At 36.7% G+C, this 144,179-nt stretch overlaps 11 protein-coding genes and 3 long non-coding RNA genes across 21 annotated transcripts in view; 6 read left to right on the top strand and 8 right to left on the bottom strand.

Annotated features, from left to right (window-relative positions):
* Positions 1-5,857, top strand: part of LOC136263572 (coiled-coil domain-containing protein 186-like) — a 9,408-nt gene extending 3,551 nt beyond the window's left edge. The window contains exons 4-8 of the mRNA XM_066058185.1: positions 1,256-1,331; positions 2,715-2,926; positions 3,881-4,156; positions 4,253-4,375; positions 4,897-5,857. Coding sequence (XP_065914257.1) covers positions 1,256-1,331; positions 2,715-2,926; positions 3,881-4,156; positions 4,253-4,375; positions 4,897-5,377 — 1,168 coding nt within the window. The 3' untranslated portion in view covers positions 5,378-5,857. The remainder of the gene's footprint in view (positions 1-1,255; positions 1,332-2,714; positions 2,927-3,880; positions 4,157-4,252; positions 4,376-4,896) is intronic.
* A 15,029-nt stretch (positions 5,858-20,886) lies between these two features.
* On the top strand, positions 20,887-22,530 carry LOC136263084 (cytochrome P450 3A16-like). The gene has a single exon (XM_066057552.1). It carries the CDS (start codon positions 20,945-20,947, stop codon positions 22,436-22,438), a length of 1,494 nt encoding a protein of 497 aa, XP_065913624.1. The 5' UTR covers positions 20,887-20,944; the 3' UTR covers positions 22,439-22,530.
* Positions 22,531-27,493: 4,963 nt separating this feature from the next.
* LOC136264561 (uncharacterized) lies at positions 27,494-29,313 on the bottom strand. The gene is made up of 3 exons (XR_010705194.1): positions 28,164-29,313; positions 27,978-28,103; positions 27,494-27,925 (listed from the first exon to the last, which is right to left on the bottom strand). It is a non-coding gene; the product is annotated as an uncharacterized lncRNA (long non-coding RNA).
* A 211-nt stretch (positions 29,314-29,524) lies between these two features.
* Positions 29,525-59,023, bottom strand: LOC136264560 (uncharacterized). Of its 5 annotated transcripts, none has more exons than XR_010705193.1 (7): positions 43,725-44,387; positions 43,336-43,445; positions 41,392-41,574; positions 41,274-41,345; positions 35,972-36,049; positions 31,984-32,045; positions 29,525-31,443 (listed from the first exon to the last, which is right to left on the bottom strand). It is a non-coding gene; the product is annotated as an uncharacterized lncRNA (long non-coding RNA). The 5 variants fall into 5 exon arrangements; XR_010705192.1 differs by having other exon boundaries at positions 41,395-41,574; XR_010705191.1 differs by having other exon boundaries at positions 41,274-41,574.
* Positions 59,024-61,965: 2,942 nt separating this feature from the next.
* LOC136264635 (uncharacterized) lies at positions 61,966-64,600 on the bottom strand. Its single transcript, XM_066059412.1, has 2 exons — positions 63,001-64,600; positions 61,966-62,178 (listed from the first exon to the last, which is right to left on the bottom strand). The coding sequence occupies exon 1, from the start codon at positions 64,528-64,530 to the stop codon at positions 63,439-63,441; it is 1,092 nt and encodes a 363-aa protein (XP_065915484.1). The 5' UTR covers positions 64,531-64,600; the 3' UTR covers positions 61,966-62,178; positions 63,001-63,438.
* On the bottom strand, positions 64,556-68,622 carry LOC136264844 (probable outer membrane protein pmp20). The gene is made up of 5 exons (XM_066059605.1): positions 67,577-68,622; positions 67,350-67,505; positions 66,814-67,104; positions 64,654-66,727; positions 64,556-64,579 (listed from the first exon to the last, which is right to left on the bottom strand). The coding sequence occupies exons 1-5, from the start codon at positions 68,620-68,622 to the stop codon at positions 64,556-64,558; spliced, it is 3,591 nt and encodes a 1,196-aa protein (XP_065915677.1).
* A 2,673-nt stretch (positions 68,623-71,295) lies between these two features.
* LOC136262943 (2,4-dienoyl-CoA reductase [(3E)-enoyl-CoA-producing], mitochondrial-like) lies at positions 71,296-76,045 on the bottom strand. Its single transcript, XM_066057361.1, has 7 exons — positions 75,765-76,045; positions 74,515-74,572; positions 74,102-74,336; positions 73,706-73,805; positions 71,820-71,892; positions 71,614-71,760; positions 71,296-71,560 (listed from the first exon to the last, which is right to left on the bottom strand). The coding sequence occupies exons 1-7, from the start codon at positions 75,992-75,994 to the stop codon at positions 71,438-71,440; spliced, it is 966 nt and encodes a 321-aa protein (XP_065913433.1). The 5' UTR covers positions 75,995-76,045; the 3' UTR covers positions 71,296-71,437.
* An 884-nt stretch (positions 76,046-76,929) lies between these two features.
* LOC136262944 (calcium-responsive transactivator-like) lies at positions 76,930-83,473 on the bottom strand. Its single transcript, XM_066057362.1, has 4 exons — positions 83,314-83,473; positions 80,974-81,050; positions 77,862-77,937; positions 76,930-77,510 (listed from the first exon to the last, which is right to left on the bottom strand). The coding sequence occupies exons 1-4, from the start codon at positions 83,374-83,376 to the stop codon at positions 77,079-77,081; spliced, it is 648 nt and encodes a 215-aa protein (XP_065913434.1). The 5' UTR covers positions 83,377-83,473; the 3' UTR covers positions 76,930-77,078.
* On the top strand, positions 83,467-100,645 carry LOC136262942 (mitochondrial inner membrane m-AAA protease component AFG3L2-like). The gene is made up of 16 exons (XM_066057360.1): positions 83,467-83,646; positions 83,701-83,763; positions 85,676-85,881; positions 85,944-86,012; positions 86,154-86,287; positions 86,348-86,432; positions 87,349-87,522; positions 89,201-89,338; positions 89,505-89,658; positions 89,712-89,841; positions 90,097-90,194; positions 90,790-90,900; positions 92,097-92,212; positions 92,765-92,965; positions 99,983-100,177; positions 100,418-100,645. The coding sequence occupies exons 1-16, from the start codon at positions 83,526-83,528 to the stop codon at positions 100,556-100,558; spliced, it is 2,136 nt and encodes a 711-aa protein (XP_065913432.1). The 5' UTR covers positions 83,467-83,525; the 3' UTR covers positions 100,559-100,645.
* Positions 100,646-101,630: 985 nt separating this feature from the next.
* LOC136263179 (proteasome subunit alpha type-7-like) lies at positions 101,631-107,180 on the bottom strand. The gene is made up of 7 exons (XM_066057688.1): positions 107,008-107,180; positions 104,906-105,032; positions 104,035-104,159; positions 103,736-103,858; positions 103,466-103,585; positions 101,972-102,034; positions 101,631-101,833 (listed from the first exon to the last, which is right to left on the bottom strand). The coding sequence occupies exons 1-7, from the start codon at positions 107,107-107,109 to the stop codon at positions 101,726-101,728; spliced, it is 768 nt and encodes a 255-aa protein (XP_065913760.1). The 5' UTR covers positions 107,110-107,180; the 3' UTR covers positions 101,631-101,725.
* Positions 107,168-140,179, top strand: LOC136263178 (uncharacterized). The gene is made up of 11 exons (XM_066057687.1): positions 107,168-107,271; positions 110,491-110,629; positions 110,682-110,755; positions 113,367-113,502; positions 113,570-113,665; positions 114,077-114,119; positions 123,136-123,235; positions 126,904-127,030; positions 137,372-137,444; positions 138,613-138,756; positions 139,883-140,179. Exons 1-11 carry the CDS (start codon positions 107,227-107,229, stop codon positions 140,103-140,105), a joined length of 1,200 nt encoding a protein of 399 aa, XP_065913759.1. The 5' UTR covers positions 107,168-107,226; the 3' UTR covers positions 140,106-140,179.
* On the top strand, positions 117,315-123,123 carry LOC136263177 (uncharacterized). Its single transcript, XM_066057686.1, has 2 exons — positions 117,315-118,160; positions 120,123-123,123. The coding sequence occupies exons 1-2, from the start codon at positions 117,369-117,371 to the stop codon at positions 120,612-120,614; spliced, it is 1,284 nt and encodes a 427-aa protein (XP_065913758.1). The 5' UTR covers positions 117,315-117,368; the 3' UTR covers positions 120,615-123,123.
* Positions 130,084-132,207, bottom strand: LOC136263176 (uncharacterized). The gene has a single exon (XM_066057684.1). The coding sequence runs from the start codon at positions 131,629-131,631 to the stop codon at positions 130,270-130,272; it is 1,362 nt and encodes a 453-aa protein (XP_065913756.1). The 5' UTR covers positions 131,632-132,207; the 3' UTR covers positions 130,084-130,269.
* Positions 140,180-141,830: 1,651 nt separating the features above from the next.
* On the top strand, positions 141,831-143,598 carry LOC136265015 (uncharacterized). Of its 4 annotated transcripts, none has more exons than XR_010705353.1 (10): positions 141,831-142,061; positions 142,210-142,250; positions 142,301-142,478; positions 142,521-142,581; positions 142,633-142,784; positions 142,835-142,974; positions 143,025-143,117; positions 143,169-143,256; positions 143,310-143,378; positions 143,430-143,597. It is a non-coding gene; the product is annotated as an uncharacterized lncRNA (long non-coding RNA). The 4 variants fall into 4 exon arrangements; XR_010705352.1 differs by having other exon boundaries at positions 142,210-142,253; positions 143,430-143,596; XR_010705354.1 differs by lacking the exon at positions 141,831-142,061 and having other exon boundaries at positions 142,109-142,253; positions 142,677-142,784; positions 143,430-143,598.
* Positions 143,599-144,179: the final 581 nt, after the last annotated feature.

The raw sequence follows: 144,179 nt of genomic DNA, 5'->3' as shown, positions 1-144,179 counted from the left end.
GTGGTATGATTTAATTGTGTACATATACTGTATTCATGCATGAAGCTGGAACTGTCATAAAATGTTGCAACCAACCATGAAGATGATCACCCAGTAAAGATTCACTAGTAAAAAAGAAAAATTTGCTGGATTAGAGATAAAAGAAAAAATATTGAAGCTAAAAATAGTAAAACAAGAGAGGTTGTCTATACCTGCAGATATACTGATGGATGTTTAATCTTCATTTTCAGTCTAACCATAGACTATTAAGGATTAAATGTCCATTAGTATATCTACAGGTATAGACAACCTCTTACTTTTTAGCTGTTCCCAAAATTTCTACTTTTTATAACAAAATTATTACTACCAGTATTTTGCTACTTTTGCATGAATATTTGCATATTTTTCATTTCAATTACTGTCCAATAGTAATTTTTCTAACAATAGGTGACACACAATAGCGATACTATCCCGATATTCCGATATGTTCATACTATCCCTAGCCCTAACCTGTAGTGTTTTTATTTGTACACAAGCAGCCTACAGTCAAGACATAGAGATATAGAAGTAGTTTAGTATACAGTGGAGCTTATACAGCATGCCTTATAATAGTGCACCAGGAAGTTCAGCCATGAGTTGTTTAATTGAAAAGCATATATATTTTAGCTTAAGTTTCCATGGTTATGAGTATATAATTGAAAATTAATAAATTACAAATCAGCTATACAATGAGGAATTGATTGTGGAGTAAGTTGAGGACAGGTTAAAAAGTAGTGTAACGCATTCAATAGAGTTTTGATTGACTTCCTGTATTTACAGGCTCCTTCACATAGGTTTCTAGTTGAATGACACTTAAAGGGTGTATGATCTGCAGCATGTAGGTTGGCTAGAGCTCTTAGAGAGGTCTTAACTTCTCCATCAAAATACTGTCCACTAATGAAACAGCCAGATACTCTAATAGAGCAGTCATGTTTATTCACATGCATTTTCTTACCAAATCAGTTTAGAAGGCTAGTGGAGGGGCATGCCTGCAGACCTCTTGGCCAATGCTTTGCATGCTGTGATCTGATTTGCACACTGCAAATTGTTGGTCCCTTCTTGCCTTGCTTAAAATTGCTTATGATGATACAATCAACTTGTTTGCATTCTGATATTGATCAGCAAATACCACCAAATTGTCATCTTATTCTGTTGAACAGTACACATGTTCATAGAAAAATACGTACTACACTGTAGCGTGTAATTATGGTTTTATGCATTTCTACATTAACCTCAGAATTGGAACAAGACGGCACCTTACTACTGTCATTTCATCTCCTGACAGTGAAGATATCTTATCTACTGATAATATGGTAAGTGTGTAAACTGTATTAGCAAAGCTGAGCTGTGAAACAAGAATTTAGCCTTCAAAAAAAGCTAGTGTAAAAAATGTAATATCAAAAACTGCAGTCACTCTGTAGTTATATCAATTGACATTAACATCTTTCTTGACTGCTTTATAGTGATGTCTTTTTTCAGAGCTCAGCTGATTTGGACTAGAGATATCATTTATTTTTGTATTTGTACAGGTGTACACAACCCCAAATCCAGCCTGTGATCAGCTTTAGTAGTTGCGTTTGTTTGTGTTTTCATTTTGCAGAATTCTAGTAGAGAATTATTTTTTGCAACTTCTCATTTTGCTGAATGTTGTGTATTAACTGAAGTACAGTATGTGACTGCTCTATTAGAATATCATGACTGTATGCTTACATGACGTACAGCTTACTTTGGTTTTCATGTCGTAACTACCTGAGCTTTACTCTGATTTCCATTCTGTTCTTTATACTGTGGCAGTTTACTAAGGTATACATGATTTACCAAGGGTTGTTACTTTACCCATTTCATTACTTGCAACTGTTCTATTAGGTATCTTCTTATCACACACATGTTGGTTTTGTATTAGAACTCCTTCATCTTTAATTCAATTTCCAAGTATGTTTGTACCTTGATACTCTACTGAAGTCTGCAAGGAAGCTTGGACAGTTTTTGTTTGCATGTGTGCACTTGTACACGAGACAACAAATCACACTTTTATGTTATTGAAATTTGTATGTACAGCTATACATATCCTACCAATGTTCCATCTAAGCAAACTTGCTAGTTTCAGCTACGTATATATGTTCTGTCCTTTTACACAGCTCTATCTACACTACAGTATTTATAGAGAATAATACCATAAACAACTAAAACTTTGCATGACTTCATTTTGGCGAATCAGGATGTGAAGCAGGCTATTGGACAAAACAGTGGCAATTAAAAATTGATTGGTTTGCCCAATTCATAGTCACTTCAAACTTTGCAAAGATCTCTTGCAATCAGTCTGATTACAGGCAGCTTCCGTTTTATTTTGAAGTGATGGATAATGCACAAAGCTGTTAATGTGCTATCCAAAAACTGATACCTTTGTCCTACAAGTGAACAGAAATGAAACATAACAGTGTAGACCAGTCAGTCAGTCAGTTAGAAAAATGATTTTTTGAATATCATACATGTCGAATCACATATTGTTGGTATACTTGGGCTTGATTGTAGCAGCCATGCAATACTACCAAGGTGCTGTGAAAGTAATGTGAGGAGGCTGCACTGGTTTTTGGCTGATGGTTTCTAGAATGAGAAAATTATACCACTAATCCCTACTACAATGTATAATATATAAAACTACTATACCAAAAAATCATGTTCATGCATGTATTTAGGATGATCATAGTTGTGGTCCATCAGAGGACATGTTGATGGAAGGACTTGTGAATGAAGAAGATGCTATCAGAATGATGGAGGAACAACTAAGTATTAAAGAAAGTGAAGAAATGAAACTTAGAGCTGACATTGAGAAGTTGCAACAACAAAACTCTAATACAAGTGAATTGTTGATTGCTACCATTGATAGACCAGATAATACCTTGAACAGGTGATTATAATTTAGTTAGTGCGATAAATTTGTATCTGTCTTGTTGATATATATATATTAACACATGATGTATGTGCACAACCTAAACAGATGAGTTGTGAAAAGTTGTGTGGCATTACTTGCAAAAAAGACATGAAAACATGTGGATAATTATTATGAGTATTTGTACATAAGCCCATAGGTTGGCTTTTGGCTTGCTAATTCTGTATTTTTGTACAATACTCAATTTAGCACTACAGTGTATTTCTTTCTTTATAAAGTAGACTAAAGGTAGGCAGCAGTAGCTCAGTGGTTGTAGCTTTTGATGTTAGACTGATAGTCTTTGAGATCCTCTTTATTCCCTGACATACACTGTATGTATCTCCATTCTAATTGTTCTGTCCTATTAAAGTGTCTTGATGGTGTTATATGTACAGTATCCTCAACTTTAATTTGGCTTATATGAAGGTCTAAAGCATTAGAAAAAATAGCTACTGTATAGTTTCTGTGTGTACATCTGTGGTTGGCATGACAACAAATTATTTCTAGAGCATCAAATGTAATACAACCAATTTCTAAAATCCTGGAAGGTCTATTTAGTACTCTTCAAATTAAATAAAACAAATAAGTTCATGTTATTTGTTAATTGCAAAAAGACCAAGAACTATAAAGAAGCACATTCAAGCTGTTTTGTTTGGAGGTAGCTAGCAGAACAGATGTAGCTCAAATTATACGTAGAGAATTTCACACTTAGAAAAGCTTCACATATATACCTGTACATGTAGCTTGATTCTGTTTGTATGGGTTATGGAAGTGTGAAAACTGAGTTACTGGTTTGCATACAGTACTTGCGTGTTTGCCACATGTTGAAGGCAGCTTCCCCTACACACTACCTCTTGTGTTGACAAGTATAGTAGTATAATGCATACATAGATTGTCACATAACTAAATGATGTTCTCCATTATCCACTGTAGTCTTAACAAGTACAAAGAAACACAATTATTTTGTAACACCATTACAAAAAGAAATTGTGAGGTATACAGTGAGAAGACTGCCCTCTTTAAACAATTACAACAACTGGTGGAAGAGAAGAACAAGTTACAACATCAATTGAAACAAGCCAAGAAGGAAACAGACAATTTCTGTGAACATCTCAGTGAATATGTGATGGAGTCAGAACAACAAACTGAAGTACTAAAGCACAATCTATCAGTGACTCAGCTAAATGAAGAAGAACTTGAAATTGAAAGGTGTGTACTACATGATGTACAGTATATTAAACTTACCTGTGATATAATACTTGTATTTTGTATTCACAATGACCATAATATACTTGTGCTTATTAGGGATGCTATCCTGAATCGTAACTATGAGTTGATGAAACAATTAGAAGTAGCAAATCACAAGCTCAATAACATGATTGACAAACACAAGGAGACAACTGAAGAGTTGGAATTATCCACAAAAAGGTTTATACACACTTTATAGTATAACAATTATATTACCAAATATTGAAGTAAATCATGCAATACAATAAGTCTGTCTTCAATAATCATCATTGTGTCTGTGTATAAAAGAAGAAATGTGAGTAAAAACAAACCTTAAAGTCAGCCATAGGCTGGTTTTGAGGCCTTATAAGGTACAAAAAGAAGTGAGATCCACAAAAACAGCCAAGCTGTGAAAAAAGGTGCGGCCTTAAAAGGCTTGGGTGAAAAAAGTTGTGAAATCAAAGGTGGATGGCTGCAGTGATATTATGGCTACAATGATATTCACGCTAATAAATTTTAACAATGCATATCATTGCAGCCATTTCTTGGCCACCACCTTTGATTTCACAACAATATCATTGCAGCCATTTCTTGGCTGCCACCTTTTCTTTTTTCATCCAGGCTTTTTAAGGCTGCACCATTTTTTCACAGCTTGGCTGTTCTGTGTGGATACGTATTGTAGAATATACATAGTACATGTATATTCACTATTACCACTATAGGAATGACAAAGTGAAATCAACAATTGAGATACTCCAAGAAGACTGTAATTTCCAAGGTGGTGGATGTAGTAGTGAGAAATATCATCTTCTTCAACTCCTTGATGAGAAAATGCGACAACTTCAAGAGCTGGGAAGAACTTTGAATCAACAAAGAAAAACAATCAATGAAAAGGACAAAATTGTGAAGTCAATTAAACTAGAAATGCAGCAACAGTACATTAAGAATTGTGTTGAAGATGGTATGGAAAAAACTTTGAACAGTAAGAAAGAGTGTGTCAACAGCAGTGAAAGTGTAGACATGATAGAAATTGTTGGAAAAGGTAACAAAGATAATCATTTAGGCGAAGAGTATAGTAGAAAAAAAACCTTTGCAGACAAGGTTAAAGAGAAGGCTGAAGTTGTAGATGCAAGAACACTGGTTGGACAAGATAACAAAGATGGGAGTTTGAATGCAGTTACAGAGAACGAAACCTTAGTATAGTCAAAAGCAGCAGATAGCAAAAGTGGTTAAATTGTAAAGCCGACAAACAGCATAGTAAGAATGATAATTCAGGTGAGGAGGATAGTATTAGAAAACCTTAACAGAGAAGGCCAGAGCAAGTAATGTGAAAGACAAAGTTGTAAAGATGAGAATTTGGGAGAGGATGATGGTAATGGAGAAAATGTTTACAGAGAAGAGAAAAGCAACAACCAAAATACGTCTTGCTCATCAACATATTAATATTGTCAAGGAAATGTTTTCAGCTGTCAACATGCTAGCTGTAAGTACTTTTTACCACACTAGCTAGAACAAGTAGACAATATTAGGATAGACAGTAAAGAAGTGACTATGACATTAACCAAGTTATATTATCATTTTGTGTACACTTTTAGTATATTCCAAACTTGATCTAAAGTACGTTCCAAATAATGCTGCACTTAGAATAAATATTTTACTCATCCAAAATACTTTTAAAAGAAGAATATAAGTGCTGATACCAAATCTAGCAAGAAAGAGAAAAGTCATTGATAGGTGAACTTGAATTGTAAAGAGAAGCAACTCAGGATAGAAGGAAATTAGAACATAATTCCATAATTCCCTGGGTACCAAATTAATCATCTGTTTCGCGGATTGTTTTCCCTCTAATAGTGATCCGCAGGTTGAAGTATACATTAAAATGTAAGCTGCAACTGACTGTTTTATATAACTGCTCTGACTATTAGATTATCTCAATCGTGACAGGTACAAAAGCTAAGCAAAATAAAGTCCATTTCCTTTCCCTTTGCTACGTACTACACCTGTTACTGCTTGCACAATATTAAAGAGTCTACAGCCATATTAGCACTCTTTTTAAGAGATCATGTGATTTACATTTATTTTTGGGTTTGCCAAAACATTGACCCGCCACATCTGGGAAACAAAAGATTAATTTGTCATGGCCTCATCTGAATTTCTTTCCATTACAACATTACGTTAGATGCTTATAAAAGACAGCACCATAATTATTTTAAATCACGCGGTTGATCTTGTCTTGCTTTTGATCAATTATACGGCTGCATTACAACAATACAGCTAAAAAGGAAAAGTGGATGGTTTCTCAAACGAATTAACATTTCAGCAAACCAGTAATAGGTAAAGTCAACAGACACATATAGTTTTGCTTCATTACAAGTTCAGGAAAGGACCATAATAGACAATTCATTTTATGGTTTCCCCATAGGAAATGTATGGTGAAAATTTGATTGACCATAAATATTGTATTAGGCATTTGAAAAAAAGCTTGTGAAATATTTGTGGGTCAAGCAGTACTATGTACAAATGAGCCAAATTTCAAGAACATGTGTAATTGCATTCATGATTAATGTTTTTGAGGGTCCAACTCAATGCATACATACTATAGCTTATCTGAAAATTACAAATTCTGCAGTGGAGACACAGTAAACTGCATGCTCCCTCAATTTATCTTCATTCACTCCCAAACTTTAATTTTTGTTGAATCTAGGATCATATCTATAGCTCTGTGTCTAAACCAAAACAGCCAAGCTGTAATAAAAATAAGAGTGCGTCCCCCAAAAAGGCCTGGGTGAAAAAGTTGTAAAATCAAAAGTGGTGGCCAAGAAATGCTTTGATGGTAGGTTAATGATAAAATTTTAACAACGACAATGCAGGTAAATTTGCATTGCATCACTAGGATTTGGCAAAAAAAAATCACCTGGATTGTCGTTATTAAAAATTTTGCTATTGACCTACCATCACAGCCATTTCTTGGCCGCCACCTTGGATTTCACAACTTTTTTCATCCCCGGGCTGCACTCTTTTTTACAGCTTGGCTGTTTTGATTCAGATATCATTTCTTTTTGTATTGCAAGCCACAAAGCTGGCCATAAACTGGCTTTGGTGCTTCCTTTTACTTGTTTATTTCTTTACTACAGGTCGGAATTGCTGAACAAGAGAAGCCATCATAATAATGTATGCACAGCTTTTTGTCTGATTAAATATTTGTATAACTATAACTTTAATACTGAATAAAATGAATGATTATCATATACAAGTAATAAGGTGACTTGTTATATAAGTAGACTGTAGCTGAACTCTCATTGTTTATAGTTGAACTCTTACAGGATGACTTGTTTCTAGCTGAAGGGTGACTTGATTCATATACTAGTTACACATACTTGGTTGTTTTAGTTTTTGGCATGAACAGTGTTAGTTGGGAAAATTGGTCAGTCAATGTTATTAGTTCCTCTTTTCGAAATTCACTAAACAAAAGTAAATAATTGTGGTACATACAGGTGTATCACACATCTCTTTGGTTCAGTCTTGTTATACATATTCAACTAGCCATGCAGTTACAATTATAAAACTATAAAAGTCTCCGCAAGTGTGAAATTGTGGGACTGCTCAGTGGTTTATAAATGGCTAGACTGCATGGATTTACACCTACATAGCATATGTGAGAATGTAGATAACTCCTAAAGCTATAATAATAACTCAAATCTAAGGATACCAATTGTGTTGCAGTACAATTCTGTTTCATACAAGCTTCATCTGATCATTTGTCTCCTATAGTGACACTCCATCTGTCCTTACAAGTATCACCAAAGATGAATAATTTGGACACAACTATACAAGGCTACAGGTCCTGATAACATTCCTCCGATTGTATTGTCAAAATGGTGCATCTGTACTATGTCAACTATTACATTATTTATTCTCCCTAGCTACAGACTGGAAGATTCATGAATATTTAAATCTGGTGACCCTACCCTGGTGAAAACCTATTCTCCCCATCTCCTTACTCAGCAATACATCTAACGGATACTTGATGGATATAATCTATGACTAAAGTATCAATCACATCTCTTGCAGCTTTAGGGCTTTTTAACCTATCTTTTTTTCTTTACCACAGGAAGGAGAAAAGATTAAGCGGATGTTAAGTACTTTAAATATTTCTGATTTTATCAGTAAATGTACAAATTATATATATAATACATGTATTATTACAGAACTCTCTACATGGTGGTTTCTTTGTAACTGAACACTCTACAAGGTGACTTCTTCTAGTTGATCTCTCTATAGGGTGAATTGTTTGTAGCTGAACTATCTACAAGGTAACTTCTTCTAGCTGATCTCTCTACAGGGTGATTTGTTTGTAGCTAAACTATCTACAAGGTAACTTTTTCTAGCTGATCTCTCTACAGGGTGATTTGTTTACAGCTGAACTCTTTACATGATGGTTTCTTTGTAGCTGAACTCTCTACAAGGTGACTTCTTCTAGCTAAACTCTCTACAGGGTGAACTTTTTGTAGCTGAACTCTCTACAGGATAATTTCTTTGCAGCTGAACTCTGTACGTAATGGTTTCTTTGTAACTGAATTCTCTACAAGGTAACTTCTTCTAGCTGATCTCTCTACAGGGTTAATTGTTTGTAGCTGAACTCTCTACAGGGTGATTTGTTTGCAGCTGAACTCTCTACAGGGTGATTTGTTTGCAGCTGAACTCTCTACAAAGTAACTTTTACTAGCTGATCTCTCTACAGGATCACATGTTTCGAGCTGATCTCTCTACAGGGTGATTTGTTTGCAGCTGAACTCTCTACATGGTGGTTTCTTTGTAACTGAACTCTCTACAAGGTGACTTCTTCTAGCTGATCTCTCTACAGGGTGATTTGTTTGTAGCTGAATTCTCTACAGTGTGATTTGTTTGCAGCTGAACTCTCTACATGGTGGTTTCTTTGTAGCTGAACTCTCTACAAGGTGACTTCTTCTAGCTGAACTCTCTACAGGATGATCTTTTCGTAGCTGGACTCTACAGGTGATTTGTTTGCAGCTGAACTCTCTACATGGTGGTTTCTTTGTAACTGAACTCTCTACAAGGTGACTTCTTCTAGCTGATCTCTCTACAGGGTGATTTGTTTGTAGCTGAACTCTCCACAAGGTAATTTCTTCTAGATGATCTCTGTGTAGGGTGAATTGTTTGTAGATGAACTGTCTAAGGTAACTTCTTCTAGCTGATCTCTCTACAGGGTGATTTGTTTGTAGCTGAACTCTCTACAAGGTAACTTCTTCTAGCTGAACTCTCTACAAGGTAACTTCTTCTAGCTGAACACTCTACAGGATGACCTTTTCGTAGCTGAACTCTCTACAGGTGATTTGTTTGCAGCTGAACTCTCTACATGGTGGTTTCTTTGTAGCTGAACTCTCTACAAGGTGACTTCTTCTAGCCGATCTCTGTACAGGGTGATTTGTTTGTAGCTGAACTCTCTACAAGGCAACTTCTTCTAGCTGATCTCTGTACAGGATGAATTGTTTGTAGCTGAACTCTCTACTGGGCGATTTGTTTGTAGCTGAACTCTCTACATGGTGGTTTCTTTGTAACTGAACTCTCTACAAGGTGACTTCTTCTAGCTGAACTATCTCTTTCCGTAGTTGAACTTCCTACAAGGTAACTTCTTCTAGCTGATCTCTGTACAGGGTGAATTGTTTGCAGCTGAACTCTCTACAGGGTAATTGTTTGTAGCTGATTTCTATACAGGTTACTTGTTTCTAGTTGATCTCTTGAATTTCCTTCAGGGTGACTGCTCTATTAGGATGACTGCTCTATTAGAGTATCTCGATCTCGCACTTGCTACACCAAGTCGGATTTCATGTTATAACTATATGGCTTTAAATCTAATTCTTCTACACCATTGAAGAGCCTTTCTAAGATGATTACTCTATCTGTACAGCGATTTTCAAAGCATCATCCCAAGCGGTTTTTCTGGTAGGCGTAGCAAGTAGTCGTTTTTAATTAGCTAAGGCTACTCCAAATAAATTCTCTGTTTCCCGTCCTGTGCTCGGGCATATTTGCATGCAGGCGGGCGGTCCATTTCCATTATTTCATTATAAGATTGGCAGCTTTTCAAGCCATTATTTACCTGGAACAACCATAAAAAGCTGCATAAAAGAATGCTTAAGCTTGTTCCTTCCTTTTTAAGTTGCAAAAATTAAACAAATTGTGAAGTGTGTGCCAACTTGAGCTGACACCGTTTCGAGATGGCTTTTACTGAACCTGTCAGTATGCAAGAATAACCGGAAAATAATGGAAGAATACGGAATAATGGAAGTTTTAAAGCTGACAGTAACCAGATGCGGGCGGTGGACGGGAAACAGAGAATTTATTTGGAGTGGCCTAATCTCGATTGTGTACTTGTTACACACTGTTGGTTTTTTCGTTGTATCTTCCTAGCTGGTTTTTAGCTCGATCTCTTTCAAACCACAAAAGGTTTGAGGTTCAATAGTTGATCTATTCGCCCACCGATCTTCAGCTTCTTCCCGCAAGCGGTTTACCCTGTAGGCGTGACAACATATTGGTGTTATTATTTTGTGAATAATCGCTAATAGCTAACTCTTTACCTGTTTATCGTATTCCAGCCAAAATTGGTACCGCGATCGGCGCGATGTGCCTTTATACCCCCCTTCTGAGTGCCAAATTTCAAGGCAATCGGATAAGGCGTTCGCATCTAATAAAGTGTGCGAAAAGAGGAAGAAAATAAGAAGAAAAATAACGAAGAAACTAAGCCAATTTTTGAAGTCGCATATCTCGAGAACGCTTGAAGCGATTTTGCTCAAATTTGGTATAGCTATATGGATAAGGTTTCCAACCCAAAATATGAAGGTGGTTCCTTTTGTTGTTTCTGGTGATTTTCACACAGACTGACCTTTAAGATAAAGCAAACAAGTGCTAATTTATTATTGGGTTGCTTGTAGCATTGAGTATCAGAATATAAGTTTAACACACAAAAAGATATAGCTAAAAAGTGGTCACGTGACCAAAAATATCATAATAGTTAAATTAGGAAGCTTATTAGAAAATCGTTGTATTGTAGGGTGACCGAAGTCACAACTAGTGTATTTTCTTGCCTTATAATGAAGACTTCTACATCTAGTAGTTTTATAGCACATCCATTATAGTTGCAATGGGACTGTACTGTTGGCCATGTGACCTCTTTTTGGGTATTTATAGTTAAAAGTTAAAACTGCACTGATATTGAAAGTAATAGACAGTTTAATAATATATCAGCACTTGTTTGTTTTATCTTAAGGTCAACCTGCATGAAAATCATCAGAAACAATGAGAAAGGCTGAGGCATCATCTTATTTTGCAGTGGAAATCCTATATGAAGGGATTTTTGGTCACGTGGCCACTTTTTTGATATTTACGCATGTTAAAAGTGTGCTGATAGGAACTGCTGCAATAACAAATTAGCATTTGTTTACTTTAACTTGAAGGTAAATCTGTGTGAAAATCTCCAGAAATAACAAAATGAAGCACCTTCCTATTTTGAGTGGAAACCCTAATATGGAGTACTGAAGTTGGCGGGCGTGTCCACAGCAAAAATCGTCTTGTTTCATCAAGGCAGCACAGAGCTACGGAGGTGCAAAAATTGCGTTTTCGTTCTTCCTGTCAATATATTCACGGGTGTTGCGCGCCGGCTTCTTGGGCCGCACGACATGTGTGTCTTGATAACAGGGTGTCAATTAGACTCTCAAATGTGGATTGTATGAATTCAACTGCATAGTCAAGTGGTCCAACTTGATGAAGTTGTATAATATTAAGCCAAGTTAATGGAGTACATGGGCACCCATATGGCAGAAATATTAGTATAGGAGTGTGCTGTTTAGGGTTAACCCATGCACAGTGCAACACTTGCAAGTGTTATTTGTGAAGGTAGCAAAGTAACTTCTTCTAGCTGATCTCTGTACAGGGTGAATTGTTTGTAGCTGAACTCTACAAGGTAACTTCTTCTAGCTGACCTCTCTACAGGGTGATTTGTTTGTAGCTGAACTCTCTACAGGTGATTTGTTTGCAGCAGAACTCTATACATCTTATTAGCTGAACTCTCTACAAGGTAACTTCTTCTAGCTGATCTCATTACAGTTTGACTTATTTGTAGTTGATCTCTCTACAGGGTGAGCTGTTTGTATAGCTGAACTCTCTACATGGTGGTTTCTTTGTGGCTGAACTCTCTACAAGGTGACTTCTTCTAGCTGAACTATCTCTTTCCGTAGTTGAACTCCCTACAAGGTAACTTCTTCTTGCTGATCTATCTACAGGGTGCCATAGTATCAGGGCCTTTGCTGTTTATTCTGCACATGAATGATCTTGATGCCATCCGCCATCCACTAGAGTAAAGCTCTCCTCTTTGCCAACAACAGTTACAACACATATAAAGTCACCTGATGATCAAAAACATCTCCAACGTAACTTAGGCAACTTATCTTCCTGGAGTACTATTGATCATACACTCTTCTACAACTCCCTTAATAGAACTTTTGCATCATATAGCAAAAGAGGTGTGTTCATTAACACTTTCCACAACCACAAAGATCTTGGAATTATAATCAATGATCATCATGATGCCATTGTTAGCAATGCTTTCAGGACTCCGGGCCTCATTAAAAGAACTTTCAGCAGAACTATACCGGTAGTCAGTTCGCATTCACCTGAGCCCTCCAAATATAGTAATATCAAAGAGGTGAACATGATTATGATTTTGAGTAGGGATGAGCGATTGTGATGTTTTGCTACTTTCACGATTGTAGGATGCAATGTATCATGATTATGATAACTATCACAATGTTATAACTTATATGCATCAATAACATCGCATATGTACAACTTTGTATGAATTATTTACACATAGTGAAATTGTGTACTTGTTCAACACAATTAAAGCCATAGGCAGTTACAGATAGCATAATAATTCATAGAAATTCTACGGTGTCTAATACATGTAATAAGATTTAATCATAAATGAACTGCACTGTCTCAGGATTATATAGGCTTGTTTTCTGGATTGTGTTCTTCCACAACAACACACATTTGCATGTGATGTTACAACATCATGCGATAATTTATAATACGCATCTCAACATCAAGATGTTCAGAGACAATCATGATTAATCCCAAAATCGATATAATCTCCCAGCCCTAATTATGAGTATTGAAAAGTACAGTTTACAAACTGATACTTACAAACTGATATAGCTTTTCAGAGGGAAAAAGTTTACAAATAATGCCAATCAAGTTAGCCAAAAAATACTTCTACAGATTGAGATTCAATAGCGTCAGTGGGTAGATTGTTCTATCATTAATAGATCTGGGGCTGAATTTATAGCAATTTTTTCTGGAAAAGGGAATCTTGAAATGGAGAGGGTGGTGGTGGCGAGTGGGATAGGTATAGTGTTGGAAAAGTAGCTAGGAATTGTTAAGAATGATGAGGAGTAAACAATATTGTACAAAAATTTGTTACATATTGTCAATGTTGGAGAGAATTAGACCATTCTAAATTTGCTAACATGTGTTCACTCCCTATGGTATTGTACTGGAACAAGCATGTTTTCAAGCTGTAAACATGTTTGTGTGTTTGAATCATCTATGTAATAAATGCATGGGATAATTGTAAAGCTCATAATTCACTTCTTCCTATCTATATCAAAGCACTTTTTTTGATACACAGTTCCAGCAGTGTGTAAAGGGCTTCACAGCACCTAAATGTTTGGGTAGCTGGTTCATGTAACAAGAATTATTAACAAGAAACGAGGACTCAGGTGAACACAAACCTCAAGTCAAGTTGTAAATAGCACTTATTAGATCTCAAGTACTATAATTGTGAATGCATCAAGTAAATTTCAGGAATAATACACGTTTTAGAAATCCCGAGAACAAGTTCTTGAAGTTCATTTGTCCTTAATTACCCCAACTTTCATACATTGTTTTCACATATTCATATCTTTGGAATGGTTGATCCTATCACCAAAAACTAAATGGCATCTTGCTGTAAATGATGTAGCAAATCTGTTGAATGCTATTTCAAGTCTGTGCACTATAGCATATGAAAGTTGTTGCCAATTGTATTTTGATAAAGAATTTCAATAAAAATATGTACGCAGTCATAATTTTACATGATGCCATCAATTATTACATTAAAATTGCATCAAAACTTAATACTATGTAGCTAATGCCTTGTGTAGTGATAATATTAAATAAAGAGAAAAATATTGGGTGTGAATAATTCCTGATTTTTACTTGATGCATTCACAATTATTATTGTTTCTAGTATGGCAACCCTACTTAATCAAAGGCATCAAGAAACCAGAATGACTTTCAATGCTAAGCTACATACAAAAATATTATTATTTTAAGTGACTCTACACATCTGACTATTATACAAGACCAGTTAAAACTCACTTCCAAATATTTCCTCTGATGCACATCCTTGACATTCTTCTCATCAAGAACTCTACTATTAGTCAGGGTTGTAAACCTTTAAAAAAGGCCTTTTTGTGCACTTTTGGATAAAAGCATGAAACTTGGCAAAAAGTTTGTGTGTATGACAAAGATTATTTTTTGATAGGGAGCCACCTCAGATTTGACCTTTGGTGACCTTTAAAGGCAATTTAATGTTCAAAAACCGTCAGCTTTGTCTCTATTTCATGTTTGTATGATCCAAAATCCACAAACTTGGTGTCAAATTGAAGCATTTGCCCTAAACGAATAAGTTGGTTTTTACAGAAAGTATATAGCTTATTCTGTTGTAAAGTTACAATGATTTTTGTGGTAAAATATGCCACTATTGTCTCCCGCCCACACACAATTTTGAAATATGTATACAGAAAGAAAGTTTACTTTTAAATTAAGGCTTTACAGCACAAGTGCTCAAGGGTCTGTAGGACACCCGGTCCTACAGTCTGTTGAAATTTGTTGTGTTTAAAAAGGTGGAGAAAGGAGAAAAAATCCATAACTGGAATGACCTAGGCAGCTGCGGCCTCAAACCTGCAGCCATCCGATTAATGCTCAAACGCTTACAAGAGTCTGCCAGGCAGCCAGGATGTTCAATTTCATATATACATATATATATCCATAGGAACTCTATAGAGAGTGACTTATTATCTCAAAGTACCCCAGGTGGAACCAAATGAACATTAGTATATTTATAACAGCACAAGTGCTGAAGGTCTGTATAGGACACCTGGTCCTACACCCTGTTTAAAGTTGTTACATAAGTGTACTTATTCTGTATAACAATTAGACATGTTAAATAGGCATGATACTTAGGGATAGATCAATTGACTGCCATGGGCTACATGGCCATGCAGGTCATTATTCTGAATGGCGGGTTTATGTATGAGGTACCAGGGGCGGATCCAGAGTTTGGAAAGAGGGGGGGCACCTTGCTGAAAAACAGTTGAAGACCAAAAAAAAAAAAAAAAAGAAAGATCACAACAGTAATAGCTAGTGATCCTTTACCAAATATATCACGTCTGTTATGTAAAATAAAATCCTATTTATAGCTTCATAGGTAAGCTACACTGCCTCATGAACATTGTGACTGCTTTATTAGAGTAGCTGACTGCTCTATTAGAGTATCTCGATCTTGTATGCAATTTCTTGAAGGGGGGCATTTGCCCCAAATGCCCCATCCTGGATCCGCCATTGGGTGCAATTTGTGTAAATTTTGCAAATTACCCACTAAATTTTAGCTGCATGCTTTTGTATGAATTCACACATTTCAACTAAGCTTTCTGGATTCTACTTTTATTGAATCATCATAGTGAAGACAATTATTTGTGTTTTGCAGACTAAAGTTTGCATTTGCAGAAATTTCTGCCGTAGACTATTTAGATTTTATATGAACTAGCACATATATATAGTATTACTATAAAGTTTAGTATCTATACTGAAGAATATTTGAAACCACCCTATACACCTTATTCAGGCAGTCAGTAAGTTAAGTCACTAGGTCTAAGTCCTTGTAGGTTAGGTAATTCTAAGGCTGCAGCACATGTTGCTGTCAGACCTTCAGTGCTGGTCACTGTAAAGCGCTAATAATAATAATAATAATAATAATAATAATACAATAGCAACTCAGTATATATTAGTGCATATCATACTATAATTATTCTTATTATATTTTAAAGCAATTACTGTGAAACCTCTCTAATTCAACACCTGTATCTAATCCAGAATATCTCTGTAATCTGACACTGTTTGCTGCACCAATAAAATAAGACTTTGTCTGTTTGATATTGCTTGATAATCCAACATCCCCACACAGGTTTTTGAACAAAATAATGGGTGATACGGTAACTGATAAATTATAGGAAAATTCTATACGGGCAACTAAACTAAGTAAAATTGATTTATTGCTCGTACATACCATTTTAAAATTAAAGTATAGTGTGACTATCTATGTTGTACATTTTAAAATAAATTGTTAGAAACTTAGTAATTTTCTCAATTCCTATTTGTACAGTTTACTGTGTAGCTAGTGTCAATAGGGGTGATCAATATGTGCAGATATTATAATGCTGTTTGGCTATAGTGGTATTTATACTACTATTGTAAATAAACTACCAATTCCTTTACTATCTTATTGCACCAGGTTAGTAAGCACTGCTTAATGCTAGTTGCTTGTGCTACCAATCACAACACAAATCACAACACACCAACATAATGCTTGGTATACTGTATATTAGCACCATTTTAGCCAAGTGTTCTATAAGTATGCAGTGCATTTTAGTGTACAATGTACATTCTATATGTCTTGAAGTTAACTTTTATAGAAATGTGGTTTCTTAACACAGGTGGTCACTATATGATAGGTTCCACCTTACAATTGTAAATGATATCACATTACTAACTCAGCATCCAATAATAATGTTGGAAATACAAATCTGTACCATGTATAAGTACCATACTGCATGGTGTGCGTGGGCAGGAGAAAATAGGGCTACTTTTTGCTCTTATAAATGGCTATAACTTTGCAATAGTAAAAGCTATGGACTTTCTTTAAATGTTAGTGTACTCTTCAGAGCAAGAGCATTAATTTGACACCAAGTTTGTGAATTTTGAACCATTTAGCTATAGGTGAGACAGATGAAAAACTGACCATTTTTAAGCATTAAATTGGATGTAAAGGTTACCAAAGGTCAAATCTGAGGTGGCTCCCTATCAAAAAATAACCTTTATGATACATGCAAACTATATGGCAAGTTTCATGCTTTTATCCAAAACTGCACAAAAAAAGGTCTTAGTATACCCTAACTATATAATCATAATATCAAAATTATAACTATGTCATTTTCTACTGCCCATATAGCACCAGGTCTTGTGGTGTTAAATTAAGACACAGTATATCTACAATAAACAAAGAGCATTGTTTTTTTAGAATCAGCTGTATGTGGAACTCTTTCAATTGGGGGGGGGGGGGGGGGCAAGGGGGCTTTAACCCCTATAGGGCCTGTCAAAAGGATTATGAAGGATAGCCCCCTAAAATTATCTATAGCTGTCATTGAGAGTTCACTAGTTTGTTTTCATAATAATCAAGACTCACGGTAGTGAGGCGCGCGGCCACTACTGTGAGTTATTTATATGTATAGGAACGGTTTCGCAATATTAGCCCTGGATTATGCAACATCTCTCAATACGTAGCGTTACGTGTTAAAAAAAATCTTTGGGAGTCGTTATAGTCTTGCGACCTCACTAAAATAGAAAAATAGGCGTATTTACACATATTTCACTTTATTTCTCTACCTTTATGTTACACCGGGAATGTCTATTTTACGGACGGTCGGACCGGAAGTTCATGTTTAGCAAGCCAAGTGTTTAATACGTTCAAGTTTATTTTACGGACCAGACTAGAAATAGTCTGTGTGCCAGCCCACGAACATTTTTCCAGCTCTGTCGTGCTCGGATGGTTGTAGCTTCGTATTGGTCTGGTCACTCTCGTGCTGGGCGTACGTAGCTATAGCTATCTATAGCTAGCCATAGCCCTGCAAAGCCATTTTAACGACAGTAACTGTATAGCGGCTTACAGTAAATAGCAACCTCGATAGCAACTGTTCACGGGTGAAGCTTATCAGAACCGGATGACAGCAATCTTGCTAATGCCCTTTAAATAGCTACCTGGCAGTAGCAAACGTTTAGCTGTATAGTGTCGAGCATGCTAGCACGGCGCTTTTCAGGTGATAGAACAAATCAAATGATTGAAAATAATGGCTACTCGACAATATATCAGTCTGTACATGTAGCAGCTTGAAAGCTTTTTATACAACCAAATAATCAAGCATGCATGTGTATAGATAATGATTTGAAGCACAGCCTGGATTTATAAGCAATAGCTACTGCCCAAGGAACATAATATCTGTTCCAAGCATCTTTGTTGTCATAGTATAGCTACCACTGAGGGTGCCACTTTTCATCAGATCACTGTTATCTGGTTGCTTTGGAATATAGAATTGCACTATTTTGTTGTCAGATTTTAAATTCCCTCTTCTTATAGAAGTTTCCTTTACTAGGAAACATTGAAAATTACAGTGCTGATTTTGAAGACATTAAATTCCCACGGAGATCCAAGTTGTCAACCAAGGCACAAAGCAATGGAATAAGTAATGCTAGTAATTTATACGAGGCGGATTTATATGCCAGAGTCATCAAGATTCTCACGTATGCATGCATATCTACAAAATTTAGAATGTGGATGGACCGGACTCTCTGTCTGTTGCAAACATGTCATTTGAGCTCAAACATGAGAGCTAGCTACATGCTATATAACATAAATGTATGTAATTCCTGGTCAGGTTACTGACAGTTAGCCAGTGATGTCTGTCACCATCATGTAGCAGTAAATTTTTGGATATAACTAGCACTGACTGCTGAGTATGTATAGTTCATTGTGAGTCCATTAAAAACATCTTGGCTGATTGTACAGGGTAAACTGGCGGGCATTGATAACACTGCAATTTGTCCATGCTCCTGTGGTGATCACTGCATGCTTTATCAGAAACCCTGAGTATAGTGACTTGTATAATAATGCACATGCATTATTATTATCAATTGTAATTACATCCAATCATGAGTGGCCCATGCATTGTCATTTAAAGTTTGCTTGTTAGATGGGGACATGATATGGAGGAGACATCAAGACCATTTAAGACGACATCAAGAAACCACTGTCACTGAGCCATTTGGATCATCTGGCCAATAATAGAGACTGTTCCCTCCCTTTTGCCACATCATAACCCAAGATGTAGTTGTATACCAAACCTATAAAAGGTATCAGAATTGTGTAATAATTGCTCCGTCAATTAAAGGAGATGTAGCTATTGACTTGTAATAATGCACACACATTATCAATTGTAATTACACCAAATCACATGCACCTTGATGTAATACAACTTAGTTTCAGTTTTGTAAGAATTGCTGTAGTTTCATGCTGTTGTGTCCCGTTCGAAGTGGGGATGTACCTGTGTTTTTTGTAACCATTGTGTGGTTTGAATTTTTTGAGTGATTATAATACCCTGATCTATAAGTTTCTGTGGAAACTGGACTACTATATGTACACTGTGGTATTGCGCATGAATCAGACTTAGGTAATATTTAACAAGTCAAGCATTCAAAAGACTTGCACACATGTCCTTTCCATCTGGTGTCACACACACACACATTGTTGAGCTCTACCAAAAAGCTTTTGTTCCACTTTGATACCAGTATATGCAATGCCGCATGGTAAGATTTCCAGTCCTCTGTGTACAATTATCGTACAAACCAATATCACATGAAAATGTTACAGTATAGCTTACTGTGTAATATTACAGCAGTTTTTTATAGTCTAGCATGCTATGCTACATATACAATTGCAAGTATTATACAAAAGGCCATAGCTATTATTTTTGACTGGCCAATTTTCCTTGATCTGTATCAGAAGAAAAAGTATTCATTAATTTGGTCAAACCTGCCATTGGTTACACACTGAAACAATGTTTTGGCTCTTGCATGCAGCAATAGCTAACTATCCTTCCAAAAAATTTCTTGCTCAGACTGCTCAACAGCTCAGTGACAACTAGCAATAGCTATAGGTAACAACTAGCAACAAATAGCTACAGTAGGAGTTTACTTTTATAGACTACACACTCTTATGGGCATAAAAAATTTGCCTCCAGTCCCCAGAGAAGTCACACATTGCCTTGCACATGGCTAATCTGCGATCTCTGTCCCTGAATCACCTGCACTGACGTTTTAAATTAACCATCTTATGACTTCGTGTACGGCTAAATCTTCACTCTTGTCCACTTTGAAACAATGGCATTCTACATTATGCTGAGATAGCTACTAAACACCACTAGCTCTGATGGGACCCGAAAACCAGCAGCTCTCACAAGCTTTTAGCCTTTAGAGCCTTACACACGGAATTCAAAAAGCACGCACGATCATGAAAGCCGATCCACGTGCATGCATGCCTTAATTATACCTCTTCCGGTCTGGTCCGTAAAATAGACCTGCTAAACACCTAGCTTGCTAAGCAGGAACTTCGGGTCAGGTCCGTAAAATAGACACTCCCGTTCCATACGGGCGCCGCGAGACTACTTTCGACCGGAAGTAGCTAGCATGGAAATTTACGCATGCGTTGTACATGCATGGTAAGTATATAAAGGGGTAACTACCATATTATTATGCTGATACGTAAGGCTATAATTGTTAGTGTTATTAGCGCTTTACAGTGACCAGCACTGTTTCGATTTCAAAATGATTCTTTTGATTTTGGCATTGATTCTACTACTGGCAGCGGTATACGTGTGTTATTATCATTACTACTGGCCTTACTTCCAGCAGCGCAAGCTCATCGGTCTAGACGGACCCAAACCACTACCGTTCTTCGGCAATTTTCTTGAGCTACTGAAAGCTGGGAAACATGCACCCACATGCTACGATAAGTGGTACCAAAAATACGGACCAAACTATTTGATGTATTTGGGCATCGTGCCCGTGATTGTTACTCAAGATCCAGAAGTAATCAAGGATGTTCTGGTGCGAAAATTCGACCATTTCGTTGACCGTTATCCAGACAACGCTAACCTCTTGAAGCACATATTATACGCCAATAGAGCACTGTCCACGGTAAATGGGGATGAATGGCGACAGATGAGGCGTATGATGTCTCCTGGATTCAACGGAAAGAAGTTAAAACTGTTAACTCCTATTATAGAACTGAGTTGTAGACAATTAGTAGATGCTCTGAGAAAAAAAGCTGACACTGGCGTTACCGAAGATGTGACAGAGTCTTTTGATTGCTTTTCCATGGAAGTGATATTGATGAGCATTTTCGGTAGGAAGTGCAACCTCCATGAAGGAACAGACGAAATGGTTACTGCAGTAAATGCAGCGTTTACAAAGACGTTTGGAGTTCTGTATGCCCAAGAAATGGCTATGGCTTTTCACTCGCATTTTCCCTTCTTGGCACCATTTGTGCAATATATGTTGGCCTATACCAGCATAGCTAAACAGTGGATCCCAGTGCAGGACATTGCAGGTCGTATTATTCAAGAAAGGAAAGATTCAGACATTAAGAGAAGTGACATAGTACAGTACATGTTAGATGCAAAAGACGATAATTACAAAATGACAATGCTTGAAATGGTGTCTACAGCTGTTTTGATAATATTTTCTGGCATGGGACACAATATGACATTCATGGGCCATTTGCTGGCAACACACCCAGATGTCCAAGATCGACTCATTGCTGACATCAAAAACTATTTTTCCAATAATCCTGATGCCACATTGGTTGATGCTGCTGAAAATATTGAGTATGCTGAGATGATACTTTGTGAGGTTCTAAGGCTATTTCCAGCTATTAACATGTTATCCCGCTACTGCTCTGAGACTGTCACTACTAACAATGGTATAGTTATCCCCAAAGGTTGTCAAGTGTACATGCCGATTTATAACATACAACGTAACCCAGTGTTCTGGCCTGACCCAGACAAGTTTGATCCAGAACGATTCGGGCCAAATGCCAAGGTACCCTACGACCCTGCTACATGCATTACTTTTGGAGATGGTCCAAGAATGTGTCCTGGAAGACAGTATTCACATATCAAAATAAAAATGGCATTGATCAGTATGCTACGAGAATTCAAGTTTGTCAAGACAGAGGAGACTGATGTTCCTTTACCATATGACAATATCTTTCAAGTAACTCCACTCAAGCACCTAAAAGTAGCCGTTGTATCAGTTTAAACTTTTATAACAAGCACTTTATAGAAATATATAAAGCAGTGTGTACAAGTAGGTTTTCTTCATTATGATACAATTTACATTCTTTGCAGTAACAGTATAAATCATTTAGTAGTCTGGAGATGTTGCCTTACAAAATATGGTTTCACACATCTGTTTCATGCATGCACAAAGATTCCGGTGTATAAGTATGAATGTATACTTACTTACACGAAAGTGCGTTATGACGTGCAAGTTTATTGTTTCAACATGTATAGGTCTGATGCACCTTTCTTCGTCACTAATACCTAATTTTAATTACAATTTATAACCATATAATATAGCTACCCTCTCTGGCTAACTATACTGCCTGCAGCACTGTGAGCTACTAGCAGAAACTAGCCATATGAGTGACATGATAGCCTGTCCTATACTCACACTAAATAAATGTTTTCGAGAATGCCAAACTAGTCATAAGCATTGTTGTGAGTCATTTGCTTTTACTGTATCTACACTGGTGCATCAGTGTGATTAGGAAGGCTCAGTCAGCAGTATTATTTTCCAGTTAAAATGTACCTGAATGTATCTATGCATGTGCAAAGGCATGTACACCTGTACAAATACAGTATGCACTCAATTAATTACCAGCCGCTATAACACATTCTTTTTGTGGTCACATATAAACATTTCCCTGATGAGTGCACACACAAATGTTATATGGCATGAGTGCATAATTATAAGTATGAACATGTGATTTTGTACAAGTTGAGTCAGTATAAGCAAGAGTTCATAAAGAGGGAGGAAGAGTGTCCAACACCGTATTACCTGGTCAAAACACACTGTGTTCAAAGAATGCACAATGACTATCAGCACCATGACTAAAGTTTATTAAGTTGCTGCTACTGAAAGGGTGTCAATTCTATTGAAGCAAAGCACTAAGAGAACGATTCCCTTTGATAAATCAACACCTATCAATGCATTTCAGTAGGTGAAGCCAGGTATGAGCCTTATCCAAAATTACATCACAAACATAAAATGGCTGCTGTAGTGTGGGGACGTTCATAAAATTTGTATGGGCGACTATGGGAAGAAAAATTTTGAATGGCGACATCTCAGCTAAGATGGAAGATATCAAGCTCTAACCAGCAGGTGTGGTTATAAATTAGCTTAAAGAATAGGAATCTAGCGTTGTTTTGAAAATCAGCCGAAAATTGCTTTTACGCACTTATTGTAATGTCTTATAGCCACACCTGCTAGTTAGAGTTCGATATCTTCCTTCTTGGCTGAAATATTGCCCTTCAAAAATTTTCTTCCCATAGTCACCCATACAAATTTTACGAATGTCCCCACACTACAGCGGCCATTTTTATGTCTGTGACGTAATTTCGGATAAAGCTCATTGGACTTGTACTGAAGTATACTGAAGCATTCAGGATATGATGCAATCTTTGTGTTTTGACCAGGTAATGCAGCATTGGATATTCTCCCTCCCTTTCTATATTATGAACTCTTGGTATAAGCAAAAATTAGGGGACTAGCTTTCAACATACTCTTATGAATCCTTGCTTTGCATTTTATCATTTATCTATTTTACCTGTTAGCACCAGAGAGCATGCTCACAATTTTGTATAATTTATCATTGTTGGTCACATGATTGCATGTCCTATACCAAAATTGATGATTTAATGTTTGAGTGATCAAGTAAAGTGCTTTAGGTCCGGCAAAATTAATTCACAAGTTATGGTCCTGTCTGCATGGTATTTCAAGGTTGCACCAAATATTATTATTCAGAGAGAATTTTAAGGAAGAAACTAAGAACAAGAGAATTTTAAATCAAACTCAAAAATATGTTATCATTGAAGAAAGATCAATGTTATTCCATCTATCTATCTTACATAACAAACCAATACACATGTCTCACTTTTCCCCTGATTATATATGAAACAAAGATCATTAAACTTCTCTTGTAAAGGTGAAAACACGTGTACAGTGATATTGTGGATGGAGGCCTTCATCAACCACCAGACAAAAATTTACAGATTTTTTCTTTGATGCAAGTCACAGTTTCAAATTGTAGCATTATAAAATTTAGGCTTGCGTTATTTTACAATAATATGTCAGATTTCTGCAGATTTGGTCACAATAAACACATGTAAGACATATGATTGAAAACTATGGAACTGAAAACTATCTTTTGGCATGTTGAGATATGTATGTAGGAATACTGCATGCAGTACAGAGTGTAACTCATTTTAACTCATTTTAAAGTTTCTTCTTCAGACAGTGGTTGCCCTTGATACAGTGCATAAGTGCCACATGGTGCAATTTGTAGCCCAAATAGTCAGTGGTTTCATCACTTATGTGCACTGTACATGTAAAATTATAATAATAAATACTGAATATTCAGTTCCATAATCTCTGAGCTGTGCATGCCCTCTATTCAGTCAACCAATTGTTAGCTACACGAGGATCATATACTGCTTCACTAATAATACATAAAGAATAGAATAAATTAAGTCAAACAATGCATGGTATAGAGTTAGAGATGCTATAATTTCTACAAAAATACACAACTTTGAAAGCAAAAGCAGAACCCAAGCTAGACTGGCCGGAAGTGATATGCTTGCAGCACAACTGGATGTGTGTTTTTAAACAGACCTCAGCACATACATACCCACTCTCTGTACATTAACTTCAACTTACACACTACAAACACTAGACCTTGTTTTATGCTGAAATAAGTAGACACAAGTAAAGAAAGAAGAGTGATATACATAAAGAAAGCAAAGTAAGTCTTGTCATCATGGTCCAATGAATAAAATAATCTGTAATTGATGGATTGTTATTTTAAGTACCACATATTTCTATACTAAAGCCATACTCAAATAAATGTTAAGGCTTACTACCATAGCATTTATGCTTTAAAAGAGCATTTGTCATTTTTTTGATAGGTGATGAATGGCATGGCAGTGAAGAAAATTGATTAGTAAAAGATCTGATGATTGAGAAACCATGCAGAAAGCAAAAGTAAAACCGCATATTTGATAATATAATGTATTATGAATTCTGGTCCATGAAATGTACCTCGCATTCTGAAATGAGTTAAGACATGGGGTTTAAGCTAAACTGTGTATTGAGATTCCTTAAAGAAGGTTTAGGAGATTTGGTTTACCCGTTTGTGAAGTTGTAACATATTTAGTGGAACTACAGAGCACTCTTAAAAGTCTAAATGTGATACCATGAATAGTGATACTGATGATATTAAATTATTGTAGTCTTTTTTGGCCAATCTCATTTAAGAGGGTACCAGTTGTCTGTAGAGTTCACAAATACATTATAAATCAAGATATCTTTTCATATATTACAGCTCTAATTTTTACTTCTCTCTGCCTCCTTGGGATATTCACTCTACTGTACTGTCAAACTCAAGTTCACAGACTAAGCAATTGGATTACAAGTAAAAGTGCATGTGTAGGAACCTGCTACCACTTGTAAATCACTGTATAGATTCATTTCTGAAAGAGTGATCAATAAATTAAAAGTTAAAACACTGTCAAATCTTTAGTACATATTTATTACATTCAGTGGTTACCACTAAGTACAAAATAACAGATTCATAACTTCCCTCATTTAAAAATTATGGACATGATCAAAGAAACATGACAATTTATATATTTCACTCTTGTTCATCACTGCAACTGCTGACTCAAGTGCTGTTTGGACCCAAAACACAGCCAATTGCTAGTTGTATACAATTCCCATTAGCACATTAGATGCAATATCCTTTATAGATGACCCGGATGACCCGGAGAAAATGTGACCCAGATGACCCGACCCGGTTTCAACGCTGTCACTTACATGTACATATTATGCTGTGTACTGTATGCAGAGCTGGGGTAACACATTATAAATGTAATAATGTAACTGGTAATATGGCACATTGTTACATGGCAGAGTAATGAGTAATCTATAAACAAAGAATCCTGATATGCGATGGGAAGCAGGCACTTGTAACCATGGTAATCATGTGTTTTAAGCACTTTAATTCGCTAGTGACGACCGTGAGCAGAATCATGGCAGTATAAACTCCATGATAATCAACGTTCTCTAGGCGTACTCCAGCTGGTTACCTTCCTCAATAAGTTATGTATTTTGCTCTGGGAGCTATAGATAATAGGCGTCCTTTATCTATGTAAGCCATTGCCCCCACCCCAGGATCACTGATATGGCACAATGTAGGGAAATTCTAGTGTCAAATATTCCCCCAGTACTGTGGTAAAAAAATCTTGTCTATTTCTTCTAATTTGATCAGGCTATAAAATCATTTTGAACCACCATTATCCCAAGGGTGGCCTCAACTTGAACCACAAGGCTAGGGTCTGGTGACATACTATAAAAGCCTTGGCTGTGACACATACAACTGAGAATTCATTGGTTTCCAATAAGATTCTAGCATGTAGTAATTAGCTAGTTATTCCCATACTTTCTAGAATTTCTTCGAGTGTCTTTACTGATTCCAGTCTACCAACACTTTTTATTAGGGCTGTGACGAATGTCAAATTTAGTATCCTGATATTTGGATGTCTTAACAAAAGAGTACCAAACTATTTGGTAACATTGTGATTAATGCAAAGTGCTAGAATTCAGCAACATATTGTTACATACATGGCCACTTTCTCTTCTAAATTAATAGTGTTTGTCTCTATAAGCAATTTTATATGGCAGAACAGTCCATCTTGTAGAAATATAACTGGTAACCAACACCATTTACAATGTAAACACTTGTAATTTACTAGTAAATGAATATCCAAATGGTAAATTTGAAATCTGGATAATTACATTGTCTTAATGAACAAATATCTGAACAGCTAATATCACATAAACACTGTAAGCCTTTGCTTTACAGCCAAGCATTTATCACTCATATGTGTATTTTTACCGTACACATGTGGGATCTATTAGGCTACCCCATATCATTTGTCAACTACATGCATATCACTGATCATGTGTCTACTTAACAATATCCAGTGATCCGACAAGCTCTTACTCTAATCATTATTCAAACTTTTGCACGAGTGACAGACCCAGAGAGTATACATAGTTATCAATATATATACACATGTAACACTAAGTTTGGCATCACAAGTGTGAATGAGTAATACCATGTAGTACAACACAATGTATCACAGTGCTAAATTTTTTTGTATAGACAGTGCTTTAAGTGATAATTATAGTACATTTGTTAGTCATCTTGCTTGGAATGTTTATCTTCATTACCTCAATTTTTGTGATCACAAATACATGTTCACCTATTACAGTCACATGTGATCAATCATCCTGTCCTTGTTTTCATAACATTCTTGTTCTACCAATTATCCACGTAAGTTAACATAACTCTACTACAGTACACTGTATGGGAAATACAGTGAACATTGGCACTTTGATCCCTCCCAGGCAAAGTACTATATAGTTTGTTAATCAGTTTGTTTGAACATAAAGAGTGATTCTAACCTAAAATTAAAAGTCAAATTGAAAATTGTTATGTAGTGTAGAAACTACATACGTGTACAGTAGGTGTTAGTCTGATCAAGTTCAGTTGATTACAGATTATCTGACTGTACGTGAGCCTTTGTAGAACTGCTCATAGCTGGTTTCTAGGCAATGGAATTGTAGATGTTGTCAGGGGATTCTGTAATCAGATGGTGAGTCAATAGTAAGGTAGTCACAAGCTGTAGTGCATAATACATACTGTATATTCAGGAATATTCTTGAAATTGTGTAGTCATGGAGTGTCTATGGGTTCACATAGTACAGTTTAAAAAAACCTAAGATATTTTCAACATTTGTATGTGCAGTGTAGTGTGTATGTCAGCTAACTACAAAACACACATCGGTCAGCTAACATCGTATTACGTGCTTAAGTGTGTATGCATATCTGTATGTGTTTGTATAAGTAGGAACATGATGTGTACACAACCACTACGTATATATGCAGGGGGAGGGCCTTGTTATTTCAACTTTAGACACCAGCTGTATTTTTTGAACACATGAGTACAAGTATTGAGTGTCACTCGATACTTTACTTGCCACACTTCCATTCTGATACTCTGCCAGAGGGTTTGCTAGAAAAAATATCTGCATCTTCAGAAATTCCACTGAAATATTACCATTGTGTGCATGTGTGTGTGACTGTGTGTATGTTACACGGTTTACACTGATGCACAACCTTATCATCTCTACAGGAATCACCACACTGTACAGTTGTCACATAGTGAATAAGTGTATATATTACGTACTTGTATGGTGAGTTAAGGTATTGATATATAGGAACAGATTTGACTATAGACTGATCAATACCAGTACACTAGCAATCAGGAAATGTGCCTGTATGAATAGATGTTATAAACACAGCACTGGTGGGATGGTACATGTATGTAAAACAACTGTAACTATGTAGCCACATTTAGTTTCATTAGAAAACATCTACTCAGTATGTACATATAGGTACTGATGTTACTACTGTTAAAGTGATTGCTAAGCGAAGCATGCACTGTGCAATAATGTACTGATTTGTTGAATATTGACACTTGCCCACACTGCACACAGAGACATGCTATACTACACATATGTATGCGCACGCATGCTCACACACACTACACAACACACACACACTACGCAGCACACACTATGTAACACGCACACACATACTATGCAACACACACACACTACACAACACACACACACACTACACAACACACACGCTACACAGCACGCACACTACACGCGCTACACAACACACACACTACACAACACACACGCTACACAACACACACGCTACAAAAACACACATGCTACACAACACACACGCTACACAACACACACACTACAAAACACACACACTATGTAACACACACACACACACACACACACACACACACACACACACACACACACACACACACACACACACACACACACAGACATACTACGCAACACACACGCACACACATACTATGCAACACACATGCACGCACACACACACACACACACACACACACACACACACACACACACACACACACACACACACACACACACACACACACACTACGCAACACACAAGCACACACACACACACTAGAGTTGAATCAAACATTTGATTCATTTGGATATTTGCTTAGTAGAGCTAGTATTCGAATACCTTAGAATACAAGCAATTAAGCTTTTAGCAATAACTGCAGCATATTTTGGTATTTGTGATTGCAGTATACTGTAATTAACTGTATTTCTTCATAGTTATTCTTCCAGTGAAAGGTGATTTTGAAGCACATACTACCATGGAATTTATACAGAGAATAGCAATTACATGCATCCAAACAATACAAGATATGTAGTAGCGCTAAAACGATTATTCTAATATTTGTCTATTCGTTTGGCATGACATTATTCTATTCATTAACATGCTGTTCAAATATTCATTAGCACTGTAGTGAGCTGTTATCAGATGAATAAAGCCCCTTGAGATTGTGGCATATTCATACTGAAAAATTCCATTTTAGAAGAGATAGAAATAGCTTTCAGACTTTACCTTACTGCCCTACAAGATATCAGTATTTATTCATGTTTAAAGAATAATCGAATAATTGGATGTTTTGTTCATAACTATTTGAATAGTAAAAACTGCTATTTGTTTCAGCACTAATATGTACCTTAATCTGTTCGAATTGTTTTACTATTCAAACTATTTGAACAGTAAATTTGATAGCTCTAACACACCAACACACACGCATGTATGGGCCAATAACTTCTTCATATGTACATTTGTGGGATACAATACCTTTAAGAAATGGTTTAGTAATAACCTTGGAAGTATCCATTAATACACAGATGTACTTAGCTTCTAAGTTCTGCATGTGCAGATTTGTGTAGACGGGTTGCCTTATTAAGGCATGGTTGTTTTAACTGTAACCTTTCCATGAGTTTTGGTGGTCAAAAATGTATTATGACCTATAGCAATGACAAACATTTTAGTTAATTTTAGCATGCTAGTTACTAGTCAGCTTTTAGTACGGCAAGTATGGCTATACTGTAATGGGTGAGTCCATTGTATAAGGTTTATACCCTATGGCTCATGAATCATGGGTTTTGGGCGTAGTGAAAACTCACTGAAAATATTCTTCGTAAGACCTCATCACTACTCAGGGTAAGAATGTTCTGTATCATAAAGTATGACAGGTTATAGAGCATTACTTAGGTGTCGAATGAGACAGGTTTTACTGCAAACAGTACAATGTATAGTATCATCTTACTGGTACATAGTCTTTATGATATGATTCTATATAAATGGAATCACAGACAACATACATTGCAGATAATCTATGTAAAATAGGTATTCACAATGGTGACATTATTCTCATAAGGACTAATAGTTTTATGTATGGAAAATCCTCATTATGGACCCAGGATTTGAGCTTTGAGTGACCATATCTCTCTAACTCTACTCTGTTTCTTCATGAAGATATGTTCCTTTTCACTATTACTCCGGTGAAATGTCAGCCAGTTTGTCTCAAACATCACTGCTGTGGTTTCCCAGGTGCGGCACCAATAATTTTGTGGTGCTATTACTAAGAGCCATGATTGAGGTACAAGAATGTTTCAGCCTTAACTGAGTACACACTCCACAATGATCAAAGATTTGTATAAAGGTTATATTATTGACCACTGAACCCATAACCAAGACAAGTCAAATGCATAACAAGGATTGTTTGTAGTGACATCACTGTTGCGAATACCTACAATATCTATGCACACACACACACACATACAGGTACACACCGTGATTAACACAATGAAGTACAGTATAATATTACACAATTATAGCATTCAGTTCCAGAAATCACACCACCTCTTTTAGGTCCTTGAAATTAAATGCCAACGTTATACCAGGTAGACTTTCCTCTCAGCTGTAATACCAGGCAGACTTTCCTCTCAGCTGTAATACCAGGCAGACTTTCCTCTCAGCTGTAATCCTGATGTAACAGCATGCACACACACATTACACACTGACAGACAAACACACACACAAAGCAAAACTTTTGGCTGCCCTATGAATATGGTCATAGTTATACTTTATAAACGTTACACCTGACTGGGCAACCTGCATGTGCTTAAGAGCCAGTGCTTAAAAATCCTCAAGACTAGTAACCTGCAAGAGGCCATAGTATGTCTCACCGGTGAAGGTGTGAGCACTAAAAGCACCACCCAACCTCACCCATTACATAAGATATGGACAGTTTGCATTTGCCTACCAGGTTCCCATTTATTTAAACAGCTGGGTAGACCGGAGCAATGTGAAAAAGCTTCGTGCTCAATGACATGACTAAAGCAGTTGGAAATAAATCCTCTAATCACTTGGCTGACTCACACATTACAACCTTACACATATATTACAAACATACGCACACACATAGGCATGCATACACATATGTACACACATAATGTACTTTCTTCTTACACAAGCACATATACACATGTGGAGACACACAAACTTTACATTCATGTGCACATACTTGGACTGCTGATGTTGCTGCTGCTACTGGCACAGCCGTCATTACAGGTGATGCTCAGGTTACTGTCAGGAGGAGGAATAAGGAGAATTACTTACAGAATACACACAGATTTTGTAATGACAAAGTGTCTTAGCTTATAACCGAAGTCAAAGGTTGTTTTTTTTATAAAAAAACTACTATGTGAACCACATGGCTCTTTAGGAAATATGGTTGCTTTAATACAAACATACTAAATGACCTAATGTTGAGAGAATCTGAATCCACACATGAAAATTATATATGTACCCCTCAGCTGTCATGGGTGTGCAACAATTGCATGTATAATTCTAACAATGGTGCCACACATACATAAAAAACTATTTACAATAAATGCACCATGGCTAGACATGTAGGGTTCTGTCTTATATTCGTTAGGTCATGCATATGTATTGCAATAAAATAGAGTAACACATAGTTGCATGAACAAGCAATCACACTTCACTCAAAGTCCACATACAGTGGATACCCTCAGGTCAAATATTTGCAGCTTCACTAGACATGTACTACACAACAAAAAATTTGACATAAGAAAAACCTGATGAATTCAACATATCAGGATGAATTTGTCAAATATCAATAACCACCTTTAAAGTGGATGTCAGATCTTTGATTTATTTCATCAAAGCTGATCAAGTGAGGATTCCTTTCGACAAATTTTCTGTTGTACAGTAGCTGCATCAAATTGGTGTTTTTTAAGCTGGACATTAAGACAGGTTCCATTGCACCGCCATGACTAAGGGTTACGTGTTCACATCAGCACTCGATCTTTCCCCATGCACTAAATGACCTTCTCAATAGGGCCATCTACTTACACAAGTTACACCCCTGGACACACAGATTTGATATCTACATGATGCCCACGCCTAGTCTCACCCCTGACCAGGATATACGCAATAGAAATAATTGGCTGTAAAGCAAAGGCTTACGATGTTTATGTAGCATTAGCCATTAGCTTATGTACATACTTGTGTGGTGTCATCGATGATGGATAAAAAACGTTGCCGGGTACACTGGAATCAGTAAAGGAGATAGCAATAAAGATCAAAGTAAATTCTAGTCATGAGAAAGCATGGGAATAATTGACATGCGAGGCATTCTAGAATCTGATCGGAAACCAATGAATTCCTCACTTGTATGTGTCACAGCCAAGACTTTGTATATAGCACCCTTGTGGTGGGGTGACCCCTAAGACAATGGCAGTTCAAAATGATTAACACTTCTTAGGAGGGATTAGACAAGATTTCTTTGCCCCAGTACTGGGGAATTTGACACTGGAATTTGCCTGTATCGTCTCACATCAGTGATTCTGGAGTGGGGGCATGTCATTTATATCTGCACACATAGATAAAGGACCCCTGTTATCTACGGTGCCCAGAGCAATATATATGAAAATATATAACTCACTGAGGATGATTGCAGCTTGAATACGTCTAGAGGATGTTGATTATCTATGACCATTATACTATCTATGATTATTATGATTACGTACTCCTTCTGTTCATGGTCACACCATAGATAATAGACATCCCTAGTCACACCGGCGAATTAAAGAAGCGCTTAAACGCATGGTTACCATGGTTACAAGCGCCTGCTTCCCGTCGCATATCGGGATTCATAAACAATTATCCGGGTCTGACTCGGATTGGATCACGTGAGAAACAAAATTGTTCGTTTGACGACGTGGAAACTTATAAACACTATTGCATAGCTTTTTCGTGAGCCACGCCCACTTATCACGTTACAAACATACGCTCAACCACGCCCATTTATTGATGGGATGGCTGAGATGTAAATTGAGCTTCTTGATGGGATGGCTGAGATGTGTCTGCAATTATGTGCATTCGCGGTGCCAGGTCCAGTTTGCGCTGTCCCATTGCTGAGGCACCGATTGCTGTGCAGGTCGCTGAGGCCCATATGTAAGATAATTTGTTTTTGTTTATTATGTACTGTTTTATCTTATGTCATTAATTTGTAAAAGTATTGCTCGTAAAAAAAAAAAAATTATTAGTAAATGCAGTATGTAGCACGAAACTGAGGATATCTATGGTGAGGGTAAGCTTTTGTTAGTAGGTGATGACCTTATTTATTTATTTATTTTTTGGTCTTCAACCTACAGCTAAGCTGAAGTTGCAATTCTAAAAGTTTGGATCCACCCCTGTTTACTCAACACGAATCGAACGCTCAAAACGTAGTCTCGCTCGCTCGAGACCAGCCGAAACATAGCTCTTATCGCACGCCTCGGCTTTAATTAATCCGGGTCAGTGGGTCATCCGGGTCAGCAGTAGTGACCCGGTTTCAACGCTGGTAAGTGAGAGCTTCTATTTTGATTTTATATAATTTTAGATATAGTGATCCAATTTGCCATATATACACTAGTTCCAATAGTAGGAGTGTAATTAATCCAACATCACATCGATTCACATGGTTTGCTTTGGTAATTGCACTGTAAAGCAGCCAGTGACAATGAAGCTGTTTGTTCAAGTGCACCAAGAGAGTGATTTAATGGAAAGTGCCCTTTTAAGTACAACATAGATACATGACTATTACTAGGGATTGGAGAAAGCATTATGCACCAGAAATAGATGTGTTTTGAATGTAGATGTGGTTTCTATACTTTACACCTCATACCAGGTTTACTGGACCTTGATGAAGTTTTGGAGGTTTTGTGTGAGGGATTAGAATCTATGAGCAAACATCTTAATAGCTTTATTTAACTGCTTGAGAATTAGATTCAGTTCCATTAAATCTTAATGACCAAAGGATTTCTAAAAGGCCATGTATCGTTGATAACAGAAGGTATGTACAGAGTGTAGAGGGACAGAAGCATATCTTAGTGTAAATTGTAGAAGTGATACATTCATTAATCATTATGCAGTATACAATCAGTTGACTGTTACAGAGAGAATAACTCAATAGTAGTAAACATTGTAGAAAAGATACTATAACATGATCAATATAATAATCAAAAGCCAATTATTTTCCTGTATGATGTCATCTACACTTTTGCGTAGTACACCTTACACACTTGAAAGGCTTAACCATTGCTAACACATGGGAAAGTTATGCTGGCTACAGTCACAGCTGTACATGCAAAAACAATGATACCTGAGTTAGCACAACTGTACATATAGTTTGTACACTTAGAGTGTAGATTCCTATTTCATAATCATAACAAATATCATTACAAAGTGGGCCATCTGACATGAAGCAAGGTCATTTACATATAAAATGTACTTCATTAGTACATCTACGCTACAAAAATATACTGCATTAGATTACCAGTATGTGCCTTGCTAACTTATAACAAGTCTCTCGGCAAAACACCTACCATATAGCTATACTAGTTCATGTAATGATAATATCATCACAACTACATTGTGACTGGTGAGAGTAGAAGGAAAGTTCCATCATCATAATTATCAACACATAGTTAAGATGTCACCACTACATAGATAGGTTTTCATAGAACCCATTAGGAACATTATAATTATAGAAAACCACTTTTGGAAACCACAACATACTCCATACCTACAAATGGGCTTAAAAGCCACTTTGTTTAGTTAAAAGAAAGATGTTTGAGTGCACTATAAAGTGCACCTAATGGGTTCTATATATATATATGAATGATGATATCTTTATTTTATCATTTATTTTAACAATAGACAATGTGTTGATATTGTCATGGAACTTTCATTCTACTCCCACCATGCAGGTACCAGCCACAATGTAGTTGTGATGATATTATCATTGCATGAACTTGTACACTGTAAATTCAAATAGGTACGAATGACCCAAATGTTTTATTTTGCCTGCAATTCAAATGACCCAAGGATGTAATTGTACTGGGCACAAAAATGCTAACAGAATTCTGTTTGCCCAAATCAATTCTGATGACAACATGCACAGATGTCTTCAAGGTGTAAAACTATTACACTATCAATGAACTTACTGACTGTAAATTATTGGTAAAGTGCTCATGTAGTGATGATGTCCAATTACTGACAGCAACAACATGTACAACGTCCTCCTACAGTACATGTATATTAAAAAGCATACACTGTACATCATGAAATAAAGCTAAAAGTTTATACTGTACTTTATCTTATACCGATTCAAGGTGATGTTAAAAATGATCATTTGAAGGAGTGATCGAAGAACCACCATCAAATCTTTACCATTGTATACTCATTACATTAAATTTTAGTGGTAACCACCATATACAGTCATTCACGTCCACCTGAGCCATTGTTTTTTTTTGTTAATAACTCTTGTTACCGTGAGCCAGCTGCTCATGCAGTAGTGCTGTGAAGCCAAGAACTGTTTGATAAAATGCACTTTGATATCAGCAGTGTTGAGACAGTTACTTTTTATAAGTAACTAGTTACATATTACAACAGAACTATTTAGTTACAGTTACATATTACCCAAAAAAAAGTAACTATTTATTACATATTATATTACTTTGTGACTCGTTGTTACAGTAACTATATTACTTAGGTGACGCGTTACATTTTATATTGAAGTTTAATAATTAAATGGAGTTAACATAGAAGCTACGGAGCTCTGGACACTCGCAGACACGCGCCCACAAAAGGTTATAAACAGGATAATCAGGTTGGGTGACATCCCAGGGGCTCTCGTTAGCAACCGTGTATTCGGATGTCACTGCAGTGTAACGTCTGGTGCTACTTCTCACGAGTCAATGTCTATTTCACTTTAAGGATGTCCGAGCAAGGCTGGCTATGCTTTCCGAAGAATGACATTGTGCCATAGCTAGTCGTATCAATGCTTCACAGTGAATTCAGGTGCTTCTTCATTGTTGAAGCACACACTGTGGTGGCATCTGTAAGTACTATGTTGACTGGAGCAGTCAAAGTGTGGCTTTTAGGCATTACTATGGCACTTGTAGGTGCTGCCACAGTACATCAGTTTTAACAGTGTTCATTGGCAGCCTACTCCATTAGATGATGTAGTAAGATACAGCACATGAAAGAGTGATTTCTGGTCGTTTCAGCATGGGCTCAGTGTATTACAACTTATAATAGCACTGTGCTGGTGGCCCATGAATACAAGGTCCTTCTTGTTTTATTTTCTATCAGACACTATAACCAGTGCAAAATATCTCCTGGTTCAGTTGCGAGACGTGATCAAATATGGGCAGGGCTTGGCCTATGAGCCAGTTTGTTCAAGGCCATACTCGCAGAACACCATATACGTAGGTGGCTCATGTACAGTGTCACTCACAGCGGCATGATGAGGTGTGCTGTATTTGGCCATGTCTTGACAATCGCACCTTCAAGCTCCTTCGAAGTAGCCATTATGTCTACACATGCAGGAGCATAGCTAGGGGGCAGCAGTGAAAGATGATGTATCGAGTGAATGTTGGTGAAAAAATACAGGTGATTACTCATGTATGCATATAATGGTCATTCTTTACAGGTTACAGCCTAGTCTATTATCTTATCTAGTGAGCTCACAAGTTTGCTATCCTTGCTATGAAATTTGCCCTGGCAGCCCATTGTATGTGAAACAAGTATACCTCTGAATCATAGTGGGAAAAATGGAGCACAAAGCCAAATTGATCGTGGTGTTCGAGCACAGTCTTCTTGATGAAGTCTGCACATCGTCAAGTTCCAATATGCAGCACCTGGGCAGCTACGTACCAAGAGGTTTTACCACATCCATATACTGTGGAGCCAAGTAATTGTTTTTCTGCTGCCTTCAATGTCAGTTGACATGCACATGTGGCATACAAACTTAATTTGTGTACTTAAGCAGCCCTTGATGGCACTTCATTGGCCGGGTTCCCTGTGATTTTGCAATCAAACAACTAAAACAATTTTGTTACAACACTCTGAAGTGTTTGCTGTTAACATGCAGGGAACAATCTCCTTCATCATGTTTTGGAGATTAGGAACGCTTAACAGAAATGAAATGGAACATTATGTTATGTGTGCCAGCCAGAGGGCTCTCCCTCATTTGGTGTCACCTAATCCTGAGACTCAATAATATTTAGAAAGATCCTCACCAAGCAATGGAAACATAGATACCCGGTTGGACCTTAAGAGTTATTTCAATTGCTACCACATACATACACGGGGGACCATTGGAACTTACTACCCATTTCTGCTATCGAAGCTGCTACTCTAGATAATTTTACTAATCAACTACGTAAGTTATTAATTGTATAACTATATTATCGTAACTTTTCTTTTTTTTCTTTTTTATTGTGATATATGCACTATAACTCACTGATTGATTATAACTAGCAATTATATGTATGTACTGTATGCTGTAACTTATTATTTATGAATAGTAATTGTAATCAACAGCTGGTTTTCCTAGGATGTAAATCACAGAACACGTTACAATCAATAAGTTAAAGTATGTATGCTACATTGTGTATGTTACAGTTACTAATAATAAACAGTGCATGTGTGCTGCCTGCCTAGTAATTAATAATAAAGAATAAAGACCATATGTAAGTATTGAGTTGTATACTATACAGTGTGTATCAACCTCTGGTCATTTGGTAGTTTACGGTACATATGTCACCACCATGACAAGCATTAAGCAGTTCTAAAGCATGTACTAAAGTAGTTGTAATTATGTAAGCTAAATTTGTAATTGTTATTGTTAAATCCTAAGCAATCCAGCTGAATTGACTGCCTAGTTACTCATAATAAAGGTCAAATCATTATGGCAAGTTAGATCTCATGCTATAATTGAGCACATCTCCCTATCAGGTAGGAGGGTCAGATTAGAGACTTTGGGTAGAAGCTTTGGGGGCGGTATAACTCTTAAAGAAAAGGAGCTAGCTACTTGGTGGATGCCCGGAGGCCCTCACATATAACGTCACCGGATAACATCGGCAATGATCTAAAACCAGTCCGTGTTCGTGTCGGTTGTATTGGTTCAAAAGATCATTGATCAGGGCATCTACCAGCTACTCAAAAAATCATCTAGCCGGTGCTACAGGCTAGTGTTAGTTGTAGCGCCTAAATAATTTGCGCACCTGACCTTCCTCCAAAATCATGTCTAATCACTCAGTGGTCAAAGCTATAGATTAGCCAGACCCTTTCCACGCAGTCGCTTATCGATTGGAAATTATAAGTGCCGCGCTATCTTCTAATAAGAGTTCACAAATATATGTAAGGAAAGTTTATTCACCTCTTCAAATTACAGTATTAATTTTTACTTCTTTTTTGAGAATTATCTGATATCACCCTACTGTACTGCAAGTTCACACACTAAGCAACTGGACTGCAAGTAAAAGCGAAGGAGCCTGCTACCACTTGCAGTGTTGGGAGTAACGCGTTACTTATGTAACGCATTATGTAATATTATTACTTTTGTGATAGCTAAGTAATATAACGAAATACGTTATAAAAACAGGTAATATAACTCGAGTTACTTCACTTACAAATGTAACGCCTTACTTAAGTAATATAGTTACTGTAACGGGTCTAATATTACTATAACGGGTCTAATATTACATATTATTACTACAAGTAACGAAGTTACTAATCTCGTTAGTTATCCTCTGAGTAACGCCTAGCCAGAACGAAGTAACGAAGCCTACTGAATGTAGTTTACTCACCAGCTTCTTACTGATAACTAAGATTTGCACATACAATGCAATCATGTCACATGATACGGTGGTAGTGGGCTGTGGACACAAAGTAATATAATATGTAATATTATTATAGTTACTTTATTTTATGGGTAATATGTAACTGTAACTAAATAGTTCAGTTGCAAGTAATATGTAATATGTAACTAGTTACTTTTACTAAATAAATTGCCCAACACTGACCACTTGTATATCGCTTGATAGGTTTATCATCGAATTAAGAAAAAAAACTCATTGTGTACTACTACATTTAGTGGTTACTACTAAGTGCACAAAAACAGATTCATAACTTCCTTCATCTTGTGGGCATTTATGGACATGGTCAAAGAAAATGATAATGTGTGGCCAAGAGAGCAAAACAGTAGATACGATGACATACAACTACACATTCTCTGTCACATGTACAATAGACGATATGCACACTTTATTACTCGAACGAAAAATGATCAATTAAGCGTAGACGACGCAAAACTCGACAGTGACTTACAACCGGAAGTCCCATACAAAAGTATGGGAAGCACATGCGGCTCGAGCAATAACTCACAACTCAAGCAAAGGGCAGGTCATCTCGCTTGCCATACACTTCTTTTGCACGGAAAGAAGTGTATGGCAAGCGAGACGGCCTGTTCTTAGCTTGAGTGGTGAGTTATTGCTTGAGCTGCATCTGCTCCCTGTACTTTTGTATGAGACTTCCGGTTGTAAGTCACCATTGAGTTTTGTGCCGTCTACGCTTAATTGATCATTTTTCATTCAAGTAATAAAGTGTGCATATCGTCTATTCAAGAATAATACTTTGAACACATACACTTGTATGTAATTATCACACTATGTTGGTTAGAGTTCAAGTACACAGTGCAGCCACACATGCATATTATAAATACTGCTACAATAAAGTCATATATACTGTATATATAGTAGTTGAGTATGTTTCAATCCTATTGTATTTTCAGAGAATTGTGCATGTAGGCATTACATACAGTCAGAGTCAAGGCCGTTACTCAAACTGTAACTTGCTACATATTACTTGTTAATAATGTAACACACTACAGTTACATATTACTCCCAAGTAACAAGTTAAATATATCTGTATTATTTTCTTGTTACAAGCTGTAATTAGTAATAATATTAAATTTGTTCATTACAAGCTATACCAACCTTCTAAATACAAGCTACCACTACCAGCCTACAACTACTGTACAATCATACTTCAGCCCCAAAAAATACTTTGCTGTAGTACCTTGACCTCTATAGAGTGCATGCTCTCCATATACATACTATCATTTATTGTGTAACACATTATCCCAACTCTGCATACAGTACACAACGTACTATGTACGTGTAAGTGCAAATTTTCCAATGGTTAAAGGCTTCTATTTGATTTCAGTACAATTATAGAGCATTGGCATAGCCAATAGTAGAATGCAATTAATCAAAATCACGTGGTTTGTCTTAGTAATTGCGCCATAAAGCAGCCAATGAGATAACAGAATCATTTAAGTGCAGCAAGAAAGTGATTTAATAAAAATCCAGCATTTAAACTAGGGATGTAATGACTTACATTAAATTCTAATGACCAAAGGGCTCCTAAAAGGCCATGTATATAGGAACAGAAGCATACCTTGATATAGATAAACTGATGTCCATTTGGTTCCACAAGGGGTACTTTGCGATAAGTCACTCTCTAGAGTTTCTATGGATATATATACTTGAAATTAGAAAGGAGAAAACATCCTGACCACCTGGTAGACTCCTGTAAGCGTTCAAGCGTTAATTGGATGGCTGCAGGTTCGAGGCTGCCCAGGTCCAGTCATGGATTTTTTTCTCCTTTCTCCACCTTTTCAAACACACTTTATGTAACAACTTTGAACAGGCTGTAGGACCAGGTGTCCAACAGACCTTCAGCACCTGTGCTGTAAAGCCTTAATAAAAAATAAATAAATAAAAGATAATAGAAGTGATACAATCTACAGCAAGGCAGAACTTGCATCTATGCAGCATACAATTGGTTTACTGTTATAGAGAAAATAGTAAACACGATCATAGCATATTAAATAAGGATACTATAACAAGATAATTCTAATTATAAAGAGAAAAAAAACCCAATCATGATGTCAACAAATACTGTGACAAGTGTCTAGTACCACTTGAAAGGCTTTAACACATTGCTGGCTATGTACAGTACAAATAACACGAAACAGAGGTAGCAGAACATTAGATGTAGTTTGTACACTTAACAACAATACAGCGTAGATTGCTCTTTCTGTAATCATACTGTATGGGCTGTCTGCGACCATTTACATATAAAATATGCATCATAAGTGCATCTACCATATATAGTCCTTAAAAATTTCTAATATTCTTGTTTTATTATCAAATGCTATATATATGCAGCAATAACTAATCCTTTTAACTCACCACGAAACTTGTAAGCAAGTATTGTATGTGCAAGATTATAATACTCTAGCCACAGGCCACCAGTACATGTACAGGATACGCTGGCTGTAATAGATTACCAGTATATGATTGGTTAACACTGTACATTGACATCACCTAGGTGATACTGGGATCAGCTTTTACAAGTGGTGGGAGTAGAATGAAAAATCAAAGGAAGGTCCATCAACCATATCACACATTGTGTATTGAGTGTATATGATGTCATCATAGATTAATGATTTCATAAAACACTATAATAGAAACCCACTTTTGGCAAACTGCTCACCTACAAACGGTTGATAATGGAGTTTAATAGCCACTTTATTTTTACCATAATAACTTTTAAAAGTAAAGATGCTTGTGTGCACCTTGTACATGCTAACAGAATTCTGCATGCCCAAGTTCTGATGATAAATACACAGAAGTGCTGTAACGAATAGCAATTTTACTGTTCAAATAGTTGAGAACAAAATGACCAAATATTAGATTATTCTTTAAAAACTAAGAACATTTCTATCTTTTCTAAAACAGAATTTTACAGCATAGATACATTACTTTGAATAGTGTCATGCTGACCAAATAGTCAAATTCAATTTACCTTCAATTCTACCACCTTTACTTAAGCCACAAAACCAGCTAACTACACTTTACAAGACAAGTAATTGTGTCAGATATGCTTCAGCCTGACAGGTGCCTTTTAATTGGCATTCTATAGTATGGTACATGCAATGCAATGCCATTATTGAGTTACAGGCATCAGTCAGTCAGTCAGTAGAAAATTCCACTGTATAGAAAATTTGGAAAATTTTTGCTGCAACTTATTGCAAGCATTTTAAGTCATGCTTTTAGGCTTAGGCTGAGTGATAGCACAAGACAATTCAACATTTTTCATGTTACGATATGTATCACAACATAGTGTTGTCTGCATAGTTTACAACTGTTACTGTGCATTCTGGTGAAGAAATAAGATCATGATTTACAAATTAGAGCTAATATGCAGTATCTTCTGACATAGAGTCTTGGCAGTTTTGGTTAGGTATAAACTTCAAGGTGACCCAAAATGCTTTCAAAAGTTAAAAATACTAGTGTTGTCCTACTACTGTAACTTGTAACTAAGGGATCATTCATAATTTTCAGCATTTCCACAAGCATACAGAGAGTACTCTCTTTACTGACTACCCTCCCTCCCTCTTATCCAAAGTGTATTGTTTAAAATGTATGATTGATGTTGTTGTGGTTTTCCTTACTGCATCTGCTATCTTCTTCATCCATCAGAATACAAGTATTGAAAGAACACTACCACCTTTAACATCCAACTGAACACTAGTAGCTAGTATAGCAATCATTTCTTTATGTGCTACAAAGACCAACATTTGGTATTGGGCTAGTATCAACAAAACTGCAAAAGTCTAATACCAACCAGATACTTCGTATAATGTTACTTAATGCTTGTAACAAGTTGAACAGAATTCTTTGAAAGAAGCCAGCAAGTACTAGTAGTACACACAAAGCCACAAAGCCAGCTAACTACACTTTACAAGACAAGTAATTGTGTCAGACATGCTTCATCCTGACAGGTGCCTTTTAATTGGCATTTTAAAGTATGGTACATGCAATGCACACATCATGGACTTACTCTTCATGTCCCATTTATTTTCCTAGCAGTACAAGTTGCCAACTCATGGTAGCACACTAATGGGATTGCATTGCCTAACACATAAGAAATCATTTGTAATTTTCACACCATGCTTATACCTCAAGTAATGATCCCTTAGCTTGTAGAATTTCTAATTTTTCTTGCACTTGTTTTATTTATTGGCTCTTAGATATGAGACCATTGTTCATTTGACTGCAGTGAAGTGAGGTCAAAACTCATAAATGTTTTAAATTGTTAAAACACTTTTTAACACTACTCAAGATTATGAATAACAACTCCAGAACAAGAGGTACAAGAGATTATGAATCTTTCCTTGAAGTAAAAAGGAAAGATTCTATTTGTTTAAACCAAGTGCATTCCTTGCAGCCATCCAAAGACTAGTTGTGGGGTGTGCGCTTGCTTTTCTGTCCACTTCAGAGTTAAGCAAATCATAATTAGTTACAAGGTGAAGAGCTTCAAGGACAACATCAATCACAAAAGCTTTCACAGAATTAGTGTTTGGATAAATTGAAGGCTAACCAGACTAGGGTTGGGTAATATGTCATGATAAAAGCATGAGACGATAACTGTATAAAGGCTAGTTTTGCACATTATGATATATCGACTTCATGATACACCACGATGTATTGCTTACAAAATGAAATACCAATAATGTACAAATGTAACAAATTACAATTTTAGGGTTGTTTTTGGGATGTATACAATTGCAATACAAGTCAGAGAAAAACATGTACATATGAATTGGCATGTAATATCGTGATAATATCAAACATCGTGATAAGTACATCCATGATATATTGTGGTGCACTTTTTCAATATCACCTAACACTAATCCAGACTTTGATAAACTACTCTAATAGAACATACAGGATGTACGTTTACTATTATACAACCACTGAACAACTTCGAAATGATTACTCTGTTATTTTGAACATTGCATACCTGTTAGCAAAATCTCAACGGGGATGGTCTTCAAAAATATAGTATGAAAAAGATGTGATATCAAAGGTGGCATCCAAGAAATGGCTGCAATGATATTAAATTGTCACTTAATCTGTGACATTACAAATTAATTGACATAATATCATTTGCAGCCATTTTGTATTTCCAGATTTTGTGCACTTTCTTATTTTTTCTATAGGTAAACAAAAGAACTAATTTAAAAAAAAGACATTTGTATTAATTTACCTGTTGAACATCACATGTACAGCCTTCATTTTGCTTTTATATCTTACATAAAAGCTGCTTTCACCATTTAACGATTTTGCTCACATGGGTGCATATGGACAAACATAGATAGATAGATAGATAGGTACACACACACACACACTTATATGAAAACAATTTCAGTAAACCAGGTGCGTGCCCACAGCTGGCCGAAGGCTGGTTGTGGGCGCGCTTCTGGTTTAAAAATGATACCTGTGTTAACACAACTGTACACTTACACTGTAGATTCCTATTCATAATCATAACTCATATCATTACAAAGTAGGCAGTCTGGCATAAGGCAACATCATTTACATAAAAAATATGCTTCATTAGTAAATCTACGGCACAAAGATACACTGCATTAGATTACCTGGCTAACTTATAACAAGTCTTTCAGAAAAAACACTTACCATACGTATATACTAGTTCATGTAATGCTAATATCATCACAACTACATTGTGGCTGGTGACAGTAGAATGAAAGTTCCATCACATTGTCTATTATTATAAAATTAAGATGTCACCATAGATAGGTTTTCATAGAACCCATTAGGAACACTATGTGATGTATTGACATATGGTAAATTCCTGTAGCTGTACGCATGCGTAATAGAGTTGTAATTGTATTCCGGTTGTACCAGGTTATTGTAGTGTTGTCGCGACGTGTTGTAGTAGGCCATTTATTTCTTTTGTACGTGATCGTACATTTGTGTGACATTACACAAAATCTATTTGTATTTAACATAACACACTATAATTTTATATAGAAAACCACTTTTGGAAACCAAAACATACTCCATACCTACAAATGGTTTATAATAGCCACTTTGTATTTTCATAATAGCTTAAAAGAAAAGATGTTTGTGTGCACGGTAATGGATTCTATGAAAACCTATCTATATATGATGACATCTTAAAATTTTATCATTTATTATAACAATAGACAATGTGTTGATATTGTCATGGAACTTTCATTCTACTCCAACCAGGCACCAGCCACAATGTAGTTATGATGACATTATCATTTGTGATGACTGATGATATTATCATTACATGAACTAGTACACTGTAAATTCAAATAGGGGAAAATGACCCAAATTTTTGGGTTGTTTTACCTGCAATTCAAATTACTAATTTTTTGGTACTAATGACCCAAGGATATAATTGTACTTGGCACAGAAATGTTAACAGAATTCTGTGTGCCCAAATTCTGATGACAACATGCACAGATATCTTCACAGCATAAAACTATTACACTATCAATGGACTTACCAACTGTAGAAATTTTAATAATGACAATTCAGGTGAATTTAGTGCTGCTTGATTCACCTGAATTGTCATCATTACCATTAACCTACCATCACAGCGATTTCTTGGCTGCCACTTTGGATTTCGCATCTTTTTTCACTATGGCCTTTTTGAGGGTCTCACCCCTTTTTTACAGCTTGGCCGTTTTGGATTAGATATCACTTCTTTTTGTATTTGTATTCCCAAAGCCGATCATGACCAGTTTTGGGCCTTTTAAAACCTATCTTTGTTTCTTTACCACAGGAAGAGCTACACCTGTAGCTACACTAGTGGACATTTATCCCTACTTTAGTCTAGCAGATTCCTTAAACAACTAGTCAATGAAAGTTGTGGCCAAGAGGACAAAACAGTAGATATAATGGCATACAACTATACATACACATATGATAATGGATATCTTTAGAAATACTGTTACAATGAAGTCGTACATTATGTAGTGAACTATTTTTCATTGAAGAAAATCTAATTAATTGTATTTTCAGAAAATTGCACATGTAGGTATTGGTTGTTACTGCAAAAGTGTAACTTGCTGCACATTACTTGTCAATGTAACACACTAAAGTTACACAGTGCAGCCATACATGCATACTATAAATACTGCTACAATGAAGTCTACATACTGTATAGTAGTTGAGTATGTTTTAATCCTATTGTATTAGGCATTACATACAGTCAGAGTCAAGGCTGTTACTCAAAAATGTAATTTTTTACATATTACTTGTTACTAATAATGTAACATACTACAGTCACATACTACTTCAAGCTATAAATTAGTAATAATATTAAATTTGTTCATTACAAGCTATAAAGTAAGTCGACCCTTCTAAATACAAGCTACCACTACCAGCCTACAACTACTGTACAAGTGAGACAATCATACTTCAGCCACAAAAAATACTTTGTTGTAGTACCTTGGCCACTATAGAGTGCATGCTCTCCATATACATACTATCATTTATTGTGCAACTCATTATCCCAACTTTGCATACAGTACACAATGTACTATGTACGTGTAAGTGCAATTTTTCCATTGTTAAAGGCTTTTATTTGATTTCAATACAGTTTTATAGATAATCATTGGCATTGTCATGGTAATTTAGCCAATAGTAGAATGTAATTAATCCAAACCACGTGGTGTGTTTTAGTGATTGCACCATAAAGCAGCCAATGAGATAACAAAATCGTTCAAGTGCAGCAAGACAGTGATTTAATAAAATTCTAGCATTTAAACCAGGGGTGTAAGGACTTACATTAAATTCTAATGACCAAACGGATCCTAAAAGGCTACGTATATAGGAATAGAAGCATACCTTAATGTAGACAATAGAAGTGATACAATCTACAGCAAGGCAGAACTTGCATCTATGCAGCCTACAATTGGTTTACTGTTATAGAGAAAATAGTAAACACGATCATAGCATAATAAATAAAGATACTATAACAAGATAATTCAAGGGAAAAAACCCAATCATGATGTCATCAAAAACTGTGACATGTACCGAAAATCATCAAAAACATGTACCACAGTTCACTAATACCACTTAAGGTGTGATTCCACTAATACCACTTAATGTGTGATTACACCAATACCACTTAAAACATTGCAAAGCAATGTTGGCCATGTACAATACAAATAACACAAAACAGAGGTAGCAGAACTTTAGATTTAGTTTGTACACTTAACAACAATACAGTGTGGATTCTTCTTTTGTAATCATACTGTAACTCAAAGTGGGCTGTCTGCCATCATTTACATATAAAATATACACATAAGTACATCTACCATAGTCCTAATAAAATTTTCTAATATTGCTTTATTATCAAATGTTATATATGCAGCAATAACTAATTTTTGTATACTCATCACGAAGCTTGTAAGCAAGTATCGTGTGTGCAAGATTATAATACTCTAGCCACAGGACACCAGTACATGTACAAGATACACTATAGCTGTATTAGATTACTAGTATATGCCTAGTTAACTTAACAAGTCTCTAGGTAAATAAACACTGACCATACTACTAATTGTAACACTACCAAAGCCACATTGTGGTAATGTTGTACATTGACATCACCTAGATGATACGAGGATCAACTTTTACAAGTGGTGGGAGTAGAATGAAAAATCAAAGGAAGGCCCATCACCATATCACACCTTGTCTGTTGAATGTAATATGATGTCATTGTAGATTATTGATTTCATAAAACCCATTAGAACACTATAGAAACCCACTTTTGGCAAACTACCCACCTACAAATGGTTTATAATTAAGTTTAATAGCCACTTTGTTTTTACCATAATAACTTTTAAAAAGAAAAGATGTTGTGTACACCTTGTACATTGGCATAGAAATGCTAACAGAATTCTGCATGCCAAAATTCTGATGATGTCAACATACATAGTAGTGCTGAAATGAATAGCAAATTTTTACTATTCGAATAGTTGCGAACAAAATGACTGAATATTTGATTATTCTTTAAGCTTATACTATCTGAGAACAAAATGACCGAATATATATTCAATTATTCTTTAAGTTTATACTTTTATTGAATAAGTAATGAAACCTCTTGTTAGGGAGCAAGATAAAAAGCCTAAGAGCTATTTCTATCTTTTCTAAAATAGAATTTTACAGCATACATACATCACTTCGAATAGTGTCATGCTGACATAACAGTCAAATAACCGAATAGTCAATTTTGCACTAATACACAGATGTCTTCACAGTATAGAACTATTGCACTATTGATAGACTTACTGACTGTATTTCATCATGTAGTGATGATGCCCAAGCACTGACAGTAGCAACAATAAACCCAAGTCAATACATGTATATTAAAGAGCATACAGTGTACACCATGAAATAAATTTATACTTTATCCTCTTTATTCAAGGTGATGTTAAAAATGATGTTGCTAACAAGGTGCCTGCATCATACTGTGTTTGATACTTTGTAGTAGTGCAAACAATGCTCCAATTACTCTCTATTTCTTCTACCCTTCTTTATCTTTACAAGAACTACTGCTGTTGCATCTCTTCTTTTCTATCCTTCTAAAAATGACAATATACAAGTTCTTCCTGAACATTGGCTAGCTACTGGAGTTGTAGCAACAGTTGAGTAAGCAGCCTGTTGTGGAGCTGGACATTCACCATTGCTAAATTAACAACACCATCTTTTGTAAATCCATATGTTCATCATGAATGATATGAAAGCAATAAAATATATACAGTATTGAGCAGGGCATATCCAAGAATTTCCAGTGAGTTTAAGTGTTGGCATAAACCATAGATTTTGAACATTAAAACGCTTCAAGATTTACTAGATTCATGATTTCATTGACTATTTCAATATATGGTTGGTTCTCTATTAAACTGATGATATAGCTAACAACTAAATTACTCCAGTTACTGTATAATCTTACATTATTTTTTTAATACCCATTTTAATTTTGTATTCCATTATGAATGTTCTATTAGAGTCACTCTATTAGAACAGCTCTACTAGAGTATCTTGATCTTTGTAAAGTACATAGTTCTCCAAATCCACCTGTGAGGGATCAGCGTAAGTTTCCTATTACTGTCCTGCCATGTTCCCATTTATTCTACATATTTGTGCTGCCAAACTACTGATGTCCCTGCTGCTAGACCACAGGTTAAATTTCAGAAGGAATTTCTGGAACCCCAGGAAACCTAACTAAATTCACCCCTGACTGCATGTAGAGTGTACTATATAATTATTGTTAATAGTATTATTAAAATGGAAACAGTTAATGCACAAAACTGAGACAATTGAGCTGAGTAATAGCACAAGACAATTGAACATTTTTCATGCTACAATATGTATCATGATATCGTGTTGTCTGCATAGTTTACAACTGTTACTGTGCATTCTGGTGAAGAAATAAGATCATGATCTACGAATTAGAGCTAATATGCAGTACCTTCTGACATAGAGCCTTGGCAGTGTTGGTTAGGTATAAACTTCAAGGTCACCCAAAATGCTTTCAAAAGTTGAAATTTAAAATATTAGTGTTGTCCTACTTGTAACAAAGGGATCATCCATAATTTTCAGCATTTCCACAAGCATACAGAGAGTACTCTCTACCCTCCCTCCCTCTTACCCAAAAGTGTACTGTTTAAAATGTATGATTGGTGTTGATATGGTTTCCTTACTGCATCTACTACCTTCTTCATTCATCAGAATACAAGTATTGAAAGAACATTGATTATCTGAAGCCTTGTGTACACTACTTTGTTACATAGCTATTCCTCAAAGCAGCTAGATTTTCAGCTGCAACTCGGCAACTCTACCACCTTTAATACCCAACTGAACACTAGCAGCTAGTATATAAATCATTTCTACAAAGACATACATTTAAAAAAAAACATACAGGGGGATCTATCCCCCTCCCCCTAGTGTACTCTCTGTACTATTGCAAAAATGCTGAAAATAATAAATGATTCTTATTTTGGTGGTATCGGGCTAGTATCAATAAAACTGCAAGAGTCTAATACCAACCAGATACTTCGTATATAATGTTACTTAATTGCTTGTAACAAGTTGAACAGAATTCTTTGAAAGAAACCAGCAAGTACTAGTAGTACACACAAAGTAAGAAGCCACAAAACCAGCTAACTGCACTTTACAAGACAAGTAATTGTGTCAGACATGCTTCATCCTGACAAGTGCCTTTTAATTGGCATTCCATAGTATGGTATATACATGCAATGCACACATCATGGACCTACTCTTCATGTCCCATTTATTTTCACTGACAATACAAGTTGCCAACTCATGGTAGCACACTAATGGGATTTGCATTGCCTATCATGTAAGAAATGATTAATTTTGTAATTTTCACACCATACTTATACCTCAGGTAATGTGATCCCTTAGCTTATAAAATTCTTGCACTTGTTTTTATTTTATTGCCTCTTACATAGAGCTGTGAAACTGGACAGAATATCATAACTGGTTACTGGGCAAATCATTACTGCCGGTTATCCAGTTAACACTAATTTTTATGCTGGACTTAATTTTTAAGCTACGTGCATCTTAAAATTTATAGTCGATTATACTTGTAGTGGCCAAAGTAATAGGCAACAAGTCATTATACGTAAAGCTTAATCTTACAACAAGTTGGATATCAACGATGTTGAAGAATGAAAAAAGTTCCCAAACCATACATTTTTGAGTAAATATATTATTAGAGATCGGTTATCTGGTTATGAGAAAAAATAACTGATAACTGAATTTATATAAAATAACCGGTTGATTAATTGGTTAATCGGTTAATTGTCACAGTACTACTCTTAGGATATGAGACCATTGTTCATTTGACTGCAGTGAAGTGAGGTCAAAAACTCATAAAAGTTTTAAATTGTTAAAACACTTTTTAACACTATTCAAGATTATGAATAACATCTCAAGAACAAGAGGTACAGTGTACAAGAGGTTATGAATTTTCCATGAAGTTAAAAGGAAAGATTCTAATTTGTTTAAACCAAGCGCATTCCTTGCAGCCATCCAAAGACTAGTTGTGGGGTGTGTGCTTGCTTTTCTGTCCACTTCAAAGTTGAGCAAGTCTTAATTGGTTACAAGGTGAAGAGCTTCAAGGACAACATCAATCACAAAGGCATTCACATAATTAGTGTTTGAATAAATTGAAGGCTAACCAGACTAGGGTTGGGTAATATAATGATATATCGTTGATATCATGATAAAGCATGAGACGATAACTGTATAAAGGCTGGTTTTGCACATCGTGATATATCGACTTCATGGTATACCGTGATATATTGCTTACAAAATGAAATTACCGTTAATGTACAAATGTAGCAAATTACTATCAATATATGGTTGTACAATTTTAGGGTTGTTTATGGGATGTATACAATTGCAATACAAGTCAGAGAAAAACATGTACAGTACATATGAATTGGCATGTAATATTGTGATAATATTGAACATTGTGATAAATACATCCATGATATATTGTGGTGCACTTTTTCAATATCGCCAAACCCTAATCCAGACTTTGATAAACTACTCTAAAAGAACATACAGGGTGTACATTTACTATTATATAACCACTGAACAACTTTGAAATGATTACTTTGTTATTTTGAACTTTGCATACCTGCTAGCAAAAACTCAACGGGGATGACCTTCAAAAATAGACTAGTATAAAAAAAGTGATACATATCAAAGGTAGCATCCAAGAAATGGCTGCAATGATATTAAATTGCCACTTAATTTGTGACATTACAAATTAATTGACATAACATCATTTGCAGCCATTTTGTATTTGCAAATTTTGTGCACTTTCTTATTTTTCTATAGGTAAACAAAAGAACTAAATTTTAAAAGACATTTGTATTAATTTTATCTCATATTAGTTGCTGAACATTGCATGTATTTGATTTGATTTATTATTTTATACTCACAACAATCGGCAAAATGCCATTCCTCCTTGTTGGAGTGATACAAAAATACAAAAACAAAAACAACTAACTAAGCATACAAGAATATACAAGATAAACACAAAGCAAGACAATATCGCGTAGCTATATGACTACTCTATAAAGAGATCTCAAAATGCACTTGGTACATGCACGTATGGTTGGTTTTCATGTTGCGGTCCAAGAAGCCGGTGCGCCACACCTTGAGTATATTAACAGGAAGAAAGAAAACGTAATTTTCACACCTATGTAGCTCTGTAATCCCTTATCCGATTGGAACCAAATTTGCTACAGACATGCCAGCCAGCTATGGGAGTCTACATACCAAATTTGAAGAAAATATCCATCATACGAGTGCCTTTTTGTGGTTTGAAAGGAATTGAGGTAAAGACCATGGAGATATGACACAAAACCCAACCTGTGTCAAATTTACGCAATTGATTTTTATGAATAAAAAAACTATTAGTTTTCACGTCTACTAGGCAAACCGCGTAGAGCAATGAGCTGAAAATCAGTATGTAGCTGGAATAACCATCATAGAAACTCCTTGCAGTAGTACAGAAGAATTGGATTACAAACCTGAGTTATCATTCGAAAAGCAACTATGTGTAGCAAATTCGAGATCGAGATACTCTAATAGAACAGTCACCCTAATAGAGCATTCAGCTACGTTTATAACTTAGAATTATATTGCATTGCAAGTTATTCTGTAGGGAATTCAGCTACAAACAGTTGTTCTGATAGACAATTCAGCTACATGCAAGTCACCCTGCAGAGAGTTCATCTACAAACAAGTCACCCTGTAGAGAGATCAGCTATAAGAAGTCACCTTGTAGAGAGTTCAGCTACAAAGAAACCATCATGTAGAGAGTTCAGCTGCAAATAAATAACCCTGTAGAGAGTTCAGCTACAAAGAAACTAGAGTTCAGCTGCAAACAAATCACCCTGTAGAGAGATCAGCTACAAAGAAACCATCATGTAGAGAGTTCAGCTGCAAAAAAATCAATAACTCTGTAGAGAGTTCAGTTAGATGAAGTCACATTGCAGAGAGTTCAGCTGCAAACAAATCACCCTGTAGAGAACTCAGCTACAAACAAATATGCCCTGTAAAAAGATCAGCTAGAAGAAGTTACCTTCTAGAGAGTTTAGCTACAACGAAACCATCATGTAGAGAGTTCAGCTCCAAACAAATCACACAGTAGAAAGTTCAGCTATGAACAGATCACCCTGTAGAGAGTTCAGTTAGAAACAAGTCATCCTGTAGAGAGATCAGCTAGAAGGATCACCTTGTAGAGAGTTCAACTACAAACAAATCACCTGTAGAGAGTTCAGCTACAAACAAATCACCCTGTAGAGAGATCAGCTAGAAGAAGTTACCTTGTAGGGAGTTCAGCTACAAACAAATCACCCTGTAGAGAGTTGCAAACAAGTTATCCGTAGGGAATAATTAACATGTAATAAATGTATTATTATATATATACAATTTGTACATTTACTGATAAAATTAGTTAAAGTATTTAAAAACTTCTTCATCTTTCTCTTCTTCCTGTGGTAAAGAAAAAGATAAGTTAAAAGGCCCCAAAGCCGGCCTATGGCCGGCTTTGGGGTATACAAATACAAAAGGAAGTGAAATCTAATCCAAAACAGCCAAGCTGTAAAAAAGAGTGTGGCCCTTAGAAAGGCTATGTTGGAAAAAGATGCGAAATCCAAGGTGGCGGCCAAGAAATAGCTGTGATGGTAGGTTAATGGTAAAAATTTTAATAACAACAATTCAGGTGAATTTTGTGCCGCTAGGATTTCGCATCTGTTTTCACCATAGCCTTTCTGAGGGCTGCACTTTTTTTACAGCGTGGCTGTTTTGGATTAGATAAACAATTTACATTACATTACTGAAGGTTTGTACCTTGATAGTTACCAAACATGTGCAAGAAATTCAACTAAGTGATTTAGCTGGTAGATGTGACACCAAATTGCAGCGAGGTCAACTGCTCTATTACAGCATCTCGATCATGCAACCGTTATGCATGTTTATGTAGCCTATTTTATTTGACAATTTTTTTACAGTACTCTAATAGAGCACACCTTTTTCTGAGCACTTCTAATGTATGGATAGATCTACAAAATTATATTCTGATGTAGTACACTAAAATTTTCATTTATTAGGTAGAAATTAAGTGAGAGAGTAGTGAAGGGTTTACTGTAAGCATCTAGGTGTGGAGGTCCCTGGTTCGAACCGTAAACAATGTTTTCACAAGTGTATATTTTTTATGCTTCTCGATGACTATTCTATTAGAGTATTTTTATAGTGCTTGTTTGGCTTTGCTTTATATTTCCTTAGCTAATACTCTCAGTGCTTTCAAATCACAAAATGTTTGTGCTATGATGGTCAGCCTATCTTGTTTCTGTCAGTAGTTTGTCCTGCAGGTGTGACAAAAAATTGCACATATAATTTAAAAAAATTACTCGTAACTATTTACCACCTTTACACCAATCTGTTCACAAATTGGAAACTAAATGCATTATGTGCTCTTTATACCCTCAAAATTGTAAAAGAATCCATTAAGGGAATATACAGTACAATAGCAAGTACAGTATACAAATTCTTGCAAAAACCTTGCTAATTTCTTACAAGATAAACGGTTCTTTCTTGGAATAATTCTTGCCTCTTGTGCAATTTTTTTTGGGATTCTTTCTTTGCACAAATCTTGCAAGATCTTGTGAGGTCTGTTCATTGTAACAAGTATTTGTTGTCTGAATAAAAATAAATCTGGAGATGAGTATTCACAAGAAAGCCGAGAGCTGGCTGTTCTATTAGTGTATCTTGATATTTTATCAACTGAACCTCATGAAGTGGTCATTAATTGAATAACAGTGATAAACCTGACTGTTATCATTTCTATAACCTGAGAATTGTAGCATAGTACCGTAAGAGTACAAAACCATAGGGTTAACGAATTTTTCCCATGCATTTATGTAAGCTATTTGTATTTCAGAAACTTGAATTTCAATTTTGAATTAATGATAGCAGTAAAAAAATCAGTAGAACCAGGAGCCATGCACTTATGTACTTGTTGACTATTAGGCCAGCATTTATTAATTCCTTGTTTCCCGTCACCTGCCCGCATACCATCTTACTTTCCACATTGGTAATTATTATTGTAATTAGTATTTAGAAATACGAAATATTTCCGTGTTCTTATGGTGATTTCTGCTATACGTTCGCGAATATTCTTTGCCACGTAGCTATGTTGTTTAGTAAGACTATTATTGTTTACACAAGAAACTGCACAAATGTACATAAGCGTGCAAGTTGCAATTGTATTAGGAAGGGTGATAGTTCCATGGACTATTGTGGATTTCCATGAAGAAGACGTGACATTTAGTGAGTTGTCTTCTTGTATAAAGGTTGGACAATAAAATATTGAAGTAACAGAAGAATTAAAGAGAGCAAGGTTACTAAAAACGTTTGTAGGAGGGAACAAGATAGACGCTCTGATAGTGTCTGGAATTGACCAGTGTGTTATACCAGTTTGCTCACAATTTGGTATTTATGTTAAGTTTTCTGGAGAGTTAATATCGCCCAGCACCTCAGAAAAAATGATGTCAGTTTAATATTCTTGTGGATTTGAACTGATATGTTGCTACTGTGCAAAAGGGGTCATGTCAGAAGATGTTGTTAATCTTCCAATGTGTGCAGACTGTAAGGAAGAAGGGAAAACACCCCGGCATCAAGAGACCCAAGACTAAGGAACATACTTAAACTTCAGAGAATTCTGTAGTTTATTGTGTGTAAGTAAAAAGGTGTGTTATAGAGATGTATTTGGAACTGGCTGTAAATCATTACTTTTCAGTATTGTATTGTAGATACACTAACTTGTGTTTTACCGCAGTTTTTTTATAAGTATCATTTTTTAAGGTTTGACAGTAGTTGTTAATTAAAAGTACAAAATAATAAAATTTTAGTTATTAATAAGAATAACCGCCCGCCCTCACTAGTTGATTGGTTTCAAGGTGACGGGAAACAAGGAATCTTATTATGTTGGCCTTAACAGTAAAATTCTAATAGCCTGTACAGTAGACTATCCTATTTTGAATAACCATACCTTAGATGATTATCTAAATTCCAAGTGTGGCCAAAGAAAGCCATTACATCTGGGCACACTACAGACAAGTGTGCATTTTACAGGAACCAAGAAAACATGATTTAATTTTAACTCAGTAATGGCTGAACAGAAATAGAGCTTCTGTGTAACATCTCTCAGAGTAGGACATCTTCCATACCAAATTTGAGCTAAATCAGCCCAGCCATCTAGAGATACACTCAGGGGCATACCTAGGTTTCAGGATTTCCCTGGCACAAAGTCTGACTGTCCCCATGTAAACTATTTAGCAAGAAACACGAGCCAATCTCTATGGATTCTACTACACATTTGCTTTCAAAAAACTGTTTATAAGTGCACTACTGATATCGAGGGGTCACCAACTCACGAAAAGGGGTACGGATTTCAAAATCTTGAACAAATTTCTCAAGATTTCACGGATTTCACAAAATCGAATGAGACCTGCAAAATCTGATTTTAAGTTACAGGTGAAATCACCAAAAAATAGTGGGAGGAAGAAACAAAAGTTCAGCAGGCATGTAAGAGAAATTTGTTCAAGTTCAGCAGGCCTCACGAAATTGAGATGAATTGCGAAGCCATATAAAACCAGGAGTAAAGCATAGACATAACTATTAAATGAAACCCTACAAAACCAGGAGCAACTCGCAGCTGAAGCCCTATAAACCAGGAAACAAGGCCAATCATTCAGGGGAAATCCCGTGCGAAACCCCTCAAAACCAGGAGCAACTGTCAAAGCTCTATCTGATGTGAAACCCCACAAAACCAGGAGTATCTCAGTGTATTTGTAGTTGGTGTGTTGCTAAGTTTATGAAGTTTTGCTAAGTTTGTGTTGCTAAGTTTGTGTTGCTAAGTTTGTAGTTTGCTAAGTAAATCCGAAGAGGAGCGGAACATCGGATTTCATTCTTACTTTTGAGAAGGAGCAGTTTGCATGGATTCCCCTGGTTTCGTTTGGCTTCTTTCCCACAGCTCCTGGTTTTGTTTGGCTTCCACAACTCGCTTAATACAAATCCGAGGCGGAGTAGAACATCGGATTTCATTCTTACGTTTGTGCAGGAGCAGTCTGCATGGATTCTCCTGGTTTTGTATGGCTTCTTTCCCACAGCTCCTGGTTTTGTTTGGCTTCCACAACTCACTTAATACAAATTCGAAACGGAGCAGAACATCGGATTTTATTGATATACTTTTGAACAGTTTGCATGGATTCAGTCTCTCCTGTTTTGCGTGGCTTCTTTCCCACAACTCCTAGCTGGTTTTCGTTTGGCTTCCACAACTCGAATTCTAAACGGAGCGGAACGTCGGATTTTATTGATATACTTTTGAACAGTTAGCATGGATTCTCCTGGTTTGTATGGCTTCTTTCCCACAACTCCTGGTTTTGTTTGGCTTCCACAACTCACTTAATATAAAGAACATTGGATTTCATTCTCTCCTGGTTTTGTGCGGCTTCTTTCCCAAAGCTCCTGGTTTTGTGCGGCTTTCACAACTTGATTATACAAATCCGAAGCGGAGCGGAACATCGGATTTCATTCTTACTTTTGTGCAGGAGCAGTTGAGTGTAAGCTACGGTACCAGAACGAGTATAGAATCAGAATCACGATAACAACATAAGATTTCGCATTTCAGGCAGGATTTTACTGAAGGTGTACGAGATTTCGAAGCAGTTGGTGACCCCTCTACTGATATACATGTACCTAGCTAGCTACTGTGATACACTGCTGTTTGTGCAACTTATTAGACTAAGACACTACTGCATGAATAATATAGAAGCTATAACTAAACAATGATGGACTAACTTAGCCTCCAGCCCCAATTTCGGACTTCCTTTTCACTCCTAGCTCCGTCTGCCCATAGGGTACGTAGTATATAATATCTATGGTCTGCCTGACACAGCGCTCCTTTTTCACTCTTCTGTCTTTTCTACTTGCACCGAGAATTCGGCTTGCACACACAGAGCGCTTTTGCATAACAAGCTGAAACACTAAATGCCGCGGATCCTCCTGAGTCAGTCCCAAGGTCAGTCCTGCCTCCAGTAAGACGGGCACCACAACCGACTTTTGTCCCTGCTTTTGTCCGTCTTTCATCAATCTATACCATTAGACGTCTAATTACTTTATACCTGAGTAGTGTTGTCCACTGACTGGTTTTGACTCTCGCTCGAATCTTATCACGTGATGCTGGGCAGCATTACATAGACAAATACTAAACTGACGGAGGAATCTTGGCAAACTCAAGTATACGCGATTTTTTGATGGTACTATTATGAAAAGTATTGCAAGGCACTCCAAAAAGATAGCAGATGTGTATTTTTGGTGTGTATTAATTACGGGCGCGCCCAGTCGGGCGCCGCTATCAGGCCTGATTGCCCGGACCTGTGCCCGTGCAGGCCCGGGTGTAGCTACGCCTCTGGGAATTTTCTACTTACTGACTGCCTGACTGACTGCCTAACAGACAAGCGTAACTCTATAACAGCTAAGACTACGGGCTTGATGTTTTTCACTGTTCAATGTTGCTTTGGTGTCATTCCATGTTAAATCACCAAGGGTCACCTCTCGGATTCTGACAGAACTTGGTGTGTTTGTAGTACCTATGGTGCTCATCACTCATACCAATTTTTAGCCCCATACACCACATAGCTAGTTTCTGATTTATGACCACAAATATTTTGAATATTTCATGATTGGTCTGTCCTGAGTTACAAAATCAACTGTTTTATAAATAAATTTTTAGTAATGAAAGAATGTTAATTTACCTTTCACAAAATCCATAAATTATGGGATATTAATGGTCCATTAAAAACTTTACTCCTTAATATTTCAAAAACTACTGTTTCAAATTCTTTGAATTTTTTAGCAAATAATAATTGGGTCATGGTCCATTGTTGATAAAATCTTTATGGTGGGGCCACAATGGGTTCAAGAGATACAATTCGGTACGTAGTGGAATTTTGTAGTCTATTATTACTATATGGGAGTGTAAACCTCTAATAACCACTCCTGATAGACCATGCCAACTTTGTCTTATGCAATGAAGGTGTCCAGGTGAAGTACAGTACAACCTGTATTAGTGACCGCCTGTATTGAAAGACCACTTTTATTCTGCAATTCATTTAGTCAGATTTACTGTATGGGTAATTCCATATTAGTTCACTGGAAAAATTTTGTCCCTGCCCAAAGCCCATCCCTAGATCTAGGAGACTACATTCAAAATATGTGTATATATTGTAAATATAAGCAGTGCAAATAATAGTAAAACAAACAAAAATCATAAGCTAAAATAATAACAAATAAATATAAATAAATTTTAAAATAAAACGATACATGTCAGGTTGGGAGAGGATATGCATCCACATGTGAGTCTCATGGGGTGGACTTTTGCCCCATTCCATGAGTAGTCTCCAACTCAAAGGTTAGCTTGAGATGTGATGGTGCAGGGTTTCATTAGGATTGGTAGGATGACATTAGAAATTCCTGTGGCTTCAAATATAGGCAGGGCCGCCCACAGGGGGGAGGGGGGGGCAACTGGGGCATTTTGCCCAGGGCCCCAGCCTGAAAGGGGCCCCAGGAGGCCCCATGAAAGGCCCCCTGAATACCTGTTTAAAAGATCGATATACTCTAATAGAGCAGTCAGATCTAAATACTCTAATAGAGCAGTCAGATCTAAATACTCTAATAGAGCAGTCACAGTAGTGTAGCAAGCTTATAGATAAGGAGATATGGTTGGTGATGGGTAGTTATTGTCATTGCCAGCAGGTTGTGACCTTTTTTTTTTTTTTTGGTCTTCACCTTACAACTTGGGTCAAGGGCCCCACTTTAACTCTTTGCCCTGGGCCCCTTAATTTCTCTGGGCGGCCCTGAATATAGGAGAACTATGGAACCTTGCACAACTTACCAAAACAACCACCATCACTAGAAAGTGGTGGACAAGTGCCACATGGCAAACAGTGTTTGTGTTATTGTATTGAGTGCTAGAAATTACACACCTGCAAATTTAAAAGCATAATAAGTTTGCTTGTTTGTTGTGGCAAATGTAAATTAAATGTTTCTGAAAATACAGGATACACAATGTGACAATTAAAGTGCCAAGATAGACATGGTAAGCACAAGATCAACAGAATGTACCAAGGTACCAAAATCATAATAATTCACTGCATAAAGTGCCAAAACAATTGTAGTAAATATGAAAACCAATTTAGCAGTCAGAGCATACCACCCTTCAATAATTTGATGCACAGTTACGTTCTTTCAATCCACCATGTTTGTTTTATACAATAATGAATGCAGCAGCTACTTGTGGTTACCTACGTACATGATTGTTTTTCAAAGAACAAGTCTAATACAGTGCAAACCATTTCACTAGCTCTTATTATTAAATTCTGTAATAGTTTAAGTTAGTTATGTCCTGCATGACAACGTCACAGTAGTAACTTTTTTAGCTTGTGATGATCATTAAAAATCTTTACAGCAAAATATTTTTAGTTACTTTTATATTCAGTGGCAGATAGTACGTGTATAGTGAATAATTAGCTACATGTTACTACAATATAGCAAAGTACTTGTAGTTTTAAGCAATCAACTACTTTTATAATTGTAGGTGATAAGTATTTTTAGTTTTAGTTTTAATTATTTGTATACTTGGCAAATACTTTCAGTTTTAGTTTCAGTTATTTGTAAATATTAAATGATATTTTTTGTTTTAGCATAAGTTTCAGCATAATTATGCTAAAAGTAAAAGCAAAACCACTTTTCGTTTTAGTTACTAAAACAACACTATATGGAACTATAACTTGTGCACAGCAAAAATAACTAGTGAAGGTTACTCATTATAGCTACTCACTCATTTTAAGTTGTGAATGAGAGAATCAGTGTAAAGTGCAGTCAGTGCTGGTTGATCATTCAGTGATCTCTCAGTGCTTGGGAGAAGTATATTCTAGCCATGATTATACTATAATATATGAACTTGGTAAAGACCCTCTCACTGGCATATAGAGCTAGTGTAGTGAAGGTCACACTATACATACTAATGTCTACTGCAATCTCTTTAGTGATCATGACAGAGATATATCTAGTCACGAATCACAGAATAAAAAAGCACAGCATGCATTTGCATAGTTATGCATTGCAACATAATAAAGTAGAATGTATGTTAGAATCTCAATAGTCACATCTGCCAGCACACACACACACACACACATGTATTTTAGCATGCTTTATGCAATATCGTACAGCATTATATTAATGTTGTTGTCATCACATGCCATCAATCTTCAATATCATCCATTACTTCCATAAATGATTCTTGATACCGAATATCATCATCATTAGGTTGTGACTTGTTGCTACACAGTGTTATAAAATTTAATAATCACATGAAATTTTGCAGTATTGCATGCATACAGTCATGCTTCTATAAATGGACCAAAATCTCATACATAGCAGATACCCACATTATATGGACAGGTCGAAGATTAAAACTAGACAAGTCACCTTGTCATAATTACAAAATCCACTAATTGATATAGAGTGGAGTGTGTGTTTAGTCACAAAATATATGTTTGGTATCACCTTTTCTTTTGGTGCAATATGCGTGGGTTCACAGTTATGATTGCTGCACAGCAAAAATAGTGTTCCAATACTACCTATACTAACTTCATTGTTAGTCAGAAAAACTCCTTATAATGAGACAAAACGGACTATAAATGGCTCAAATGCTATTCAGTATTGGGGCCAGTGATCTGTTTTTGTCTGAGCATAGGTAAAATTATTTCCAACACCAAAACGTAGACAGAATAAATACAGGCAGTGTTTGTATATGAATTGTGCTGTGCATAAAAGTAAACAAGAAGAAAATATCTAAGTTTTCTGTACGCTTGTAGCTATACTACACACAGTAAAACCATGGTATATAAATAAAGCACATTAAAAGCATCTACATGCAGAGTATGTAAAATCCTTAGCTATACATATAGACATATAACCTTGATTTTTTTTATTAAGTTTATAGAACACTGACCAAGCTGTTTCTTGGTATAAATTGGCCAACTGAAGCATACTGGGCCAAGAAGCAATCAGGATAATATATGCAAGGGTCAATAAAGACAGAATGTTTGCTATCAGCTTATATAACATAGCGTTATTTATTCAATACATAACACACTTACATGTCAAATACAATAACATTCCTTCATAGGCCATGGTCACTCATGGGAATATAATCATTACTAACAGTACAACTGGTATCAGAGGTAGGTCTGTGATGTGTACCCATAGTCTTCTTCTTAATAGTGTGTTTGTGTATAAACATTTCCATGACAGCAAAAGCTATTAAAGGTATTAATATTAAAATGAAAATAATTGATAGCAGTAAATCTTCAGCAACACTGCCAATAAGTGGTGTCACTGAAACCAAGGTCATTATTTGTAAAACAAAACATATTGAGAATGTTACTTCGATATGGTTTTATTATTAGGTGAATCAAGGCCAATACTGTACTTGCAGCAATTAGTAAAAACTGGGTAGTTATATAGTTTGAAGGGCTTGCAACAATTATTACAATGATCACCATTCGACAAATCATGTAGTAAGCTGCAAAACAATGTCACTTGTCTTTATAACTTCCTTGAAACTGATCCAGCAGTGGTTTCACCCTAGTAAAGTTGATTATTCGATTAAAAAATGGTTCAAGTAAAAGAACAATTGGAAGACCAATGACAACTATCATTGCACACAACACAGCTACAATCATATAAAAAAAGTGACGGCCATGAAAATACTCTGTATCTGGTGATAGATAAGTGTAAACCTTGTCCACATTATGAAATGTCAGTGATCTCAATAGTAGCAGTGAAGTTGTTGCTACAGAAGTATAAGATATCAACAACAGAAAACATATAACACGGATAATTCCTCTGCTCACAAAAGCTGAAAATCTGTAAGATATCCTTGCTGATAGGGAAATCATTGCAACAATGATTGTTACAGCTAATGGATGTACATAATGGATAAACTGTTGGTCAATTCCACTGATGCCCTTGACCAAACAAAGCTGTCCTAGAAATTGTGGAGTGGCTTTAGCAATGCTGGACATAATGCTAACAGTTGTAAACACTCCTTGTGTAAGGTACAAATTTTGGCCCAGTAAAATATCCAGCATACTATAATAGTATGTAATAGCATACAAGAAACCAATTCCAACGTGATAGTACGTAGTGATAAACACTATTATAACTATGACTACCCAGTATATCATTATCAACATGACCATCAGTATTGTTTGTCCAGTTGTACACTCACTGACTCTTACACATTTTACAAAATCAAATGAGAGAGTGTAATCTTCCTCACAACTGCCACAAGCTACTCCAGATCTGTGTGAATTACACTGGTTTTGTCTCTCAGGTGAAAGTTGATAATATCCATTAGCAGTTTCACAACAAGTGAAATTGCAGTAATTGTTAGGACAAACCGATACAGTTGCTTTTTTATTAACTTTACCAAACCAGTAACCCCTTTCAATAGTTGATGTACTATCATCAGAACATAATACATTATCAGTGTCATTGTAGCATGCACAACTCTGTGATGCATTGTCATAATGGAATCCGGGATGGCATGGTGATAGCTCAGTTATTAGCTTTATAAAAACTTCTTTAGACTCAGACTGACTACAATCAAGTGAAGAAATTGTCATTGAAAAGTTTGCTGCAATAGAAACCTCATTCCCTATTATTGTAATCCCTCTAAATGTATCACATGATATCAACACAACCTTGGGACTATTGTGAATGCAATGTGTCTGATTATCACTACTTACCACAAATTGTGTTTCACTAGTACTTCGATTCAAACGATTCAGTACACAGGCATCAATAACAATTTCTTGACCAAGCATTATACGTTGAATGAGATATGTTTTACAGTTTCTGTCACTGTGATCATAATTGCAAATAGCTGGATCATATAATTCTAGCTTACTGGGAGGAGTATTGATGTGTTTAGCAAACTGACTATGCTGAAAAACACTACTATTACCACCTACAATAATATTGCTGAAACATTCTTCATCACATGATGTTGGTATATCTATGTAAAGGTCAGGGCCATTGGAGGCAGTGTTGTTACTGAAATTGGTACGAACAGTGTTAACTGTAATTTTACTGTCAGTGTTTTGTATTAGATCACCATATATAGCTCCACCAAAATAATCAGCAAAATTATGTGAATATATAATGCTTGAAGTATCATCAAATGATAAAGCAAAGTTGTTATTTAGATTTATAGCTCCACCATTTGATTTAGCTTTGTTACTAAAGAATAGCGTAGAGGAATGCTCTGCAAATGTAATACTGGACTGTACAGTAGAAACAGCTCCACCATTTCTAGCTGTGTTGCTAGTAAATGTTGCTGAACTATTTCCTTTTAGTGTGACGTTACAATTTTGATCACAATATGTGCCTCCACCATTTAGGATAGCTGTATTATTAATGAAGGCAACATTAGAGTATTCTTTGATTGTAGTATTACTGTAGTCATAAGAAAACATGGCCCCACCATTTGTACTAGTGTTATTGTAAAATGCTATTTGTGTGGATCCTGAAAAATTAGACGTGATGTTGTGAAGCAAGTAAATGGCTCCACCAGAAAATCTACAACTATTATTGTAAAATGTGCAATTTGAATTTTCCCCAAACAAGATAACGCATTCATAAAGAGTACCTATAGCTCCACCATTATGGTTGGCTACATTGTTGCTGAATGTTACTCGAGAATTTCCTTTAAAGTACATGGCTGATTGTCTGGTTAAATACACTGCTCCACCTCGTTCCAAGGCTGTGTTGTTAAATCTTACGTGGGAATTTCCTTCAATGGTAATGGCACCACCACTGAATAAATATACAGCTCCACCATGCTGCATAGCTTTATTGTTCTCCAGTGTAACAGATGAATTTCCACTAAAGCTGATACTGAAATCTGCAATGGAATAAATAGCAGCTCCATCCTGTCCAGCTACATTACTCTCAAATATTACCAGTGAGTTACCTGCAAATGAAACATCAGAGCTACTAAAAGATGCTATAGCTCCACCATATAGTTCAGCTTTATTATTACTAAAAATTGCACTAGAATTTGATTCAAAAGCAATGTAACATTGTCTTCTGGAATAAACAGCTCCACCTGTTTCTGCAATGTTAGCATTAAATGTTGCTGATGTGCTTCCATTAAATGTAATACCACATTTATTTGTGGAATATATTGCTCCTCCAGCTTCAATTGCACTATTGTTAACAAACCTTACCAATTTGCTTTTGTTACTAAATGTAATGATAGAAGCAATTCCATAAATAACTCCTCCATTAGATGCTTCATTATTAAGAAATGCTATTGACCTATTGTTTATGTCAAATGTAATAGTGCAACTTTCTCCATATATAGCTCCTCCACTTCCGCCTCCATTATTGTTATCAAATTCCACTGAGATGTTTCCATTGAACATGATGACAGAACCACCTCCAACAATAGCTCCTCCAGTTTCGGTTGCCCTGTTGTTAACAAACAGTACTGACATGCACATGTCTAAATTAAATGTAATACTAGACCCATATCCAACAATAGCTCCTCCACTGCCACTTACGCTGTTCTTTTCAAATGTTGCTGACACGTTTCCATTAAATGTGATGTTGAAATCCCCTCCAAAAATAGCTCCTCCAGTTTCGATGGCTTCATTATTTACAAACATTACTGACATGTCTCCATTAAATGTAATACTAGAACCATATCCAACAATAGCTCCTCCACTATGCCTTGCACTGTTCTCATCAAATGTTACTGACATGTTTCCATTAAATATAATGTTGGAACCACCCTCAAATATAGCTCCTCCAGTTTCACTTGCATATCATTGTTAACAAAACTTACCAACATGTTTCCATCTAATAAAAGATTGGAACCACCTAAATAAATAGCTCCTCCATACCTGACTGCATTATCATCAAACATTACTGACATTTCTCCACTAAATGTAATGTTAGAGCCACCTCCAAATATAGCTCCTCCATTATATAGCTCCTCCATTATTATTAGCATTGAAGAATTATTTCCATTAAATGTGATATTGGAATTAGCTCCATAGATAGCTCCTCCTATGGTTGCACCGTTTTCAAAAAACATTGTTGACATATTATTGAATGAAATATTGGAATATACTCCAAAAACAGCTCCTCCTGTGATTGCAATATTGTTAACAAATGTTACTGATTTGCTTTTACTACCAAATGTAATAATAGAAGCAGTTCCATAAATAGCTCCACCATTGGATGCATTATTATTTTAAAATGTTATTGACTTGTTGTTTACATCAAATGTAATAGTACAACTATCTCCATATATAGCTCCTCCACTTCTGCCTCCATTATTACTATCAAAAACCACTGAAATGTTTCCAATGTTGAAATCACCTCCAAAAATAGCTCCTCCAGTTTCGATGGCTTCATTATTTACAACATTACTGACAGGTCTCCATTAAATATTATATCAGAGCTATATCCAATAATAGCTCCTCCACTACGCCTTGCGCTGTCCTTATCAAATGTTACTGACATCTTTCCATTAAATATAATGTTGGAACCACCTCCAAATATAGCTCCTCCAGTTTCACTTGCATCATTGCTAACAAAACTTACTGACATGTTTCCATTAATAAAAGATTGGAACTACCTAAATAAATAGCTCCTCCATACCTGAACACTGTATTATCAGCAAACATTACTGACATTTCTCCACTAAATGTAATGTTAGAGCCACTTCCAAATATAGCTCCTCCATTATTATTAGCAAATAGTATTGAAGTATTTCTCCCATTAAACGTGATATCAGAATTAGCTGCATAGATAGCTCCCCCACTTATGGTTGCACTGTTCTCAACAAATGTTACTAACATGTTATTGAATGTAATATTGGAATATCTTCCAAATACAGCTCCTACTCTGAGTGCATTATTGTTAACAAATGTTACCGATGAATTTCCATCAAATAGGACACTACCAGAAAAATAAACAGCTTCCCCTGATGCTGCCGTGTTATTAACAAATGTTTTTGATGTACCTCCATCAAATGAGACAGTGGATTCATCAAAGTACACAGCTCCTCCAAACACATCAGCACTGTTGTCATTAAATGCTACTCTGGAGTCTTCACTGAATAAGACATGAGAATTACTGCTGAAGTATATAGCACCACCATTTTGTCTTGCAAAATTGTTTGTAAATATAACTACTGAACGTCTTCCAAATGAAACAACACTGGAACCATTTAAGAAAATACTCCCTCCATTATTCTGAACAGAATTTCCCTCAAAAGTCACAATAGAATCATCAGTAAATGAAATATTGGAATCGGTACTATGAATGCATCCACCAGCGTTGGCTTCATTCTGCTTGAATACTACATTACCATCAAGATGCAGAATACTATTAGAAACAGAAATGGGTACTCCTTTATTGTTTATAAACATAATATTTCGTAACATCACAACATTGTAACTTAGTATCGCAAACACATAAACCACACTCTCTGCAGCTCCATTTAAAGTAAAATTGCAATTTTCAATTACCAAAACTAATTGTATGTGATACTCAGAGAGAGATGAATAATGTATGGCTGTACCATTGCTACCTTTGGAGTTATTGTTATGTGTAAACTGGCTATTGTTAATGTACACATCTCCTGACACTTCTGACAACACAACAGCTTGATCTGGTGAGTGATGAAATGCACAATTATGCATTACTATGTGGTGCCATTTGTTATATTAACAATTGTATTGTCAGTTGCAGTACTCAAGAGATTGAAAATTGAAGCACTGTACACTTCATTATCACTAACTGAGCCACTCACTTCTGTATCAGCTGTAGCCATCCCTCTTGTAACTTCCTTTATGGCTTGGAAGAAGACTAGCAGCAGAAAAAATAACAGTATCTTTGAAAATGACATGTTATTAACTCCAGATAGTTTAGAAAAATACACAACACCAGCAAAGATTTTTGATAAGTAAGTTCAACTACATTGAGACAATTCTTTTATACCCAACAACGCAGGAAACTTTATATAGCTATGTGTGGTAAAAACCTCAAAAAAGTCTTGTATTTGTGCTGGTGTTTTGAGGCTTCACAATGAAATTATCACTGCTGCCATTGTTGCACTCAAATGCTCTTGCTGTACTCAGAATGGTGCAGGTATTAATTATTTTACATGCTATGTCACACACTGACACAAGCAAGCATTATAAGCATCTATATAACTATATAGAGTTTAAACCTCTACAGTGTAATAGGAATATGAAACACAAAATACACCTGTAATGACAAACAGATGGCTTAGCGGAAAGATAACCTAGGTAGAAAGTTAGCTGAGTTCAGCATATAAGAAATAAAACAAGCATGTGACTATCTATCACACGATTCTTATAAGTCATTAAAATTTTAGTGAAATCAACAAGGTCAGCAACATTATCATTCCAAAAGAGGAAATAGTATTCATACTCACCCACCACATGCACCCACACATGCCATACAATCTCTAAGCTTCCAGGTGACAAGATTGAGATGCTGCTGACCAATTTTTGAATGGTACTATAAAACTTCTGCTATAGTATTAAAATATGCAGGTTGCATTTCAGTGACCAATGCTTTGGCTAAAACTTTTTTGATGAATTGTTTGATGGCTGGTACCAACATACACATTAACCAGAAAATCACTATTTGTAATATTCATCAGTACGTACAGAAACTGATTAGCAAATTTTCATTGATGACCAGTCAAATTATATCATAACTTGTGTGATCCCTTGTAAGTTGTGGAGCCACAATATATACAGGGGCTTACACCAACCTCTTTGAGCAAATTTCTCAGGTGGACAGCCTACATAGTTAGCTAAAATACTGGTCAGAGTTTAAAACAAGTTGCACATACAATACCTAACCATAATTATGTCAAATAACAACCGTTCCATCTGTTTTAATATTGCTAAGACACATCAAACATCATAATAATGCAGATTACATTAACTATATACGACGACCACCTGTATTCATCTTTCTACCATTGCTGTATTGATAAGATACTCTAATAGAGCAGTCATGTATGTAATTTTGTTCTAAACATTTATTATCCACCCATTTCTTGGCCGTCATCTTTGATTTCACAACTTTTTCATCTAGGCTTTTTAAGGCCGCACTATTTTTTCACAGCTTGGCTGCTTTGGTGTGGATTTCACTTCTTTTTGCACTTTATAAGGCCACAAAACCAGGACTTTGAGGTTTGTTTTTACTCACATTTCTTCTTTTCTATGCAGACACAATGATAATTATTGAAGACAGACTTATAAATGTATTGCATTGCATAATTTACTCCAACTTTGATAATATTATTGTAATAAATTACAAATAAACTAGAAAATTCATTTATAAAGCAGAAAGTAAGTGAGGTGATGCAGCCAAGGTAGCAGTGGTTCAGTGGTTAAGGATGTAGGTGCTAGGTATGGAAGTCCCTGGTTCGAGCTCTGGTAACCTTTTTTACCCGGTGGTGACTGCTCTATTAGACTATCTCGATCCACAATTTTACACTTGTTTGGTTTTTGCTTTATAAATTTGTTGCTGTAACTCTATTGCTATTCAAACTATCAAAAGGCACTGATACAATGATCAGCCTATCTACACACTAATTTCCAAGATATTCCTGTATTCGGTTTACCCTGTAGCCATGACAGAAGTTTGATCTTTTTTACATGAATTAATGCTCATAACTCGTTGGATATTGCTCAGATTCACAGCAAACTTGGTACGTGAATCCACCGTTACACACTTTTCATTTGTGCCAAAGGTCGAGGCAATTAAGTTATATGTTTGCATTTTATATAGCAATTTTTGCAAAGTATGCAAAAAGAAATCGAAGCCCCCTTATGACATAAGGAGAAAAAAAAAAAAAGAAATTAAAATAAAACTTTGAATGCCCACAAATGGCTATTGTGAATTTTGCTGTGTGGCCTACCCTAGCTGGCAGACAGCTATAATGCAAAAATGGTGTACTTTGGAGAAGGGGCCATGGAACTACTGTATGCACTCGTGAAAAATCTGTTTTCTTTCTTCCTGTCAATATACTCACATTGTGGTGTGTCGGCTTTCTTGGCCACACGACACACTACTGTGTGTCTTGATTACCATGTGTCTTGATGAAAATCTTTACATATGTAATACACATATGGTTATACATTTTCAATGGACAAACTGTTAAAAGCTTGATTTTGCAATTTTCAAACAAACATGAAAAGAAACAATATCTTTGCATGCTTTATGAGAAAATGAGACTATCATCTCATTAAGTGCTGGTGCAAATACCCTAAGTCTCACCAGTTAAAGTGAGGCATGGATGCATTCCTTTAAAGTATTGCTGTCAAACAGAATGATATGTGCATACCATTTTAATACTATTCACTTCATCAGTACAATCTGCATACATGTACATGTGACTAAACAACACATGAACATCTCTTACACACTCTATACCATGTAGTGTTATTTATATATATATGATACTGCAATAAATTATGATCCTTTTGTTGCTTTTATTGCGGCTTCAAGTTGATCCCATTGATCTGCAGTTACTGCCAGCAAATCGTTAAACTCCCCAGCCATCCTTGGCAGTTCTCCCCCATCAAAAGCTATCACCTTAAACCGAAAAGATAATTGATAGGAAGTTGTACTTTGTACAATTGTATTACCTCTCCAGTCATCCAGTTAGCATAGTCACTTACAATGTACAAAGCTAAGTTAGCTAACTCTTCTACTTCTCCAAATCTGCTTGTAGGCAGTCTGTGCAACATTCTTTTCCTAAATTCCCCAGTAGGGTCTAGGCGACTAAATGCACCCTGAAATTAATACACATGCACTAAAGCTAGATGCTAGCTTTTCTATTAAACTAAATTACCTTTGTTTCTATGGGTCCAGGAGCAATTGCATTGAATCTCATTCCATAATGACCCCACTCTGCTGCTAGTGACCTGCAGTATGGACAAGTAGAGGTCATAAAGGTCTTTGCAGGTTATGCATGATCAAAAACAAGTGTGACCCAAACACTTTCAACAAGTTTCAACTAAATTAATTTTCTACTTACTAACTAATGACTGATGCATTCAGTCAAGCATAACTTGAATGGACCCTACTTGCTGGATTTCTTCACTGTTTGACATCACTTAAGCCAGCCAGCCACTACCGCGTAGGTGCTTATTCATGGGTAGCGCATAATGGCTTGCTTATGCTGACTAAATAGAAATCTTGTACTTTTCTATAGCAACTATATTGATTACAGAGGTGCTTCTCATAATGTTCTTTATTTGAAACACTGTGTAATTGGCAGAACATTGCTGAAAATGAGGCCACTTTGTTATTAATAATTGATAGTCTGGACATGCATTCTCAGACACAAAATTTATTATGTATGTCTGGCATCTATCTTTCCTTTGATACAGTGTTTGCAGCACATGTACAACTATGTTGCAAAGGTAAACAAACAAGTACAAGTACAAAGTAGAGATTTTTCAATTTAAGTAGGCGTTAAGTGTTGCAATGATACAGTATTTGGGTATATCGATATATTGTTTCTATTGTATCATGATACAGCAATATATCACATGACACAAAGATGGAGTGTGAACGCATAGGTGTTTGTTGCTTTTTTGGAAAATGGAGAGATCCTTTTTCCTTTCAAAACACTAATCGACTAGGCTGGCAGACAGGAATTTGATTCGTGAGAATGTCAGCCATTAAATGTAGCGTGATATATCAATACAACTGGGCTTTGTACTGATCCTTAACATATCATTAATATGCGACATATTGATTGATTATGCTGTTGCGTCTCTAGTACAGGTCATAGAAATAAAAAGGGAGATGTCTATAACTACTTTAGTTGTGGCTAGTGCTGGGAGATATATTAGATAAGATATCTAGATCACCTATCATAAATAAGATAGCAAATTTGTATATTGAGATAATAGCAAATCTTTGAAATCTATTGTACCATAAATCTTGGTGTAGAAAATTTTCGTGTATTAAAACTTAGATGCAACATATTTTCATCACTGGCATAATTGGCAAAAAATTGTTTGATGGAATGACTATACATTAATATTTGTATTCACAAATTATTTGTAAACATGTAGTTCGTCTTTTTAATATTTGTCAATCCAGCCAGCAGCAAAAAAATTTTGATGATAACTTTTCCCTGATTTACAGTAAAAATCAACCACAGTCAGGTGGAAAACTTGTGGAAAGTTGTCAAACTAGTTGGGGGGAAATGATAAAATTTCTGACTTAACAACCACTGTCACTTTATGTCAAAATTGTTTACAAAACAGTCTATGTTGTCACATCATTATCGAAAATATCGATTATTGAGATGAAATGGTTGTTGTTACTTATCGAGATATAGGATTTATCAATATCACACAGCCTTTAGCTAGTCATGGCTACATTATTGACTAGCTTGTTAAGATTGAGGCAGGGATTAATTGTCCAAGCTACAATCTTCCTTGTTTCATTACTCTTATTTCTATGGCCCTACTTAAGATAAGCATGTTACAATAACAGTTGTATGTGTCTTGATAATGAAGAAGCTTTGAAATATGGAAAATTTTTTTAACACAATGGTATATAATTAAAGAGTATATATAACTCAGAACAGATCATATCACAGTGTAGTTTTCATAAGAAAAGATGGATAAGACCCACTAGCCAGACTAATTTCTGTCTAGGGCTTTTTTGCTTTAGCTCTAAATAATATTGTGACCTTAGGCAACTTTATTTATGACTTACTTTACAATTGCTTCAACTCCCGCTTTAGCTGCAGCAGATGGAACCACAAATCCTGACCCATGCTGAGTATATGTTGTTGTGATTGCCAGAAAAGAGCATCCTACAGAAATTGTCACATTACATGGTTTGGTAACAGTTTAATTGTATGATTGTATGGTCACATTATACAGACATTATTATTTGCTATCCACAATAACATGCAAGGCTGGTCTTACATAGCAATTCTGGGTGTCCGGGACCCTAGGCAAAATAATTTTCTGGGGCAGCCCTATGGCATGATGTATAAAGCAACGCCTTGCTATGAGTCGAGCTGCATGCCCGACAGGAAATCAAAGCTTCTCAGATTGAACCTGGTAGCAGTTCTTACAGTATTTATGACCAGAATTGGATATTTACCTTTCTTTGCTTCAATTAACCTTTTCCCAAATTCCAGAGTTACAAAGGCTGTTCCATGTAATACAATCTCCAATATAGTTCGAAATGCATTACAAGACAGCCGTTCAGTAGGTGAGATGAAATTTCCTGCTGCATTATTAATGATTATGTCAGGCAATCCGAGTTTATCCACACACATGTCTGCTGCAGCTTTAACAGCTTCAGGATTCCTGACATCACACGGGCATGCCAACACCTACATGTATGTAGACACAAGAAAAGCCAAATACCATTAGAAAAAGCATGCTATCGTAAGATTGTGATAACTTTATGCAGTGGTACACTGTACAACAAATTTAGCGATACTCTATTTCAACTATATATACAGTATACTCTGGTAGATTTAGAATACATGCATTTGCATACGTACATACTTGATTTCCAGTGTGACTTGAAATCTCATTTGCAGTCTTCTCAAGGACACCCGATTTCCTAGTGCACACAATAAAAGTATACAGGTCTAATATTATGCCAGATCACTACTAAATTACAAAGTTACAAACAAGCAACTAACTAACTCTGAGGACAATTTACCAAGGGCGGTATAGCACTGCTCTATGTTACTCTTTGATGTGATGTATATATATATATATATATATATATATATATATATATCATTAACAAATTGACTTGATGTTGGTAGAAAATTAATTTACCACTCTACTTTATTTTGCTGGGGAAAGCTCTGTATAGCAGGTCAGTTAAATGAGTCAATATTATGAAATATGGCTCACTCGTCATCAGTGTCAACTATTAATGATATTTCTGTCTGGGTAGCATAAACATAAAAGCAGCATAGTATATAGTTTGCATATAGTACTCGAATCACTAATATAGGAAACTAAGAGATAAGGTAAGTGGGGGTAATTCCGGACAGCGGCTAATTCTGGACACTTAGATCGTTCTCAACAATGGTAGAATCCCTGAGCCTATAATTTGGTATGCTAATGCATTGTCCTATGGCCTATCTACAAACCAAATTGAAGTGAATCCATTATTCCACCTTGAAGTTTGACAAGTATTTGTAGCAAAATCACGAGTAGTTTTGTTCAAAAACTTGGAAAATGTTTATCTGACCAGGCAGCCCAAGCACATATTTTCGATTTTCAAAGATTTACATGAAGATCATACTATCGGCTAATTGCATACTAAAAATCATAAGAATCCATGCAGCACAGGCGAAGTGGCATTCGATTTTTCAGCAGCTGCTAGGTTGAAACACAAAGAAAATATTCGCGAATTACATAAACTTGTAAAAATACGCACTGCTGCTTTCTCCCAAAGGGTATGAACTTTTTACTTGATTTATAAGCTGCAGTGGATTGGTATAACCTGTGGAAGGCGCTACTTGCTTGTTAATCGAAATGTCCGGAATTAGCCGCATGTAGCATTTTTACACGTTGTTACATTTCAGCTCATAACTCCTCAGTAGTTGATTGTATCGAAACAAAATTTGTACTGCAGCTGCATCATGAGATAAGCTTTAAAATGATCCCTAGAGTTTGTCGTTGTGAGTGCAAAGTTAGAGCGATTTTACCAAAGAGTGTCCGGAATTACCCTCATTTACCTTATCAATAATTATAAACTGAGAGACAACAGATGAACAGAGAAAACACATTCCTACCTGCTACATATAACGACACTCGCCCCCAATTCACTCAACTTCATTACCATCCCTTTCCCCAGTCCAGTTCCACCTCCAGTAACAAAAGCTACTTTTCCATTAAAACTTCCAGGTTCTAGCATAGTTTTCTTCTGTGCTGGAAAATACTGTGAATTCATACGAACGCTCAACGGCTGCACTGAGGATCTTGCCAACAAGTCCTTCGCTACCCTGAAGCATATTTTTTGCATCGTTGCTCTTGGATGTGAATATCAGTCGAGATATAACTGATTGTGGGTTTAAATATCAGACTCCTGCAATTTTCTATTTTGCTGCAGTTGTATAAATAATACATATGCAATAATTATAATGTACTGCAGCATATGTATGAACTATACAGAACCCCTGAATTTGTGATTGCATCCCCACCTAGCTATTTGTCATGTAAAAGTGGCACATGTTGGATACTACTATTAGGTAGTTATTAGTTAAGTCTTCTATCCCGTATTCGTAATGCTAGCTAACCATCAAAATAACTCCCTGTTCCCATGCATAGCTAATAAAATTCTACCATTCCACCAGCCAACCTGCTCAGAACATAACATCTAGTCTGCTAGATCCAGGAAACAGAACAAGATAACTGCTTGCAGAGCCTCTACTATGAAAATTAGTGTACTGGGTCACTACCAACCGACCTCTATTCAGAACACCAAGTTTCTCACTGATTTCATACAACTCGGTTACCATCAAATCTACCATCAGACAAATCATTAACAGTGCAGCTTGTATAAGTATGACATGTTCTCAAAAGATTTTCATGGCCCAGAACTGCTGAGTGGAAAATTACTTTTTTTTAAAATTAGCATATTTTATTTGTACACACTTACACTCCTTGCCATGCCCACACAGATCTCCCTTTAGTGTGATCTGACTGTGATCACATGAGACTGAGGATTAATCTATTGCCGTACTTGTTTCATCAAATCTAGTAATGATGGTTCTCTTCCTCATGCATGAGTTATGAGTACAAAGTTACATGCTTTCATAACGTATCACCGTTGCATGAGAAAAGTTGACAGACCACTGAATTTAAGTAGTGTGGGTATCCAAACACAACAGGTACATATTAAACTATAGATCAATGTGCTGATCACATTCGACCCATTTGACAATGCAGTCCACAGTCTCACATTACAAAGTTATTGCACTGTGATGAGTGTTCATACATGCACGTCACTTAGGTTACAAACACATAGAGTGCCTTGTTATATACGAATTAACAGTGCTCCAACATCTAGTACAATAAGTTAAGCTGTGCAAATCAATTGCTTTATATTATCCATTGTTTTGAGATGTTTCATTCACAGTTGTAGTAGATATAGAGGGGTGTGTGGTATACGGTGGTGGTGGAGGTTGTGGTTGAGATGTCATTGACTGGGCTGACTGCAGCATCCTTAACTGTCCCTCAGTAATGCTTCTATTATGTTGAGACTGTGCTTGTATCATCTGTTCCTGCCTAATTCTCAGTAGCTGCCTCCTCTTTTCAGCTTCCAGAGCTTGATGTTGCATTACATTGGAACCCTGTGCTTGAAAGTTTTGAGAGAATTGGTTATAACTACTTTTTGCTGCATCGTATTGACTTCCCAAATGTGAAGAATTCCAACCTGAAAACTGTGAGGTGTTAGGGTTTGTTGGTCGAGATGGTGTTATATGTGGTTGAGACTGCTGTTGACTACCCATTTGATTATAGCTACCAGGAGCAGGAGGCTATAAAAACACAAATAAGTACAATTAAAGTACACTTCTAAATACAGTAGAAAAACCTAGTTTCCATACATGAAACATCTGAACCTATGTAACAACAATGGGCAGGTGTATCAGAGTGCTTGTTTTAATTCACCATTTTCAGAAAGTTTGTTTCACTACCATTGTCATTTAATAATGTAACACCAATTGGTTGTGGCTATCAGTGTCTGATAACAGTTATGAAGCGAAGATAGTCATTGGGTATGAAAATCAAGTTATTCAATTATGCATGCAAGTAATGAAGCCAGGTAATCTATACAGTTGCTATTTCACATTCAAAAACATTTGTATTGTTGTGCCTGTATTCTCTACCTGTAAAATAGCTTGTAAATTAGGATCTACCAATCCAGATAAATACATCAAGTTTCTATGAAGTATCTGTTGATATCTGTGGTAAAACAGTCAGTTAATTAACAGTAACACATTTAGTACAATACTACAATTTAGAACACTCACACGTTCATGAATTACAGTAACTGCAGCAAATAACTTATACATAATACAATCCTGAACTTGACTAGGTTTGACAGTTAAGTAAATGTACAAGATTATGGTATAAAACAATCGGCATTAAGAAAATATGGACAGAAGCAAAGCATTTTCTTTTGCCATACCAGCGCCATATTCTGGTACAGGAATGACACCATCTGCATCAAATATGATCATGCAAACAGTAGGAATGACAGCTAACAACCATACACTGATAACCAAAGCTACAACAAGAGGTGTCAAAATAGTTCTGAACTTAGAAGAGCCACTACCTTATCAGCTGCTATTATAACAAATAATATTATTTACTATATAGAATTGGAATTCATGGACTATGCAAGTAGTGATAAAGGCTCTACTCCCAGCTGAAAACCTATTATTATGGTACTAGCAATTTAGCAGCCTGATAGAGTAGCGACCATACCAGATATCAGTAGGTTAGCAGCAAAAATGTTATGCGACTTGTGCAAACTTCTTGTGGTCTTGATAACATAGACAGTCAGCAGCGAATTGATGAGCGTAGCTGATAGAGTAGTGGCTAAAGCATTTCCTTCTAAGTACAGAAAAAATATTGTGACACCTCATGTTGTAGCTTTGGTTACCAGTAGTGTATGGTTGTTAGCTGTCATTTCGAGCAGAACACCGAAGATAGGTAAGGAACATACTGTATCTTGGATGAACATGCAGAGCCTTGATCAGCTATCTCCTGATTGGTCCCTGAGCCAGAGAAAATTATTCCACTCATGTCTCTCTTTTTCATAAAACTTCCACTAAAACAATACTACAACCTCTATACACTACTATGCTACTAAACTGACGTATCACTGGTATACATTGTTATATTAAGGGGAAGCCTTTGTGGTTACAGTAAAGAGAACATGATAGCTTACACAACTTCATTCAATTGGTAGTTGCACACAGTGAAATGATAGCCCTGTACAATAAAGAAGATAACGTACGTAGATCCCTACCATGATTTTTAATTGTACAAGAAAATTTACACTGCTGAATACTTCACAAAAGAATTTTGCAACATAAAATATTCAGTGTATAACTTAATTCGCTGGATGGTCTATTAAAAATATGACTGAACTGTAAGAGTATCTTGATCACAGCTTATGTGCTGACCCGGATGTGACCCTAAAGCGTACACATGCGTGGGTGCTCAACTAGTGTATTAAGTACAAGGGTAGCCATACGAAAACTAAACAGGTAAGGTTTATAATCAATGGCAGTTAGTGGGCGCGGTTTCACGTAAGTTTACAGACAGCAAGATACAATTCCTGTAAGTGGGTGTGGCTTCTTGCAAACCTACAAACTTCAACACACCATACTGATAAATTAGCAAGGCTCTACTCTACGTATGCTTACAAACAGCTAATACCACACAGTTCCAATATTAAAGTGGGCATGGCTCATAAAAGAAGCTGGCCTACCACAAGACTAGACTATGTCTTGCACAATAACTATTATTTAGTTGGCGTGGCTGCATGTAAATCTGCAGACAGCAATGGACATGGATTTGTGCATACCTACAGACTACAATACTACAGTATGTATGCTTACTAGTCCTGAACAATACTGAAAATAATGCTATCCGACATATTGATAAGCTTATATTCACGATATGATTAAATATTGAGTAGAATTAAATTTGTCGAGCAGTGAGACTACTAACATTACATAACACATTATTGCATCATATTGTATCATAGAACGTGAAATGGTGCCAGACAACAGCTGGAATTTTTGTACATAATCGAATTGCCTTTCCTTGTAGGTATATAGCAAGTGCAGGGAACATAACACTAGCCAGATTTAATTAAGCGATATAGGTGATATTGGCGATTATATTGTCTAGACGATATTATTGTGGCTCTATAATTTACCTCGATACAATATATTGTGTAGTTCAATATTACAATATTACCAATATATTGAAATATTGCCCAGTTCTAATGCTTACACACAGTAATCCTGATAAGTGGCCGTGGCAACATGAAAGAAGCTAGACCACTAATCTATGACGCAATTTCACAAATGTTGTCAAACTAATTATGATCCAATCTTTGTCACATCTGAAAAATCTGTAAACGCAGGTCAGACTGACAAAATGTGACCTGGTTGACCCGACCCAGTTTCAATACCAGCACCGGTTTGATGTATGTTGAAGTTATACATGACAAGTAAATTTTGATTAGGGATCATAGACATAAAAGTAGTGAAACAAGGAAGGTCAACATATACTAGTGGACATTTAATTCCTATATCCATGACTAAAGTAGTTTTCATCTGAACGTATGTTCCGATAATCAATTGGTTCGTTTTCACAGCGTTACAAATGAAGAACAGTATGAGAAGCGTCTCTGCTACCAATCCAGTCATTAAGGAAAATACAGATGATTTTGTTATAAACGTAGGGATACTAGGGAAGCCATCTGGCAAGCTATACCACAACTTGGGCTGTGTATGGCCTTAGCCATTATTGAGTTACGCTTGTCTGAAGGCATCTCAATCAGTCCACTGAATGAAAAGTTTAAAAAAATTTGTAGCAACCTATTGGAAGCCATACTAAAACACTTTCGGGCTTGTTCATATCTTAATAATACTGGCAAGGCACAATGAAGGTATTGTGAGACTAGTTTCTGGTCAATATACTTTTTTATGAGGAAGAAGTGCAAGTATCCATGGTCCCTGATATACAGTACAGTAACAATGTCCTGGAAAATTGCTACACAAACTAAATCACACACACACACACACACACACACACACACACACACACACACACACACACACACACACACACACACACACACACACACACACACACACACATGCACGCAAGCACAAACACAAACACCACACACACATGTGCACATGCATACTCACAGACAGACACATACACATACATGCACACAGAGAGTAAACTTACTGGAGACAGCCCATGGCTTTCCCTTTGTTTTGGTTCTCTACAATTGCCTGAATCAACTGAGCATTCTCATCCAACATCTGTACATTTAAAAATATAGACATTAAATCAGCCAGGTTGCTAACACATTTGTGCTTAATAATACACTAGGGCTACAGAAAAACTCCTCAACAATTTCATACAACCATGTTGACTAGCCATAGCTTATACATTTAAAGCTTTAGGTGTGGACAGATTAAGTTCTTGGTAGCATAAAATGGGATGGTCACCTAAAATATCACACTAAATTATTCCTTAATGACTGTAAGTTTCCTTCCCATTTCCTGATCATTGTAACCCTTGAACACAGATGTGCACTGCATGAGTTAAAACAAACATACATATATTAGCATGAACCATGATATTTGCAGAACACACAAAATCACCTGCAAGGAGTATAGGTCCATTAGTAAATACCAAATAGAGAGGAAACAGTAAGTGTATTTTAGACTTTGCCCATATTCATAGCAAAGAATCCTGGGATAAAAAGTAGCAAGGCTTGCTGTACTACTTCGCAAGTCATTTTTCTAACCCAAACCGGGCCATTATTTCCTGTCCAAATGCCACTATGCATGTGAAGTCATAAAAGATCAGGGTTAATGGATTTGCTGGTGTGCACTAATGAAATCTGTTTTGTTCAACATAGTATAGTGTGGCCTTTTTGTTAATCTAGAAAATTCTAATTTCGATTTTCAATTAAATGGTTTACTAAAGAATAATTCCCCTGCACCAAGGCATGCAACAAGGTCTCTCTATCAATCACAGTGGTTACTTTGCTTGCTTAAGTTCTTAGAATGCAATCCCTTTCTATGACCACAGCATAGATCAGGAAGCTTACTGAAGAGTTTGTTGCAAAGTGGTTGTTTTTCGTTCCGTGATTAGTGTATGTAGATGGATTTCAAGATCAAAATATTCTAATAGAACAGTCATGTTGATACTGTAATAAATCAGTCAGTGCACCTGGGAACTAGTGTTATGACCTTACACACCCTGACACTAAAAGTCATGTAACTCTATAACAAAGCATGTGGACACGAAAAATATTGATTTGTGACCAAAAATTTTCACAACAGAGTTCACTGAGAACTATTAATCTGCTGAAAATTGAAATATATAAAATGGGTCTGGATATTTTCCACATAACTTGGCACAGTATTGATCACATCACAAACAAAGTCTTTCTTGCCTTCTTGAGTAAAACACAGGGCACAATTGAAATATGGTTAGGCCATTTGGCAATTAAACTTTGATGGCCAAATTTGAAATATTGTCGTGAATTTTCTGAATGACTGACCCCTGGAGTTTATTTTATAGTCTGATGTAGTCAGTTTACAGTCACTGCAATTATTTGAGCATAGACTATCTTAGTACAAGTATGGGCTATGTGGGGCTGAGGTGAGGATTTGACAATTTTCAAGAGCAAAGCTCCACTACTTTGGCATCTTGCTAATATCCTACCAACTAGTCCCAACCACAGTTGATGGACAATTCACGTTACGTCACTGACTCATGTGTACAAGCTGGTGAGGACTGTGGCCCGCACAGCTACGTATGTACGTAGCCAGTACTCATGACTGCAAAAATTATTAATTTAAACCCGGAGTTGAAAGCCTCAGTACTGGGGACAAAGTTGTTCATAAACTCCCCATACTTGGGGGTGCTGGGGTTGCAAATGATAGGTGCATTACAACTAGGAACCTATAATTGGTGCAGGTGGGCCCCTAACACAACTGACCATATATACCTGTAATATTGTACATATCATGGCTTTAGTAAAGGTTTGACAGATTATGCACCTATCAATATTAAGCCCCACGTACCTCCCTCCAGGGATTACTACAGGATTAGGGGATTTTGACACAATTTGATGCCCCGGCTTACTATAGTAAGACATTCAAGCATTCAAAAATTTTGGCATTTAAATAACTTACAAGCTACAAAAGAATTAACCTGTTTCATAAAGTGTACTGTAGCCAAGCTACGTGGGGATTTTACCACTAGTGGTGCCCCCATGGGTCGAGAATTTCGAATCCTCACCATTCCCCCACCCACTGGAGGTGTGGGATAATATTGATAGGTGCATTAAAATTAAAAATGCATTACCATTGTAATTTTAAAATAGTAATTTTAAATAAATTACTACAGTAATTGACTGAACTGTTGCCTGTATAGTGCAAGTGCCGAAAAAGTAGTGTATCTTCGAATCAGTGTCAAAATAATCAGGGGAACATGTCTTAAGCCCAAGTCCCTCATAATCTCGCTCATAATATTACGCGTCACCATTACATGTAGTGTACAACTTACGCGCTGTATAGTTTGTGAATCTGGGCGAGGACGGCCCTGAGGAGCATGGGTAGATGATGACATCTCAAGACGATTATCGTGGCAACGATAAATACAGACCTATATAACGCGCAAGGCTAGAATCACCGCGTATACGCACAGTCACGTGCAGAAGACATAGGCACTTTTTGTTTCGATTGTGGGACTTGTCCCGACCTTAAGGACTTGAGAATATGGCTAGTAGTTTATTTCACTTACACAAGTTTAGCAATCGATTTACATATCTTGGATGTGTCCGTAGTCAACCGATCTCCAGTGTAGTATTTACGAGATATTTATCTACACCTCCTAAGGGTAAGTTGAGTAGCTTTTGGATCTCCTGTACATGTACGTTCAATGCACTTACAGGTTTCGGAAAATTTAAACCTAAAGAGAAGAGTGATACTACAAAGAATAAGAAACCTGCTGGAGGTATTTATGTGTATTTGTGTTGCTTTGTGTATTTGTGTTTCTTTGTGTTACAAGAGGTGTTCGAGGTAGAGCTTATGCCAAATATAGGAGTATAAATCAAAATCCACAAAGAAATTATAAACAAAACGCTTAAAATACAAAAGCCCTATACTTTATCTTTCCACCAGACCTACAGGAGCAGGCAATTCATGGCTACATGGTAATCACCTATATGGGTAATAACATTAAGAAGCATGATTGTGGCTCTGTAGCTACTCTACTTTGTGATATCACAATGGAACTACCCATTTGTTTGCCATGGTGCTCTCCATGGTCACTGTTTCAGAAACTATACTGACCATGCTCTTGTGTGTTTCTAGTACCTCATTCTCCATTGATAGGCGACTATATCGTATTGCTGTGAAGCAGTTACTCAGTGTATCTGTGATGGCTAGAAAATGTGTGGTAAAACTTGGCCTGTGGTTTGCTGACATGAGAATCAAAGAGAATACCAATTATCCATGACTATGTGGTACTGTAAATGTGTATTAACTAAAAGTACGAGGGCATAGTTAGTCTACTTTGTGAAATAATCACCACAGTTCCCCTCAGATTGTGACATGCTAAAAGAATGAATCAGTTAAAATATATGCATACTCTATTGGAACTATGACCAAAGTCAGGATTCAAAAATGTGATTATTTCTTTTAATGGTCTAAACAAAACTATATGTTTTTGCTTGGTTGGGCCACTCCATATATTTCTGTTTCCTGGATATATTTACTGCCAGTCTTATCATTACTGTCTTTGTTATTTATTGTTACCATCTATTTTTTCCTTGTATGCTGTATAAAGTGATCCTTCTACTGTAAATGTGTTGCCTCCTGCATCTACAACTAAGCCTGTGTGTAGGTGGGGGAGAATCAGGAATGGACGTGCATCTTCCCAAAGTATAATTGCACCCACTATAGTGACATCCGCTGCACCTAACGCTATTATAATTTTCAAAATTGATCAATGCTGGGTTCACCAAAATTTTAATTAATTTTTTGTGAAAGTGGAATGCGTTAGGTTTACAGTTTCATTGTGCATAGACATGAGGTGCGAAACAAGTGGAAGGACAACATGCAGTGATAACTAGTACTGGGTGCAGTCTTAGAGGTGAATTTTGACACATGTGTAAGAAGCTTCCGTGTATGCCAAGACGAATGGATACTCCCTTGCTGTGAAAGGGACAAAAGCTGCTGAAGTAATGAGCGATACTAGCTTTTTATTTTGTCTTAAATGTTGCCTTGTGTACTTCACGAATTACATCAAATTTTGATAAGAAAATTTGCTATAGTTACAAAAAGTTGGTATAACCAAGAGTTTTATGAGGAAAATATTATATATACAACCATAGAAATATTATGAATACTTGGTATAATGCTACCTTATTACAGAATTAAATTGGACTTTGTGATAGTTACATACTGTAGCTGATAGTGTATTTGATCTCAGTTGTAGAGCGTACCATATTAGTATGTAAGTATCCTCATTCCTTAAGGGCTAAGACATACCAAAAGTATTGGACTGACCAAAGGCTGACAAGCGATGAAATAGTGATGTACAGTAGGCATAAAATAAAGATGGTCTTTATAATGAGGGAGATTATACCGATGCACTCTTTCATTCTACCATACTGCTAGCCTGTTCCAATCCACTATTCTATTCCACTGAATTCAGATGTACTCCTAGGATAGAAAAATGCACTCTACTTAACAGTAGGGATCATTTAAGGTTTACCGATTATATTTTATGTATACAGTAGGTTTAATATATTTTTACCTATACTTGGCTTAATATAGCAAATTTGGTGGGCACTGAATAGTACTCCAGGAAGCCATCAGGTTGATGGGTTAAATATGCACAATCTGTTTTTTTTTTTACTTAGCTAATCCAAAGAAAGATAGCTCATCTGGGGGAGGAGGAACAGATGGAAATGATTGGTGGAATTCCTTATTTCAACCACCGAATCGAAGATGGCTTTTGTATGGTGGTGTAGCTGTAGCCATTGCTTTTTTAACCACCTACAACACCAACTCTGGAAAGGAAATAACATGGCAGGAATTTAGAGTGAAATATTTAGAGCAAGGAGAAGTTAGTCCCATGTACTATTCATACGATTGTATAGTTAACCTCCTGATACTGTGTTTTTGCAGGTTGAACGCCTTGAATTGGTTAACAGGAGATACGTGAAGGCTTATCTTAAAAAATATTCAGGCTCTATGGTAAGTAGACACTCTGTGCTATATAGGTAGACTGATGAATTTTCAAGCAAATTTTATTCTTTGCATCTGTATGTGCTTATGTACAGACTTGATTGAACTACAGGATACATGAATGTATTTTATGACACTTGTATTTTATAGGGCCCACAGCAGCTCACCTTCAATATTGGCAGTGTAGAATCTTTTGAACGCAACCTTGAAATAGCACAAAGGGAACTAGGCATCGATCCTGCTAACCATGTTCCCGTAACTTATGTGAATATGCCAGAATTTCTGTGAGTACATTATTTTATATGACGAGGTAGCTGTACGTATATTTGAATCTTATGGTATAGTAAGGAAGCTATGAAACTTATTCCATCACTATTAATACTTGGTGCTTTGATCTACTTCACAAGAGGTATCTCTGGTAGAAAAGGGGTAGGTTGATGTTTATGTAAGTATATAATTACTTGCTAATAAAAGGGTTTATGCATATTACTATAGAGATATCTATTGGTCATTTGCTTTGTGTAGATTAGGGCTGAAATGATCATGGTTTTTTAGTATTCGAGTACTCTCTAGAGTTAATGATCGAGTACTCACGAATACTAGCTACTTGTAGTCATACCCAAATGTTTTGTGCCAACCTTATACAGTTTACAGCTTTTCAAGTAACAGCAATGATACACACACTGTATTAAAGTACTGATGTTAGCGTCCCTGACAAAAAATTATGCCTATCAAACTCTATAGCCTTCTTTGTGTCACTACCTAATGACAAATACATCATGTGAGCTGGGTCATGTGATCTTAACGAGTACTCTAGTACCAATTTTACTATCCGAGTACCAAAATCCTTAACAAGTACTCACCGAGTATTAGTATTTGTTTCAGCCCTAGAGTAGATACAGTATATAGGTTTAGTGGAGCTTGAGGCAGCTAGGGCATACATCCTTTAGGTGATTCTTGCCCATGGGACCATCTGATTTCTGGGCCCTGCAAGCTAGTTTTAGTTTAACCCAGCAATATTTAATTGTTTATATACCTCTGCTTAATCTTTGTGTCCCATCCCATGTATTTCATGTGTAATTACAACTGATATATTCATATTGTCCAGTACATTGTTCATTTAATTATTTGTTATCCATCCTCTATCACCTTAAGCTCTCTTTATCTTCGTTACCTTCTTTTACATCAAAGTATACTCTGATGAAGTTATGTATGTGAGAGTAGACCTCAGTGTTGTGAATGACTGTCGCATACACAATATAGCTAGACACCACACTGTATGTTCTTATGTATGTACGTATATTATGCATACAGTATTGTTCATTTATGTATGTGCTTATTTTAGGGTCCATTTGGGTTTGGTCAAAGCAAAGCAAAATTTATCAACAAGGAAACAAATATTTTAACAAAGTTTAATGACGTAGCTGGATGTGAAGAAGCTAAACTGGAGATAATGGAGTTTGTTAACTTTTTGAAGAATCCCAAACAGTACCAGGATTTGGGAGCAAAGATTCCTCGAGTATGAATCAATATATGTATTATGTGAGGCTGTATACGTATCTATTAAAAAATTTGTTACTTGAACTTTTTTTAGCCAATCTGCAATAAATAGATCATTATACAACTGGTCGGCTTTTGTTATCAGACCACCTTATCATTGAAGGTGCAGCTGGTAGCAATAGGTTGGTGTACACACATGTTAAACTATGTGGTACAACAGTTATAAGCAGCTATATGTAGTTGCAAAGTGTGCAGTGTGTATACAACATATAATTGTTTTCTGACCTACATGATCCATTATTTATGCCAAAATTTCCAGGCAATAATTATTCAAAAGGTATAGCCTGCAAATTAGTGTAAAATGTTTAAATAAATTTTTGGGAAATGGAGGTTGTTGAATAAACAAAAGCAAGTCAGCATGTTAAAACTACTGTACAATAAAGCATCTCAAACTCTTTAAAGCCTTACACTTGAAAAGATCTCTACATGTATTTGGACTCAATGGATATAGCACAACCCTGTATCATAGATAAGTAGAAAGATTACTGGTATTCATTTCCAATTTTTTTCCATATAGCTAGTTGCTATGCTAAAGATAATTTGTGACTGGATTTTGGAAAATCACCCGTATGGGCGCATTGTTGATTCAGAGAAAAATGTATTTTAAAGCATTGTTACTCACCAGCCTTGGCAGCTACAAGTATAGATTTTTCACCAAAGATGGAGCAATTCACAACCTTTAAGAGCACCTGGTGGCCAAAGTAATCTTTGTAGAGTTTCCCGCCATTTTAGATATTGCTGTATCATGAGTCCTCAAAAAGGGGCGGAGGGTGGCAGTGGCAGGGCGGGCAAGAGATAGACTACACAATGGAAGAGGATGGCACCAGACAACAAAACAGCCCATCAGAGGCAGGAAATAGACTGAAGTCTACAAAACAGACATATATCACACATTCAGCTCCCTGCTCGTCTGTCTAGTGTGTATGAACCCCCCTAAGCACTTCTCTGTTCTTCACAGACCTGACAGATGTCTGGCGTGGTTATACAGGCCACCAGAAAACCGTTTACCAAAAGTAGACCTGACAAGTTGAAGGCGAGTTTGATGTGGAAATTGTTAGCCTGATAGTGCAGCAACTTCATGCTGGTGTTATCTCATTTTTGACTCTTGCACGCCCCTATGGTTGATTTTGCTAAATCTGGCCACATTTTGTGATGTCTACAATGTGTACATTTGTACAGAATCATTTGCATCACGTATATCTTCTGTGTGTGACTATTTCAAGTGTTAGGCTTTAAAGAGATTGAGATGGGTCCACTGTAGTTCTAGAACATTGTTGGCATGTTAACTTGTTTCTCTTTCAATGATTTTATTTCCTTATTTTTGCACTGATGCTTATTTATATATTTATGTCTTTAAGTTTGCTATTGGTAAAATGGAATTCCGTGTTTAATGGATGTTCACAATCTTCTGGAGAACTTCAGTCTTTAAATTCTTACGTGACGGAAAACTTCATATACTGTAGAACTATTCAACTTACATGTTCATTATAAGCTAGAAATCTTTGATGGTATTTCTATTTAAAGTGGGTTTCAGTATATTTCTACAGTATTTGATTTCAGCTGTTGATTCAACTCCTGATGGTGATTCCTACTATTAATTGTTGTTGTCCTTGTGAAGGTTTTGATTTAATTTTTAGGGTGCCATTTTGTCAGGCCCACCAGGAACAGGGAAGACACTATTAGCCAAGGCTACAGCAGGAGAGGCTGGTGTTCCATTCTTGAGCATCTCTGGCTCAGAATTTTTAGAGCTTTTTGTTGGTGTTGGACCTGCCAGGGTAAACTATTATTGCTCAATTGTTCACTTCAACACACACACACACACACACACACACACACACACACACACAACAACAACAACAACAAATGCACGCACGCTCGCATGCACACACACACTACAACTCTCAGCTACACACACTCACAATGTATATCTTTTGGGCATAGGTTAGAGATCTGTTCTCCCAAGCTCGTGAAAATGCTCCCTGCATTATATTTATCGATGAGATTGATGCAGTTGGTAGGAAAAGAGGTTCACGAAATTTTGGTGGTCATGATGAGCGTGAAAATACACTTAATCAGTTACTTGTTGAAATGGATGGTATGCAAAAGTCTTGACATGTATGCACATATGTTTGTTATTCTGTTTCCAAGGTTTTAATACTGATTCAAATGTGGTGGTTATGGCTGGTACAAACAGACCAGATGTTTTAGATCCAGCCTTACTTAGACCTGGTAGATTTGATAGACAAATACATTTAACACCACCCGACATCAAAGGCCGGTATGTTATTAATTGTTTTCAATTTGTATGAAACCCTCTATCCAGTGTCCAGCCCATGTATTTTTACCAGGCTGGTTGCTTTTTGTGATGTTCATTAAGATTCCAGTATCATAGTTAATCATTTTTTTACACTTTAACTTATTTCTTTTATGTGCAGTGCTGTGGTGATACTGTACATGTCTGCTTTATGTTGCATTGCATACCACTTATATGTTCACGGTTTGCATTACATTCCAAAACTTTTGATCATTCTAGGGCATCGATATTTGTTGTACATCTTCATCCAATCAAAACATTATTGGATCGTACCTCTCTGTCACGAAAACTTGCTGCTATAACACCTGGATTTACTGGTATGTATAGATAATTGTATGTTGCATTTGTGATGATTGTATTGTGTATAAATGGCAACAAAGGTAGCTTACTACAGAAGACCCAGACCCTTTGTTTATCTGCACCCTAAATTGAAGCATGATTGTTTAATTAGAGTATTTGAGACTAGGTGTATGTTTTATTAGAATATTTAATTATAGTTCACAAATAAAAGGCTGCTATTATCTGACCATGCAAGTCACTTTTGTGAGCACTTTATTGTTGCCTAAGACCGTCGGGGTCTGTGGTACTGTATTAGTACCCTATAAATATGTTTAAATAAATGATTGTGAGTATGTTTTATTTTATTTGGTACACCTTGAGACCATGTTAAAGTGTTATTTTAGAGGTCTATACTATGTACTCCAATGCATATGGTACCATGGACAAGTATGTGTCACACTGTCTGACTTTTAGGGGTTACATTGTACACAACTCAATTACTCTAATAGAACATACACCAGACTTAACATACTCTAATTTTAATTTTTTGGTTTACCAGTACATGTAATTTATTTTACATGAGAGGTGTGTATTGAAAAGTACATTGTGTCCAACTCTTGGTCAATATTGTAGGAGCTGACATTGCTAATGTCTGTAATGAAGCAGCACTAATTGCTGCGCGACTGTCATCAGAAGATGTACAGTTAACACATTTTGAACAAGCCATAGAGAGAGTTATTGCAGGTATGTATGTATGTGGTGTATGTGATATACTGGAAATGTGAATACAGTAAAAAGCTGTCTGATATGGTCTAGCTTGTATTGTAGCTAGAAGATCTTGTTTCATGGTGACCTATTGCACTGTGTATAGATTTTGTGTATGTAACAGCATTAAAACCTGGTGATTACTGCTGACTTGGATGACCAACTGACTTGGGTCAATGTAAATGGTCAGCTATATGGTAAGTAGACATAATTAAAGCTAGCGTGGTTCCATGCAAGTTTACAGACAGCAAAACGCATTCTCCTATAAGTGGCTGTGGCTTCGCGCATAACTACAAGCTTCAAAACACTGTACTGATAAATTAGCACACCTCAATGCATGCCTACAAACAATATTACATATGCTCGATAAGTGGGCATAGCTGATGAAAAGCTGGCTTGCCACAAGACTAGACTATGACTCATACGATAACAATCAGTTAATGGGTGTGTAAGCCTGCATACAGCAATGGCATGGATTTGTGCATACTGTATGTATCTACAGACAATAACAGGTAGCTGATAACTGGCTGTCACTTGCAGACAGTAACAGGTAGTCCCTGGCATGGTTCATGACAGAAGCTGGCTCCACATCATCTAAATAATTAATTCATTTCACACCAGGTCAGACCCGCTTATTCTATAAAGCAGGTCAGACCTGCTTATTCAAGTCAGATCCGCTTATTCTATAAAGCAGGTCAGACCTACTTATTCTATAAAGCAGGTCAGACCTGCTTATAATTCTATAAAGCAGGTCTGACCCGCTTATTCAGGTCAGATCCGCTTATTCTATAAGGCAGGTCAGACCCGCTTATTCTATAAAGCAGGTCAGACCCGCTTATTCTATAAAGCAGGTCAGATCCGTTTATTCTATAAAGCAGGTCTGACCCGCTTATTCAGGTCAGATCCGCTTATCTATAAAGTAGGTCAGACCCGCTTACTCTATAAAGCAGGTCAGATCTGCTTATAATTCTATAAAGTAGGTCAGACCTGCTTATTCAGGTCAGATCCACTTATTCTATAAAGCAGGTCAGGCCCGCTTATTTAATAAAGCAGGTCAGACCCAGGTGACCTAACGCGTTTCAACCTTAGTATGTGTAGTGTACTGTTTAAAATTAATTTTGGCATTTAGAACCTATTGCTGTTATTGTTGCATGTGTACGTACATACAACCATAGGGTTAGAGAGAAAGACAATGGTGATCCAACCATCAGAAAAGAAAGTAATTGCTTATCACGAAGCTGGTCATGCAGTGATCGGATGGTTTTTGCAATACGCTGAGCCATTAATGAAGGTTGTTTCTATGTGTAGTTAATATGCACTTAGAAATATGGTGTACAGGGGCATATACATCTATGCACTTGTGCAGACCGAGGCATTACAATAAGAGTTTGCAAGCATTCAACATTTTTCTCATTTTAAAACAGTTAGCTACTACTATCACCAACAGTTCTGATGGGCAACTTACTGACAAATTTCATTGTATTGTACAATAATAACCATTGCCCCTAGCAACCTAAATTTTACATTATTTGTACATGTGAATTTCTAAAGTAGCATATGACCCACTTGAGGCAACTGTTGCCCTATAGGCCTATACATAGATAATGCACAGGAAACTACAAACTTCAAAATGTCGTATCTTGTGGCCTATTCATGCTATCCTTTTAAAACTTGGATAGGTTACTTTAGACATCCAATAATGTAAAATTCAGTGGCAACAGATAAATTTCTCGTTAGTATGAAATTTGACAGCTGTTACTATGTATTTTTAAAGCAAGTACAGACTATAGGTCTAGCTGTTTAACATCTTAATTGACACACTACATCTCTGACTCTATTGTAGGTATCAATTATTCCACGTGGTAAGGCACTTGGATATGCACAGTATTTACCCAAAGAACAAAATCTTTATACGACGGAGGAGTTGTTTGACCGGATGTGCATGACGTTAGGCGGAAGAGCATCTGAGCAAGTCTTCTTCCAGAGGATAACCACTGGAGCACAGGATGATCTGAAGAAAGTGACTGGCAGTGCTTATGCTCAGGTTAATCTAATTATGAAAATCATTATTACTGCATAGTGTGGTGTTGTTGCTTTGCACGTATTGGCATGGCAGCATTTAGCTGAATTACATACATATGTATTATTTACTCATGTATTTATGTGCAGAAGATTGCATATATATCCATTGTATGTATGTACCTTGTGAGTACCAATTGCCCATGTGAACATCAGTACTTTGTATGTGTGTTGTAAACAGGAACAACAACAATAATGTATTTTCACTCATACATAGACTATAGCTCCATGCTACCTGCTTTTTTTATAGTGGAAATAACCTTCACCTTCAGTAGTCCATGTACTAGCTTTGAGCAATAAATTTGCTTTGATAATTTTTGAGTTCCAACATGCAACCCCATAAAGTTTGGCTTTTGCACAGTTTCAAAAACTGCCATAAATGCAAGCACATTATTCCATTGCTTTGAAATTTGGCACATGTAAAGAGTTTCCAAAGGCAAATCTTGTACCTAGTTTGATAGTCCACATATAATCAGGTCAGTGTCATCTCCAATATTTTGGTACACACTTCACTCAAGTTACCATGTTATACCGTCCGTACAGCACATCAATTCATATCAAACTTTGCCTTTGTACACTCCTTACATGTGCCAAATTTCAAGGCAATGGAGCCTATAGTACCAGGAGCTTATAAGCGCCTGATAGTACTTGACATTATCAGTATAATATCTTGTTAATGAGGTCATGAAGTATACCTTAGATTTGTATGATTGTGACCTGGCCATGGGTATTATCAATAATGAGACCATGGTACACCTTGAGACCTATCTACTTAACAGGTTTACTATTGCAATGTGGCCTTTGTAAAGGGTGGTTTTGTAACAAAATGGTCTTTCAAGTGGCCATTAAATGGGGTTCACTCTAAGATGCATGTATATGAAGTTTTGGCCAATTTCAGAGTTCCATTTCCACCCTTTGCAATTACCTGTGTTCAATAATAATGTGATCTCTACTATCAAGTATTGGTATGCTTAATGATTAAATGTGCATGTATACATGTAGCTGTATGAAATCCTAAAAGAAAGTAAAAGTAATAGTATTTAGCTTTTACATAAGGCCTACAATGCAGTCTTTAATGGTGAAGATTCACTGTACATAGAGCTACAAACGTTCAAGTATTGTATCTTCTTGAGTGCCATTTTCTGAGTGACAATTTCTAACTTCTAAATCACTTCCCTCCACTGATCTAGCAAGTTGTCGGAAGTACCAAGGAATGTCAGAATTTGTACAACAGTTATTGTTAGAGCCATCACATTGGTTTCCATCCCATAAGACATCTGAGCTGTAATATTCTGAGCACCTATACCTTCCAGTGTCACCTGACTCACAATAATAATGATCGCCGACAAATGGGGGAGGATCAGGACCAGAGACGTGAGCACATGGACAATTCCATCTAGGATAGTTTCTATCGTCACTTAATCCTGCTTTGTATGACCACACATGTTTCCGAGGATCACCAAGAGTTATTGATATTCCTCGAAGTAAACTCCATTGATGGACTTGTCAAGAGACATGGTTGGATAGAATGCATCAGTACATCCCTTTTGATATGCTTGAACTTGACCACAGATCTTCCTGTAGCTTATGTTACGTGTAGAATAGGTGACAGCCTGCATCGTTTGGGGGTATACAGCCTTCTTTAGCAGTTCCGGGCAAGACAATTTTATTCCATGACAAAGGACAGTGGTGTCCTTGAGTCATATCAAAATAGGCAATCCTCCCTCAATACCACCACACTTTAGTTCCATATCACAGTATACTCTAACAGTATTATTTATTCAGTATTATCCAGATTTTCCTCCCCCAGTAGAGAAAAGATCAACACATGATGCACTATTCAGACACAGCACCATCTTTCCTATACATCCTATTAGTACTGCTGTAAGGTACCAGCTGAACATTGTAGCTGCTTTGATTCTCCAACTCTTCAATGTAGAATGTTGTATACATGATCACTTTCTAAAACCTTTATATAGCACTTGTTAAAGCCAGTGAGTCTACTTGTCGCATTACAAATTTCCTGTGACTTCATTATTTTAATGTAATTGCTTATTTATCAACCACAGTTGTCTGGCGATTATTAACCCTTGATTCCTCTCCACTGGTCATGCTGTGATACTATTAATAGATGCACAGCTAGCACTGGTGCAACTAGTGCTAAAAATAACAGTTGGCCTATGAATTCATTTGGCAGATTTACAATTTCAATGGGTAGGCCATTATGATAACCAATCTAAAGTTTTATGCCTTTAAAAACAACAAACTGACCATTTTGTTTCCAAGCCTTAGTGGTAATTTTACAGGACCTCTCTATGAATTGATACCTTTTTGGAGTTAAGAATTTTAGCTCCCTATTGACCATGTAATTATATTATTATATTTCCAAGTGAAAGATGAATTTAATTAAGGGATTCAACCATATCTATCTATACTGTAGTTCCAAGAAATACAACCATACTAAGAAAATGCAATTTAAGCTCCCTATCAACCATGTAATTACATTCAGAGGAAGTTATGCATCATCAATCATTTTATGATCTCAAAAATTTTTGAACTAATTTAACATTTACACCTCAGGTTGATACCAAATATTCTAAAGGATGGATTATACATCCACGCCAAATGTGTCCCAGAGACTGTAGTGCTGGGCGGCATACCAATATTTTATACTGTGGAATGGCTATTGAATATAGTTAACTATTTTCAGGAAATGGTGTCTGTGGTTTTGTATGTAATGCATAGCATTGGAAAGTAGAATTCGAGGAAAACAGGAACAGGAATGGAAAGTGGGAACGGGAATGAGCCACAGAAAATGCCTGATAAGGTGATCATGCAATATATAGATTGGATTTTACAGCACAATGTTTCTTTGCAGCATCGTTTGGATCCTTTTGCTAAAACAATCGAAACACTCTAATAAAGCAGTCACCTGATTTAATGGAGCAGTCAGGAATGTTTTGTTAACTATCCCACCAGGGATCCACATTGATGGCCTGTGAATTGATGGGCTATAGCTGTCATAGATTTAGGTATATAGACTATAGCTAAGTCATCAACATTGAAAGTTACCGTACGGAGGGAAACTTTGGAGGGGGAAAAAATTGGCAAATCAGGCAAAATATAACTGTTGGCGAAATAAAATTTGGCGAATTGTTAGCAAAGCGCACGCCCTTTTAAATTAATTAGATTACTAATCGCTGTGCCTGGCCCTGAAGCAAGAACTGGCGGGGTGCCACGCCTCTCAGCGGTTCGGCGCCTGGAGTCAGCTACCAACTAAAAGGTAATACTATATAGACAGTAGATCTACACCCTTTGGAATAGTGAACATCGTACTTAATATGGTAGGACTCGCTACTTGTCACGCCTGTTTCGAGGTGAAGTTTGAGGATAGTACCACCATAGATAATCGAGTACCAAGCGTGTACAGTAACTAGCTACCTAGTGAGGTAGTCGAGGCAGGCTTGGCTTCATGCCTGGCCCACTATCGCTTGGTCGAGTAGAAAATTGATTAGTTTGATGCTTGGTTTGCTGTTTTCTTCGCCACCAAAATATTTGGATGGGGAAAATTTGGCGAATTCATGGTCATTCGTCAAATTCGCCAAATTTTAACGGCGCCAAAGTTTCCCTCCATACGGTAGCTATGAAATCATAAAATTTAAACCATAATAGCATTAATAGGTTTACAAAGGATTCTAATTAACTGACAGTGCCTGCATAAAATGCAGGAAGTTCTACCTGTAACCTCAGGAAAAAGTCACATGATGAGTATGTGGTAGCTGCAGCATGTGACTATGTGTAGGTGCATGGCTCCAATGAAAAGACTAAGGACAATATGAGCAGTCATGGGGACTGTCCAAGGCTCCTTTTGGAGTCACTTCAGTTTGATAAGCATGCCAGTGCTGCATGCATACTCTCATCATATGACATCTTATCTGGAAGGAGTAGGTGCAGTTTACGGAGCCTACATTAGGCACTGTCAGTTAACTAGAGTACTTTGTGAATCTCAATTTTCATTTAATGTTTAAACGTTCGTGGTTTCAAGGGAGTAACTAGCTTTCAATGAGCTAGTCTATATACCTACAAGGGCAGATCCAGGGGGGTTTCTGAGGTTTCCAGAAACTGGTCAAGTCAGTGTATTCAGTTAATCAAAATTATATTTTACAATGATTTGCAATGGTACAAAAGTTCAGATCAAAATACTCTAATAGAGCAGTCAACCACTGTAATAGAACAGCCACATTTTGTATTTCTCTTAAGAACTGTAAGTAGCTAGCTAGCTACTTTATTTACCAGTGCCAACACAGTAAAAAATAATCCAAAATTTTATAACAGAGTGTTAAAATCTGAAAATCTTCCTGGGGGCATGCCCCAAGACCACCAGAACAACATTCATGTCTGTTGTATGCTTCAAATGTCAAATTTGTTCTATCCCTTAACTCTTTAGTGATACTGTGCCAAAAGCAAGCACAATTAAGCAGCCTACATTATACTTAACATAATTATATTTTTAACTGTCAATATTGCTACCAGATTCAATTTCAAATTACACAATTTTCTGCCTCCATACCCCTTAAATTTGCATATAGCAAAAGTTTGGAAACCAGTCACCAAAATTCCTGGGGCCACCCTTGACCTAATCTATGCATCTATTCATAGGTCATCAATATGTGGGATAGTTGACAAAACATTCTTGACTGCTCTACTATAGTGTTTCGATCATTTTAGAAAAAAGATTCGCTGCAAAGAAACATTGAGCTGTAAAATCCAACCCATCCAACCTGTATATTGCATGGTCACCTTTATCAGGCGTTTTCTGTGAGTCGTTTCCATTTTCCTTTACAGGACCTTACTATTATTATGTGTTTAAACATCTACTACTATACTAGTATACTGAGAAAATAATTTAAGCTCCCTGTCAACCATGTAATTATATTTTCAAGTCAAAAATGAATTAAATTAAGGAATTCAACCATATCTACTGTAGTTCCAAGAAATACAACCATACTATCAAAAATTCAATGTAAAGCTTTATTATACAACCAAGTACTAAGAAAAATAAGAATGCGAATTAAAGATAATAATTAATGTTTGAGAAAACTACAAGGCCTACAAACTTGCACTAACTGGAATTCAGATTGTCGGTGAACAAAGGCATGAACGTATAAAAATTGGGAATTTTTGTGCCAGTGATTGAAATGGTACAACAATTCTATTTAACACTGATCAAAACAGATTATCATGTGACTTGCATTCCAATCAGTGCCGTTGCATGAACAAGTGTTACTAAATGTAGAAGCGCGACAAGCCAAAGCAATGAGGCAACAAGCCGTCATATTAATTTCACTGATAGCCATTTGCCGTTTTGTGTAGGTGAACGAGGCGGCTTGCCAGTGTTTCGCCTGCTTGTTAGGAACTGGAAAAAGGCAAGATATCATTGTAAGAAGGGTGGAAGTAACCTGTTTTATTGTATAGCTCTGTGCAATCGAGATAGTCTAATAGAGCAGTCACTTAACTGTGTAATAGAGCACACACACTTAATTGCTAGTAACAGTCCTGCCCGCCATCCTAAAATTAGTTCTGTACTGTTTACAAAAGCTAAGCTCTGTGGTGTTGTGTGTGTCAAGGCAATGAACAGTATACAAAGTGGTAACATATTGTGACCACACAGCAAACGATGCCTTACTTTTCCTGCTTAGTGGTGATACAATGTGTTATTATCTTGGCCTGTGGTCTCAGTAATTAAGTTTTGTGGGCCAAATTGTCCTTGGGTCTCTAATTAGCATAGTAAGTAACCTTATCAGCCATTCTAACATTTGTCACCAATTATTTCATGATCTCAGAAATGGAGAACTAAATTAACATTGAAACCTCCCTAAAGGACAGATTGTATATCAATGCCAAATTCATCCCAGGGCCCTTTACAGACCCTTCACAGTGCAATGCATTGCTTTCATAGCGTCACCGTGGTTGCATAATCTCACATCATAGGATTATGATGTGTGTCTGGTGGTAACACTTGGTTAGTGGACTATTGAGATAGTAACATGAATTATGATATGTGACCGGGCCTGCGAAAACAGGGCATGTGGGCACAAACTACATCCCGTCACTTTACAGGTCATATCTCAGTACTGGAATGGAATATTTGCATTCTGTAACTTGTATCCTAAAGCCAACTAAATGCTTACTAAGAGCTGGAAATTGCATTGCCATAGCAATATGGTACAAAACGTTATGAGTGATGAAAGTTTGAAAAAGTAGGCAAAAATCATGTGCCCACATGCCCTATTTTTGCAGGCCCAGTCACATATAAAGCACTGTACAGTACCTGTAATTTTGCCACCCAGTAGCCACATATTGCATCATCATTTTTGTCACAATAACCAAAATATCCACAGTATCAAAGGCAATAGTGCAAGCATGGTCACATCTCTAATATGAGTAGGACTGTCTTTTGTGTAATGATTGAGTAATGACTACATACGACAATACTGTACTGTATGGTAGAAATGAATGGCATTCTCCAAATCCTGCCATTAAAAGTTACAGGAATATTTTACATACCAAAATTAGTGTAATTCCCTACAACTAGCATGGAGCTATCTTATGCTATAAGTTGCTAAGGGGTGTGGTCATGATACCTGGTTTTCCATAGCCATACTTATATATTAAGCAATCCAATCTCTTTCGTAGAAGCAAATATTTCTGTGACATTTATATACTGCGTGTAAGGAAATCGTTAATGTGAAAATTGATAATGACGAGAAGAGAAGATATAAGGTAAAGAAGAAGGTACAGAAAGTGGATACTTGTCAGAAGACTAAAAGACAAGTAATTGGCAATGTACTTTCACTTACTTGTATGAAACTATGCCTTGGTACGCAGATTGTTTCATTTTATTATCTGGTAAACTATTATTAGTCTTAAAGTGATAGATTGTCTTCATACGTACACACTATAATGCCATTTTTTCCCGTAGATTGCTAAGTTTGGCATGAATGAGAAGGTTGGACAAGTGTCATTTGACTTACCTGGAGATGGAGATATGCTAATGGAGAAACCATACAGTGAGGCTACAGCACAACTGATAGATAATGAAGTGAGAGACTTGATCAGGAGTGCATATGAAAGGACTGTTGCTATGATTGAAGAACACAGAGAACATGTCATAAGTGTAAGTATTGTTGTACATCATGTATTTATGTGTTTAGAAGAGGTACTGGTAAGCATGTGTGTGATTTTATTTATGACTTTCCCAGCTTACTGATACATCCACCTGACCATGCATACATGCATGCGTACACAAAATAAACTTGTATGGTACATCATGTAACATGCGCACTCTTCTATTGCTATATGCATACCACAACGTATATGTTGCACTGCTTTTTACAGTACCCATATAATTTTATAGGTAGCTGAAAGATTACTGGAGAAAGAAGTACTCCAACGAGAAGACATGATTAGCTTATTGGGTCCTAGACCGTTTCCTGAAAAAAGTACTTATGAAGAATTTATTGAAGAGACCGACAAAGCTGACAATGAAAGCCATTAATGTAATTTGAATGTGTATACTTTATTGTATAATATACGTAGCCTGTTACACAAGAGCTTAACAAGAAGGATCATGTGACACATGTTACATGCTGTATGTATGGGACAGATTATAAAAGTGTTGAGGGTTGGCCTGATTATACAAATTATAGAATTTGCTTGTTTGCATACCTGATACTATGCAGTCAGAGCATCATGGAAAATGTACTTATAAATATGTATGAGTTGTGTAAATGTCAAGACACGTGATTGTGTGACAACATGTGTCAAGATCTGTAGAAATGATGCAGTCCTAAAGTATGCCTTATCATGTAAACTGACCTGGAAAATCAGGACACCTCGATAATCAGGACACTCATGGTCAGTCTGTAATACACAGTTCTATCCGCTTGTGGTATATATCTAGCATAGACTGTGATTTTGAAAATACCATTTTTCCCTTTTTTTACTAGCAGCTCAAATGCAGTACAGCATACAGGTGTCGATCCTCGTTTTCAAGTGTCCTGATTAACAGGTTCATATTTCTGTAGTGAAGGTGTTGAAAAAATTGTTATTAAAGTACTAGCAGAGGAAGGTTTTGATATGGGCCCAGAATGCTCCCACTGTGCTAGTAGTGATCATAAAAGAAATGAGTTGTATAATAATTACATGTAGTAAAGACAAAACATGCAATAAAGCAGAGTGGCAATGGAACATGCTGACCTAGAAGTTGATGGATGAAAACCATTCTTTTACTACTGTCAACACATCACTGTATTTTTTTCATAACACTGCGGTACTCCCTTTAATTTTCCTGTAAAGCTGTATTATAGTGCCAAGTTTGTCACTACTGTAAAGGGAAGGGAATGGCAAATGAATTCTACAGTAAATAGAGGGTGATCATGGCTGTAATTCTCATCAAAGGGTATTCTCAAACCTACTCCTTCAAAACCAACTGGTGTATCAACTTAACAATACATTGACAGGACAAAACTAAAAAACATTTAACATACAAAACAAAATAGCTCTAGTTTTTTTGTACCCACACATGTAAGAATTTGAGCGCCTCCTATTACCACTTGCAATGCAGAATGTTACATAATAGTGATTGATAATTAATAGCAAACACATTATTACTAATAATAAAGTGGTACATAATATTATTGTTTGGCAGTAATAATGATGAAACCTAGATGGTAACAGTTGAAGGTTTCTTTTGACGTTTCTTCTCTGCTTCTTCTTCTTTGGCACTTTCAATGCTACTAACATACTCTCCAATAGTATCTGAATCCAAAAACTGTAAAAAAAAAGTGTAGTACAGGTAGGTTGAGAAATACTAAAGAAGATCAATTGCACAAAACTAATCCAAGGTTTATACATGTACATGCATGGACACTGTACACTCACAACATGCTTTCACATTTTATCCACTCACCTTTAATGGTTTTTCTTTTTCTATAATCGCTAGTTCAATGTTCTTGTTTCCAGACTGCACAACCTACAAAAATTTAGCAAAATAAAGTGATGACCATAATTCAGTTACAATAATACTTAACAAAATTAATGTACTACAAGTACACAAAAAAATTCAACTAGAGTAGGGATTATTGCACATCTATAAAAAGTACTGAAACAAGTTGGAGTAGTCCATGATAGTAAATCACAGTAAAACAATAAGAAGTGTTATATCCCTACTGTGCTTTTTTAAAGTTGAAAATTAAATTTTTTGTGTACTTGTTTGGTAACTTTTTTTTGTGAATAATTATTATGACTGGTGTACCCACGCATACTGCTTCTAGTGCCCCGAAAAATGATGTATCCATTACGCTTCGTTGTCAGCTATGTTCAACCCGTTACACAGTATTTTCAAATCAAGAACTGCTCAAAAAGCACCTCTGCAATCCACGCATACCGAAAGAAAGAAATGGTGCCACGCACCCCAGTTATATCAATTTTTGTCTGAAAAGTGAAGTATCCATTACGCTTCGTTGTCGGCTATGTTCAACCTGTTACACAGCAGTATGAATCAAGAACTGTTTGAAAAACACCACTGCAATTAAAATAGCCACTATGAAAAAAACCATAGATTCTTAATAAAATACGGACGATTTCCATTATGAAGGGAAGCCATCACATGCTACCATCAAATCGACACTTTTTGCTGTTAGCAAGATGAACGGGACACACACACACACACACACACACACACACACACACACACACACACACACACACACACACACACACACACACACACACACACACACACACACACACACACACACACACACACACACACACACACACACACACACACACACACACACACACACACACACACACACACACACACACACACACACACACACACACACACACACACACACACACACACACACACACACACACACACACACACACACACACACACACACACACACACACACACACACACACACACACACACACACACACACACACACACACACACACACACACACACACACACACACACACACACACACACACACACACACACACACACACACACACACACACACACACACACACACACACACACACACACACACACACACACACACACACACACACACACACACACACACACACACACACACACACACACACACACACACACACACACACACACACACACACACACACACACACACACACACACACACACACACACACACACACACACACACACACACACACACACACACACACACACACACACACACACACACACACACACACACACACACACACACACACACACACACACACACACACACACACACACACACACACACACACACACACACACACACACACACACACACACACACACACACACACACACACACACACACACACACACACACAATTCAGTACAATTACTCACTTCTAATAGTGCCTTAATAGCTAGTTTAATTGTGTCATCAGTTGTTTTAACAGCTTCAGGAGAATAATTCTTTTCCAAATACTCTTTGACCGTTTTCGCTCCACGACCGGTGGCATTAGCCTACAGCAAACACCAAACAAAGCAAATGTGTTGAGTGTACAGTACTTGGTAAAACATACGTACATGCCTGCATAAACACATGTTTGTATTTTGAATTTGTGCAAGCTATAGTTTCATAGCATAAAATAATTATGTGCATGAGTACCATACCTTCCATTCATGGTAGGTACCGGCAGGCTCGGTCTGATAAAGTCTAGGCTGTGATCCCTCATCAAATCCTACGATAAGTGCTGATATTCCAAATGGACGTGCCCCGGCGCTTTGAGTGTATCGCTACAATAATAATCACATACAAGTATATGTAATTGCAAAATTATAATGCTAATACATGTACAGCTATCAACAATAATATCAGTGTCCAATTCATGCTACAGTGTATACTGCTCAATGTGGTAGATCATTATGTAGTGAGGGTGTACATGTTTGCTAATGACTTCTGTACTACATACCTGGCAAATAGTGGCAATGTATTTTGCTATATACTCCACTGTAACAGGATCTTCAACTGTTAGTCTGTAGCTCTGACACTCTACTCTGGCCATATTGACTAACACACGGGCATCAGCAGTGAGTCCTACGCAAACACAAAAAAGTACAGAACAAATTCTATACATGCATTTAGCAAAAAATATAAAAGCCTACATCCTAATACCAAGAGTATACTGTATAATGGGGAGGGATAGTGTTGAACTATGTAAAGTAGCCCGCATATACCTTCGTTTCTTCTTGTAAACCTGACCGCTGTTGGTTGCTCAGATTTAACACCTTGCAAGCTTTGACGAGTGGTCGCATGGAACCACAATAACTGTAATTCCATCTAGACGTGCCACCTGTCACATTGAGGCAAGGGATGGCGACCATGATGAAATCTCGAATCAAATTTCAACCATGCATGATGAAACCTTGAAGTTTGCATTGTGTTTTTCTCTTTGTATGGCAAGTTCCTCTGCACGATGTGCCTTACTTATCTTGAGTACACCGTTCTTTCACTCTGTATTCATATAGCTACACAAAGTGCGCTCACTGTGCTTATAATTAGTCACCAATCAACACAAATCACCGAATGATGTCATAGGACTTTACGGGCCCTTTTTTCACAGCATAGAGCGCAGTTCAACACACTCCCTTCCCATTCTATACTCTTGCTAGTACACTAGTTACTAGGAATTATGCACACAATTGGCACATGGTTAATTTTAATTTTGCTCTACATTGTGAACTATAAATAGTACTATCAACACGTTGAATAATTATTAACACACACACACGCACGCAACACACACACACAACACACTCATATATCACACAATATGTACTAACCTGCAAACGCCATGCATATGTGATCATCAAGTGAACAGATTTTCCTAACAGTACGATCATCTTGTAATTTAGCTACCGCTCTCTTCTCTATTGCCAGTACAACACAATCTTCTCCTCGTACTGCCACCTACACAAACATACAGTATAATAACGAGAAGCTCTAGGTATGTAAATCGCATCATTTAGTTCATACAAAGGGCTGGATTTATCTCACCAACTAGAATACTTTGAGTTATATTTGCCTTGTGCTGTATTAGCCTCTCGACACACTCCCTTGTACTGTATTTTCCGTACACACAAGCAAGGCGGTGCTTTAAGTGGTACATTGTACTTCCTGGTTGTCTGTCTCAGAGCGATTTTTGATGATCAGGATATCAGTAAGTATTCATATAATCTATTTCTAGTCGTAGAACGAACCAATTGGATGACTTTGGCTAGTTTTATCGATTTACAATGTCACACATGTGATCAATCGTGCTGTCTTAGTGGCCGTGTTTAATTAGCATCAAGATCAAACGATCAGTAAGTGTTTATACAATCTATTTCTAGCCCTAAAACCAAGTGGTAGGATTATTTTGGCTGGTTTTAGCGATTTACAGTGTCATGCACATGGGGTTGTTTTCATAATATTCCTTAAATAAATTCTCCGCATAACTGCATGTACTGTATTTGCCTAAGTATGCTGTATTTGCCCGATTAGCTGCATAACTGTTCTCTATGATTCATACAGAACAGTTATGCAGCTAATTAGTACTGTATGGACAATACGATATGCGGCATAGCTTTGATCCTCCCATGCAAAGTACAATATATATAAAAAATATTTCACGAGGGTACATACTGTACCATATATAATACATAATATTGACAATGCTGTCATTGTACTATATCTGATGTATACACTGCCACTTGACAAGGCGATGTTACAAACACACTGACTACTAGTTATGCTATATAATTATTTTGCTGGTAAAGTGAAACTTCAGAAAATTTCCAAGAACTAATACTATGCTACTGCTCCTAGCTTCATTTCCACTACTTTAAAAAAGCAAGACCGTGCACAGAAATGATACTATTACTGAATAGTGAATACTAAAGATCCCACAGCTACAAATAAAGCTGAGTCTGAACCCTGGTCTACCTTTCACGTACTTGATTCCTTAATAGCAGTCTTCAATAGAATCCAAGAATGTATAGTATATATGGGACGACCTTATGTCATGTGAGTAGCCATGATATTTCACAGAACACTGGATGCATAACATGAAACAACCATCAGACGTTCTAAAAGCATCTTGAAAACCACCAGCAGGAATCAGCCAATGAATGAATAGAACACTATACTGTTAATCCTATATCAATATTTTTTTTTGTAAAATTGTTGCTGAAGCTGTTTATTTTGGGCAAATCATGCAATTGGCCTAAAACTTCTTGGCAACTGACTGACTGACTGACTTCCATTTGAAATATAGTTGTACAATACTAACAAACAGTGTTTCTTAAACAGCCTCTAACAACATTAAACAGCCTCTAACAACAATAACTAAGGTCACATTAAAACAGTTTATACATCCAGGGCTTGGGAACTTAATTTCTTGAAAATTTGCATGCATACGGTAGTAAATTATCATGGCTATCAACATGATGTAACAACATAACAGTGTCCTGTAAATATACACGTTCTTGCATTCTTCTGAAGACTTTTATAAGAACTAAACACACACATTGCGGCACCTTGCAGCTAACCAATCAATCCCCACAAAACCAATCTACTAACTAATCATTCGAGGTGCCTGTGAAATAGTCATTTCATACCAGTACCAGCAAAATATCCACTCTGCGCGATTTACTGTGCTTGCTGATGCAAAGTGTTTCCCTTTTGTATTTGGGTTGGGGAAAAATAACACAAAGGGGAAACTAGAAGTCTGGGCAAGAAACTAGCTGATGCATGGTAGTATACATGTCAATTTTACTCCCTCCATAGATCTCTACCATCAATACAGACTTTTGTTGTCAGTTAAATATGTTAACGGCAGTAGCCAGTAAATTCTGCAGTACAACCTGCATCACGTGTACACATGTCGTTGGTGCATTAAACTTACCGCTGTTGATCCTTTCTTTACTGCTTCTTGAGCATATTCTACTTGAAATAAATGTCCATCTGGTGAAAATACGGTCAATGCACTATCGTATCTCCCTCCCATTTTACAATTCGTGTATTATCCTTTACAACTCAGCAAAAGTGCACTTTTATTAGAAATTAATGGTCACGAGATCAGGGTTTAAATTTTACGAGTTGCGCGCGTAGTAAGGAACCAGCCATGGCGAACGTACGAGAAGAAAATGAGGAGACGCCGAGAACTATGGTAAGTAATTTCTATTCATCTGTGTGGGAAATGTTAAACTGTGTGAAATAATAAATTAGACCTCTCAAGATGTCACCTTGACTTTTGACTCAAGGTGCCTTCAACTGGTCGAATACTTTTATCACTGTCAGGCTACAGATAGACTAATAATCTTAAGCAACTTGAAGCTGCAATGTTAATTAGAACCTCAGTCTGGAAAGGAAGAAAATCCATCCGGTTGCAAAGGCTTTATTAGGTTGGCAGGCTGGTCTATGCTAAGTGTGCTTGGCCTAGGCTGCTAGCACTATTTGTTTATCCATAGATCCTTTACACCCCGGGATTGGAATCTTCTGTTTTTAACACTTCCATCCGCACCTCCATTGACACCTTTCTACAAAGAGATCTATGAATTAATGCATCAGTAACTCTACTTTAGCGTATTCTCTGTTTAGTGGACAGTACGGGCGATGAGTTTACTTTAGTTCGATTAACAAAGGATGGATAAGTACACAAAACAAATTGTAAGTTAAGAAGTTGTTTCAGGCGGGTAGAGCTAGCCAAAATTTGTCGCCACCATTCAAGCGGCAAGATTTGAACACGGAGATATGGACTAATGACTTCGCTGGTTCGATTCCTTATCCCAAGTTATACTTACGGACTGAATTTGATGCTCATAGAGTGAACAATTCCAGAGTTACAGCTAGTCAAAGTTTTAATCGCTTGGGTCTGTCAGCAAGTTTTGTCACTGTTTTTGCGTCCACAATCACCCTTCTGCCTTATTCGAAGTAAAGAACAAGATTACTGTATCAAACAACACGAAATTCACTACAAAACAATGGATCAGACTTTTCTCCTCCCAGTCAACACCAATTAATTAACGGTGCGGATAGTCCAGCACGTAAGTACAGCAAGTATGTGGAGATTCCTATCCCGGGGGTGTGAAGGATCTATGGTTTATCTTTTGCTGTCAAATTTAGTGAACTTTGTATAATTCAGGCTCCAAGTTAAAGTTTGTAGTACATGTACTTCCTAGTCCAAGCTTTTTTGATTTCTGCTACAAGTACATAGAAAAATTTGGACTAGAGTAGGACCATAGCACATCGATAAAAGTACTGAAAAAAGTTGGAGTAGTACACGATATTAAATCACAGTAAAACAATAAGAAGTGTTATATCCCTACTGTGCATTTCCATTATGGTATCTTGAGCACAGTAGGGATATAACACTTCTTATTGTTTTACTGTGATTTAATATCGTGCACTACTCCAGCTTGTTTCAGTACTTTTTATCGATGTGCTATGGTCCCTACTTTTTTCTGTGTACTTGTTTGTTAACTTTTTTTGTAAATAATTATGACTGGTGAACCCACGTATACTGCATCTGTGAAATGGCACCATGCGCCCCAGCTATATCAATTATCGTCTGAAAAGTGAAGTATCCATTACGCTTTGTTGTCAGCTATGTTCAACCCGTTACACAGCATTTCAGATCAAGACCTGTTCGAAAAGCACCTCTGCAATCCATGCATACCGAAAGAAATGGTGCCGCGCACCCCAGTTATATTAATTATCGTCTGAAAAGCGAAGTATCCATTACGCTTTGTTGTCTGCTATGTTCAACCCATTACACAGCAGTACGAATCAAGAACAGTTTGAAAGGCACCTCAGCAATTAAAATAGCCACTACAAAAATATGGACAATTTCCGTTACAAAGGGAAACCATCACGTGCTATCACCAAATTGACACTTCGCTGTCAGCAAAGATGAATGGGACACAAAGGAGGACACTGGTAAGTCCATGAATAATGCATTATACGTACTGCGATATGCCAAAAGGCACCAGTTGGGCCAAAACTACATCAAACGATGAAAAAATCAAGCCCATAGCCTTAGCCGTTATTGAGTTACGCTTGTCTGATGGCATCAGTCAGTTACTAGAAAATTCCATTAAATAAATAAAAAAAATAAAAAATCCGTAGCAACTTGAAAACGTTTTGGGCGATCTGAAAGCTTGTTTGGGTTTACTAAACAATACTGCCTCATCGTCGTCAGGGAAAATTAAGGCTGGTTTTTGGGTGATGTTATTTTGTGGGCCACGCCTACTATACAGTATTATCGTACTGTATGAGTACTGTATGATAGTAGCAAACTCAACTTGAAGCTCAATTTGTACAGATACAGTAGGGGCCATTAAAAAGTTTACACTTTGTTTGGTTTTAACAGTAGTTAAACCATTTGAATGGTTATAAAAGAACAATTAGTTTAATGGAACTATCTTTTTAACAAAGCCACAGATATGCAGTAAATAACACGTCACGAATTGTTAAAATTATTGTGTTAACAATATGATTTGTTAAAATGATTGGTTTAACAATACAGATTGTTAAAAATATAGTTTTAACTAATTGTTTTAACAATATGATTTGTTAAAATTATTGTTTTAACAATACAAATTGTTAAAACTATTGTTTTAACAGTTGTAAGAGTTAAATAGTTCAAATCATTATTAGCAAATACAGACTGTTATGGTAAATTACATAAGTGTTTTGTTGAAATCGACAATGTTTCACTATTGTTTTAACTATTGTTAAAATCAAACAGAGTGTAAACTTTTTAATGGCCCCTACTGTATGTGATGCATTGCTGTAATGCTCATGCATAGGCTTTGATATATTAATTATTGAAGAAACTTTGACAGTCAAACCTCTGGAGTGATGAAACTTTACTCTTAAGCTTGTTGAAGTATTTTTCAATGTGACATTTGTTAAATTCCTTCCTGAATAATGTAGTTTAATGTATAGTCCGGGGTATGTCACATGCAAGCCTTAAATGTCTTGAATCACAACACAGGTCGCTGTATTTAGCGGATCGTGGATCAGCAGATCATGATATACATATCCAACTCTACTTACAATATATTCACTTGTACTGAAAGTGTATGCTCACACGTATACAGCTTCAAATGGTTGATAGAATCAAGTAATGTCTGTATATGCAGCACCCTTCCTTATATAACAAACATTTTAGAAGCATGAATTTTTGGCTAATTTGCTGCAACATTACAGCAGCTGGTGTAGAGGTTTTCCTCTGTCAGGTAAAAATGTATGGAGCCAGTGAGACCAAAATCTTTGTCTTTGCTATGAGGTTTGTATATGTCCTTATTTTGGAGAGTTGGTTCCACAATTTTGTGATATAGTTTACTCTTGTGTTTACTATACTACATGTATTTTACACACAAAGCTGATGAGGTTAAGGTCGTATGGTCCTGACACAGAAGAGGTGAAGGCTAGAACTGTTGGGATGTACAAATCACCTGCACATTTTGCGAAAAGGTCCAGAACACCAACATCAATTAAGAGGACAGCTGAAGAAGCTGCAGGTATAACATGCTGTTAGCTTGTATGTTGGTGTTTATAATATTTTTACCCAAGGACAAAGTAAACTGGCTACTAGCAATGTGACCAAGAGAAAAGCTAACATTTTAAAGGAGACACCGAGAGCTATGGTATGTAAATTTGATGTGATCAGTGATTATGATTGTGATCATGACTTTAAAATTTAGTAATATTTTCCATGATACCTGTATATCATACCGCAATATTTTCAAACAAATATATGTGACCGGATCTGCAAGAATCCCATATGTTAATGCAGTTTTTGAATTCCATTTTATTGCATTTTCTTTATCCAGTTAGCCAAATGGCCAACCGAAGTTTCAGCTCTAGAATTTAAGAACTTTTTTTCAAGCTACAATGCTACAAAGTGGCAACAGCAGAAAAATCGATTTGTACAGTGACAATACGGAAAATAAACTACAAGCGCTTAAATAAACAGTCATAACTTTCAAATGCAGTCCTCTACTGAGATTCAACATACACCAACGGACTCTCCATTAACAGGCGAATCAATTGCTGGGTAAATTTTGTGTTCCAGGCCTTTCCTACAACCAGGGCAAAGGTGAAAATATGAGAAAAACGATAACAAACTGCTCGTCCAATGCAAGACAAACTAACGCTCATATTTTCTCTCTCTCTCATTGGGAGAGTACTGACATGAAAAAAGATTTTCGAACTCCTCTTGCTTTGGGGATCATGATGCTACCATACCTGTTATCACCTTTCATCATCGTGAAACAAGCGCTCAAAAAATTTACAGAATTTTTTTGGATTTTGTAAATATTTCACCTATTGCGTTTATCACATTCTACAGTAAAATTAGGCTTGCGCTAACATGGGATTCTTGCAGATCCAGTCGTATATCATGGTTGTAACAATGCAGTATTTGGGTGTATCAATATATTGTCTCTATTGTGTCACGATATGGTGATATATCACACAATACAAAGTGGGATATTAACATAGGTGTTTGTTACTTTTTTGGAAATAACGAAACTCCTTTTCTATCATTTAACTGTAAAAACTGGCATCTAAAACATACAATAATTTGATTCATTAGAATTTCAGTGTAGTACCTGCCTCAATATATATGATCGTGTGTGTACAGTCAATGTTTCAGTATACACACATGAAACTGATCAAATTGCAATGTGCATACATTACTAGTGCCTTCAGCAGCTGTCAAATTATGTCAGATACACTCAACTGCATTATTAGAGTTTTTACGTGACTGCCCAATTAGAGTATTTTGATCTTTGATAACCCACCCATGTACAATACTCAAGGAACAACGAAACCACCTTGCAACAAAGTCTTCAGTATATATTAAACATCCTGGCTTTAAATAAACAGCACGCTCCAGCAAACCCAACTTTAAACACAATCTTATGGCTTTGCATATGTAACAAGAGAGGGCTGTTTTCATTAAAAAAATAATCAATCATGAACACGATCCATAAAGCAAGCCTTGCTACTTTTATCCCAGGATTCTCCTTTTAAACTTTGCTATGTCTGCGATTACAAATTGACAAAATGTAAAATTTCAATTTTATCTGATAGAACAAAATACTCTGATAGAACAGTCAACTACCCTAATAGAACAGTCACAATTTGTATTTTTTTAAGGTTGCTTAGTTTACCTGTACCAACACAGTTAAAATAGTCTAAATTAATACATATCACAGAGCTGAAATTTTTCCTTGGGACATGCCCTCAGACCCCCTCCATATCCATGTCTGTTGTATGTTTCAATTTTCACGTACAGTAGCTCCACCTCTTAATTCTTTAGCCTGCTCTTGATACTATGCCAGCAGAAGCAGCCTATATCAATCAATTCCTTACGTATGTTTAAAATGTCAGCTTTCAAGATTTTAATGGTGAAAATTGTTACCAAATTCAATCTCAGAATACATACAGTAATTTTCAATAATTTCCTGGTGGGAACAATCCCTGAGCATGTAACATAAATTTGGAAACCTGTAATCAAAATCCCCTTGGTGTGTATGTGTGTAGGTGCAGCTGACAATGGTTCAGTAAGAGTTTGGAGTTGGGTATGGAGGTGTTCAAACTTTGGGCAACTTTTTTGTCAACGTTTTTGTGCCCTTTTTTGCTACTTGGTGACTGTTTTATTAGAGCATTTTCACCCTCTGCGATTTTACATTAATTATGTTGGTGGTTTTTCCTTGTAATTCTGTGGCTCTCACTGTATTTTTTCAAACAAAAAGATTTGAGCTATGATGGTCAGCCTATATACAAACTGGTTTTCAAGACATTTCCTTAGGTTGTTTACCCTGCAGGCATGACAAAAATAGTCTTTTAAAATTGTCTATAACTCGGTGAAATTTTAGCAGATTTGCACCAAACTTGGTACATGAATTCACCTCAATACGTCCTTATATAATAATGTAAAAATCGTGTGCTTTCGATAAGGGACCATGAAGCCGTGCGTGCATGCATGAAAAATGTGTTTTCAATATACCCACAGTGCGGCACACCAGCTTTCTTGGCCACATGACCGTGTAATGGGTGCTTGTATTACACAGAATCAATAGTATAAGCATACATATAGAAATGGTCAGAGTTGAATTCCTACACATATGAATGTTTTAAAATACAAGGCTATAGATGTTTTTTTTTATTGGTAGTAGTTCATGTATATAATAAACTACCTACACCCTGTCCTGTAGTCCATATGTATGTATTGTAGTTCTCATTGTGTAGCTGATGGCATTGAGGCAGTATCCAGACACAGAAGAGGTAAAAGCCAGAAATGTTGGGATGTACAAATCACCAGCACGTTCCACAAAGAAGCCTAAAACTCCAACACCAGTTAAAAGAGCAGATGAAGAACCTTTAGGTACAGTAATGCATGTGTACGTGTTACGTATTATCTGTGTAATTACTGAATGTGTTTGTGTGCCCAGATATAGAAGAAGACAGGATGTATAAGTCACCAACACCTTCCTCAAAAAGGCCTAAAACTCCAACACCAGTTAAAATGAGAGCTAGTGAATCTGCAGGTACAGTAGTGTGTATGTTTATGCACATACATTGTACTGTAGATGTGCATGCTGTGTTTGTGTATGTATGTATGTGTGTGTTGTATTAGAGTAACTGAGCATTGCATAGTAGAGTACATGTTATTGAATACTAAATTTGAAAATTGTATGTAAACACGTTGTAATAAAAATAACTGGATTGCTAATCCAAATAGGCATGTACATATAGAAATAAGAAGGTTTGACAAGAGTAACTGTTATACGATAATGTTTAGATAAGAAAAAAATATTTGGTAAAATTTTATCAAGGCAAAATAGATTTGTATCTGATGAAGGTTTTAGTTTAAGGAAATATATAATACTACTATACCATATTCTCCAGCTTTCTGCTTCTATAGTATTTACTGTTGTGTTGGTGAACTTTTTATGTAGGCAGATCTCCCTCTAAGACATTTTCATCCAAAAGGACTAAAAGGTACTCTACAACTGCAATATTTACTGTACTTACAGTGTACTTAAATGCAGTACTGGGTATGAATAGTTTTTACAATTTTTAGTAGTGGCATGCAGTGCTCAATACACATGACCTGTTACAATAGAGGAGCAACATGCATCTTGGTCGATAAAATAAATTAGACATTGCCTTAAATACAACAAATGTTTGGATGCCATTGTATAGAGAAATTCAAGGGCTTTGCTTTATGTATAGTTTGTCAGGCAAATTATGAATTCTAATGGGCATACTTTTGCCTTATTTGTATATTATGTAAATACATGTATTTTCTATTGGGCAAGAAACAATGGCTGTTCAAAAAAATTTAACTGATCAGTGGGACCAAGCTAAAGCTACAAAAAGGACTAGAAGTAGTTTTTAGGCTGTTTTAATGCACATTTCATAAGAATTAATGGTAAAATTTTCCAAATGTTACAATTTCCATTATCCTTTTTTGATATGAATTCAAACAAAAGCATTGTGTTGCCAAGGCGATTTCTGTATGAATGTCATTGGCACAAATTAATTGGCTACCACTGAATCTGGGCAGTAGAAATGATTTAGTATTTGTATTTCACCAGACCCTTACTTTTTGCAAAGGGGCAAGCGCCGCCAGATTAATAAGTACTGTAGGTTCAGTAAGATGGTTACTTTTGGGCCAAATTTTCTTGGCTTATAATAAGCAGGTACCTGCTTTAGCAAATCACTGATTTAACCATATAAATATCTCAGAGGAGAATTTAAATGTTGGCCTTCTTAGAGAAGCAGCCTTCTGTACAAGTGGCCACCAAGACAGGTCCACGGATGAAAGCCAGGAATTAGATATTTGATATTTCATGTGTCGAATGCATTCCAGGGCTTCTGGTTATCTGAAATCTCACCACAGTTTACTCAGGCAGTGTTGTGGTCACCACTAAATCACTGGAATGTTGTGTTATGTTCGTCTACTATAGTAGAACTGAAACGGATACTCTGAAAAATATGTATCCTATGGATAATGACTTCATCGCTTTCTTCATCAGGAGCTTGTAAGGACCAAAAGTTAAAATGTGCTCTTAACAGATTGGCTGTCCCCTTGCTGCCAGCACTCACTGTCTCATACGCTGTCACACACTAAATCCATCTCTATAGCCAGTTAGAAAAGCATGCTTCTTACCAATTTCTTAAGGCCGCAAATGCAGCCACCTCCTTAATAAGCTAGGTAAGAAAATTTTGTCCCTACCTGAATAATGGCCAGTTTTCACTGTACTATTAGTGATTAGTGATCGTGAAGGATTAAGATACTAAGATATACATACTGTACGTCACAACCTCCAAATATAGCAGTAAAATTTTCACCCTGGTCCAAAGTCGCTAATCGCCTTTACAGTTAAGTTTTACAACACAAATACATGTATAGTTAAACTCACCAATTGTCTGTCAGTGGCACTAAATCCCTTCAACACGAAAACGCAACCTTCAGGCGATGAGAGAACAGCCTGAAGGAAAATCGTTGCACGAAATCGCTTTTAGTTTTTAGCTTTGCCAGCCCACTGGCTCCGTGGTAACTTCAACGCTGCTATCTTTAAAGCCTCTGGTGGTCGCTCCCCCAATGATGCACCAGGTATGTCTTCTTCCGTCAACTGGAATTCCATCAACCGCACTCATTATTCAAATGGTAAATGCACTATTAATTATACCGTGGTCCCATTCAAAATGGCGAACATTGAGTTTCCATGGTTTCTCCAGAGAAGGCGTGGTTTTGGAAAGAGTCTATAGTATAGCAATTAAGGTACACAGTGGAATATTCCTGTGGAGCATGTGCACAGGTGTTACAGGTGTATATACTACATGTTTTATCATGCTATACTTATATTATTTGTGCTTCACTTGCATACTGAATAAGCTAGACAATAACACTGTCAGCTCTTTCAGCTTTTCTCTCAAATTGCTTCTACATTCAATGTTGCCACAGCTAGTTGGAGCATGCTATGCTGAGAACTCTTCACCCTGTCCCTATCTCACTATATAACTGTTTGGATAGTTTTAAGATAAATAGCACACAATACATACTTCAACTGCTGTTTAGCTAGGCTAAGGCTAGTTGTAAAAGTAGTCTTTTAGCCACTGAGACTGTGCATGTAGCCAAGGTACTACATACTGTAGTTGAAGAGGTTGTGCCACTGTTTGGGGTACTGGATCCCTGCTGTCCGATTGAGATACTAACTCGCTATCACATTTAATGACAATTTGTGTGAGATGTTATAATTATTATTAATATTATTTGCCATTACTGTACAACTTCATAAAGAAGATGGCGTACAGATAAAACACAAAATTAAATTAACTACGTAAAGCATTATGGTACATTACTATTACAGAACGTTAAAACTGTAAATATAAGATATTACAGTACATTAAGTTGCTTCAGCCCGACGTACTGCAGTAGCAGTGGTATGTATAATGAATGTATCATGAAAATGCCTTTGTGCTTCTTTGTGTCCTATTCACTTTTACTGACAGTATAAAGTGTCAATTTGCAGTAGCGTGCGATGGCTTCCCTATGCTTGTAAATGGAAATTTTCCATAGGGACTGGATTGATTGCAGAGGTACTTCTTATACTGCTAGCTGTGCAACAGGCTAACATAGCTGAAAATGAAGCTTCATGTAATTGATAGTTTGGCACACATTTAGCCAAAAACACTAAGTCTGGTGCCATTCTTACTTCTATGCCATACATATATGCAGGTTCACCTGTCATATTATTGTTAAAAAAAAAACAGTAAACAAACAAAAAAATTAGGAATTTTAAGTCCATAGGAATTAGTGAACCAAGGTCGCCTACGGAATTTAATCAATCCTAGTTCGGTCATGAATATAGACCTTTTATTAATGTCCACTATTATATCTTCAGGTGTAGGTGACCTCCCTTATTTCAATACATTTTATTTCTACACTGTATAATCCATAATTAAACTTAAAATTCTCTAGATAAAAAGAAAGGCCATGCATATGACTTTCTGTAAGTATGTCTGGAGAGTTTGAATCAAATTGAGAATGAAACCTAAGAAGAGTTTGTGTTCGAGATGTTTATTGGTCTGCATTTCCCAGTGAGCGAGTTCCGAAATGACGTCACAATATAAATGGCAACCTCTATTTGGGGGACTCTTATGTATTCGCTATACTACAAAGTTGTTAAATTTGTGTTTTGCTCGGTTTTGAACTAGCTAGAAAAGGCAAGTGGCAAAGATATGAATGAATTCAACGCCAATGGCCATGGTGACGACGGCGATTTGTATATTTTGGAGGAAGGCGATATTTCCGGTGCTTCCTTGCACGGAAAAAAACCTAGCGAACTAACTGTTGCTAAACTAAAGAGATGGCTATCATGTAGAGGTACTCCCTTAAGTGGAAAGAAACCGGAACTAGTAGAAAGGTATTACTGCTTTTGTAAAACAGCTGCTTGCTCGCTGCATCCACAGTGGCGAGCTCAGCTCCAAATGTACATGTTTACTAGCTACCAGTATTTTTTATGTAGGGTTGAATGCTACATCAAGTTTGGGTGGGATCATCTGCTTGTTGACCCGGACAAGGGTTTGAACACTCGAAAAAAGCTTTTAAACATGGCGGGTGAAAGAATGGAATCAGAGCCCTCAGGTTTATCCCAGTTGACGACATTATTAGAGTCACTCCCAAACACCACTGATTCTCAATGGACAGAGAGTTTAGTTGACATTCCACAAATTTCATTCAATGCAATTTTCAAGTTTTCAGTTGAAAGGAAAGTGCCGAGGAAGAAAGTTAACTACCTGGAAAATTTAGCAGATTTTAGGGCCCATATGTCATTGCAAGAAGACAGCAGTAAGGAGTCTGCTGAAGAGCTCTACATGGAAGCTGAGTACACTAGAACGCTGGACAAAGCTTATAGATTTTTCCATGATGGCCATGTTCAAGACTTGAAGTTTCATCCAATGCCACATCTGGAAAATGGTGTTTGTGTTGTATCTAGAGTGTTAGCATCGATGAAAAAGGTTTTTTACCATGTTACCATTCTTGCATGCAAGTCATCTTGTACAGTTAAGACAGCTTATTGTACTTGTCCTGCTGGGCTCTCTGGGTGTTGCAATCATGCAATCGCAACACTTTATTGTTTGGAGGACTATGTAAGCAGTGGTTTACAAGAAGAAAAAAAAGGATGCACAGAACGGCTTCAAGTGTGGAACTGACCCAATCCACAACATGTAGTTGGACGCCCTACAGATGAAGTGACTTTAACTAAGAAAGTCTATGGTGTTGAGAAAAGACCCAAACTGCATTCTGTGAATAAATGGGACTGCCGTCCAGCATCAAGAAGACTGATTGACCCAAACAAGGCACGTCACCTTAGAGAGAGACTATTTGTTATAGAGGATGAAAAGGTACAATCAGCTGAGAAAGCACTACGTTCAGCAGGAACACTGAGTGAATTGAAGAAGGCGGCTCAAACCAAGTCATTGATAAGCATGTATGGGACCTCCGGTTACTTGCAAATGCTTGATGATGAGCCTGCCCCCTTAGAGAGCAGAGAAGACTTCCTTAGGAAGGAAAAGGAAGAGAGGTTGTCACGAGCTGCTGAAAAGAAGCGTCAATTTCAAGAAGAACTTGTAACTAAGTAACTGCTTGTCCAGCATGACCATAAATATTCCCTGTGTGGTATGGATGAACACCCAACTGAAAAGCATAATGATTCTGCCGACATTAATCATTTAGCAAAGTCGTTGCATGTTTCTATTGATATGACAGCTATACATAAACTGGAAATTGATACAAGGGCTCAGTCTGACTCAGAAGTTTGGCACCGTGAACGCAAACTTAGGATCACTGCATCTATGGTGAAGGAAGTCTGCCATAGAAAAGATAGTACTAGCTGCAAATCTTTCCTTTCGAAGAAGCTTTCCCCTACTGCTGCTATCAGTGCAGCCATGCGTTATGGTATCAGGCACGAACAATATGCCATTGAATCCTATAAGAACCACCGTAAACTGAATGGAGCAGAAACAACTGTTGAACCATGTGGTCTGTTTGTGGATTCTTCTGAACCTTGGCTGGCAGCTAGCCCTGATGGGATTATTTTTGAGCCTTCTCAGAGCAATGGTTATAGTAAAGGGTGTTTAGAAGTGAAATGTCCAATGTTGTGTAAGCAGAAGTCGATTGTAGATGTTTGCAGAGAGAAGACCTCATTTTGTATTCAAGAAAAGAATGGCAAATTTGGTTTGTCAGAATCTCATGCATATTATTATCAGATCCAGACCCAAATGCATGTGGCTAAGCTCCCGTGGTGCGACTTTGTTGTTTGGTCACCAGTGGGTGAGTTGTTTGTGCAGCGTATTCTGTACAAGGAGCAATTTATGTTAGCAGCTATTTCTAAAGCACGTTCTTTTTATTTCAATACTTATTTGCCAGCAATGGTTCCCTGTGTAATCATACGAAGTAGTATTGAACAAAATGGAAACATCGAACCATTGACTTTAGTCCAGATGGCAGATAATTCCAAGCTTATGAATTCATCGAGCAATGATGAGCCATCATCAGCTACTGTGAAGCAGTCCGTTGATGAGAAGCAGTCTGTTGGTGTGAAGCAGTCCGTTGATGAGAAGCAGAGTGTTGGTGTGAAGCAGCCTGTTGGTGAGAAGCAGTCGGTCGGTGAGAAACCGTCTGTTGGTGTGAAGCAGTCTGTTGGTGTGAAGCTGTCTGTTAGTGAGAAGCTGTCCGTTGGTGTGAAGCAGTCTGTTGGTGTGAAGCAGTCTGTTGGTGTGAAGCAGTCTGTTGGTGAGAAGCTGTCTGTTGATGTAAAGCAGTCTGTTGGTGTGAAGCAGTCTGTTTGTGAGAAGCAGTCTGTTGGTGGGAAGCAATCTGTTAGTGTGAAGTGGTGTGATAATGAGCAGTCTGTATGTGATGATGTAGTGTTTCAAAAAATTGACTCACTTAAGCAAAAGAGGATGCCCTTATATACAGTGCTTAAAAATCTGAATTTGGCAAGGCACTCTGTGTATAGAGACGGTAGCTGCCTCTACCATTCTATTGCACACCAGGCTGGTTTTATTGCGAAGTCAAGTTGTGGTGACAAGTTGGTTAGTAACCATTTAAGACAGGTGGCGCACAAAACGATGAATGAGCATCCTTGTGTCCATTTGGAAGAAGGTCTGTCTGTAGTCCAATGGCTAGAAAAGAAGGAACGTGTGATGGATCCAACTGAATGGGGTGGTGACATGGAAGTGCGATTATTAGCCATTGCACTACACCGAGACATTATTGTGATCACCGACAATTCCAGTGATGGCAGCTACGCAAGAAGATTCCCATGCCAACCACCTCCTTTACCCAAGATGAAGGGAGGTATATTTATTCCTATCAAGTGTAAAGAATTATGCGTACAATGGACTATGACCCCCACTCCGTTAGTCATTATATTCAATGGTGTTAATCATTATGATTCAACTATTTCATTATCAATGTAAATATAACATATTAATGTAAATATGCAGTACTACATCATTGCTTTCAAAATCCATTATTTATTTATTTATGTACAACTCATGATCAATAATAATATTATTGTGAATAATAAATAACTACATACACTATGCTACCAAAGGTGGACTAAAATTTGTTAACATAAAGCAAACATACACAAGTTCATTTATTGAGTCCCACATTGATGCGGGTAGAGTGTGTTGTAGAATACGGAACTGCTTTGCACGTCCGATAGCTCTCTACATGTATCCGTAAATGAGCAATTTTTCTTGTGTGGAAAACATCATCTACTGGCATCTGTGTATTCGAGCTCAATAATGGGGGAATGTTTAATCTAACACCCAGTGGTGCTAATAAATCTTGTATCTGAAATCCTTTGTCTGCCATGATTTCATCACCTGTCTCAAGCAAATCTAGCAGCCCACTAACTTCCACTACCCTTCATAGGTTGGAGAAACAAATGTTACAACTCCACTTGGCATAATTCCAACAAGAACCTTGACTGTATTTCTGTTTTTATACGAGGAAAACGTACAGGACTGTGATAGCAATGACGAAGGTCTTTCAATTGGAAATTCTGTTGCATCAATGATCAGCCTTGTGCTAGGATAATCCTTCTTAAAAACTTCTGGCATGTATTTTTTGACTATATGCCATCGTGGGTAACGCTCAAGGGCTTTCAAACTATGAAACATCAAATTGATCCATGTAGATACAATTCTGGATACAGAAGATTTTGAAATTCTAAACCTCTTGGCCAAGTCCAATTCTAGCAGTCCCAAATGAAGGCAAACTAAAGTTAAAAAAAACTGTTCCAAAAGAGGAAGTTTGCATGTTCGGCCAGTTTTTGTATCGTCATAATCATCTTTACTGTTCTTTCCTTCCCATTGCCGCATTACCTTTGCATCACTTTCCAAAACCTCCTCGTAAAATGCAATCAGAGTGTTGTAATCGGAAAACCCGGTGTAAAATTTTACTAATTCGTCATTGTCACAGATGTTTTCCAAACGGAATAAAGATCTTTGAAAAGCATTTTCCACTTCAGACAATTTTACCTGAAGTTCATCTATCCTCCTTTGCATTACAGCAACATCAATACTATTTCCTCCAACTTCCATGAAATTTTCTTCTGACCAGTCACTATCCACTGGTGTACCTTGCCCTTCACCACGAGTTTCAATCATGTCTGCTCTTTGGTACACAGAGGCAGCTAAGCGAGATGTAGTTGTTGTTCGCTGCTGCATTTCCCTAGTCCAAGGAAACCCGGATGGTACAGAAGTTGCCTTTAATACTCGTCTTGCAGAGTGTAATACGTCACCACTAATGTAGTCATCGAGAGTGAAATGAAGAGAGCAGACTTTCGTATTACTATTTATCACAAAATCTGGTCCAGGATCTCGACGAATCTTTGCTATCCACATTTTCCCTTTGTCGCTAGAGACATCAGGAAACGAATGAAAAGATAATCTTTGCATCCCTAAACGCTCCCTCTCTGCCTTCTCCCCAGAAGAACTATGGCATAAGGGCACACAGCAGTATTGTCCACGCCAAGCCTTTTGCTTAGCAGTATAGTGGCGATGACCACCTCGAGAAACACTTGGCCTAGGACCCTCTTCAACTGAGTCGAGAATTGAGCTCGGAACTGACTTGTTTTCTTCGGTTGAATTCTCACACAAAAACGGCTGGGGAACTCCATCGAAACACTTCTCAGATGTAGAATCAGATAAGACACAATTATACGCATCCATAACAAAATACAGTCCGATTTCACTCTCACAAACACACAATTAATCCAACGAAACTATTAAAGTCCCCCAAATAGAGGTCGCCATTTATATTGTGATGTCATTTCGGAATTCAGTCGTTGGGATATCACAAGGTATGACATAATCTTTAGTGGAACCATGTGTCCCAGATGCCTTTGTAAGGCTTCTGGTATACAGGCTCTGCCTTTACCAGGTCCTTTAATCATAATGATACAACAGAAACAACACCAAGAGAAGACTGGTTACAAAGCCTCTCACAAGTTTCAGAGTATTTCCTTTTCTATACTGGAGGTGTGACCACTTAAGGCAAAAATCCATGAAGAACCAATTACCACCAAAGGTGTGATTTCAAACATGTTCCATCAAAAAGGCATACCACTATGAACTGCATTCGCCCAAGAACAGAAAAACTGCTTGAAAAGCCTGTGCGTGGGCATTAGAGAATTACTACTGTAGGTTTTATAGATGGTGTAATTACATTTGATGCTATGCTATAGTAGATTTATTTGATAGTTAAATAAACTAGTTTCAATAATTAATGGAGAACAGAACCCATTGAAAAAATAATTGCCTGAAAAAATTTAACATAGTTTTTTCTATATATAGTACTGTAAGTCAGAAAAAAATTTCTGTATTGTGTGTGTTGTAGTGAGGGTTGTAGTGTTTCCTCCATGACATTGTGAAATCAATGTTTTTATGTATTGTATAACTTATCATGTTCATGTGTTATACTTTATAGCTCACTCAAGAGCTCTGGTAAACACCATAATAGAAGGGTGAGCTTTGGACCAGTTCACGAATACCATCCTAAAACTTATGAAGAGTCAGAAGAAGAACTGGTATGTGTACACAAGTGTTTTAAACATGTAATGTGACGGGATCTGCAAAAACGAGATGTGGGTAAATCTTACAGTACAAACTACTGTACTATTCATTACAAGGCACAATACATACATAATGGTGTATGTATGTATTGTTGAAAAATTCTGTAAGCTTTTAAATGTCTGGTTCTGCTGTATAATTATGTATTTATGTATGCACATATCATACAGTACGATAGTACTGTATAGTAGAGACCACAAAGGAGCAGGCGTGGCCCACGAAATAACATCACCCAAAAACCAGCATCAATTTTCACTGACGACAATGAGTCAGTATTGGTTAGGTAAAACTAAGCCCAAACAAGCCCTGAAATGCTTTCAACAAGTTGCTACAGAATTTTTAAATTAATGGAATTTTCTAGTGACTGACTAAGTAACTGACCAATGCCTTCAGACAAGCGTAACTCGATAACGGCTAAGGCTACGGGCTTGATTTTTTCACTGTTTGACGTCACTTCAGCCTGAGATGTTCCTATTGGCATACCACAGTACGTACAATGCATTCTTCATGGACTTACCACTGTCCTCCTTTGTGTCCCATTCATCTTTGCTGACAGTGATTTGGCAGTAGCATGTGTTGGCTTCCCTTCATAACGGAAATCATCCGTATTTTTCATAGTGACTATTTTGATTGCAGAGGTGCTTTTTGAACAGTTCTTGATTTGTACTACTGTGTAACGGGTTGAACATAGCCGACAACGAAGTGTAATGGATACTTCACTTTTCAGACGATAATTGATATAACTGGGGCACACAGTACCATTTCTTTCTTTCAGTATGCGTGGATTGCAGAGGTGCTTTTCAAACAGTTCTTGATTCGAAATGCTGTGTAACGGGTTAAACATAGCTGAGAACGGATACTTCACTTTTCAGACAATAATTGATATAACTGGGGCGTGCAGCGCCATTTCAGATGCAGTATACATGGGTTCACCAGTCATAATAATTATTTACAAAAAACATTAACAAACAAGTACACAAAAAATTTTGGAATATTCAACTAGAGTAGGGACCATAGCACATTGATAAATGGTACTGAAACAAGCTGGAGTGAGTGCATGACATTAAATCATAGTAAAACAATAAGAAGTGATATAACCCTACTGTGAATTTCCATTATGGTATCTTGGAGCACAGTACCGTAAATCAGGAAAATTTTGAAGTAGAAAATTTTCGTCTATTAAAATTTCAACGCTACATATTTTCATCGCTTGTATAATCGATGAAAATTTTTTTGACAGTATTATATACTAGCTATGCGTTAATATTTGTATGCGTGAATTATTTGTATAATGGTTAAAAATAATTAGTCGTTTAAATTTTCGTCAATACAGCCAGTGACGAAAAATTTTTGACAACGAATATTTCCTGATTTACAGTAACACTTCCTATTGTTTTACTGTGATTTATTTTTTATCAATGTGTTATAGGCCCTACTCAGTTGAAAATTCCAATTTTTTGTGTACTTGTGAATATGTGACTGGATCTCCACAAATCCCACATGTTTGCACAAGCCTAACTTTACAGTAGAATGCATATACAACGGAGGATACAATCTTTACAAATTATAAAAGAATCCGTAAATTTTTTAGCACTTGTTTTGCAATGAAGGAAGGTGCTAATTATGGTCATCACTTTCCCCAAAGCGAGAGTTCAAAAATCTTTGTTTCATGTCAGTGCTTCAAATAGTAGGGTAGCTTAGCATTGAATTTAAAGAAATTGTATAAAAGCATCAATTCTTTTCTGAAGGTTTGTTTAAGCATTTGAACTACTGTATTTTTAGAAGGGGTGCCACGCTCCCATTACTGGTCACTGCTTGTAGCAAAAACTCTAAATACTCAATACTCTAATAGAGCACAATCAAACACTAACAGTATACAACCCTTTGATGAGCTGTAGCTATAAATAACAGAGTAAGAACAGTATAACAAACCTTCTATAATCTAAATTCCTGGGGACTGTGGGGAGTATGACCCCAGACCCCAGACCCCAGAATGGCATCCAAATTTGCTGTATTATTCAAACTTCTCTGTGTAATTCATTTCCAAAGTTTCCCTATCCCCACTCTTGCTGCATGTTAAGAGTACACAAAATTTAACCCATTTTTTTGAACTTTACAGCTTCATAACTTTTTAATAATGTCATATAATCATCTGGAATTTTCCACGAGTGAAGCTACAATATCTGACTACATTTTGATACAAAGAGCAAGTCAATCATTACATAATTAGATTTTAGATTTGGTGGGCACCCCTTCTATTATAAATACACCATAAAAACTTGTGTACCAAAATTGGTGTTTTTATCTACCCTGTAACGATAGTTTTGCTAAGCTACCTCACTAAAAGAAGATGGAAGATATAAACATTGGTTTACCACACATTTTTTCAATTTCATCTTTGCCCTGGTTGTAGGAATGACTTGTAAGACATAACTTTCCCAGTAATGGATTTGCCTGTTTATGGGGAATGTGATGGTGTAAGTTATACATCTATGTTAAAGTCTGCATTCATAAGTTATAGCCTTTTAATTGAGCATTTGTAGTTTACTTTCCCTTTTACTATTGTATAAATCAACCTTTCTGTTGTTATTACCTTGTAGTATTGTAGCTTCTAAGGCTCTTGGCTTCTAGGGGTGAAACTTCGGTTGATCATTCCTTTAGACAACAGAAATGTAATAAAATGCAATTCAAAAAATGTGTAAACATGTGGGGCTCTTACAGATCCAGTCACATATGTATGTACAGGTTGCATGCTTGCAGGAATGTATGTATGTATGTATGTATGTATCAAATGGTATGGTAGTACCGTTTAAGTAGGGATCGTCCCAAAAATTTCGTGAGCTGCCCAAAAGCCCGCTTTTTAAAAAATTGTTGATTTAAAAATAAAGTAGGGATAAAAAGAAATGAAGCAAGAGATAAATGATGTTAGACTATGGTACCACTCATTTACAGGTTTACTAAATCACTTAGTCACCTACACATGTACACTTAGTAACCCGCCCTCAAGCAATTTTGTAAATGATAAATAATTATAACACGAAAGGCACACTGCAGTACTTGATAATACTGTAATACTATTCTTCTCCATGTTCTGCAAATAATTCTGGACAAATAGTAGACTAAGTAGTGTATCTACTGTAGCTCTAGCTGTTACTCTAGTTACCAGGTCGAATAATTATTTTTGTGGGCATTGTAAGTACTTCAGGAAGACCGTTTTGCTGTTCTGCATTGCTCTTTCACCACTCATGCTCTCTGGCTATAAAGGTACGTACTTAAGTTAGACACTGCAACCAATGGGAACTAAGCGATTTAGTAATCCCTCAGGCCCTTAGTAGCACCCTTGCTGCACTTGGGACGCTACTGCCTTGGGCCATTGGGGTTACTAAATCGCTTAGTTCCCTTGGTCTTGGTGTCTAACTATTATGTATTACAGCATAGCTAGGTGGGAAAGTCCCTACTTTATACATTAGTTATAACATTCATCTTTTCTTTTTATTGCATAGATCCCTACTCATTTTTAAATTAACAATTTAAAAAAATACTAGTGTATATATGTTTGTATGTATTATGTACGTATGTGTGTGTGCATGTGTACATGTATAGTATATTATCATATAATTTAAAGGATACAATTGAAAGTGAACCTGAAAATGTAATTAAGGAGGATGTTATTGATGAAGTTGTACAAGATGCTAGTGTTGCTGATGGTGATGATTACAATAATGATATTTCCATAGAAAGTGCTCACATAGGTAAAGTAATGCATACTAATCTGTGTTTTGTGTTTTTCATGTAGTGCATTTGCTGATATTGTGTATCTAGAATTCATATTATCAAAGTTATGTTATACAGGTGAAAACCATAATATATATATATATACATATATGTAATGGTTGTAACACGGGTATAAGGGCTTTGTGTATACCTAAAATTTTTAATTATGGGTCAGCAGCTAGTACGTTCTGGTTATGTTCAGTTACAATGAATGGGCATACCCTAGAGATATCACGTAGAATTTCGGTTACGTGAGTTTAATGTTTTAATCAGTGCTATTAAATTCTTTATTAAAAAAATTACAAAGTTCGATAAAGGCCTGTAGATAGGTAAGCTTGCTTGTAGAGTGGTTACTCTGTGCAGAGTGGTAGCTTCATGATGGGGGCGTGTCTATTAGAGGTGTACCGATATACTGGTACATATCGTATTGGTGGCCGATATAGAAATTTCTACTATATCAGTAAGAGCCGATATTGCTGCTAAAAACCGATACGATACATCGATATACAACTGAACTATCTTAAGGACACTGTCCAATGATTAAGCCACATTAATAAACCCTATTATCTAGCTAACAAGGGTGGGGAACAGTAGTTATCTTCCTTGTGTAAAAGCGGTACGCTACGCAAAGCCATCTAAGTGCGTGCATAATAGAACGGTTGCACAAGTAATTGCATTAGACTTGCTTAGGAAAATGTGTGGCAAGAATCCATTGCCACAATGCATGAAATTGCGTATTCGATTCTACTGCCACAACGCAAGTACAGATAGCTTAGATACTACAGTGTTACATTCATCTATTATAAGGTATTAATATACTAGAAGGATGAGAGCGTAGTTGGTCTGGTTTCTGAAATTCTGCTTTTTGCTAGCACGCTCATGAAGCTAGATGTCCATTTACATTTACCATAGTGTTAAAAAGTTATTCTGACACAATTATGAAGAAAGAAAGCAGTTTAGCCTTTCCATATTAACTTGCGGGTGGACCTGTTTCAAAAATGCGTGGGCGAATGCACACTATTTTTGCCATGAAGCCACAAAGCAGACTGGCTATGTTCTCAGTACTCTAGTTAGTACCCGTTAACAGATGATTATCAACACCGACGTAGTTTGGTTGTTAGTCACTCTACAATAACAAGAAAATGAAACATGCAATTTTCCCAGCACCTGGCTGTACAAATGCCACACATTTTGCCACACATTTTGCCACACATTACAGTTGAACGCCGCACCTGTGACGTCACATGCAACCACTCTATTACTGTTTTGTTGTCACAAGACTTACCAATCATACAACAAACACTCATAGTGGTGAGCTTGGGGAAACAGCAATAAGATGAACCAAGAGCACAGCATAAAACAACCAGCCATCTCTACAATCCATTAAAATGTGGAGTAATCCGGACTAATCAAGACTGTCTTCAGTAGTTAAAAAATAAAGTTGAACATGGCATACATGTATGTGGTTCCTCAAATATAAATAGCTACACTTAGTTATATTGGTATATCAGATTGGTATCGTATCGGTTTAAAAATGATTAGTCTCATATCGGATCGGTATCAGATTGGTTTAGTTTTCTTATATCGGTACACCTCTAGTGTCTATATTCGAAAATGTGTGGAAACGATCAGTGAATAAGCTATAGCACTCGTTTTCACCTTAGCCCAACGTTTTTCAACTCGTAGGATGTTGAGGATAACAAAACACTCTCCGCCTGAGTGGTTTTCATAGTGAAATCCAATTTGTGCATCCTAATCACGTGAGTATTAATCTGTCCCCACAATTAATTTCGGCCTCAACGTCTATATAATCACTGCCCAGTTGTAGCCCGGGCGGCTGCTTTGATCTGAGGTGTGAAAGTGTTGCATATACAGTTCGCATTAACCTGATCTCTTGTTTTTTTTGTTAATAACTCTTGTTGCATGAGCCAGCCAAACATTTAGTAGTGCTGTGAAGCCCTATAAACACCAGAACTGTTTATCAAAAGCACTTTGATACAGGCTAGAACAATTGTAAAATATTCCATACAGTTGGTATAGGCAATTCAAACGTGTTTACAACATAAAAACAAACTTGTTCCAGCACAAAGCCATTGGGAGTGAACACATCTTCAACTCTTTGATACGACTATACCCCTGTATTTCAGGTGAATGCAAACTGACTGTGCATCGTCACAATCCAAAGTTTCAAGAAAATAATTTTTTGCAAGGGAGAAAGGTTTTTGCAATATATTGACTACCATAAATGATGAAAGTTTGCAAATCAGCATGTGAAGCAGGTCAAGTTTGGCGAATTTACTATGCAGCAAATATGGAACTACATGTATATATTGAATAGCTGATTGGCAACTAAAGTTTGGTGAATTCCTTGATTCGCCAAATTTGTCAACCTTAAGTCACTCCAAACTTTCGTCATTTACGGTATATAAAATTTTGTGAAGTATAGATGTTTCTACAGGAGTAACGCTACAGGTCCAGTGGTGATAGTACATACTGTATATACATGTACTTAGGCAAATCACAAGGTGCCATGACTGGATGCTATAAGCTTGCAGTCTTGAGTACTGATATTGACGCCATTGAATTCAGCGCATTTTCCCACACAAATTTGTGGTCAGTTTGGTGCAAGCAGTAACTTACATCATCTAATGGTCATTCTTTGGGATCAAAAGAGTAGCTACAACTTGTTTCTATACTCTATTTTTGGTTGGGTGATAATGCGAAAGGTTTGATAAAGGATCTGGAGTGGCGTCCGTGTAAGTGTAGATTTGTCACATCTTGGCTGGTTTTCTAATTGATGCTCCACGTATTTATTTGTTTCTTTCACACTTGTACAGCACCTCTTATGGTATGTTTGATATTGTTTTGAGGATAGTGAAGTATAACACACAGTGTAAGAGCCATTTGAAGATTACCAGATTTGTGCCTGTTTTCAGTAATTATTCGTATTGATGTGGCATGCTCATTATGACTACTATGTACCAGACATGGGGCCAAGTACATTTGAAAGTACTTAAGGGGTGGTCCACAATTTTCAGCCTTTTTGCAAGCGTACAAAGAGTACTCTTTTTTCTTACCCCCTCCCCCCTACTATAAAGCGTACTATAAAAATGTTGATCTTTGCATACACCATAAATCGAGAAGATTTGTATGTACACAGTTAACATCAATACACGTTAAAATACAGGGTTAGCTATGTACAACTGATAGTCTGTTATTAATTCTTTTTGGGCCTTCCTCTTCCTAATTTGTGGTTTTTCTCATTCTGATGTTTCTGCAGTTGGTACCTTGAACTAAATACTTCGCCACATACTGGACATTTAGCCCCAGGCTTTGACTTTTTGGCTGCGCCTGAAGAATTGTCTGAAGCTGACTCGCTTCTTGATCGTACTCCACCATGGATCAGTCGCAAATGCTTAGCCTTATCATTTTCACTTGTGAAGACATACCTACATTTATCACAGTGGCTGTTCATTACTTCCTTTAGATGCTCATCTGGATTGCTAAATTTTAGTGCTGTTGTCAACTGGTGAAATGTCATATAGTGGTCCAAATGTTGTGGATCAGGGGTAATTGGTGGAAAAGCCCATCTCCTACTCACAGGTAGCTTCATTATGTTGACTGCCTGAACTTCTTTGTTTCTACAGTCACACATGTGTTCATCACAAACCCCCCTACGAAAACAAACAAAGCCTCTTCTTCTGTCCATATGCTTCACGAAATATTTCCATTCTTCTAATATTTTTGTTTTTTCTTCACTTTCTCTGACGGACTTTAGGCTACCCGTGAGAGTGTCTTTGACTGTGCAAAAATCTGTGTATTGGTCAACACGAGGTTCTGTAATTCCTTTAGATGTAATTCGAAACCCATCATGGACTTTTCCATTCCAATAGCTATCAAGAGCATCTAAAGCATTCGAAAAAACTTGCTTCTCCTTTTCATGCAGCTCTTCTGAGGTAAGTGATTGTTGTGAAGGTGGGGTGTCTTCACCTGGAAGACAAGCTGACAAAGAAACTCCTGCAAGCCACTTTGAGCAAGGAGACCACAAATGCTCTATTGGATTGTATCGGGATAAGCCAGGTGCATAACAAACACAGATCAACATGTCAAAATTGTGATCCCTCCAAAATCGTCCAAGATGAAACTGGGTTAAGGTAGATTTTGGTGACCAGTCTGCCCCTCCATCACAAACCAGTGCCAATACTGCTCTGTTCATTTCAGGATTTGCTTCTAGAACATTATTTAGATCACTGAGGTGGTCAACAACAGTAGTTGAAGTGTTCTTGACACACCGGTTGTATACCCATAACGGACCTGTGGCTGGTGCTTTCAGAACATCTCGACCCAATGAATCCTTGATTATTTCATTATCTCCATGTGATTTGAGCATAAGGAAACCATCAGGCTCTATTAGGTAACCAGGAACTGGAAAATCATGATCATGATAGTGAGGAACATCATCACTAGGAAAAAATGTGCGAATCTGGTGATACCTAGAAACTGCTTGGCCTCCAATGTGAACCTTAGCCTTACTGTCACAAGAAAAGATTACCGCTTCATCTGGATATTCTGCACACATTTGGCATACTACAGATACTGTAGCAAAGTATTCATGAGCATTTATATTGTCTTTGCTAATGTCACATGACTTTACACCAACACGAACATCCAGACAGTCCTTATGTCGAGCAGCATCGCGTGAACTTTCATTTGCCGGCTTTAAAAAATAGTGAATTTTTTGATTTTGAAATTTTGGTTAAACCTTCTACATTTTTCAGGACATGCTGTCGTATGTCTTCCAAACGCACTCCACATGTACTAGATGTACCACTCCGTCTTCGTACATGGGCAGCAAAGCCATGAAGTTTGATAAAATCAAGCATCACAGTCAATAGCTGTGGAAATTTCTTTTGCAAAGGTACTGGTCCAGTCTGTTTATAAAACATGATACCTTGGTCAATTTCAGCAACTCCAAGCTCTTCTTCAGGACTTTGTTCTGTGTCATCTTTTTTGTCCAGCACCATCACTTGATGTACTAATCCTGGGCTAAACACCATTTCAGTGTAGTCAATTAGTACATAGCGTTGACCACTTTTGACACAAACAATGGGAAAATGTTGTTCTAATTGGTGGATGGCTTGACCCACAGTATCTTTCTTATCTACATTCAGATTGTACTCCTGACAGATTACATAGTCTGGAATGCAACGCATCCCATTCCAGTGACACTTATCTTTGATTGAAGGGAAAAGAGCTAGCTGTTGTACATTTAATGGAGCAAAAAAATTATTATCAAGCATTTCAGCATCATGTAGACTATCAACTGCAACATCCCAGGTAAGACTAATACTGTTGCTAGCAGAAAAAATGTATTCATTTGAACCAGTAGCTTTGTTAAAACTTCTTTGTTTTTGAGCCCGGACACATGCTTGTATCAATGGAATAGTTTCTTCTAAGACACGTTTGGTGTCAAAAAATATGGGTAGCAGTGACGAAATCTTACAAAGCTTTTCCTGGCATGACTTTAGCTGAACTGTCAAATTAGATGACACTATTTTCATACTACACAGCTCCCTTAGATTTTGTTTTAAAATACTTAACACCTTTTCCCCATTTTGGTATGCCACATGTACTTTAGATCCCTGCTTAACAAAACTCTGTTTACTTTTCCAAACTAAAACAATGTCATAGTATTGATTAGTGGAAACAGCTACTGTGGACAAAACTTTCATAAATTCTGGGTGATATGTCAAATCATCCGTTAGCAGGTCATTAGGCTCAATTTTTAAATGAGTACACATCATAGAAATTGTTCGCTCTTTATTATCCTCAATGTGCTGCTGCAATACTGTTCCACCACTAGCAGCAACAACAGCTGCAGTAGTGTGTTGCACTTCCACAACAGTTTGGACTGGATTTGACTGGACTTCTGTGCTAGTGTCTGATGTAGAGACAGACTTTCCCTAGAGGCAGCAATACAATGTAGTCTGAAACTTGTTTACAACAAACACCTGCTCTACCCACAAATGCCTGCCTCCCATACCTAGTAGTGGGCCTATTCATTCCTGAACCCACTTCAAAAGCACATAGCAGTTGTGAATGATGCAATACAGCAATTTAAAGTGTAGGCTAGTAGCTTTATTTGCTAGCAGTGCGTGGTTGATGGCTGACTTAAGAGTTAAAAAAACAACAAGTAAGTGTACTTGGCTAGCTACACCGGCCTGTAACTGATATAAATTAAGTAGCTAGGCAAAACGGTCTATGGAGCTAAGTTTCTGTGGTACATAATATCACCTTACCTGTGCTTTAAAATATGATTCAATGGGCTTTGTTTTCTGGCTTTTCAGTTTAGCCTCTGTTTGTTTTATTGTAGCAAAATACTCTTCTTCAGATGCGGAAGCACAGCGTTTCCAATCTTCTTGAGCTCTTCTAACAGCATCAGCTCGCTTTGTTCCACAATTCAAATAAACACTGGCATTAACGAAGTGTTGGTAACGGTTTACTGGAGCTTTATGAACTGAATTTGGATTATTCGCCAACTGAAATAAAACGTCTTCCGCCATTTATGTATACTGAGCTAGCTATAAAAAAGTTCACGTGATTATTTTTAAATCAGCATTTTTAAAAGCGTACGTGTAGTGCTACCCCCTCCCCCCTAGCGTACGTTTTGTACGCTTGCAAAAAGGCTGAAAATTGTGGACCACCCCTAAGTAAAGTACAAGTACATGCTGGAAGTACTCAAGTAAAGTACAAGTACATTTTGCTATAGCAAAATATACACTTATTCAGTGTATTGTAGTATGTAAGTGTACCTAGTGGGGTTGGTACTTTCAGGTTTTTGTCAACTATTCACTCTCTTGAACACTTAAAATGCACTAACTTTAGCAGCAGCATTGTTTTTATTTGCCAGAATTCTATCACATCATTAATCGTGGCTACATGATACATAGTAAGGTTAGGGAAGGCACTAGAAGAATTGTACAATGCACCTTCATGCAATTTTGTAATGTACCCACTGTGTACAAACTACGTACAATGTTTGCAGTACTTACAGTACTTAAGTACTCAAGTACATACAAGTACTTAGCAAAGTACTTGAGTATAAGTACGAGTACACTGGGGAAATTAAGGAAGTATTTACAAGTACTTTCAAATCTGTACTTACATGTAAGTGTACTTAAGTATAAGTACTCATGTACTTGGCCCCATGTCTGCTATGTACTACGCACTTGTTTGTGTTGACTAAAACTCTATAATGAGACAAGAAAACAGTGGCAAATCTAGGATTTTTAAAAGGGAGTTTCTGGCTGAAAATAAGGCATCTGAGGACATTTCTCCAGAAAATTTTGAGATTTTAGAAGCCCTGAGATTGGATTTTAGGCTACTTTTAGTTAACAATTGCAATAAATCCAATGCTTTAAATACTGTAGATACTATAGTTAACTGTAGGGCAAAAGTTGTGACTAAGCTGTAGCTTTGATTGCTCTATTAGAGTATCTCGAGCAGTGGGAATGAAAAGTGAAGTGTTGCTAAGGGTTTAATAGCTATAAATCGTGTTAGTTAAGTGCAATTGCATACATGCCACTGAAATACAATGGTATATAGTTGTTTGCTGTGGCAAATTGTTAATACAACACTAATAAAGCTAGTTAGACTGCCACTGATAGAAAGGGGGTTTCTGTTGAAACCACAGAAACCCATCTAGATCTGCCACTGAAAAATGGTGTCAAGCCTGTCACTTAAACAATGTATACAGTATTGTGTTATTGTTTCACATCCAACATACATCTTTATAAACAATCCTTGTGGACTCACCGATCACTAATTTGTCAAAAACCATGCAGTTTTGTATGTAATTGGGGGTATACTATTATTATTATTTATCTGATTTGTCAAAAAAGACAGGGTGACACCAAAAGGTAGAGCCTGTACGAGGGTGTTTCCCTAGAAGATACAAAACCAAAAAACGGAGGGGACAAATACAGAGAAAACACAGCTACAAAAAACAAGAAAGAACACATACACATATAAATTAATTACAACAAAACAAATTATACACAGCTTGGCGAAACTTAGATGAGCTGAGATCAAATACATCACACGATAGAGTGTTCCATAAGAAAACAGTGTTCACAAAGAAAGAATGTCTATAAGAATTGATAGAAGACTGTAGCGGAACAAGGGTGAGAGGATGCGCTCGGGTACAAGATGTATTGAAATTACAGTAATTTGATAGCTTCAAAGAATCGTACCTACCTTTTAGGATGTCATAAAGCATAGCCACGCTCAAATAATTCCTTCGAGATGACAGTGTTGGCCAGTGTAACTCTTGTAAACAAGCATTAGAAGATTTATTCCAACACTTATGTAATGGTGACCAACGACTTCCACAGGCCCAACGTGCAGCACGTCGTTGGACAGATTCCACTGTGGACTTATCAGAAACAGTGTGAGGATTCCATACAGTACAAGCGTACTCTAGTGAAGGTCGCACTAAAGACTTATAGACCATGGATTTGGCCTCAGTTGTAGCACCCCATAAAGTGTGACGAAGAAAATTCAAGGACTTGCTGGCTTTGGCTGCAACATACTTGCAGTGGTGTGACCATGACAAATTCGATTGAAAGAAAACTCCCAAATATTTCACAGAGGATTTCCAGGATAGAAGAGAGCGGTTTATGAAATAATCATAAGATATTTTCTTACGTTTATTTGAAATAAGAAAAGCGTCACACTTGGATGCATTCAATCGAAGTTGCCACTTATCTGCCCAATCACAAATGCGATCAAGGTCCTCTTGTAAAAATTTACAGTCAGATTCACACTTAATTTCCTTGTACAAGGTGACATCATCTGCGTAGAGTTTTAATTTAGAGTGCTTGACAACACTGTGCAAATCGTCAATATATAGTAAAAACAACAAGGGGCCTAAAACAGACCCTTGAGGAACTCCTGATTTAACACTTAACCAATCCGAATAAGCACCATTCACAACAACACGTTGCCATCTGTGTGTTAAAAAGGAGCGTATCCATTGCAGTAGCTTACCATCAATACCCAATAACTGTAGTTTAAGAAGAAGATGCTCATGGGCCACGGAGTCAAAGGCCTTAGCAAAATCTAGCAAGACACAATGTACACTACTACGTAGTTCCAAACATAGACTCCAATCATGTACAGCAGACAAGAGTAATGATACTGTTGAACGATGGGAACGAAAACCAAACTGTGCATCACTTAAGCGATTTGATTTTTCCAGAACTTCTGTTAGTTTCCTACAAATAATTCTCTCCATAATCTTCACCACAATAGATGTTAAGCTGATGGGTCTGTAATTTGCTGCAACTCGACGATCTCCTTTTTTGTGAATAGGTACGACGTTTGCTGTAGTCCAATCTTTGGGAAGTAAACCCATTGACATACTTTGATTAAACAAATTACATAGAGACTCACATATAAAATCAGCACTTCTTTTTAATATCTGCGGAGTTAATAAATCAGGACCACAAGCTTTATTAAGATTTAATTGTAATAACTCTTGATAGACATCTTGAGTAGTAAAGTTAATTGATTCGACAATAGATTAATAGAATAGTAAGAGTAGAATAGTAAGAGTAGTACAAAGCACACGGTAAGGGTAACACATTGGCAGAACAGGGAAAAGGAATTATTTTAATGTCTCAGAATTACTTTAATCTACCTGTCCATAACTTTCATATACAATAGAAATTCAAAAATCTAGTAGACAGTTTTTTTAGGTAGTCAAAAGTACTTAATCCATGTGCAATATCAACATGATTGTGTATTAATGAATCCTTGAATTTCTCTTTAAACATGGACACATAGAAACAAGGATTTGCTCATAAATCTTGAACAAAGCAAAATTCAAACATCCGGTTAACAATTTTGTAGCAATGGGTAAAGTGATGCTGTGTTTAAAGTTAAATCACTAAGTTTCAGTGCAAAGCTGTACAACACAGTGTACATGTACATGTACTTTGACGGCTTCATAATTGATTGTTTGTATAACTAATTGTCATACATTGTTGTGCTGAAATATCAAGTGGGAGTGATCCACTATGTTGAATTTGGTGCAATTTTAAAAATACATGTGAATGTGGAAGTTTATGACTTCCTGCACTATACTCTTATCCTCCACATGTGCACACGCATGAATAAAGCTGTCCAACTTTTAGGTATCAGCATCTTGTACACCCCACACAGTAGGCAAACTTTTGATTTACTGTATGCTAACAATAATATTTTATGAGCATATGTATCATTAGACAATGTATTGATGTTACTGTGTTAATGTACAGATTTTAGTCAAATTAGAAGAAAAGACACAAATCAATCTCCGCTTTTGGAAACACCAACATTACTATTAGAAAGGTATGTATGCATGTATACATATGTAACACTTTCACACCTCAAATCAAAGGAGCTGCCTGGGCTACATTTCGTATGTAGCCCAGCTAGCCAGGCTACATACCAAATATACAACTGGGCAGTAATTATATGACGTTGAGGCCGAAATATAGCTTATTCACCGATCGTTTCCGCACGTTTTCGAATATGGATACACCCCCATCACGAAGCTACCACTCTGCACAGAGTAGCTACTCTACAAGCAAGCTTACCTATCTAGGCCGTAAGTGAATTGCATAATTTTTCCATAGACGATTCAATAGCACTAAATAAAACATTACACTTGCGTAACCAAAATTTTCCGTGATATCTCTAGGATTTGTCCATTCATCGTAACCGAACGTAGCCAGAACGCACTAGCTGCTGACCCATAATCGAAAATTTTTGGTATGCGTAATAAACATGTGTAACGCAACATGTAGGTTTACATAAGTGCTTTATACAGTATGTACAGTATGTGGTTTGGGCTTTCTTACCCAACATCACAGCCTCACCTTTCCTTTATAACAACTTGGCAGTATTGGTTAGCCATAGCCAAGCCCATAAACAACATCAGGATAAGGCTACGAGCTAGATTTCTTCACTATTCAATGTCGCTCTGCCTATTCACCAACCACAGTACATCCAGTACACGCATCATGAACTACCTTTCTCCTCCTTTTGCCTCTTCGCCGACAACGTAATAATGTGGTATACGTGAGAAATTAAACAAAAAGGTGCTACCAAAAATTCCAGAAAGTGTAAAAAAATAATAACATGGTGTTACCAAAAAGTCAAAAAAATGTAAAAAAAAAATTATTAAACAAAAAAGGTGCTACCAAAAAGTCCAGAAAATGAAACAAAAAGGTAATTAAACAAAAAGGTGCTATCAAAAAGTCCAGAAAGTGTAAAAAAAAATAATAATTAAACAAAAATGTGCTACCAAAAAGTCCAGAAAGTGTAAAAAAAAAAAAAAAAAACCATACCAGTAGAATCCAATAGGCAATTGGGGACAAGGACAAGCTTTGTTTTACTACTTTTTTTCACTACTTTTTTTCATTGATTTCTAATCCAACTTAAAATTTTCCTTCTACTTGTGCACATATTGTCAAAGAATTTACCCATATTATTACAAACAAATCTGTATCCATAGACTGCATCCAAGATCCAAGAGTCTACCTAGTGCCAAACACAAAGCAATTAGTCCAGCTGTTCCAACAACTTTCACTAAGAAGCAGTTTGCTTTGTTTGCAAGAAAGAAGATTTCAAAAGAAGCTGCTGATATATTAATAAGCAGGTAGCTACAATTGTGCGGTGGGTGTGTGCATACATGCATGTGAGCACACGCGTGTGTGTGTCATTGTGTGTGTGTCTGTGTGTACAACCCAAATTTATTTTATCTATATGGCTAACTGTTACAAGTCACCATGACAGATGTTTTATTTCTATTCACTACTGAACAATTCATACTGCTCAGTTGTCTGAACATCTCAGGATCACCCAATGTTCAAATACCTATTGTGGGTTGTACATGCTACTCTTGCAGAACAATTATTCAGTCCTTGGTTCAATGGAATTTGTTGTATAAATCTGTCCGTCCGGGATCCTGCTAACTTGCCAACTAATTGCACCATACTTACTACATATTAATTGTAAATCTCCCTGGCATTTAATTTTTAGAGATTCTTAGGCCATTTTGTATGTTATGCTTCCATTATCACATGAACAAGTTTTAAACACTGTTATTTTCTTTCTTGGTATGATGCCCTCTCCAGTCATATTTAATAGAGTCCCTGGTATGTATTTATTTTATAATCTACAAGCTTACCCACCAGGGTTTTTGATAAGTATTTCGACTCTGAGCCAAACTGGCCCAACCCAGACATCTACTGTTCCACCAGTAGTATACCACTAGGCCAATCAGCTTATGTTGATATGTATTAGTCACAAAGCTGTACTAGTGCTGAGAAAATTGGAGCAAAAGCCATGAGTTGTGTGGGTCATTTTGTGTTTTTCACACTGGGCCATATTGCCTTATCAAATACCCTGTTACCCACTGTATCAAATAGCCTGTCCTGTTTTGGATTTTATATGCCTATTTCTTTCTGGTTATAGAAAATTGTGGTACAGAAAATCATGGTATAGAAGTTTCTAAACAGGTTACAATCTACTATCCCTGTACAGCATTGGAAAGGAAATATTAAGTAGCAATAGTAAACTCTAATAGTGTAGTCATGATACTCCAATATTGCAGTCCCTTTTCCCTTGTGTTATTCACTGTGCTGTACATGCAAATATTATAGTGATTTAATCCAATGCATGTATATTGTATGTATGTATGTATGTATGTATGTATATATATGTATGTATGTTTGTATGTATGAAGTCAAGACTTGTTTATTCTTATCTCTATTTCATTATAGCACTGACAATTTCATTAAGCACTTGTCAGGTGAGTTGGAGGCTTACGCCCTTCATGCTAAGAGAAGGAAGATAGATATGAGTGATGTGGTTTTGTTTATGAAAAGAAATAAATTGTTATCAGAAAATGAAACATTTACTTCAGCTGCCAATAAGTATTTATGCCAAGAATATGTTAATGAGATAGTACCAGTTGTAGATGTAATCAATAGAGAAACACTGTAATGCTTACTGTATATTTTGTAATTCTATGTGCATGCATGTATATACTTATATTTGAATGATCAGTGCTAATTCTACATGTAGTAACAAGTGTAAGGAAATGATCACTTAATTATTACACTTGTATGCTTGTAATAACAGGGTGCATAGGTTAGCACGAGCTAGAAGCTTAACTCTTGGACAAGTAACTACTTTAATAACTGACCGAATAGTAAAAAAACATGGGTACTAATTTTATACAGGTAGATCACGTGAGCTAATACATTTTAGGCAATGCAATTGTAATAGCGACCGGTCTGACTCGGATGCTGCAACATGGTGACTTAGTAATTACAACTGCGCATGTGTACAGCTGGTACACTCTATTTAATACACTACACATACAATAATAATATAAAGTAGTTAGTCAGTAATGTTACATCACTCCCCCCTATGGAAGAAGTTCGTCCCGAACTTGATGTTTTATTTGTATCTGGAAGGTGGAGGGATCTCTCAAGTTGTATCTTGGGGTCAATGAACAGAGTTGATCCACACCTTGGTTAGCAGTGGCCTTGCCATGACTCCAGTTCTGTCGGGAGCTGGTCATCTCTATGGGCATCAGTTTCCTGGTCATCTCTGATTACATCATCCAGGAGCTGGCTATCACTGTTGTCAGTTTCCTGGTTGTCCTGATTACATCATCCACATGTTGGGCCGCATTACTCTGGGTTAATTCATCCATATCCTGGATCACACCTCTCTGCAACAATCGCTCCACCAACTTGGGACACCGCTAATACTGTGTCTATTCTCACCATACCAGTAGAATCCAATAGGCAATTGCTACCAAAAAGTCCAGAAAATGAAACAATAAGGTGCTACCAAAAAGTGTAAAAAAAATATTTAAACAAAAAGGTGCTACCAAAAAGTCAAGAAAATGTAAAAACAAAAAAATTAAAAAATGTACTACCAAAAAAATCCAGAAAATGAAACAAAAAAGTGCTACCAAAGTGAAGAAAATGTAAAAAAAATAATTAAACAAAAAAGGTGCTACCAAAAAGTCCAGAAAATGTAAAAAAAAATGTCACTAATGGGTGCCATTTCACATTGGGAAGTTGGCCCAATCCTGATTGACCCCAGCTACACACGGACTTGGTCATAGATGCAGGGGACAGCCAGTGGAGCACCACATGGCCCACACGCGGACACTGAAAAAAGAGGAATATAAGATGGTATATCTAATGGCTTAAACTATACAAATAATCTCAGTATAGTCTTGCATTATACTAACTATCTTATACTTTAGTATAAACCCCATCTTATATTATGGGAAACAGATTATACTTTAGTTTAATACACATTCTTTGTATGCCTTTGTTTACTTAACTAAATGTGACAACTTTTAGCTTCACCATCAGATCTCATTATTGTCTCATTTTTAGCTTCACCATCTCATGTGACTTAAGATTTTTTTTACTGTACCAAACAAAGTCATGATGATTTTACAATAAGTAGCTACACTTCTGTTAATCACTATAGCTAGCTAACTAGCTTCAGTTTGTTGTGATAATTTCATACGCACACATTTTCATATGGCAAAGCATATAATACCAGAAAAATTAATTATTCAATCTAAGAGTCATACAAATCTAGATTTTCTTGCACAGTTAGCACACCTGCAAAAGTTCGTAGTAATGCCTGTTAAAATTGAAGGGGTCAGTGGTATGCGCATGCGTATTAGATGCAATTAAGTCGCCATCTTTGTCGCTATTGTTGTATCAGAGGTTGTAAATGTGAGTGATATGACGGTGTATCTCGCGGAGAGAGTATGCACGATCGGTGCCATCGTCCAATGAGCCACGATGATAGTTATGGACCACAACTGTACATCCCGCGGCTGGCTGTAGCCAGTGGTGACTGAGTGGCGCGGCCAAGTGGACAATTCCTTCGATGGAAGCAATCAAAAACAACTCTAGATGAGTAAGTATTAGACTAAAATGATAGCTTGTACGATAGGTTTAGCCGTATTAAATTGTTTATTGTGTATTGCATGACAATGGCCTGCAAATGATTTGGCTTTCAGGTGTTGCCGTGTACGTATTACATGTTTTATATCCTGTTATCTCAGCTTATGGCGGATGACGAGTGGACACAGTTCATCAGCCATCAGTGGTAAGAGTATGCATGGTCTGCTGTTATTTTGTATATTATCTCTTCAGAGGTACAGTTTCTTGTCGAACCTCTTAGTTCTACAGGCTGTCAGTGTACAACATCTGCAGTGTTAGTTTCCTTCAATGGCAGCTGCTTCCTTTTAAGAATCTGGTAGCGACCATATGTGGACAGTTTTGTTCTTTTTTCACGGAGTTGTTCAACGTCATCTTCTAATTACTTACAGCTGTAAGTGCCTGATTGTGTTTTTATTCATTTTCTTTTCAATAGGGTAGGAATTACAGACTTGGTCTCAGTTCTAGGAGATTCTTCTTATTGCTAACATCTATAAGTAAGTATACTGAGAGTGTCCAGTATACAATTTATATTTACCTTCGTTTAGGTTTGTGGAAACTGGTCTCATTTCTTCATACTATTTATCAACAGCTGACGGCTGCTACCTCATCTGGCACTGTAAATGAGTTGAGTGCTTTCAAGAACCTGTTCCATCTTGTTTGTCCTTATTTCACTGACCATGCTCGTATTGCTAACAAAGTAAGTTCACTGAGAGTATGCAAATTATATTATATTTAGTCTTGTTTCAGTTGTACTTAGTGATTACAAGATTCTTGGACTTGGTTATCAGTGTATCAGATGCTTCTTGTGAGCTTACGTACACATTAGCCCAACAAAGTCACATACTAAGTGGCTGTTTTATGTCTGGTTAGACTCACTGATAACACCTGTAAGTACACCAAACAATCCAGAATATGAATTATGTTTGCCTCCGTTTAGGGTTGTGAGACCTGGTCTTATCAGACTTGTCTTAGTTGTACATGGATTGTCGGTCTCAGACTCAGTCTCAGTTTTAAAAGATTGCTACAAACTGTAAGTACAATGATTGTTCAGTATACGCATTATATTTACCATCTTTAATAGAGTTGTGGGACCTAGCCGCCATTCTACATGGTAATACTAGGTTTCCAGACAAGGTCTCGGTTTTATGAGATTCTTATTGTTACAAACTGTAAGTCCAACGATTGTCCAGAATACACATTATATTTACCATCTTTGTATTAGAGCTGTGGGACAGTTCTACCAGACAACTAACAGATTGTCACAGAGTTCTACACAGTGATGATAATACAGGTAATTTGTAATGGAACTTGTCAATTGTATTTACTGTCTTACCTGCTGCAGTTGGATAAAGACTGATAAATGACGAAATTGATTTGATACTGTCTTGGCCAAGGAGACATTGATTTACTAGCCTATTGTGGTTTTAACATATTTACAGAATTAAATTCATTACAAATATAATTATAGAAATTATTTAATTAAAGTAGCCACAGATTATAGGAAAGTAAAAAAGTACAGTAGTATAGTAGCCAATATATGGTTGAAATAGGCTTAGTATAGTCTGATAATACACCACACTATACCAGTGATTTAATCTCTAATATATGACTGTCTTAAATGTATTCAATAAGATTGTTATAGTAAAGTCCTAATCTATTAAGATATGCTGTACTATTTCATTCCAATACTAACATAATAAGACTGTTATAGACCTTATTATTCTGAGCTTTTTTCACAGTGGGACTTGGTGGCTTTGCTAGTGACTTGCCTACCAGAAGAAAGCTGTTAGGATAAGGGAGGAAACTGGCTGCTCCTAGTCTAGGGATCGAACCCCTGATGCCAGCACCACCTGCAGGGTTTCCCAAGCAGTCTCCTTCAACCACTCTGGTCCATCAACTAGGCACTGATGGAGTAGTATTTTATACATCACACTTGAAGTAAAAAAAATAAATTTTAAAAATTGTTCCCCGCTGTGGATCTGTACCCTGGACCTCGCCCAATGCAGTAACCATTGAACAATTTGGCCCACAATTATAATGCACACCAATTAGTAAATTTCTATCCTACGTGTTCTGTACATGTGTGTTAGTT

Source organism: Dysidea avara, chromosome 8, assembly GCF_963678975.1.
Source record: "Dysidea avara chromosome 8, odDysAvar1.4, whole genome shotgun sequence".
Classification (NCBI taxonomy): domain Eukaryota; kingdom Metazoa; phylum Porifera; class Demospongiae; order Dictyoceratida; family Dysideidae; genus Dysidea; species Dysidea avara.
Note: the sequence above shows the minus strand (reverse complement) of the source record. Positions and strands in the feature narration are given on the sequence as shown.

Coding starts and splice junctions, on each gene's coding strand:
- LOC136263084 (XM_066057552.1), top strand. CDS start 20,945: ATGATTCTTTTGATTTTGGCATTGATTCTACTACTGGCAGCGGTATAC.
- LOC136264635 (XM_066059412.1), bottom strand. CDS start 64,530: ATGACAATTTCTTCACTTGATTGTAGTCAGTCTGAGTCTAAAGAAGTT.
- LOC136264844 (XM_066059605.1), bottom strand. CDS start 68,622: ATGCATAATTGTGCATTTCATCACTCACCAGATCAAGCTGTTGTGTTG. Junction 67,506..67,576: donor GCTGATAATACAGTGTTCAG/GTATGGAGGAGC, acceptor AAGTTTTGTTAG/CAATGATGCAAGTGAAACTG. Junction 64,580..64,653: donor CTAGTGAAACACAATTTGTG/GTAAGTAGTGAT, acceptor TGATACATTTAG/AGGGATTACAATAATAGGGA.
- LOC136262943 (XM_066057361.1), bottom strand. CDS start 75,994: ATGCAAAAAATATGCTTCAGGGTAGCGAAGGACTTGTTGGCAAGATCC. Junction 74,337..74,514: donor CAAGTCACACTGGAAATCAA/GTATGTACGTAT, acceptor ACATACATGTAG/GTGTTGGCATGCCCGTGTGA. Junction 71,893..73,705: donor GGAGTTGAAGCAATTGTAAA/GTAAGTCATAAA, acceptor TCCATACTGCAG/GTCACTAGCAGCAGAGTGGG.
- LOC136262944 (XM_066057362.1), bottom strand. CDS start 83,376: ATGTCATCATCTACCCATGCTCCTCAGGGCCGTCCTCGCCCAGATTCA. Junction 77,938..80,973: donor AAAGCCATGGGCTGTCTCCA/GTAAGTTTACTC, acceptor GTTTTACCACAG/ATATCAACAGATACTTCATA. Junction 77,511..77,861: donor ATTTACAAGCTATTTTACAG/GTAGAGAATACA, acceptor GTGTTTTTATAG/CCTCCTGCTCCTGGTAGCTA.
- LOC136262942 (XM_066057360.1), top strand. CDS start 83,526: ATGGCTAGTAGTTTATTTCACTTACACAAGTTTAGCAATCGATTTACA. Junction 86,288..86,347: donor GTGAATATGCCAGAATTTCT/GTGAGTACATTA, acceptor CTTATGGTATAG/TAAGGAAGCTATGAAACTTA. Junction 86,433..87,348: donor GTATCTCTGGTAGAAAAGGG/GTAGGTTGATGT, acceptor TGCTTATTTTAG/GGTCCATTTGGGTTTGGTCA.
- LOC136263179 (XM_066057688.1), bottom strand. CDS start 107,109: ATGGGAGGGAGATACGATAGTGCATTGACCGTATTTTCACCAGATGGA. Junction 103,859..104,034: donor ACATTGCCACTATTTGCCAG/GTATGTAGTACA, acceptor TTATTATTGTAG/CGATACACTCAAAGCGCCGG. Junction 103,586..103,735: donor GTACCTACCATGAATGGAAG/GTATGGTACTCA, acceptor TGTTTGCTGTAG/GCTAATGCCACCGGTCGTGG.
- LOC136263178 (XM_066057687.1), top strand. CDS start 107,227: ATGGCGAACGTACGAGAAGAAAATGAGGAGACGCCGAGAACTATG. Junction 110,756..113,366: donor AGGAGACACCGAGAGCTATG/GTATGTAAATTT, acceptor CTCATTGTGTAG/CTGATGGCATTGAGGCAGTA. Junction 123,236..126,903: donor AAGAGTCAGAAGAAGAACTG/GTATGTGTACAC, acceptor TATAATTTAAAG/GATACAATTGAAAGTGAACC.
- LOC136263177 (XM_066057686.1), top strand. CDS start 117,369: ATGAATGAATTCAACGCCAATGGCCATGGTGACGACGGCGATTTGTAT. Junction 118,161..120,122: donor TGAAAAAGGTTTTTTACCAT/GTTACCATTCTT, acceptor GTGCTTAAAAAT/CTGAATTTGGCAAGGCACTC.
- LOC136263176 (XM_066057684.1), bottom strand. CDS start 131,631: ATGTGTGCAGAATATCCAGATGAAGCGGTAATCTTTTCTTGTGACAGT.